The sequence below is a fragment of the Neodiprion pinetum genome, chromosome 4 (assembly GCF_021155775.2).
Source record: "Neodiprion pinetum isolate iyNeoPine1 chromosome 4, iyNeoPine1.2, whole genome shotgun sequence".
In the NCBI taxonomy this organism is placed as follows: domain Eukaryota; kingdom Metazoa; phylum Arthropoda; class Insecta; order Hymenoptera; family Diprionidae; genus Neodiprion; species Neodiprion pinetum.
Genome location: NC_060235.2, coordinates 38,680,028 through 38,803,615, shown reverse-complemented (window position 1 = coordinate 38,803,615; position 123,588 = coordinate 38,680,028). Strand labels below are relative to the sequence as shown.

General features: G+C 37.8%; 11 protein-coding genes and 1 long non-coding RNA gene across 32 annotated transcripts; 7 read left to right on the top strand and 5 right to left on the bottom strand.

The window, feature by feature from the left end:
* Positions 1–36,312: 36,312 nt before the first annotated feature.
* Positions 36,313–39,035, top strand: LOC124217337 (uncharacterized). Its single transcript, XM_046622749.1, has 4 exons — positions 36,313–36,416; positions 37,455–37,563; positions 38,393–38,518; positions 38,702–39,035. Exons 1-4 carry the CDS (start codon positions 36,313–36,315, stop codon positions 38,864–38,866), a joined length of 504 nt encoding a protein of 167 aa, XP_046478705.1. The 3' UTR covers positions 38,867–39,035.
* Positions 38,823–46,336, bottom strand: LOC124216899 (protein brambleberry). 2 transcript variants are annotated; one of them, XM_046621985.2, is made up of 9 exons: positions 45,952–46,336; positions 45,138–45,721; positions 44,127–44,312; positions 43,578–43,800; positions 43,141–43,437; positions 42,824–43,036; positions 42,404–42,655; positions 41,891–42,215; positions 38,823–40,151 (listed from the first exon to the last, which is right to left on the bottom strand). In XM_046621985.2, exons 2-9 carry the CDS (start codon positions 45,510–45,512, stop codon positions 40,010–40,012), a joined length of 2,013 nt encoding a protein of 670 aa, XP_046477941.1. In that variant the 5' UTR covers positions 45,513–45,721; positions 45,952–46,336; the 3' UTR covers positions 38,823–40,009. The 2 variants fall into 2 exon arrangements, with proteins under 2 accessions (XP_046477941.1, XP_046477942.1); XM_046621986.2 differs by having other exon boundaries at positions 45,138–45,534.
* On the top strand, positions 40,895–42,948 carry LOC138190884 (uncharacterized). Its single transcript, XR_011176954.1, has 2 exons — positions 40,895–41,244; positions 41,359–42,948. It is a non-coding gene; the product is annotated as an uncharacterized lncRNA (long non-coding RNA).
* Positions 45,326–52,699, bottom strand: Exo84 (exocyst 84). 3 transcript variants are annotated; one of them, XM_069135460.1, is made up of 9 exons: positions 51,846–51,986; positions 51,187–51,548; positions 50,571–50,873; positions 50,305–50,449; positions 49,709–50,221; positions 49,481–49,611; positions 48,966–49,379; positions 48,669–48,894; positions 45,326–45,460 (listed from the first exon to the last, which is right to left on the bottom strand). In XM_069135460.1, exons 1-8 carry the CDS (start codon positions 51,895–51,897, stop codon positions 48,688–48,690), a joined length of 2,127 nt encoding a protein of 708 aa, XP_068991561.1. In that variant the 5' UTR covers positions 51,898–51,986; the 3' UTR covers positions 45,326–45,460; positions 48,669–48,687. The 3 variants fall into 3 exon arrangements, with proteins under 3 accessions (XP_068991561.1, XP_046477939.1, XP_046477940.1); XM_046621983.2 differs by lacking the exon at positions 45,326–45,460 and adding an exon at positions 52,544–52,699 and having other exon boundaries at positions 48,612–48,894; positions 51,846–52,006; XM_046621984.2 differs by lacking the exon at positions 45,326–45,460 and having other exon boundaries at positions 48,612–48,894; positions 51,187–51,567; positions 51,846–51,977.
* LOC124216921 (sperm-associated antigen 7 homolog) lies at positions 46,351–48,668 on the top strand. Its single transcript, XM_046622042.2, has 5 exons — positions 46,351–46,551; positions 46,691–46,758; positions 46,844–46,932; positions 47,109–47,446; positions 47,545–48,668. The coding sequence occupies exons 1-5, from the start codon at positions 46,473–46,475 to the stop codon at positions 47,673–47,675; spliced, it is 705 nt and encodes a 234-aa protein (XP_046477998.1). The 5' UTR covers positions 46,351–46,472; the 3' UTR covers positions 47,676–48,668.
* Tmem98 (transmembrane protein 98) lies at positions 51,989–55,687 on the top strand. Of its 6 annotated transcripts, none has more exons than XM_069135467.1 (5): positions 51,989–52,126; positions 52,987–53,197; positions 53,559–53,668; positions 53,742–53,874; positions 53,977–55,687. In XM_069135467.1, the coding sequence occupies exons 2-5, from the start codon at positions 53,060–53,062 to the stop codon at positions 54,250–54,252; spliced, it is 657 nt and encodes a 218-aa protein (XP_068991568.1). In that variant the 5' UTR covers positions 51,989–52,126; positions 52,987–53,059; the 3' UTR covers positions 54,253–55,687. The 6 variants fall into 6 exon arrangements, 5 of the variants coding, with proteins under 5 accessions (XP_068991568.1, XP_068991567.1, XP_068991569.1 ...); XM_069135466.1 differs by lacking the exon at positions 51,989–52,126 and adding an exon at positions 52,276–52,532; XM_069135468.1 differs by lacking the exon at positions 51,989–52,126 and adding an exon at positions 52,726–52,856.
* On the bottom strand, positions 55,401–59,204 carry LOC124216902 (ATP-binding cassette sub-family F member 2). 2 transcript variants are annotated; one of them, XM_046621995.2, is made up of 9 exons: positions 59,063–59,204; positions 58,514–58,696; positions 57,894–58,297; positions 57,593–57,756; positions 57,158–57,385; positions 56,633–57,020; positions 56,246–56,437; positions 55,930–56,133; positions 55,401–55,837 (listed from the first exon to the last, which is right to left on the bottom strand). In XM_046621995.2, exons 2-9 carry the CDS (start codon positions 58,689–58,691, stop codon positions 55,694–55,696), a joined length of 1,902 nt encoding a protein of 633 aa, XP_046477951.1. In that variant the 5' UTR covers positions 58,692–58,696; positions 59,063–59,204; the 3' UTR covers positions 55,401–55,693. The 2 variants fall into 2 exon arrangements, with proteins under 2 accessions (XP_046477951.1, XP_046477952.1); XM_046621996.2 differs by lacking the exon at positions 59,063–59,204 and adding an exon at positions 58,876–59,006.
* Positions 59,205–59,941: 737 nt separating this feature from the next.
* On the top strand, positions 59,942–63,435 carry LOC124216905 (prenylcysteine oxidase 1). Of its 3 annotated transcripts, none has more exons than XM_046622004.2 (7): positions 59,942–60,080; positions 60,371–60,577; positions 60,749–60,893; positions 61,073–61,376; positions 61,482–61,605; positions 61,695–62,050; positions 62,232–63,435. In XM_046622004.2, the coding sequence occupies exons 2-7, from the start codon at positions 60,553–60,555 to the stop codon at positions 62,514–62,516; spliced, it is 1,239 nt and encodes a 412-aa protein (XP_046477960.1). In that variant the 5' UTR covers positions 59,942–60,080; positions 60,371–60,552; the 3' UTR covers positions 62,517–63,435. The 3 variants fall into 3 exon arrangements, with proteins under 3 accessions (XP_046477960.1, XP_046477959.1, XP_046477961.1); XM_046622003.2 differs by having other exon boundaries at positions 59,960–60,273; XM_046622005.2 differs by lacking the exon at positions 60,371–60,577 and having other exon boundaries at positions 59,981–60,080.
* On the bottom strand, positions 62,690–78,696 carry LOC124216901 (serine/threonine-protein kinase OSR1). 6 transcript variants are annotated; one of them, XM_069135461.1, is made up of 13 exons: positions 78,206–78,696; positions 76,226–76,297; positions 75,364–75,486; positions 71,429–71,679; positions 69,642–69,754; positions 68,926–69,176; positions 68,595–68,767; positions 65,924–66,161; positions 65,514–65,628; positions 65,019–65,287; positions 64,863–64,901; positions 64,403–64,589; positions 62,690–64,233 (listed from the first exon to the last, which is right to left on the bottom strand). In XM_069135461.1, exons 1-13 carry the CDS (start codon positions 78,265–78,267, stop codon positions 64,156–64,158), a joined length of 1,971 nt encoding a protein of 656 aa, XP_068991562.1. In that variant the 5' UTR covers positions 78,268–78,696; the 3' UTR covers positions 62,690–64,155. The 6 variants fall into 6 exon arrangements, with proteins under 6 accessions (XP_068991562.1, XP_046477947.1, XP_068991566.1 ...); XM_046621991.1 differs by having other exon boundaries at positions 65,924–66,159; positions 68,602–68,767; positions 78,206–78,695; XM_069135465.1 differs by lacking the exon at positions 78,206–78,696 and adding an exon at positions 76,372–76,465.
* Positions 74,474–81,546, top strand: LOC124216924 (uncharacterized). 2 transcript variants are annotated; one of them, XM_046622047.2, is made up of 4 exons: positions 74,474–74,601; positions 80,748–81,041; positions 81,105–81,254; positions 81,367–81,546. In XM_046622047.2, exons 1-4 carry the CDS (start codon positions 74,557–74,559, stop codon positions 81,532–81,534), a joined length of 657 nt encoding a protein of 218 aa, XP_046478003.1. In that variant the 5' UTR covers positions 74,474–74,556; the 3' UTR covers positions 81,535–81,546. The 2 variants fall into 2 exon arrangements, with proteins under 2 accessions (XP_046478003.1, XP_068991572.1); XM_069135471.1 differs by lacking the exon at positions 74,474–74,601 and adding an exon at positions 79,019–79,083.
* A 253-nt stretch (positions 81,547–81,799) lies between these two features.
* Positions 81,800–84,836, bottom strand: Dus3 (Dihydrouridine synthase 3). The gene is made up of 5 exons (XM_046621988.2): positions 84,531–84,836; positions 82,943–84,293; positions 82,333–82,700; positions 82,087–82,215; positions 81,800–82,002 (listed from the first exon to the last, which is right to left on the bottom strand). Exons 1-5 carry the CDS (start codon positions 84,620–84,622, stop codon positions 81,933–81,935), a joined length of 2,010 nt encoding a protein of 669 aa, XP_046477944.1. The 5' UTR covers positions 84,623–84,836; the 3' UTR covers positions 81,800–81,932.
* Positions 84,837–86,515: 1,679 nt separating this feature from the next.
* Positions 86,516–122,983, top strand: LOC124216904 (solute carrier family 2, facilitated glucose transporter member 4). 4 transcript variants are annotated; one of them, XM_046622000.2, is made up of 8 exons: positions 96,291–96,417; positions 99,995–100,017; positions 100,184–100,243; positions 100,562–100,588; positions 118,217–118,315; positions 118,756–119,320; positions 119,806–120,206; positions 120,350–122,983. In XM_046622000.2, exons 2-8 carry the CDS (start codon positions 100,003–100,005, stop codon positions 120,695–120,697), a joined length of 1,515 nt encoding a protein of 504 aa, XP_046477956.1. In that variant the 5' UTR covers positions 96,291–96,417; positions 99,995–100,002; the 3' UTR covers positions 120,698–122,983. The 4 variants fall into 4 exon arrangements, with proteins under 4 accessions (XP_046477955.1, XP_046477956.1, XP_046477957.1 ...); XM_046621999.2 differs by lacking the exons at positions 96,291–96,417; positions 99,995–100,017; positions 100,184–100,243; positions 100,562–100,588 and adding exons at positions 86,516–86,713; positions 88,302–88,501; XM_046622001.2 differs by lacking the exons at positions 96,291–96,417; positions 99,995–100,017; positions 100,184–100,243; positions 100,562–100,588 and adding an exon at positions 108,154–108,294.
* The last annotated feature ends 605 nt before the right edge of the window (positions 122,984–123,588 follow it).

The window sequence follows — 123,588 nt, the reverse complement described above, 5'->3', positions numbered from 1 at the left end:
TTGAAAACGGGATTTAATATTAAAAAATTCACGAAACACTTGCGGATCGGAGCTTCGAGCTTTTTACGCACTTCGATTCTCACGAATTTTTTACATCGCACGGTCGGTGACGTATATTGTTACTGTTATTATTGTTATTATTATTGTTATTCTTATTATCAATATTGTCAACGTTATTATTGTTATTGTTATTATTGTCAATATACATTTGGCACACGTGAGGAGCCGATCAGCGCGATACGGACGACACGGGGGATGACTTCGGTCTGCTGACCGAACCGAGAGAGCGTGGATGCACGGAACGTCAGAGGTAACTCCGCCCCCTCTCCCCCACCCCTTAACCCTCCCCTCCTCCCCCGCCCGGCGACGATTCTTCTTTTTCCCTCTTTCGTACGCCACGCCGAATGCCGGCGGAGGGTTTCTTTTATCCGATCTGTCAGTTGTCCCCACCCACTACCCCCCCCCCCCCCCCCCCTCCCCGCTGCCGCTCGATCCTCCTCGGGATGCCCCCGCGGTGCCCGCTCGCTGCCCGAAGGAAAGTGGGAATCTTCCCTCGGGAAAGAGTGAGAGAGAGAGAGAGAGAGAGAGTGAGAGAGAGAGAGAGAGAGAGAGAGAGAGAGAGAGAGAGAGAGAGAGATGTCGATAACCGAGCGAAGCGGGAGGCGCATGAGAAAGAGAAACCCATCTTGAATATTTATATCGTAACAACGTCGTTTGCCGAAGCTCCGCAGAGCGCGGATCTTTGTCTTTCGGTTCGTTTTGCTTTTATTTATCTATTTTTCTTCTCAATTTCTTGTCGTTATCATTTCTTGTAGAAAAGTTTTTGTAGCGATTTTTTTTTTTTTTTTTTGCTTTTTCTTTCTCCAGACGAACAGCAAAATATTATCCGTACGTACGTACGTGTAATATGTATTTTGTTATACGAGTATACAAACTCGCAGAATGGGGATTTTTATCAGAGAGCAAAAGTTATACGTGTATAGTTTAATTTGAATTTTTTTTTTTTTACTAGAAATTCGTTACGTTACGATATCCAGGGTTTTGACTATTGGGGAGTTTGATTCGTCAAGAGTAAATATGGGTTTCGTTGATTTTTTTGTGAAATTACTTTGTTATATTTTATTAACAGTAGAGAAAAATTTTGAATTTATACCGGAATTGTAGGGAAATTATTAGTTATCGATGCTTTGTTTCGAAGCATTCAAAACTGTTGATAATCTAAAATAGATTCGTTCGATAATCGATTGAAGTGGTTTCAAGTGGTTTCAAGTTATTTCGAGCGATTTTGGAAGTGATTTTTCAAGTGATTTCAAGCTATTTGAAAGTGACTGCTTACCAAAGTGGTTTGAGATTTTAACAAGTGAATAATATTTCCTCCTCGCGGGTGGCTCATTTTACTCGGAAGACTATTTTCTACAGACTCACGGAAACAGATGTTCTCTTTGTTCTTCATCAGGTAATTAAATATCGCAATATTTTGATCGTAAACAATACATCGGTACAATGTTGTACATTTAATACGTAGAGTGAAATTGAATCAACTTTCTAGATTTTTAACAATTTTTTTAAAGGAATTTCTAACGCAGCGTTTACATACACATATAATCCAACCTTTTGCTTTATAATTCCAAATTTTCTATTATTGTATACGTTTGAAAATGGACCCTATAAAAATAAATACTCGACGTTCGCCTAACTCGTGATAGAAATACTGAACTAGTATCGATTTTAGACCAATAACCAACACTGAAAGAAATTTTTAGTTCCGGTTACCGCTCAGTCCTTAACTATTTCCATTTTTTACTAAAATTAGTTTTCTATCTGCTACCAAAAAGTCTAGTATCCGTTACTATTCTTTCTCATTACGATCAATGTTGCTAGATTTTCTTGCGACTGTTGCGAAAATTTAACGCTTGTGCAACGATAAATTGACGTTAAAGCCTCGTTTATCTAAAAAAGTAGAGTAAACCTCAGAAACTGATTTTGCGTTGCAATAACCAAAAAAGGATCGACGATAGCTCAAAATAGTTAGGCGTACGTCGTTTTTCGTAATTTCAACAATATTCAAACAGTTTTTTTCACGATACCTGTTTCACTGAATTTTTCTAGTTACCGTAACAAATGAAATTTTTCTCAGTGAAGCTACTCGATAAATTTTTCTTATTTTTCTTTATTTCCTTGAAATAAAACGAATCGTCTATTATTTAATTCGCAAACTTTCATTGTCACACAAATTTTCACCGCGCGCGGTGAATACAAGTGCCGTTTGATTGCCGGTGGAAGGGTATTTTTAAAAGTTGGTTTTTTTTTTTTTGTTTTTTTTTTTTTTTTTTTGTCACGGCGAAACGCACTGGCGGGAATTTATTGGCTCGTACGGCTTGCTTCTGTCACAACAAACACGTCCTCGCAATCCCGTTCGTTATCAATCAGGGAGGCATATAAGTTAACTAATGCTGGTTAAATAGAAAGTATAACGCAGGCGTTAGGTGCATTCCAATTTTGGCGTAGACGCTGCCGAGTTTGTCATTAGACACCGAAAAGCACAGCAGCTGTATAAAGCTCTCTCGGTTTTGCCGCAGCGCCCGCGAATATATTTTTTAAGCAATACGAAGTTGGCTTATTTTTAAACCGACACCGCGTTGCCATCACTCACGTTAATTTTCTTCTCTTAATCTTTTTCGTCCCTTCTTTTCCTGCTTCGGGGTGTTCTGCATTCGGAACTTTGGACTAATATTTTTACCCCGCTCTTTAACGTATAATTATTTTATCATCTCGTTATGCGTGCAGCAGTGCGACGGTTTATACCTAATACAGTCTTATATTTATAAATATTCAAAGACGAGAATCGGGGTTCTTTGAAAAATCAGAATTACGTCTAGGAAGAGGTTTTTTTTTTTTTTTTTTTTTTGACCGGACTTCACCGCTTATCGCTTTCGTTGGCTACTCTTTTCATGTATAATCATGTAAAAGTCAGGAACTGTCAGATGCCGTGTGTCGTGGTTGTAATATGTAGATAGAGCGAAAGAAGACGCTTATCGTCGAGAATCAGATCAGCGGGTGTTTCATTTTCAACAACCTTTCGTAAAATATTCTAAATACTTACCTATACGGGTGATAATATGGTGATAATGACCAAAAATGATAGATATTTGATTAAAACAATCATTCTTCAAACTCGATTAATCGATCGACTTGATTATTTGTTCTCACAATCGGTTTTTGCTTTTTACACCCGTGAACGACGCAATATAATATCAATTTATGGGATTAAAGCATCAATTATTATTATTGTCTTACTTACTAAGATACCTATTTGATACAATAAGTGAAAGATAAATGAATATTTTTACCTGATATTGAAAAATATTTCGAATGAAACTGTAAATTATAAAAAAAAACTTTTCCGCTATTAAGACTACGTGCTGAAATTTACGAAATTTTGGTTTCGAACGCACCGTTTTAAAATACGAAATAATCGATTACACGATTAATTTTTACCGATTCAATCGAGTCGTGTTCGAGTATTTTTTGGACTCGATTAATCGATGCATCGATTATATTTAGCTTGGTAACCATCGCTATTAAACAAGATCGCTTTTCCTTGAACGCAGAATTTATTCATTCTTAACGCTTAAAGGAAATGTTCGATTCTTTGAAAAAAATACATTCAAACTGGGCGCGAAATTTCATTTCAAGCCTGAGTCAGTCCGCTTTTTGGAAACTCGCCGTTTCGAGATTTTTCACCATTTTCGGAATAGCTGAATTGTACGGTGATTCACAGCCGACAAATTCATTCTCCGATTCTTAAATTGAGAAAGAGAAATAAAAATATGCATAGGTATATAAAACAAATATAAACTGTACGTTTGAGACCTTAAAGTATCGTGCGTGCAGGTCAAAATTCCGGCGCTAATTGGCGGTTGGAAATTCTCAAGCGTAAAATCTATTTCGAACCTTGAGAGTAGAGTGCAAGAAGTAAGTTTTAAATCCGCAAATAAACAATGAAGTCCCGGCAGCGCAAGTGCGCTGGTTTAAAGTGTAAAAATCGACTGATGAAAAAAAAGTCTGCGCTCAAAACCTGAAATTTGACGTCGGTACGCGATTTGCGAATATTTTATGAGGAATAGCGTTTTTATCGCGAATCGTCAGCACGGTCTTCAATTAGCCGAAACCGTTTTTTGTATCTCACAAATCCGCTGCTGCTGCTGATGCAATTATTGTCAAAAAATATGTGAGGAGAAAAACAAGACAATTGAGCTAAAAATTCGGATATGCGAATCACGCAAAGCGAGCGATCAACGCTTCCATTTACCCCCGTAAAAAGGAGATAACGACAATATTATTTGGCCGGATCACTTCCTTTGATCATCGTGCAGTGATATAAGACAGGTATATACCTATACATATATATGTATATATATAGGACGGCGGGAAAATTATACCGCGGGACGTGGAGAAATTATTTTGGCCGAGCTTGTTTGGTTATTTATTAGTCCCCGTATTGGCGATCTAATATTCCATTGGATTTCAGCCAAATCCCGCATACGTATACGTGGGTATAACGGGTGTACCATTTTAATCTGACAGAAAAATTATGAACCTTAATGGAAAAGATTTTCCCACAAACGCTGTTCGTTTCGAATTGAAAAATTTTTTATTAAACGGAAAAAATGTTCATTTTTCCATTTAAAAAAAAACATGTTGGCCATCTCAACACCGACATTTTTTATTTTTAAGGAAAATAAATCTTTTTTTTCAACGTCCACCTTCGAACCCTAAATATTTCGTTATACTCAATACTCGATCGGTGTCGTATTTTCCGAGATAAATCAGGTGTGAGATTAAAATGGGACACCCGGTATACTTATCATCAGGTGGCAGCTACGCTTTATAAAGCCTGCATCGCGACTCGGCATCGGCTGAAATTGATAATCCGATTTCACTTGACGCCTGATTTTCGTACGATCGATATATCGCCTTGGATAAAGTTGTCGAAAATGTTCGATCTGAAGGATGTTGATCCGGGGAATATCCTCCCTCGAATCGTCATCATTTTGCATTTTATTGTACGATGGAAGGTGTTGTCTCCCGAATTTTTATATTCCACTTTATTTTATCACGATTATTTATTAATTTGGTTCGTTACCAGAAGTCTTATCAATTTATCGTAAGATGAATCGGTGATTTGTTTAAGATGTCTCCTTTTTAGTTTTATGAATTTTTGAAATCTCCGGCTGGTTAAATCCTGGTCTTTAGTTATCTGGAAGACTTTTCCTTTTACATAAACTATAGTTGCCAGAATCTCTCTGATGAACTTTCACAACAGATGTGGAACGACTTAAATTGAACAATGAATTCGAATAAACTTTTCCAGTGCACTTGATGATACCATCGATATGAAATTCGTAAATAACTTTATTTATTATTCACAAGACGCCTCAATTTCTACACAACATCTTTTACCGAATGCCTTCTTCCTCCCTTTTCACAACGGTCACGTGAAAAGAGCGTTGTTTATTAAACTTGAACTTATTTTCTACCGATCAAACATTTACGAATAACTCTATAAACCAACGAACAAGATTTTCCTACACAATTTCAGTATCTGCAGAAAGTGCAACACTGACCCGGACCTCCAAGCATCCGTGTAAGTGAGCAACGTGCGTCTCTGAATTGCACGCAACGATTAAACGCGCGCTCTACGCACATTACGCGCAATTAAATCCACGTTAATATCGCCAAACGGTCCGTGGACCAAACACGTGGTGTAAGAGACACGATCGCCTCGAGCTCTCGAAATATAGCGTGAAACAGGTTTAAGTTGTTGCCTCTCCAGCGACGTAAATACTCGTGATTTCTGTCTGTATTATAAATAATATATACAGAGAAGTTTCAGCTTTGTAAAAATTACTCTGGCCGATATTATTGTAAATTGAAATTGTGCAGCTACTCGGAGGATTTAATAAACGAGGGAAATTTTTTATACAAACGTATATTTGACGGAGTGATTATGTAGGAAATAAATAATTTACGATTTTTCATCGTGGCACCCCCTGAAATGTTTGGATAGGTTAAAAGATAGATTTTGTGAAAAGATGAGCGTTCTACACTTATATGTGGAAGATCGCGCTCATTTGATTTTTCGCATTTTTTCACTTTTTTTTTTTCAACTTGCGATGAAACACGTTGTAGCACTTCAATTATTACTTTTTTCCCGAAATTTATGTTCGACCTAAAGATCGCGATCTGTAACACAAAGATATATCGTCCGGGAATCTTATTCTCCTAAATTCAAAGTTCACATTGAATTATGACTATTTTATGAGATTGAATTAATAATGAAAAAGTCGTCAGATACACTTATCAAACGTCAATTGGAGACTTCATATTACAAGTGTTAATCTTCTTCGTGACGTAAATTGATATTACGATTTACGCAAGCAATGAGAAAAAAATATTATTCACGATACTTCATAAATTTAAAATAATGTAGAAAAGTGAAGAATCAATCGATTGCGATCTTCCACATAACTTGGAACGCTCATTTTTTGACAGAATCTTTCTTTTATCCTCAACAAACTTTTCAACTGTTGCCATGGAGGAAAATCACGAATTATTTTTTTCTGAAACACCGTAAAATTTTCGGGATAAACTTGCGAGTAACGCGAATCGACGACAATCCAAGACCGGCTGAAAGCAGGATCGAGAAACGGCCTACGAAGTCAATTGGGATTTTCCCGACGTCCCAGATGCACCCCCTGAGGTGGCGAAGAAGTGCTAAGAAACGACGTGGTGGAATTAACCGGACCATAAATTTGCGGCCCCAGCTTTGCAAAAATGTAGATTGTAAAATTACCGGAATTGGGAATTTCCCAATTAATAAACAGGCGTAAGTAGGTGCAACTTATTTCTGTATAATACATTTTCCCCAAACAGCAAATCAGCTTAGCGTCTAACAATGCCATAAAGCCGAACGTAACTCTGACTTATGTTTTCTTCGAATCGGCGTACGGTAGAAAATTTTTAGCTCCAGGATCATCGAAATATTCAAAATTGCATAAAACGTGGTTCTTCACCTTTTCGAAAAATGGGTACCTAGGATAAACGCCCACACTGAGAAAAATTTCTTTTGTTACGGTAACTAGAAATATTCAGTAAAAGAGGTGTCGTTGAAAAAACTGTTTGAATATTGTTGGAATTACGAAAAACGAGATACGCGCCACAGTAAAATATTAAATAATATCTTTGAAATACATGAAATACATTAACTTTATTTCAATTTAAGTGAACTCGAAGTGTTTGTTTCAACTGACTCTGATCGAATTTTTTTACATATGTGTCTGGTAATTTCAGCAGCATGTTTAGTAAATTCCAAATGCCGTACAGTAAATGTATCTTAAATTTACAAATATAACAAATTTACCACAACAATTTAACAAATTCAAGATACGTTTTTGTCTTCTTCTAAGCAAGAAGTAACATGAAGATAATTGAATGCAAATTTAATAAGAATGCTGAGTAATTCACTTTCAAAGACCAAATTTTTACTTTTGCGAAAATTTGGCGAAAATTTTTCACAGTGTACGTAAAATATTTGGGATAAACTTGGGAATAATGCGAATCGGCGACAGTCGAAGACCGGCTTAAAGCGGTACCGAGAAACGGAACGCGAAGTCAATTGGGATTTTCCCAACGTCCCATATGCACCCCCTGTAGTGGCGAAGAAGTGCTAGGGTGGGATGCGATTTACCGAACCATAAATTTGCAGCCTCAGCTATGGAAAAATGTTGGTTGTAAAATTGCTGGAATTGGGAATTTCCCAATTAATATACAGGCGTAAGTAGGCGCAACTTATTTCTGTATAATACATTTTCCCTAGATGGCGAATCAACTAAGCGTCTAACAGTGCCGTAAAGCCGAACGGAACTCTGTACGGTAGCTTTTGACGACTTGTGTTTTCTTCGAATCGGCGCGTCGTAGAAAATGTTTAATAACCGCACGATCATCGGTTTATTCGAAAATTATTCGTCGTTGTCGCAGCCCAACTAAAGCCTGCTTCGCCTGATTTTGCATTGTGGCAAGATGATCACGAATCAGAGTGAAAACCACACGAGCAACGCCCCAGTCGACCAGAATCATGGTGTTTCTGCAACGGAAGTGCGGCCAAAGGAGAAGAGCCCGAGAGCCATGAAAAGATGCGACTGAAGCTCAACCCGAGAGTAGTAGAAAAGCTGAAGCCTCTGTGTGACACAGAATGCTAACGAAAGCTTGCACTCCCTGGTCTGGCGAAAATGTTCGAAAGAGATGTTCATCTCCAAAAAGAGAGTAGAATCAGCAGCGGCAACGGCAGTTGACTTCAACGTGGAAACGCTCCATGCTTAGAAGGCAAAGATGTCAGTGAGGTCTGAGAAGGTGGCAGATAGTGCAAAAAAGATGAGCCAGCAACGAGATGCCAGACGAAAGCTTAAGGCTGAATGGAAGGCAATGACGGAGTTGAAGAAATACGGACGAAAAGTTCAAATTAAAAAAACCACCACGGAGAAGACTGAAACGGAAGCAGAAAGGACAACGCATGGTGCTGAGGAATTCCAAGGGTTTCTTCACAGGATTTAATTTTCAAGCAGTCAGGTCCAAAGTTAAATTCACGTGCGTTATTGTATAGTAGACTCAAGTGAGGGCTGGATGAATATTAGTTGATCGTTTTCATTTAGTCAGTATATTATTGAAATATTTCTCTAGTCCTAATAATCATTCCACAATAAAATAATTTCATTTTTCTTTGCCTTTATATCCGGGAACGAGTTCATTGGAAATTGAATGATTCTTGAGGAAGAAGCGGAGTAAGAAGAGGGTTAACCTCAGAACAGACGTGCAAAAGACGATTGGATAGAAACTGGCACGTAGGAATGGAATTGAAGATCAATCAAAACAGCGATAGGCACTGATGACGAGCGACACATGAATTACTTTGGGATTACTTGACATATCGAGCTGAATTTTCGATCAGATTTTAGTTTTAGGCTTGTAACTAAATCGTCGAAATTTCAATAAAATTGATCCAAACATACGGGTCTTTTTTTCACCAAAGTCTCCCCTTAATCGAACTCCGTGTGTCTGTCAAACAATCAAAAATTTTAGTTGAAACTTTCTCGTGTTACAAACAAAATATTTTGTTGCGATAAATACTATTTTCACACCGAACATTTCCATGCGTTAGGATTTGATCCGTTAGAAATGGTATTTATTCATTGAATACTTTTTTTTTGTTTAAACGATAATTTTCCATTTAAATTCTTAAGAGTCTGTGAAGTTGGATTATCTGACATATCGGTGCGAGAGAGATATTACCGTGCGATTAAAAATTTTCTACGACGCACCGATTCGAAGAAAATGTGTAGTTCCGTCCGTTGTATAAAACAATTATCATCTCTCTTCAACCGTCATAATTGCATTTCTTACGTGTTAATCAAATGGTGAATACAAAATCTGAATGCGACACCGCTTAAAAAAATCGCACGGCGATTTCCTTTCACGAGGTTCGATATTACGTTAGAAGCTATGATTTCATGAAGTGGAAGATCGGAAAATTTTTTTTTATAATACATATAATATACGGCACATAATAACGGAGTACTTATACAGCCGCGAGTGAAAAATAGGGAAAAATAAAAGATCACTCGACGAACCAAAGACGCCTCGAAATGTCGTCGGGAGTTATTACACTTCCTGTTCGCCACTGATCGTCCAACGACCCATTACTCAAACTCGTCGAGCCAATATAGACACAAACGTAATAGCGCGACGGAAATTTCACCCGCCCGGATACTCGTAATCGGGAAACACTCGATCACCGTCGCTCTTCTGCCTGGTGTTGTAGTCTTGCCGCTCAAATCATTCGATATTAACGCTTTTCCGGCGCCCTCGAACATCAGTCAATCTATTATGGACTCCAGAATTGGGCGTGTTCGTCAATGATTATATTAGTTTTAAAGGATATTTCACAAATGTGAGCCAAATAATTGTCTGACAATGAAATTGGGGAACCCCCACAAAGAATCGACCGGAAACTGTGCAGCCTTTTGCAAAGTCGGAGACTTTTTTCAAATTTCACCCTGAAACCATGCCGCCGAGCGATGGTCAATTAACCACCAGCAAGGTAATTAATACAAGTAATCAATATATTCGTAAAGATCGAAGATCTCCTTGAAAAATAGAAAGCATAAAAATTATAAACAGAAACTTGGGTATTTATGCTTCGTTTTAGATCGGTCATTTTATTCAGATCAATGCCATTTTCCACAAATTCAATGAAACACTTTTTCTTATCACTTTGACGTGGTTAAATATTTAACTTCACAACATTCCACCGATATATGGGTTACGATCGATTCAAATGGCAATGTTAAATTCACTAGTGAAAAAAAGAAAATCTCTTTCAGTAAAGACAGTATAAAAAGAGCCATCCTAGAGTGAAATCGAACGAATCCACTAGTTTTTTTTTCTTTATCTAAACAATTTTGAAGCGTTTTGTAACAAAGCGTCGATATCCAAGCTCTTTTTATGATTATATATCCTAGTGTAATCTATTTTTGTATTTTTAAAGAGATCTCGATCGTAGCTTGTACGAATAATAACAATTTGGTAGATTACTCAATGTACGACCGTCTCGCAATAAGATCTAGAAAAAAGTATCGATTTTTTCAACTTTCTCAATTAATTACAACCGAGTGCATTAAGGACTGCAGTCTGGCTGCTGACGACTGGAAAGCAGTAATTTTACAGCAAACAGAGATTTACCTAATAATTTTTAAATAATTGAAATTTATTTGACATGTTCATGTATTTTGCTTCGTACCAGTAAATATCTATTAATAACGTATTTAATTTTTTGAATTAAAAAGTCGACATTAGACTTTCATTGACACCTTCCCCCGGCCGCCATTTTGAGATCACGTAATTAACGGACGCCTCCCGTCAGATTCTCTTTTCGCCACCTGGTGCGTGGACTTCGGCCCCTAAGAAACTCTGACGCTTCCCTAAATTTCTACCTAGAATGCACAGTGTTTATGGCGAGCCCTCCTGCAAATATCGGCAGTATAACCGTGTGCACCGCAACATGCTAGCCACGTGTTGAACATACCGCCAACACATTGCTAAGACCAGTAAGGTAGTGTTCTATGTACCTTGTTTTTCTACCTGTAGCGTTTCCTCGCTACCAAAGTCCGCTTTGTAAGCGCTCTTACTGCAGGATGTGTCCGCCGTACCTGAATCGCCGGACTGATTTGCATAATTTTGCAAGTATCGTCGATTTTCTCAGCACCAGTACGCCGCTAGGTCCTTGTGTTTCGTACCTGAGCTATACGTAATTCGAAAGATTCGATTTTGTTCTCTGGTCTTACAAACCGATTTAGAACGCTGTAACGAATCGAGTGATCCCTTAATTTGTCGTTATAATCGTTATAATTTACCTCGAATATTCAACAAATTAGCGATGATGAATATTTTGATGATAAATAAACTTTTTTTCAACCTATTTACAACGAAGGATGACATGAAATTATATCTCTCGTCGCTAAGCTTAATCATGAGATCAACTTTATCCTGAACATCAACTTCAATACCGTTGAACCGAAGCTACGTTAAATATAAAAAGTTGTAATTTGACGCATCAGTTCGTCGAGAAGTATCAAATGTCACGCCGTACGTCGCGAATCCACAAATTCTTCTCGGTATACGCATTTGAATGAAATTCGATAATCACCTGAGACTGTAAACCACCAATATATACGTATTTCGTTTACATTGTTAAAACCAGTTGCGTTGTTTGCACTTTCGGGTTTTTACTACCTCGCCTGTTTCGTTTCAAGTGTAAAATTTTGAATTTACAACCTAGAACCAAAATTTTGTACTTTATCCATGTTTTCGTCAAGAACTGTGTATCCAGCGATATATTTCGTTAAATCATATTATCGAATTGTTACTAAACTTTCGAAAATCTTGTTCATTCAACGCACTTCTTTTGATTACTCGATCGCTAACTCACAACTAACTAACAACAAGAAACCGTACTACGGTTGTATGGAGGTTTGTCGAATAAAAATTTCAGTCTCAATTCTCTAATGGCGGATGGTTTATTCTTGCGAAATTTTAGCGCAGAAAATTTTTAAAGACTCCATGCCGATTTTCCAGTGGGCGTTTGCCGATGCTAGCGACCGAATGGAAATCACGTTATTGCGTTACAATGGCCCGCTTGAATGTCGACAAGTGCCCAAGGCACCCCGCATAATGGTCAATAGCAGTCTGAAAAGACCGCTTAGCCATTGGCCAGACCCGGGAAAGAAATCTAATTGTATATTCCGGAGGAGCTTAAACTCAACTTTTCATCTCAACCGCAATAATTATGCGGCCAACAGAGGTCAATTTTTGGTGCCACGCGACTTCGGTTTTATCTTTTTGTTCGTTAACTAGCCTTAGATTAGGTATAATTGCGATTCTTCAAGTTAGATCAAACATTTCTACACGTATATGTATGAATTAGAGATAGGTAGAGAAAATAGTTTACTTAATTTACCCCTCCGGCGGTCATGTGGTTTTTTACTGACGTCGTCGGCCAACACGTTCGATTTCGTTCTGGGCTCTTTTTCACCCACTTAAGGCTTTTCAAAGATTTCCAAATAATTCAGGTAATCAGTTTCAGGTGCTTACTTGATACTCCAATAGTTTGCATTGCGCAATTTTCAAGAAGTTAATTAGTAGGAATGGTTAAGCAATGGGAAATTTCCGGGACGCCGACAAGTGAGAAAGTCGAGGTCGATGAGATCGTCCATTTTGGCTGGCCAAGGGTAAGGATTGCAGGCTAAAGGGGGAAATTTTTGGAAAGAGGGGAACTTGACTCGTGCTGCCAGGCTTGAATTATTACCTCAAGAGGAAAGTCAAGGATTAAAATGTCCTGGGATTAAATATTTGGCAAGAATCTGTCTTTCAAACAAAAACAATCATCCTGACTTAAGCCCTCGGCGAGTCCAAAAAGCTGCAGCTGCGAGGATTTTCTGCACAGGTCGCAAAGCTTGTACGGTTACAGTTTCTGGTCTAAAGCCGTACCCTTAAGTATATATTTTTCTCATCCTCAGCATACTTAGGATTTCGAAGAAATAACAAGATTTTGTATGTAGGAACAAGGTACAAATTCCGTTAAGATAATATAAGATTAATCATGGAACACTACATAATATCGTTGGTGGCAGAGTGAATTAAAAAAGAAAATTGTGCGAAATGACAAAAAGTATTTTTAAACAATGAAAACATACAACCGCACTTCGTTTTATTCCACTCTATCTATAAATCGTAAGAAATTTGACACTGTACGACTTTTTTTTTAATAAGTAGCCTGTCATCCCGAAGCATTAGAAAATATACGTGGTACGCGTATATTCTTAATGTATTTATCTTCGCGCTGAGTGTAATGGAACGAAGAAAAACAAAAAAAAGAAATGAACTAACGAAAAAGAAAATATTGTACCGGTAAATTAGCTACGCTCGATTCCAATTGCGAACGTCGCTGCAGTTGCATAACGCGAGTCAGCGTTAATTCATCGCTAACAAAACCGACCGCGTGGCGTCGCACACACCACGTTTGATAAAAGTTTTGTAAAAATTGATAGAACTGCGCTAAAAATCGATCCGCCGTTATGGCTGAGCGGCGATCCAGCCAAGTGAGAATTGAAACAACCCCTTCGTGATGACGAGGGGTATTTTTTTGGCTGGCAAAACTCACCCTCAGCCCAGCAAGCCGGTTTCAATCACGCCGCGGCTTCTCTCGCAAGCGACGATCATCAGCTACGTTCAAGATATATACCGCTTCTTTTGTCGAACACTAGGACGCGATAGCGAGATGCTATGCGGCCGGAGGCGGTCCGACGTCATTCGGTACGTTGCGTACGTCACGACGGGTAATCGCACGTGATGCACGGAGACCGCCTACTGGGATTCATTGGGGCGAATACCGGCTGGGTCAATAATTCCCCGGTATCTCACTAGTTCCAGAGCGCAATGTCGCCCTGATCTCGTGCCATAATGGCAACTTTGACCGCCTTTTGCCAGATATTTTCAGAATTTTTTTTTTTATTTTTCATGGCCTTGCATTTCGCGAACTCAAGAGTTACTCGTATTCTAGTAGTAGTAGAATTATCGCTGTTATTGAATAAGGGTAAAAAAATTTTTTTTCTTTAATTATCAAAATTGACCAAATGTAGTACTCATCCATCTTTCTCTGCATAGATTTATAATAGAGAATGAAACCAAAGAATAATAACTATTAAGAAAAAATGTAAATGGACTGGTATTTCCTTTTTTACGTATAGGTGTGCAATTCAATTGCACTGATCTGTGTACTTTTTGTGAATAATCATTATTATTACTATTGTTGCTATTAAATTGTGTTGGGATTGTCACTTTACAACGCGATAGCTCGCGGAAAAAAATCAAACTAATGCAACCAGGCTGAAAGCTGACCGTTGAACACGTTTTTCCGCGTGTTGATGGTAGAATATGTATATCATTGATTACGTTTCATTAATGTATGTTATGTGAGTAATTTGAAACCCGAAAAATTACGATTTGTCTTAATTAAATTCAAAAATTTTATGTTATGTGATGATAAAATGGCGCCGACAACCAGGCTCTGACGTCATGAGGACATTTTCCAATATTTGCTGATAAATGAAATAATTTACAAAAATCCCGATTCAGCTTACTTCGAATTGCAGTGTATAATCAATGAATAAATGTATAGGTACATCTGCAATGATTTTTTGATCAACGGTCTGACGAAAAATTCAATTTTCGAACAACAATCAATTCAGCCGCGTGCAGGCTGAATAGCAATTATTTTCTGACTTGTTCTTAGAAAAAAAAAACTTGGTGCGTATTACTTAGAAGTTGAACACAAAAAAAGGAAGAGAAAATTTTTCTTTTTTTAATTAGGCAAAAATCGCCCCAAATATCCTAAACGACAGTTCGTTTAAAATACTTTTCTGGTAAATCAAAATATTCAGATCAGTATATATAAATAATTGTGAGTGAAGTGCTAGTTGTTGAATATTTGGTTTATTTTTAAAAAAATCATCCCTCTCTACCATCGCTAAGATCTGAACCTTTGTAAACATGATCAAAACAACTTTTTCACTTCTAAACGTGCAATTCTTGCAAATGCTTCAACGATCATCGTGACTAACGTTCCGATCTGAGTATAGAAAATTGTAGTAGATGAACATCGATTTTTTGAAAATTCAAGCAAACTCGACTCGATTAAATCGGTAAAAACTGATCGATTAATCGATTGTTTCGTATTTTTTTGAAACGGTGCATATGAAACCAAAATTTCGTAAACTTCAGTACGTAGTCTTAATAGCAGAAAAGTTTTTGATAATTTATAGTTATATTCAATAATATTGTTCAATTTCACGTAAAAATATTCATTCATCTTTCACTCGTTATATCAAACAGGTATCTTAGAAAGTAAGACGATGATAACAATTGGTACTTTAATCCCATAAATTGATATTGTAAAGCGCCGTTCATGGGAGTGATATTGTGAGGAAAAATAATTGTGTCGGTAGATTAAATCGAGATTGAAAAATAATCGATTACACACGGTTAGTCGGGAAAGAATAATCGATCATCTTTTGTCATTCTTATTTGAAAGGTGAATAGAGCTTATGTTTAAAACGATCTTATTGTCAGTTTCACGTCGTTCGACTCTTCCAAGCTTACTTGCGCCGGCACACGATCTATTATACCAATGTTAGTACCTTTACAGTTTAGCCGATGAAGCAAAGCCGTTTGTTTCATTCAGGATGGTCAACACATGTGTCGGTGGCACTGCAGTCCTTCAGTCGTTCATTTACGTTTAAGGTATATAAATTCCAGGTAGTCCAGCAGGCACAACTCCGAGTGAAACAAATCGTCACCAGCAACGTGTATCTTACACCGTACGAAATTCGGCGAGGGGGAGAATTTCTATCCCGGCACATGTTACAGTATACGACTTTAATGAGATTCCAGTCACGTTGCCAATCGCAAACCATGTGCTGCAGACTCTTAAACTATCGGTACTCGCTACTTGCCGACACATGGTCAACCGTCCCGCCACGTGTTGTCACAATTTTATTTTACTTTATTGCAGTCTTTGTAATTTCGAAGATCTAAGATTTATCCCGACAAAAATTTTCCAGAACATATGAAGGGAAGAAAACTCGTTACTCGTACTAACGATAATTGAAAAAACATTTCTTTAACTTACCTAACGTCGCGGTAGAACTTATTTTACAATTTTTAAATCAAAACCTATGTACACTTGGGGACAATGAATCTGGGACGGCTAATTTTTTACACTAGACAGTTATGTTGGCGACGCTGAGATACCTGCAGCGCTAGTCGGCCGAGCGCGAAACAAACTCAATCTCAATAAACGTAACATAACCCATGACCGTCGAATCTAACCCTAGAATACCGCGGGGATAATGACTTGTTGGATTGACACGTCAATTTTAAGGTTAGATTCGACGGTCATGGGTTATGTTAAGTTTATTGAGATTGAGTTTGTTTCGCGCTCGGCCGACTGTGGCGCTGTAGGTTTGTGTGTATTGCCAACGTAACTGTCTAGTGGAAAAAATTTAGCCGTCTCAGATTCATTGTCACCGAGTGTAGGTTATGCTTCCATGATTGTGGTCTTATCGATCGTCTGAGAATTTCCCGTCCTTATAATACTCCGGAAGAAAGTAACGGAAGGCCTGTACAATAAAATTTTGAGGAAATACTACGGAGTCCTAATATTGTGCGAGGAGTATATTTTACGGTCAGAAGAAGAAGGATAACGATTAGACAGCTTCTATAAACTTAGAAAATCCCCGGATAAAGATAACCTGGGAGGAAACATCGTAATGCTGACAAAGCTGGATAAAGTCGTTGTCATGCCACAGTCCATTGTTTGGAGCACGGTTTCCATTTATAATCGCTGCTGATGAAAATTGGTCACGATTCGACCGGTCCGTGTAATTTTGCGTATTTCCATCAGGTTATGGATTTACACCGGCAGTGTTTAACTTCACTCCGAATTATATTCAACATTTTTACAACGCGCGACACAATTAACAGCCATCTAGATCAAGAGATCTGTAGTCTCGATTCTTGCGTCAAGCAGTTAAACGAGAGAGGTAAATTAAAAACAAATAAAAAAAAAAGAAGAAATGATAAAAAAATAAGGAAACGGAGAGGAGAAAACGAGAAAATAGAGGAATGGAAGAGATGGGAGAATCTTGTACAGCTGACGGCATCACCGTAGGCGAGAATCTAGTATTATTATCGTAACAAGATGTAAGCCGTTTGTCTCGTCTTCTTCGATTCACGATTTATCTCCCATATAATTGTTCGTACAAAGAATTATCCTCACCCATGAAGTATATCAAACACACACACGTATATGCCTAACCATATCACGTATTTAAAAGTGTCTACAAGCCTTTGAGCCACGTATTTTCCAGCGATGTTTACGAGATGTGTAATGAAAGTAAGACTCATGATTACTACGAGTTTACTTTACCAGGCTTTATTGCGACGGTTATGATCTCTTTGCAAGACGCGATTCCGACTCCGCAATATATTCAGCCTCCATCTGCCGTTTGTTTCGTTCTCGCGCGCTGTGGCAAAAATTGTTTTTTTTTTCTTTTTTTTTCTTGCGCACAAAATACGAAACCTTACATCTTGTTACATAAATTGTGGCTGAAGATTATTAACTCTCGTTTCCGGACGCACGCAATCGATGAAATACACGCCATAATCTACCGAGCGTCCGAAACGTGCCGATTATACGAAAGCGTAGATCACGATCCAAGGACGAGCAATAATTCAAACCAGTTTCAACGCGATCGACGAGGTAAGAGACGTAATCTTAACGGAACAACCACCGACTTTCAACAGATTATGGAACCTCAGCTGGGTGTTTCCCATAATACGCTTATTGGCGTCGATACCGGAATTTCCACCCGTCCCTTTGACCCGGCTTTCCTCCCGGATAGGGTACTTAATTGCACCCCAATGACCAGTCATTGTTATCCTGCTGGTGGCACAGGGCTAGTACCAGCCGAAAAGTTGACGAGGAGTCCTCGACGAGTTTCGGACATTCCCAGTGTAATGCTTTTACTCGGCGTACTTATGATGAACCACCATGACGTCTCTGTAGCACCAACCATTAGGGAGTCAGCATATCTTTCCGAGGTGTGGAAGCAGTCGGGTAACCGTAATCCTTGATCGAAAATATACTGTCTAACTATTTTGGCCAGTAGTCTGGATTGATTTCCGGATGTGGGAGGCCTGATGAAGGCCTCCTCGACGCTATTCCTAATCCATATCTGCGTGGAAAGGATGGATTCAGCCGTCCGGGACGGCTGTGCGGACAGTCAGCGGTGATTTTTCACCGATGCAATAAAGTGTCCCACTCCTTCTTCAGGCGCAGGTCGTCTATTTTTGCCGGTAAATTACGAAACTCTGCTTCGCGACGATCAGGGTGGTCCAGCCCGGGTTACAGCAGCAACAACGATGCGGAGCACCGGTTGCTCCGCAAGACGTCGTGAGATACAAGACGTCGCGACGCTCGAAATCAAACAAACACGAACCGTGGACGAGTTACTCTATCTGGCCGACGACGAGCTGCACTGCAGGTTCACTCCAGACGCCGCATCCAGGCCGCGTGACAGACGGAAGTTTCGCTACTTCCTCCGTCACTTATGTATATTGTTTTATCTCTCTACCTCCCGACCTTTCATCTTCCACCTTCCGGTCTTATGCACCTTTTTTATACAATACGTAAGCTCGGCTCGATCGGCGACGGCGCGGTTTGCACTTGTCGTATCTCAAAAAAAAAAAAATAAAAACTATGGGTTTATACGTGTACCTCTTATGGGTTATTATAGAAAAGGTAGATGTATAGTGTGAGTTGGATTCGGTGTTTGGTATATTATTCAATATAGAAATAACGCTGTATAATCAGTACGTAATCAGATGAAACTTATATAACACTGGTCAACACGAATTTTCAGTCTGGGTTCTAGATGTACAATTTTTAGTTCTTACACGAAACTAATGAAAGAAAAAATAGTTTTGTTGTAGAAAGTTTGCTTTTGTAAAAGCCGGAACGATAGCTTTGATTTTCAGAAAAATTATTCATTTCATCAAACATTTATACGAATTTTTGGGAATGTTGGGACACTTCGTACAATTCTGTGCAAAATAGTACCTACATTATGTAACAAGGGAATAAAGTCGACTTTTATTCCTGTGTTACATGTAGGACTTTACTTCCGATTCAACTCTGGCCGCTATATTTATTTGAAAATTGGGACTTTTAAATTGGGCTCATATTTCCCGCTGATTTGGATTTGCGGCAAATAATGAGCTCAGAATACCCGCAAATGCGTTTTAGAAAAAAATATGCCACTTTCGTCTCGCTTTTGAGGTGAAAAAATTCAACTTTATTGTTGTGTCGGGAATAAAATAGTTTTCGTAAAAAATTGTAAATATCGATAATTTCTCATAAAAATTTGTAGATTCTCATTAAAAAATCTTTAAGCTGTTACAATTTTTCTCACGAAAATTAACGATTCTTTACGAAAAAATATGAATATTCAGAATCTTGTAAGAAATAATACGAAATTTTCCAATTTCTGTAAAAATTCTTAGTGGTGGAAATTTTTCACAAGTGTAAACCTCTATTATACACACGCATATGAGTCAGCCGATCGTCGCGCATGCATCGAAATTACAACAAGTGAAACGAGCTGTGCTTTGAACGGCCGACTTCAGCAGCGAAGTAAATTTGGCATGCAGCGAATATTGAGACATGGAGAGTTTTCCCTGCAGTCCATGTCGCAGAATGGTTCGAAGGCATATAGCTATTTACAAACCATCTGACATGTGTTCACCAGACGTTTGTCCGCGATACCGAAGCGACCGTCCGACCGACCGACGTCAAGGTACTCGGCAAGGAATTCACTGTTTTATTGGACCCTGCAGGCTGCCACGAACAATGCTTACCCTCGCAAAAACTTTGGACCATAGGGCGAAGGGGAGACTTGAAGAGAGAGCTCGAGGGGAGAGAAACAGGGGCAAGACTCCACCCCCGAAAAGGGTCGTCTGCACCGTTGTTACCGCCCTCAAACTGCAGGATTCCAATCGCTGTAACTTCGGCGTTGTGTTTTCTAAAATCTTTGAACACGATAGAAATCGAAAAATACAGTGTAAAAAATGCGGTGTGGACTTTTATAGATTGTAATTATTCGTGTCAATTTATTTGCATAGAGGAACTATCTGATGTTGAATATAGGAATTGACCACGATTAGAATCAATCTGCACTTGGCCAATTTGACCACCACCACTTTTTACAGTGAGTATTTCCAAAGAGGACTTCCGGTCCGCCTTTCGCAGGTAGAAACGCAGGCAGTCTTTCACTTGGCGTTGTAAGATGAAAATCCGGATGCCAAACACCATGGTGTACTCAATGATATGTACTATACTGTACATCCACGCGTCATAACGTGCAGATGTCAAGCAGACTTCTGCCCGGTACCGTACAAACGACTAGCATAATCCTCGAAGAATTTCGTCAACGAATCTTGTCGGAAGTTTGTCAACACTTGTTGCTACTGCAACTATACATTCCTTGTTGGGAAAATATACCGGTGGTTCAGTTCATGAGTACACAAGTTTATCTCATGCTCTCCGATTCAGGTCGAATGGAACTCGTACCTGAGTTAACCTGAACGCAGATTTGTTAACCCTTTGACTACCATCGTAGCATATTTGCTAGAGTGACGAAACAGTTATTTTTGAAAATATCTTCTTAAATTTCAATTTAAAAATCCTGAAGTAATTCGTAAAATAGTAACGCACTCCAAAGATTGTTTTTCACTGAATAATTTCATTTGAAAAACTGTTTATTTATGCATGAAAATTAAAAAAAACTCCATATTTTAAAAACCGTAATGTTTCAAACATTTTGATTGAGACAAATTTGAAGCGGTTGACGTGAAAAACGAGTTTTTTTCAACGGGAAAGAAGCTTGGCCGTTAAAGGGTTAATCGCACTCTACAGAAATAGCATTCCTCATGTGAAATTAGGTGAATTAATTATATTATCTGCGGTAGCTTGTGTAAATCGAAATTTCGATGTTCTAGTACTCCATCACAATTATCGTAAAACCAGTGTGACGGTAGAACTGTAATTTTTTACCAACATCTAAATTACAATATAAAGTGGCGTACAATATAAAGTACAATATAAAAATCAATCACGTGATCCGTCTCCCCCCCCCTCCCCCCCCCCCCCCCCCCCCCCCCCGCCTCTGCACATTATCACGTAGATTTTTCCTACTATAAATTCGTATGTCGGTTCCCCTAAATCAGAGCGCCTATCATTGTATACTCTGTCCATAATTTACCGACCGAAAATAATAAACCTTATTGAAAATTAAACTAAAATTTAACTCAAATCCACTCGGTGTTTGTTGGGAAAAAAAGTACAAAAAAAAATAATACACGCGATATTGCTAGAGATCACCACCACCCCTCCCCCGCTTCGCCAACGTGATCGATCGCGATCGATCGTGATCTATTCAAGTACATTCCCCTCCCCCCTCCGGCGAGAGTCTCACGTGACTCATTGAACGTTTCCGAGGCAGTCAACGACGAGTCTAACTGCAGCGACGTTTCACTTTGTACTTGTAAAACTGACCACAAGGAGTCGCATGCGATGAAACGATAGCTTGTGGACTGAATTTGAGGATTATTCCTTTTAAACAGCGATGCGGAATCGATGGTCCGCTCAATTTTTAGCGGATAAACAAACTCCTATAATTCTGGACAGGTGGTCTTCACCTTTTTTACAAGTACGGGTATTCCCAAAGGCGGGAATGCGTTCGATAAATATGCGCCTGCTTTCTCGCGAGTGCAATAATCTCGTCTCGTTCAGTATATATAAATGCGCTGCACACATTTCAGTAGGGGCGGTCCGATACTCTTCGGCGCAAGCGAATCGATGCGAACGAGTAATGCCGCTTGTTCGACCGTCACGGACTTACTTCATCTCCTTCGTTCCACGGTCCGTCCTCCACGTGGGCGAAGAGAGAGGGAGGAAGGAGTAACCTAGCTGTCACGATTGTGGCCTCGTGCAGGGACTTCACGGCTATGTGAGTATGTCAGTGACCAAGCTAACTACAGTAACTGTCCGATATCGATGAAACGACCTTCAACTTAATCCAGTGATCGTCGAGCGTCGGATCGGGCCAGAGTTGGTTTGAGCTTAGGTTTCTTGATATAGCTTGCAACCATTGCAGTTCATGTATCGAGAGGTTTGGTTTCAACAATTCGGATACTTGATCCATCGTCGTACGTTACAGCCGTAACAGTGACTTTGACCGCTTTTTTGACCTTGGTTTTTTATTGCGAGTTTTTACTTTCGTCGTATTTCAAACTGTACCGAGAGGCGATCGTACTTGCTGATATATGGGTGGGAGTTAAAACTTGGAAGGGTCGATATTCCGAATAGCCGATATAGTATCGAAATTTCAAACATGCGAAAATAATATAACGAAAGATGAATGATCTTGATTTTCGAACGATTCTTCTTGAATTTCGATACTATATCGCGGGGACATTCGAAATATCGATCCTTCCAAGTTTAGATCCCCACATTTTTTTAACTACACCTATCGCTATGTATCCGACTGTTAAAAAGCGTCAATATTCCTCTTTGTGGACGCTTCCTCTCCGACCTTGACGGTGAATTATCAAAAGACCAGAATGACGGTGAAATTTCGCATCAAGCTTCGGTATAGATGAATTTGCCTATGTGACATAGGTATGAGAAAAAAGGAAAGAAGGAGTCACGGCAAAAATCTACCACCACCACTAGCGTCTACTTTAATATTCTAATGTATTATTTTTCGAACATTATACGTTATAAAATAAAAGTATGTTCACACAGCTTGTATAGCGGGAGTTCTTTTATGTGTCCGGGAACTGCGGACCAGCGATGAGTCGATGAGGAGGACGAAGCCGAGGATGGTAGAGAGCGAGTAAGTAGTGAAAAAAAGGTACAACAGGACGAGTTTGAAAGGGTAAAAATAAGCGGAACGGTCGGAGTTTATACATACCTATTTATATATATATACAAATACGTATAAACGTGTATACGTACCTATATGTGTATGATATAGCGAAAAGAAAAACCGAGAAGCAAAAGGAGCGGAATCGCAAATAAATGAAGGCTGATGCAGAGGAGCTGCAGTGCTAACTGGGACGACCGGAGACACAAATCAGTTCCCTGTCACGAGGAAAACTCAAACTATATTCATTTTAAGAAGCTATCTTTAGCCTTGAAATATTAAAATGCACACCGCGCATATATTAGATATATGTATATACATATGTACATATTATACTTGTATATAGTGTTACAAAAGGTGAAATCTCCCGTTTTATCCCCCCTTTTTGATCTAGTACTTGTCATAGATAAAATAAGTATAAAAGCTTTGATATGTCAAAAAATGAATTAAGTTGCTGCATGAACCAACATTATTGTCAAAACAGTCTTGTTTCAGACTTTATACTGTAAACACGCATTGTCATTAAAGCATTTTTACTCATCTTTTAATTTCGCTTCCTGTTTATTCGCTTCATCAACGCACGAACCTGTTCCATCTATTCCGTAACGCCTAGTTCGTTACAATATATACATATATATATATACATATATATATATATATATATATGTAAATGACAGGGGTCGTGATCTCTGGATCTTGTGGTGTCGAGACGACTTTCAAAACCCGTGGGATCGAATATAATGATCGGGCTACTCTGGTCCATCACTTTTTCTTCCACCTCGTCAAAACCCGCGTGATAGGATAAGATTTGAACACGAGCGTATTTGAGCGTATGCCTGTGTGTGCGGGCGCATTGCACATACCAATATTTTAATGCAGCGTGAAGACGCTCTTGTGAGAAAACAATAAAAACATTTTCCCCCGATTGTTCGTGACGCTCCAACTGCGACGTGCTGGCTTCGAGAAAGCCGGATGATTTACTTATCTTATCGTGAAAATTAAGTCGACCGGTGAGTTTTAGAAGTTTTGAAAAAACAAACAACCTGGCATTTAAACCGCCGCGGTTATATAAAGTTTGAGGAGCACTGTTTTTTCTCGCAGGCTCTTTCAATAACTGTAATATAATTCGACCTAAGAGAAAAAAAAAAAAATTGCTCGATTCTTGTTGAAATTGCCAGAAAATATTTCACACGGAATAAAATGAAATGTAGATTTTACAATGTGTGTGTGTGTGTGTGTGTGTGTATAAGATGTATATATGTATATATAATATTACGACTATGACATCTTATTATCGGATTTCTAAATCTTTCCAGAATTCCTGTACATTTAACTCGAAAAAAGTGCTGTCCACATATATATATATATATGTTTTTTTCCGTTTACTTAAGTAAACGTTGAGTGCGGGTAACGATAATTGTCGATACTTGTACATTCTCATAATTAGATATTTTCCCGCTGATGGTGGTAAAAAATTAGAATAGTTCGAGGTCTGCGGATGACGCCGAAATTCTGACCTGACCCGCAATCTGCGTCTGCCTTCATTTCTGACCGAAGGCTGACCGTCCTTCAATATCTGCAAATGGAGGCTGCAGGGATGAAGAGAAGGGCGAAATTTTTCGCTGGGAAAACAATGGCTGCAAGGTTCTCGCCTAGCGGCTGCTTTGCAACCGACTGTCAACGCCCATATGGTACTTGTCCCTAATTCTGGGAAGGAAGAAGGATCCTCAGACGTTACGGCACCGAAAAACGACAATGGAAAGAACAACAATTTTCTCCCCCCTGCCGAGTTCTTCGTCTCGCATGAGGTTTCATTTTTTATCGAACTCGCCGCGACGCTGTTGATGCTGCTGATGTTATACTGAAACTGCAGTTGTCGCATCGCGTCAATCATGGCGACGACTTGAGACGATGATTTTTCTTTTTCAAAAGCGAAATTTCTCCGCCATGCCGGAGCTCGGTGGATGATTAAAGACCGTTTCGAACCGCTGCGTTGTTGACGACCTTTTGTTCGTATAGTCAGACTTCTCGTAAAATATTTTAGGTACTACCAAGTATTTTTACAATTTAATACACGTATCGTGTACACTGAAGAAATATAAATTTTCCGAAGCGTGATGAAAATTCGATAAGACGAGGTCGCTAAGTAGAATAACGAAGGTATTTTCACAGAAGTCGTTTATAAGTTCTTCAACTTTACCAACAGATCTCTGACCCATTTTTTCAATAACTATTGCGATTCCTCCGTCTATTTCGATAGCTCAACGCCATCCGGTCTCTGTAAGGTGCCGAATAAATGTGTCTGAAAAATTCGGTCAATTTTTTCTAAAGTTATTGAACAAAGTCGACGTGATATTTACAAATAAATTTTCCATCCGATTTGTCATAAGACGATTGTAGACTACGACGAAAACTTTTTCTTTCTTCGGCAAGATAAATTTTTGAAACACAACAAAAATATACTTTTAACAAGAAATTTCAATTTTGATTCGGTAAATTTAATGAAATAATACTTGTTCCTCACAGGTTATTAAAATAACCAAAGAGCATTGAGTTATAGGTTTAAGATCCGTTGTACAGTTTACTAAATTTCCCACCAAAAATGTATTTTTTGAGCCAGCGTTCGGATACATCAAGTCATGGTTCGGATAATTCAAGTTTAAAATAACCGAGGTTCTACTGTACTGAGAGAAATTTTTAGTTCCGGTTACCGCTCAGTCCTTAACTATTTCCATTTTTTACTAAAATTAGTTTTCTATCTGTTACCAGAAAGTCTAGTATCCGTTACTATTCTTTCTCATTACGATCAGTGTTACTAGATTTTCTTGCAACTGTTGCAAAAATTTAACGCTTATGCAATGATAAGTTGACGTCAAAGCCTTATTTAACTAAAAAAGTAGAGTAAACCTCACAAACTGATTTTGCGTTGCAATTACCAAAAAAGGATCGACGATAGCGCAAAATGGTTACGCGTACCTCGTTTTTCGTAATCCCAACAATATTCAAACAGTTTTTTCAACGATACCTGTTTTACCGAATTTTTCTAGTTACTGTAACAAATGAAATTCTTCTCCATGTGTACATAATTTCTCCTTGGCGAATAAATTAGAACAAACCACTCGATAGTTCCTCGCCGAATGCTATCGGTGCGATACAGCTAAGACGCAGTTGCAGAAAGCTGTTGTCCTCTCTCAGCAGGATGACGTTACACAGATCTAGGTGTTCCGTAAATTATACCTACATATGTACGGCCAACGTTTACCAGGAACTTAAGAAACCAGGACACGCGACACCGCGCTCGAAGAAGTTGAAGAAGCCATTGCATGCATAGACGGGATAAGGAAGCGTGCCAGCAGGACACCCACGCCGCAGGAACGATGACAGAATGACGGTTATTTTTTCTTTCAGAACTTGTAGTGCACGACTAGCGGAGTCTGCAGTGCAGACACGGATGTCTGAACAGCTTATAATATGTATCCTGGAGCGACAAAACCGACCGCCATGGGAAGTCGGCCATCTTTGATACTCGGTAAAGGTGGTGAACACCTTCCAGCCGGCCTTTCGCGTCCGTTGGAGGACAGCCGGGCAGGTAAAAATCGACGTCAGGTAAATCTCGGAGAGGCGAACACCCCGCCCATCCTAACGGTGATCGTGAAGTTGTCGACGAACTGGAAGGCAGGCACTGCAGCGATGGCCCCTAACCTAAAAGTAATCGACGCATCGATTAATCGAGTCGAAAAAAACAATCGAACTCGACTCGATTGAGTCGGTAAAAATTAATCGATTAATCGATCGTTTCGGATTTTTTGAAAACGGTCCATTCGAAACCAAAATTTCCGTTAATTTCAGTACGCAGTCTTAACAGCGGATAAGTTTTTTCATAATTTACAGTTTTATTCAAAATATTTTTCAATTACAGGTAAAAATATTCATCTAGGTATCTATAACTTGTTATACCAGTAAACACGCTTTATAAAGCGTCGTTCATGGGAATAAAAAACAAAAGCCGATCGTTAGGAAAAATAATCGATTCGGTCGATTAATCGATTACATTCGATCAATCGGAGCAGAATTATCAATCCAATCGAGAATCAATTGTTTTCGGTAATCCTCAGCAGGCAGGCAGACAGGCGTGGAGGCACGGGCACCTGTTACATTCGAGGTTCAGGCTAGGGCGCATCTGTTTAGAGCTGCACCACTCGAGTTTCCTTCCAGCTTGATTCCTCGGCTCGCATATGCGTCGTCGTGTCGCGTGTTCCTCTCGTAAGACGTCTTCGGTGTCTTACAGCTCAGCTCCGACTCGTCTTGACCGACCAGCTGCGTCTCTGGCGTCAAACGACCAGCTGTTACGTGTTATCTCCATCCTTTCCTACCGTTAAGAGCTTTCGGGGTCTTCATTATTCACGCGTTTTCGAGCCTCATCCGCATGCAGCTACGAGTCGCGTCGCACTCCGGTTTCTGCATATCTGGCCGTCGCCCGACACCTGCGACGGCAAACGATATAAACGATAATTCTTTTGAGGAATAAAAAAAAAAAAAAATATATAAAATGAAATAACAGTCTCCAATGCAATTCGCTACCTTCAATATATTATACACGGAAATTGTTCGTCGAACGCGCGGTCGTGTAAATGTTGAAAGATGGCGTCCGTTCTGCAGCTGATCATTCCAATTCGCAAAATATGCGACGGTTGTTTTTCTTATTCCCGCAGAAAGAAAAAATAAAATTACCACGCGCAGCGAGAATCGGTGGGCATCGTTCGGTTGTAGAAGCTGTGATTTATCGCGATCTCCGCCTACATCGAAGATGGTCGGTGGGGGGGAAGAAGGAAGGAAGAGAGAGAGAGAGAGAGAGAGAGAAAGAGAGAGAGAGCGAGAGAGAGACACAGGGAAAAGGAGACACGCTTGATTATTTTAGTTTTTGTCGCGATGGCGCCAGCGGGGCGGATTCTGTGAAACCTAAGCTCTTGAATCATCTTACCCGCTAATCTAAGAGTCCTTGGGAAAGTTACGGGGCGTGGAACTGGCTGACTGAAAGGTGATATCGATGGAAGGGGCGGCGACGAAACGGAATACGGTATTACGTACGATATCTACGTATGTACATCAGACCAAAAGACATTTCAGCTGGCCATTTTGCGTCCGAACTGCAACGAATGTTGCTCAATTTATACCGTACATAATCCCATAGACACTGACCTAATCCTTGTACCTATATAAATTGTTACAATTATGCATAACATAATTTCTGCCTTGCTACCATAGCTGAGTTTGATATCTCTCAACATAAAAAAGTGAAGAGAAGACATATCACGCGTCGCTGTCGTCCCTTATCTCCCGAGACTAATATATATATATATATATCTACCATACCATGCATATACATATTATATATATATATATATATATATATATATATATATATATATACACATGAATATAAAGACTACATCAGAGAATTCAATGCGCGCGTTTCGTTTCTATAAAAAGTCCCGTCGTCGTTCTACTTGAACCCTTTTAAAAATCTAATCATAAATCGTAAGAAAACAACCCTTTTCACTTTACCTACGCAACGAGGGTGGCGGTATTTTTTTGTTTTTTTTTTGTTTTTTTTTTTCCCGAGTTTCTTCTAGTCGACACCCCTTTCTGCAGCCGGGCATAATACAAGGGTGGTTCGCGCACCGATAGATACGACTAGAGATGCCGACGGCGAAACTACGACAACGACGAAGACTAGAAGACGCCGACAGACGCGGACTGGCGTCTTACACGAACTCGAGCTCGACGCGACGCGACGCGACGCTCAACTACCACCGACAGATTCACACCGTACTTCCGGCTTCTATATATCGTCCACCAACCATTCAGCGAACTGCGGGAAAATTTTAAGAATATCTTTCAGGCGACACATATGCTATAAATTAGTCTACTACTCGATTATCTCTACATGTATATGCATGTGCATGCAGGTACCTCACGCATATGGAGACTTTGTCTAAATTGATCTCGTGACTCTTCTCTGATCTTATATTTTCGAGCGCTGAAGTTAAATCTCCGGAAACGTTACGGCTTGTACACTGAGAAAAATTTCATTTTTTATAGTAACTAGAAAAATTCGATACCTAAAACAGGTATCGTTAAAAAAAACTGTTTGAATATTGTTGGAATGACGAGAAACGAGGTACGCGTAACCATTTTGCGCTATCGTCGATCCTTTTTTGGTTATTGCGACGCAAAATCAGTTTCTCAGGTTTACTCTACTTTTTTAGTTAAATAAGGCTTTAACGTCAATTTATCGTTGCACAAGCGTTAGATTTTCGCAACAGTTGCAAGAAAATCTAGTAACAGCGATCGTAATGAGAAAGAATAGTAACGGATACCAGACTTTCCGGTAACAGCTAGAAAACTAATTTTCATTTTCTACCTGGAACTATATTTTTCGATTGTGGTAAAATATGAAAATAGTTAAGGACCGAGCGGTAACCGGAACTAAAAATTTCTCTCAGTATACCAACTTCACTTGAAAAATTCATATTAATTCAAGTTTAAATATATGTATATTATAGGTTGCATTACGAATGTACAGTCCGTGTAAATACAACTAATGCGATACACTTTACCTCCTATTATATACTTACACGATATGATAATCTAGTCACAAATTTTTTGGAGGCAGTAAACTTGGCTAAAAACTGCTAAGTGGGTTCCACTAATGGTTTCCACAAGTTTTAACTAGATTTTTACTGCAACACCGATGCAGAAAGAATTCGGTTCGTACTCATATACCTATAACGATCTCATCTATAATTGTTTACCCTCAACGTCGTCCTCTGCAGCTTCTTAGCTCCGACCCTCACCGAAAGTGGTTAGTGAGTTAGGAATCGACCTCTGAGAACGTCTCAAACCGTGAACCCGAATACTCCGACACATTCCTCGACAATATTCCCCAAGAGGGAATATAAGCGGAACACTCACTTCTCGAACAATCTTTCCAATTTCCGGCTCCACTCTGCGCCAAGAGTAAAAAAATCTGTTAGTCTTTCCTCAATAGTCACTCTGGGAATTGCTGAAATTTTTCGCTACGGTGGTTCTTCGGTAACGAATCAAGATTGTACTCACGTGTTTAGTGGTATGAATTAGAACCACTCTACGGGAATCAGTAAAAGCACGATTAACAATTGGGGTCCAAGCTTATTACTAAAATATAATAAATGCCGCATGTGGCTGTAATTTACCATCGCAAATGAACTGTAAGTTGAAAAAGCAGTCATTTACTCAGAGCTTTAAATGGTTAGAAAATTATAACTAAAGAGTTTCACTGAGAGAAATTTTTATTTCCGGTTACCGCTCAGTCCTTAAGCATTTTCATTTTTTACCACAATCGAAAAATATAGTTCCAGGTAGAAAATGAAAATTAGTTTTCTATCTGTTACCGGAAAGTCTGGTATCCGTTATTATTCTTTCTCGTTACGATCGCTGTTGCTAGATTTTCTTGCAACTGTTGCGAAATTTTAACGCTTGTGCAACGATAAATTGACGTTGAAGCCTTGTTTAACTAAAAAAGCAGAGTAAAGCTCAGGAACTGATTTTGCGTTGCAATTACCAAAAAAGGATCGACGATATCGCAAAATGGTTAGGCGTACCTCGTTTCTCGTAATTCCAACAATATTCAAACAGGTTTTTTCAACGATATCTGTTTTACTCAATTTTTCTAGCTACTATGACAAATGAAATTTTTATCAGTATTAGCTTCGTCTTTCTTTCGTTAATATTTGGCAGTTAATTCCGTGTACTATTCGCCTCCCTAATTTTCCCCAGGTTGCCTACGACGACAGCGTGAAACGCTTCAACTTTCTGACCTTCGACGAAGATTTCTTAGACGCCGCCCCGTCGTCCTCATTAATCAGGGCAGCTGTCGCGGCGGGGTCCAGGGCACCCGGGGCCCGGTGTGGCCCAGCATAGGAGGGAGGACAGAAGAGGATGAGGATGAGGTCGAGGAAACGGGGAGCACACTCCGTATTTCCATTAACACTTCTCCTCCGAGACAATTTTCGTTTATTGAAAACCAATGCCGGGCTGCATGATAAATTTATTCGCGGGTTCCCGCATAACGTCTCGAATCTGACTTCCATGTTCCGCGTCTCCGTCTTCGTCTTTCCTTATCTTCATCCGCTGCAGTTTTCTTAATTCTCTTATTTTTGTCGTTATTTTTACATTCTTTACAGCGCCGAAGTCTGCGGTTATTACACATTTCATCGCCCGTTTCACCGATTCATTCACGGTTTTATCTTTCATTCTTGGTGTGCACAAAATGAACTTGGACCGATTCGCACTGACAATAACGTAAATTGTTTTTTATTATATTGCTCTTCCTTCGGACCGAATAAAATACTTGAAGATACGTTTTTGTATAATCCGTTTGAAAATTTGTTATTTATAGCTGATATCCCCTTTCGGTTCAAAGCTTAACTCGGCACATGATCACACGGTTAATTTTTAGTCGAAGATATTATCCCGAGCCAAGTGATCGGTCAATGATATAACGAAAGAGTTTCGAAAAATATTATTCCAACGATCGTTTTTCTTTCTTTTTTCTTACTTCTTAAACATTTTTTTTCTTCTGCTCCACCCTCTCAAAATTCCTCTTCTTTTACGATCCTAAAATAAAGCCGCGAGTGTGCATCTTAAACATATTTCTCAATATCTTAGATGGCAGGAGTTGCTCAATCGGTTATTATTAAATTATAAAATTTATTTCACAGGTGTTCTGAGAAGACGGAAAAAGTGTGATATACAAAATAGAATGACAATCAATTATGATCGATAACGATTAATTCAAAATAAAAATCGTATCAACGGAAATCCATGCTGGTGTAATTAGTCATAACGCGAAGTAAAATCAATGAGTTTTTCGGTACGGTAAACGTCTACTTAATCTATAATCGTTTGAATTTCAGCATTCGGAGATCTCAAACTTACGATGAAACCGAGTCTGCAGCCCGGACGTTACTTTTTTCAACTTTTTACGCGTCAAGTTAATACGCGTTCGTGACACAAACTCGCACGAAGAGCAAAGGAGAACGTCAGGAGAGAAGAGAAAAGAAGAGAAGACAATTTCTACTCGACACGAAGACAGCTGCGGTCGTAGAATCCGGTTCACATGACTGTCGTCGCTGTCTAGATCAAGACTCCCTTGGTACAGTAAACCACGAGCTTTTTGCTTTCGAATTGCCATCAAATTCAAAGGCAGAGGAAAATTCACGGTGTCTATCAGCTGACGGATGAACCTAATTTTCTTCATACGGAAAACCATCTTCACCTCACTCACGAACACGATCACGAATATTTTCACTGAGCCAGAATAAAGTTACTGATTTATTACTGCAACATGTATCTAATTATTGTGTGTGTTAAAATTTTTTCCAGACAAACTATATAAGTGATCTCGCAACTTATAAATGGAGCGTTGCCCACGTTGAAATGCATCATCAAGCGAGCTAGACTCAACAGTGTGCTTCGATTATAACTCACGTGCAGTGATTCAGACACGGATTAAATTCCAAAACTCTATACGACTTATTTAACAGCGAATCATACTTAGTACACTGATTTTCAATTGCCAATTATCAGTTTCTTTCCAACCACCGACTTAATATAAAAACCGAAGAAGGAAAATAGGCGATACCAGTTAGCGATTATTATAAACGACTCTTTTGAATTCGCTCAGTCCATTCTCACCGGTGGTTGCGGAACGATGTATCAAACGGTACCCAAGCACCATGAATTGAAAAGAAATTAGTTAACGGAGAACAGAAAAATTGCGGTCGAATTTCCTGCGCATTCTTTGTCCAATTCGACATTGTCGAATTCGTTGCTTCGAAGTGAATTTAATCAGAGCGCGATGAGTCAGCATTCCAAAGTCTTGACATTTTTTCTCTTCGAGAATATAAAAAGAAAATGAGAAATAAAGATAAAAATAAGAAAAAAGAAATTTCAAAGGTTTTTTTGCCAGAGAAAATTTTAAGCTCGCGAAACCGCGTGTAGTGGCGAAGCGATGGTCGGCTGAAAATCACCGAAGCGAACGCCCCCGATGATGACTCGTGGAAAGCATCGTCGGCTAATTTACGTTTGAGATGCGAACCTGCTGACCCCCTGTACGCATATTTGACGCCCACTCGCGAGTACCATTAACCGTTACATTCGTTGCAGATATGTAGATTTAGATGTAGATGAAGCCGAATTTTGGACCATGGCCAACTCTTTGTTCGCCTCCGGATCCTTTTTCCATTTTTGAAGAATTCTCACTGCTGCCAACAGGCAGAGTCGGTCGGTTCAGTCATCCGCTTTGCGCAGAACTCGTTTAACCAAATCCTGGTTCAAAAGCACCGCCGACAGAATGCCAAATGGATCTCTGACTACAGTGATACGAAGATCTTGAAAAAACGAAACTCGATTCGAATCGCTGCCATTTATTATTGATGATTTGTTTGCCAGGATTTAGACGATTATCGAGAGAAGCCAATAAATGGCAAGGTAAGACAAAGCGCATAGTGCATGGGTAGCCTGTATGGAAACCCATGAGATTGAACGGTCAGGGCGGCGAATGCGGCCGATAAAGAGAGCTGGTGAAGACAGTGTCTTCATTCATTAATTCCCTTCGTGACCCATATACGCGGAATTGGCCCGTCGGGTCAGGCTTTGTTTTTGCTCATTTTTTCCCCTCTTTGATTTTCGGCACTCAGGCTGAGAGAGTCGAACTACACGGATACATGAGATGTGTTTGACGGAATGTATACCGGCTGCTTTTTACGACCTTTATATCATTTTCCGCTAAAGCGTAATAAAGAGGCGTCTATAATTAGTGACTCGTAAAATCAACAACAACCACAACAACAACGAAGAGTATTTTTCCTAGTAATCGTGGTCTGGTTATCATTGATTAGTTGATTCCATTTATTCCTGTTCGATGCACAGTTTTAACGACACGTCGGTTCGGAGGCTGTGAGTGAATTATACAGCTCTTGATAAATTTCTACCTCGCTGCCAGAATATTACTGAAGTAGAAAAAACGATAGGAAGAAAGAAGAAGGAGAAAGAAACAAGGAAGCGTAGTAGCAAAAAAGTCGTCGCCGGAATGGATCGAGCAATAAATAAGAAACGGCATAATTAAGCGGCCATGATTCTTTGGCCCGAAACAATTTGTGTTTCGGGTCCACGCGACGCGTTGCAGCATCTTCGTGGCGCATCCCAATCCCTAAACGTAATCTTCCCACGGGTTAGTGTTTTTTGTTTTACACTTTTTTCGTCACCGGGAAGAAGAGATATTCCTGGACCCCCCCTAAGCTGCGGACGAGGTGACAAACGGCATTTCATCGGCACGCATTAGACACCCCTAAAATTTTATGCGCTGTAACCTGATTATTATACCTACGCATCCCATGCGGCTCCTAATTTTCAACGTCAATAAACGTGACGCATTGTACAGTAATTGATTGGTCGGCGGTTCCGATTGGCTCAAATATTGTACTCCACAACTGTCATTCGCATTCGGATAAAAATCTCCGAGCACTGGTTCCGAGCTTTTGTAATAACGGCTGTACGCAATCAATGAAACAAGGCTTCGTCCACTGGAGACAAAGTTCCGAGATGTCAAGAAAAGATATCCCGACTCTCAGGGCGGTCAGGGGACGGCTTCGTACAAGACGACTGACGTCGCGACGCCGCAGTGGTTTGTCGTCTCGTCACTTCGTCACGCCATTTCTTCCATTTCCTCCGTCGTCACCGTTCGCCCCACGTACGGTGTACGTACTTGCATACCTTGTACCGCACCGCGTCTCGCATTCTATTTTCGAAACTATTCAAATACGTGATAATTCTAAGGCTCGTCAACGCGAGCGGCACACTTCGTAAGCTCTATAATGTACAAGCCCTCCTCCGACTTAGCATGGTAGCGGATAATAGCACCACTCGATTAAAAATCTACATTTGAAATGTCAATTTTTCGATACCATTATTTTCTTTCTCGAATCGTTGGGGGGGGGGGTATCATTACTCAATAATATTGTACACTGAGAAAAATTTCATTTGTTACAGTAACTAGAAAAATTCAGTAAAACAGGTATCGTTAAAAAAACTGTTTGTATATTGTTGGAATTAGGAAAAACGAGGTACGCCTAACCATTTTGCGCTATTGTCGATCCTTTTTTGGTTATTGCAACGAAAGATCAGTTTCTGAGGTTTACTCTACTTTTTTAGCTAAATAAATAGTTGCGGGAAAATATAGCAACAGTGATCGTAATGAGAAAAAATAGTCTAACGGATACTGGACTTTCTGGTAACATCTAAAAAACTAATTTTCATTTTCTACCTCGAACTATATTTTTCGATTGTGCCGGATGATTGAACCGGAACTAAAAATTTCCCTGAGTGTAAATACCGAATTTCAATCAGATTCTGCATTATATCTTCGTCCGCCATCTTGAATGTATGGTTTAAGTTAAAAAAAATGATAATGACTAAAGTTGTGGAAAATTCAATTTCCTACAACTTTAGTTACGATCATTTTTGAGTAAAAAGTTGAATATCGGTGAGTTATTTAACTAAAACAAATTCCACCACAAATTCAAAGATGACGGCCGAAGCTGCTGCAGTATCTGCTCGAAATTCTCGATTTAGACCACTAATTATCTCCCCCCTCCCCCCTCTACCTGGACGATTAGAAGAAGAAAATAGTGGTATCGAAAAATATTACTTTCGGATGTTTTTTTTTTTTTTGTATACACGGCAACCGGACTCGCAATCGAAGATCAGTATGAAAATATCGTGGAAAATATTGAATTGCGTATAAATAAAAGTAAAAAAAAAAAAAAAAAAAAATGAACGTGATAAAACAAGCATGGAGTGAATTATTTACGTCACGTTGAAAATAGGCGGAGAACAAGATTGTCCGAGAGCCGGGTGTTATTATACTTATATTCGCGGTGCGGAACGAGAGCGTATATTAATCATCGAAATTGGTACACGATTGCAGCGGTGCCGCAGGAAGAATAAATTTTTACCTCTGTCCGCAGTAAGGCGAGAATGTTGACGACACGGATGGACTGACATTCAGAAAAGTATACCGTTTCGAAGTGCCGACGTATAAAAAAGGCTCGCGATGCCGCGATACAAGCAGCGGATTTCGGCCCTCCAGATGCCCGATTATCCGCCACCGTATTCTCGTCATGAGACCGAGAGAGTCCTTAAGCCTGAGGAGCCTCTGTCAGTTTCGCGTAATGGTTCGTTTTCACGTATTATTCAGTTTCCACGACTCGACAAAGATATGGCACGCGATAAATCCACGGGGGAATCACGCCGCACTCTCGCGTGCGATAATTAATCTGCGGCGCGGTTCTGGTTCTTGATTTTTTTTACGCCATCCATCGTTTGAGACGTAGAAAACGGAAGCGAGCACTGTACTTCGTGTTTTTTAAATAATTCAAGGGATTTTTTTTCGGCAGACGTTATACCGGAAGTTCGGGCGACGAGTCGGATATCTTCAGGATGCCGTTTCAGCTTCTGTTGCATCGGTGCCGTCTTCGTCATCCTCGCGTCCATCTTCTTCATCAGCGCTCTCTTCCCATACCCGATGCACGCGTCCTGCACTGTAACGTGGTACGTTTACTAGGCGATAGACGAGCCATCGGCGAGAAATCTCCTTTCTCCAGCACGCGGGATATCAGCAAACAAGCAATTGCGACGATTCGGCGATTGAATGACGTAGGTACCTACCCATAAGTCATTACGACGCCTGCAAGGAGTCTTCTAAAACATCCATAATCGCATCTCCAGCCACTGCACCAATTTTTTTAAGTAAGCGATTTTTCACCGTAATCCCGGGACTGATTGATAACAAATTTTACGGTTCACCCCAAAAAATTTGGGGCGCTCCTCACGGACGGCAAAGAGATTTGCTCCTGGACCACTCCACCAAGGTTTTGATGGATACATGGAGCGAACGGGCCTCCGTGGAAACTCGATATTGCAGGAGCCGCACGTTTGTTTGTCATGGGGTTGGCTTATGTTTGCTCTCTTGGCCTGGCTCTGGTTACAAAAATATACATTTACGCACAACTAGACACTGCAGCAGCGGTGCTTTTCAACTCAAGCCATGAGAACACGTATAATTATACCTATACTGTAATATTCATGGGATAAAAATCTTGGGAAATTACCGAAAACCATCTTTATATCGTTGCTTATACTTTCCACCCTCCGCAACTGATACCGTTGAGACCTCGAATGTGTCGTATCTTTCAGGAAATTCGGTGAACCATGCGTATACGTGATGCAGAGACTCCGGTGCCAGATCCTCAAGTGGTCTACGTGTCACGGCTGCGGTCCTCGAGGTACCAGGTGCTTGTATTCGGTGAGTTCTTCGGCTTTTTATATTTCCTCAATATTGCTTCGTCTCTTTTCATCCCGGGATCTTGGTCCAACGAGGAAGTCAACCATTCCGTGATAATCTTGACTCAAGGTGGTGCCCTGGTCGATTTCGACGTTGACGTATAAATATCTCCGAATATCAAAGCCCACGTATCTCGAACGCGAAAAAAGGCTTAACAGCTCCATTATGTACACAATTTTGAACTAAAACACTCCGTTACGTTTTTATTTAACGCAGACATAAAGAAATGGCATGGATTTTACGAAATTGCAATAGTAAATTTGTAGAATTCATGCCATTTCTTTATTTATGCGTCAAATAAAAACATCCAGGAGTGTTTTTGTTAAGAATTGTGTATGGAATGGGGATGTTAAGTCCTTTTTGCACGTTTGAGATACGTGGACTTCAATCTCTGGAGATACATACGACAACATGGAAATCGACTAAGGCATTCCTTTAAGGACTGCGAAATTTCGAGTGACTTCGTGACTTCAAAACACTCGAGTACCCGTACACTTAACTTCAAGCATAATTTACCTCGTGTCTTAGTGTTAGACTCATTTGCGTCACCGAGCGCTTGATAATTATAGTGTATGATACGCAAGTTTCAAGTAATTTCTGAGCCCCACTTGATCTAAAGTTTACCTTGTGATATGTTTATTTTCTTTTGCGACAAACGCGTTAATGTGCATACATACGCACAACGTTGTTAAAGTGACTCGGTGACGCGGCTGGGAAGGCTTTTTAAGATATACACTGTCGACTTAATCCTGCTAACGGATAAACTATGAATTACATGCATTAATCGCAGCTTCACGATCCAAGACCGAATGATAATTATACGATAAAAGCTACGCACCTTACGCCAAACATCCGGTTGGTCGATGGCATTAAAATGATCTTTCAAAAAACAGCTAACAATAGCTGCACGGCAGTGGTAAGTGGTTACTTCGATTTTATACAACATATTATATGTATGTAAGATATCGAAAGCGTAAAAATTACGATATTGCATTTCCAGACAAGATTATTTCCACATCGAATCGCTACATTTTTTGCACTACATCTAATTTTGGAAATTATCGTTTTCGCTTTAATCAACGAAGAATAATTTTTACAGGCAACTTCACAGTCCAACGATTGGTTCGTTATATTTGACTATGGAACGAACTACTGTAATCTCCACAATCTCGTAGTTGGTGCAGGTCTTGATACGGATCAAAATTTTTTCGAGTCAACCAACAACGCTGTTTGTACGCAGTTGAACATGGCATCCTGCAACTAATATGGCTTTGAGAGTGTCGAAAAACACATCTGTTTTATTTATATACTTTTATCAAGACACAACGTTTATTACTATGTATATACACTGCTCGACCTGTTGTACGGACAATTGCCTCGGGTATTAATCCTAGGAGCTAATAAAGATCGGCATCCTTTCTCGTTTGAAATTACTTTTCGCCCATTTAATGAAGATTTGTTTTTCATTCTACACAGTTTAAGAGTTATTACAGTAGTAGATTAATGTTTCGTGGATTAAAGGCGGGATTACTTACAAATAGTCAAAATTTAAATAAGCTCAATTCCAGTTTGGCCAGGTTTTGCATTTATTTATTTTTTTGTCACTTACTTAAGATGATCAACATACTTTACTTTATAATTTAATTAAAAATTTGAAGTCCGAATTGGTAAAAATTAGGGATTAAATCATTATAGTTAACCAACGAATATTTTCGACTACAAATTATAGGTAACGCTACTTTATTTATTTACTTTTTCTCTAAGTAGCATTGGTTATTGACATCACTCTCCGTTACGCTCATCAAATATGAAATTTACGTTTATAATCACACAATATTTATAATTCTTAAACGATAACTGCTTGAAAAATCTACTTAATCGGTTTAAACCTCAACCTTCACTCATCACCTTTCGACTAACTATTACTTGTTATTCGCGTCTCTATTCAATCGCTTCGGTATTCACTAATGAACTTCAATGATGTTCTTAGGGTAAAATGAAGTAAACAACGAATCGCTCAGTAAAACAAATTTTAATTTCCGTAGCCAATTATTTCTATCTTGTTGTATTACCTCGTTGCGATAAATGAATGTCAGTATTATTACTTGTTCAATGCCATTGATAAAAAAACATGAAATAAAAACCGAAAAACTGTTGAAGTCGACATAAAAATATTTTGTAAATTTAGATATTCTAAAGATTTTACTGAGCAAGATAAAAACTAATTCATTGTAAAGATAAAACGATCACGGAAAAATTGGTATTTATACATCACTTTCAGTGACTTGGTTCATTTTACTACTGCCTGTCAATATTTATCACATAATAGGATAAGATCGATTGTTTTGAGGGAATCATTCCTGTCTATTATCTATATTTGTAGACTCGTATTAACGTCCCTTGGAGTTTAGTCACCCATAAAGGAAGACCCATTGCTGTGGCGGTGACAAAAATTCCCTCCAAGATTTGAAGATAAACGGCATCGTTTTCCAGTTCTGGTTAATGCACCACATTGGTTTTTGCTGGTACCAGTCATAAAAGGTGTGTTGCTGAAAAGTAAAGCTCAAAACAATTATTGTGCAATATACACAATAGGGTGGATCAAAAAAATCCACTATTTTTTTTTCAAAGTCACATCTTTAACGATTAATGTTATTCTTGGATATGAAGGTCACAACTCAAAACACTTTTTTATAGTGTTAACGTTTCAGCCCTGATGGGGGCCCTCCTCAGAACCAATTTATTTAAACATCTGTCACGAACAAAAATAATAAAATAATGTACAACTCCGTTATAACAAAATTAAACATAAGTGGTTTAGATAATAAGCAAGGATGTTTATGCAGATATAAATGAGAGGAATTACCTAGTGTGGGATGACACTTTCAATTACAGCAGACAGAGAACACTCTTAAGTAGTGAAAGCGTGTTGGTGAATAAATAATAAATAGAAACAATAAAAAAAAAAACAAAAACCGAAGCACACTGCGATCGCGATACGTAGTTCCCAAGACTTCATCCTTGTAGTTAATTTGATAAAATAAAACACACAGCCGTTATAGGTTTAAATTATATAAATTATACTGCACTGACAAGGCATGCCATCGATTTCGACCACTCTTTCAATTATTCTCAAGCCAGCATTATTGACGTTGAACCATTGTATTACAACAGGCTATTGTTAGAAATGTGCAATATTGTTGCACATCCCAATTCTGTCAACCGAAGACAAAACATCGAACATCTGAGTACTATTTACATCTCTGTGATACAACCATTGTAATTATCCATTACCGACTGAGCTTGCTCTCGATTTTACCTTCTTAACAAAATTTTGGTTTCCTTTTAACCCGTTGACTCTGCGTTTGCTCTGATAACTATCGATATCGATCTCCCCCCACTACACACTGGACGTTCCACATGTGCAAATGTGCTCTTGATTTAAACCTATAACGGCTGTGTGTTTTATTTTATCAAATTAACTACAAGGATGAAGTCTTGGGAACTACGTATCGCGATCGCAGTGTGCTTCGGTTTTTGTTTTTTTTTTATTGTTTCTATTTATTATTTATTCACCAACACGCTTTCACTACTTAAGAGTGTTCTCTATCTGCTGTAATTGAAAGTGTCATCCCACACTAGGTAATTCCTCTCATTTATATCTGCATAAACATCCTTGCTTATTATCTAAACCACTTATGTTTAATTTTGTTATAACGGAGTTGTACATTATTTTATTATTTTTGTTCGTGACAGATGTTCAAATAAATTGGTTCTGAGGAGGGCCCCCATCAGGGCTGAAACGTTAACACTATAAAAAAGTGTTTTGAGTTGTGACCTTCATATCCAAGAATAACATTAATCAACAAGTCATCAAGGTCAAGAAAAATCGTCTTCATCACACCTTCAACAGTTGTAGGAAGAGGAAACAAGATGTCTGCTAAAATTTGAGCCCATAATGTTAATATTTAGTAGTTCCTGAACCCCATTTTTCATTTTCCATTTAATTAGTACGCGAAAATAATTTTACTTGCATTCTGAATTTCGTAGCTCAGTGACGAGGCAATATACATACATAAATATCAACTACATATTTTTGTAGGAAATGATGATCTACAAAAATGGTCTCTTATAATTTTTCGATAACTCAACTCTTTCAAAAGTTATTCAAGATTAAAGTTGAAATTTTTTGGACCACCCTATTTCACCAACCTATTAAACAATACAAACGCACTTTCAAAATGAATTACAGCTTGAATCTTTCGCTATGAATCAAATTTTAACTCACCTCCTCGAAGGTGACGGTGGATAAACAAAGTTGCTTCTAGTTACCGACCCGTTTCTCGTAGTACGACGGCGTAGTTCTGTCGCATCAACAAGATCATCGCTTTCGTTGTAGTTATCATAATGTTCGTTTAATAAATTACGTGATTCGTGAATTGAAGGCGACGACATATCGTCTGACATATTTGGATAGTGTCCTGTGTAATCAGTAATTAATTCTTCGCGAGATTTCTTTGAAGGTAAATACGAACATGACATTTCTTCGTGAAGCAGTTGTGAGTTACCTCTACCCCAAGACGGCATGGTTGGTACGCAGGACCAAAGTTTATCTGAAATAGATCATAGTAGATATAGATGACGTGCTGTACGTTAATAGACACATAGGATACATATTTTTGTAAAAAAAAAAAAAAAAAACGTTAGTTTTTTTCGGGCACCAGATGTTGATAACATTCTTTCCAAGAGCTTATAAGCTTTTTGGACAAAGATTGCTGAATTTTTACTTGGCAAAACTTACTTTTACATGAGTTCGCTTGGTAAATAAGTACCGATGGGATGCCAAGAATTTTATGCAACATAGTAAACAATACAGATTCTTTTGTATCATTTACTGCAGCATCTCTTCTCACATTATTACCATTGATGTAATTAATTGGTGTACTATTGGCACCCAGTATATTTATCGATGGCATGACACCAGTAGTAGTTGGTTTTATAGCTACGTCTTTAGGTCTGAGTATATAATGAATTGCAACAATCAGGTAATGCACTGGAAGTAAAAAATTAATATTACTAAATGATTAATGGTGCAAATTACTTTCAAAGTATTTCTGGTTTACGTTTACAAATATTAAAATAGCTTGCTCAAGTCAAAGAGTTCTACATTCATAATTATTTTCTTCAAAATTGCATATACGGTATGAAGACAAATACATACTTCCAGTTATTAGAAATATGAGCGCAGTTATTGAGCCAAAATCGAGAGAAGCTTCGGCACCTTCTTTCAAGTATGACAAAAGATTCAATGGTAAAATACCCATTATAGTAAATCTAGTTAGAAAAGGTGCTTGCAAAAAAGATGCAACAATCATGGCTATGAGTAAGTATATAGCGTGCAGCCCGGTGCGATACACTTTTTCAAATTGATCCCCTGAAACAAAATAAAAATTCATCAGTAATTATTTCGGGAAAATTTTAATTGAACACAACGCATTTTCGATAAAAAAAAAAAAAAAAAAGTTATATAAATCGCACCAGTGTCGCCAATGTAATTTGTGATCCAACCAAGTTTTTGGTCAACTTCAGTTTTCAATGTATTGGTCAAGTCCAACAGAAAATGAACGGTTTGGTTTATTTGATCAAGTTGTTTCAGAGTTTGCTCATATTGCTCAGCGGCCTCCATATTATGCTCTAATATATGGTTGGTACTGGATTCAATTCTATCCCAAATCTGATGAGCTTGTTCTTGCATATTCTTCAAATCAGCTAAAACCTCCTGATGATTCTCATTCCGTTCTGTAGAGTGATCGGCAAGTTCCTGGCTTGCTTTCTCTGTAATGTGAACACAATACCTTTTAATGGTTAACAAATTGAAAAGAGCTTAAATTTTTTTATTATACTTCTTTGAATCTACTATGGATTTAGTAATAAAAGTTTTATGGAAATATACTGAAAAAGTATCAACTACTTACCTAATTTCTTCCTGATGTCATCCGTCATTGCAAGTAGCTGTGCATGGCCAGACCTGATGAGAGCTTTTTCGTTGTTTAATATCTGAAGATTCCTGGCCACAAGACTATGAGCAGAGGATTGGGCTTCCTTTAACGATTCCTGTTGCTCAAGCAAAACCTTGTTGCCAGTTGCAACGGAATTCAAAGCATCTATGGTTTGCTCTTCAAGACGTTCTTGACTTTCCTGATTTATAAGGATAGAAAATATTTGTTTAATTCCTGAGGTTCTTTATTCCCGAGCACTAAGGAATCGGCTGGTTCAGCTTCACTTTTATGTTCTAGGACAACGCGGGGATAGGATGAGGGTTGAATAACTTTAGGTATGCTGAGAATATCCATTTTGATTGATTGAAGAAAGATTGTCAGGTGAAATGAAGAGTCTATTAGATAGGAGAGACGAAGAATGAGGCGTGAATGTTAAGAGCGGTCAATCGAATGACTGAATCGTATAAGAACGTGGACGAAAGACCTCATGATCAATACTCCTGCATAAGAAATATGTTTCGTTACCTTCAGAGAGCCCATCGCCTTGATTTGCGAATGCGCAGTGTTCATCAGTTTATTTACTGTAATTTCAGTCAGAGCTCGAAATTGAATATTTCTAGCTGCATAACATACAGCTCTTGCTCTGTTGCTCATTAAGTGATACGCGTTCCACATATCTGGATCCATTTCCGTCGTGCATTGTCTTAGCGTCTAGGAATAGATATAAAAAATAAAATACTTACTTAGTCTAAGATGCTTGGCTCAAGCTCATCAAGAGTTCAGCACAGTACACGAAGCTACGAGTACAGCTGCTAAATGGCGGTAAACACTGTTAATGTTCTTTACTGATTGTTTTTTTTCTCTGAATTACAAACGAAGAAAAATATCAATAACGAAACTCTCTGTTATGTAAAAATTTTGATATGGTAAGAATTAACACAAGACCATACAGGCACAAGCAAGCAAATAGATCCAAAGTCAAATGAGAACTAAACCTTCCAGGAGGTCTGCACGGGTTTAAATTTACGCCTGTGGGTATAGAGAGGGGAATGGGACTGGGGAGGTATGTGCAAGTCTAAACACGCTTGCAACCAGCCCTCAGTACAAAACGTCATTGTCCTATACTCTGGGAATACTAATATACCCCTAAATATATCCCCGACTATTTGGGTATGGGATGGAGCCACAATAAAAATGCCTAATTTAAATGAGTAAAAGAAATCAATTATTCACAGTTGACCATTTTTCATTGGAAATAAAATCAATTAATCTAGGAAATTACAATTATTTCCTTGAATTGTTTCATTATTATGGAAGATAATTTCTTTTACATTTCTGAACACGTTTTTCTTCTTCTTTTTTTTTTTTTGTGCGGAGGCAGAATCGAATTGCTACACACAAGTTACTTGCTTGAAATTCAAAAAAATACAAATGCCGTAACAGTTTGCATGAACGAAATCATTCAATTTTATAATTTCTAAGAAAATCATAATCTATTGAATTTCTTATTGCTCAAAATAAATTAAATCATATTACCATTTCCTCGGTGCACGGAAACAATTTTCTCCCTTCGGCAGCAGACTGACAATTCAATAAGCTGACGCTCATTTTAGCAAGTTCTTCCTCAGTCATGTCACTGCATGACGTTTTTATTTTCATGACGACTTTGTGCTGACAAGTATCCAGCGCTGAGGAAACTTGAATTTCTGAAAACTTTGCTGCCTCCTGGAGAAACTTTTCATCTTCCGTCATGGATTCATAAGGGATGGAAACCAAGGGAATGCCATCCGATGGCACGACATCATTTGATTCCTCGGAATTTTTACTCCAGACCCAATCATATATCGAAGCATTTCCATCTTGGTACGTCAAGACGGTAAAAAGTACAACAAAGAAACACGACTGTCTCATTTTTAAATAAAAATATACAAATCTGGTATCAGAGGTTTAAAGAAAAACGTTGTTCAACTGTTTCTTCAGAATTTGTTTACAGTTGGCTAGAAATTGCCAAAGTGTGGAATGAACTTTTACGAAACTTTGACAACTTATAACCTATGCACTGAAATTATCACAAGCGTCAAGTTCCCGGATAGATAAGACTGCGGATAGGTCAACTGTCACTTAAAATAAATATGCAAATATATAAATAAATAAATAAATAAACATACACCTGTATACTTTTTACAGAATCAGTGAACGCCTTAAAGATTGAAGTAATAAGATAAAGTGTGCTAAACGGACGTTACGTTTCGGAGTCTCGACACATTCGTGTGACGGTCAATTGACAATGTATAATTACTTCCCGAATAACGAGAAAATGAGGTATTTTTATTTAGTGCCAAGAACTTACAGAATTGAGTAACATTTCTCACTCAGTGACTAAAATAGAAGCACCTATTTGTTCGAGACAAAATATTGAGCACACACGCCGATCACCACTTATTGTTTAAAGTAAAGTAACAGTAGATTAACGTCGCCTAATCCGTTGATTATTGGCATTTAAACTTGAATAATTAATTCGATTACGCGACGAAAACCAACGATCAACGTTCACGCGAACGTGACGATGTTTGTTCTTGTTGCTCTTTCTATCTCAGCCTTTTAAACTAAATTCAAACTGAAACTTCAACGGACATCTGGTCGACCAGAACGCCATCAGTTAGCGAAATTAAAAACTGCCTGTAACGGATAATTTTTTACACTACCTTACCGACAGATTCCGACTTTGCTTTGCTTGACTTTGCGCTTGGCATTGCGCTTATGATAAGAAGAGTGCGTGACTATTACATACATTCTTCGTATCGAACAGACAAGATTAATAAATTAATAGTTAACACCGTGATTTCGGAATTGATTGATTAATTGAGAACCATGGATCTGCTTGGCTCAATTTTAAATTCAATGGATAAGCCACCGAGTGTGAGCGATAAGCAGAAAGCATTGATGAAAAGTCAGTTTCGTACATAACCTTCCTTTCTGCAAATTTTTTTTTTTTCACTCTTCAAACAAGTTACGATAACGATTAAACAATTACCACGTATAATAAGTGTACCATTTATTTAATGAAATCAATTTTACACATTTTATAGAGCAACGAGAAGAAATTGAGAAACGTCAAATAGTGGAAGCGGAAAAACTGAAGGTGTTTAGAGAAAAGGTATGACGAATGATCCTGAGTGATACAATTACGATATTCCAAAAAACACTTGACCATGATTGTAGATATTTTACTCTGTTTGTAGGTTGAAGAAAAGATAAATAAATTTCTGCAAAATGGTGCGGCTCGAGAATGTAAATTTCAACCTATGGAACAGGTCTACAGAAGCATTATGTAAATAATTTATTAATTTATTTCGCGCCCCAATCATTATATGTATTACACTTTGAGTAACCAAGACCACTTTTACTCTCTCAATTCAATCTTTTTTTCAAGTCTGAAAATTGTTTCCACCAAAAAATATGAAAAGCTAGAAATTAACTCTATATTGAGAAACCGTTGTTTTTCAGACACGATGTTGCAGAAGTCGCCAATGTATTAGCATATTCTTTTGGGATGGAGGGAGTCGATAGATATATAATAATATTTAAAAGGGAATATGCTCCAACCGAAGACCACTTAAATGCATTGCGTAGAGGAGAAGAATGGAATGAGGAAATAGCCAAGAGATTAAACGAGGAAAGAGAGAGACAAGCTAAAGAAGATGAGGAAGCAAACAAATCTAGGAAGAGAAAACAAGAATTTGTACCGATAACCAATTATAAAGACAAGTATAAGCATCTGATTGGAGAAGAAGCTGCCTTACAAGCAGCCAGAAAAACTGAAACTAATCGTAGTTATGGATTTGGTAAAAATTTATTCAACTATTCAAGTTACTTTGCCCAGCATCATGCTCGTGGTTCACCAACGAAAATTTTTCTTATACCACCTCGATTCTTTTTTCAGTCCCAAGTGAAAACAAAAAAGATCAGCGAAGTATTGAGGAAACTCTAGCAGATATTCGTGCGAAAAAGAAGAAGACTGAAGAACCAGCAAATCAAGCATTGGAACCAGAAGAAGAAAATGTCCCTCAATGACGTGAGCTTAGTTGAATAATTATGTTGTAAAGTGAAATTAATTGCACTGCTAAACTGTAAATAGGTAATAAGTATTTTTCTGTTCTAATACAATTAGTTATCGTACATTAGATGAATCACAATCATTCATTGGCATTGAAATACTACGGATAAACTACAGAGCTTTATTCCGTTTCTTTCAAGATGCCACATGTGATTAATCAAGTCCCGATTGCAAAGTAACCTGTGCACCAATTTTGTACAGAGATCGTCATTATCTTCTGACAATGATATTATTAATCTACGTGTAGCTTGTTATTTAAACATAACACATGGTAAGTTATTAGCTGAATCCGAAATATATTTACATGGAATGCACTCCATATTTATTTTAAATTCAATTTAATACGTGTTTATCGGACAAACTTTAGTACTATGCTTTAATCGATACGAAACAATATTCATTCAGCGTTAACAATTGAAAAAAGATGAGTTAGGTAATGCTGTATTAGTTTTAAATTTGTAGAATTAGTATGCGATTCAAAAAGTGCTCTAGTTATATAGAATACATGAAATAGGAGAAATGTCAGCGACAGACTGATTAGTGAATAAGAATAATTTCGTTAATTATTCATGTCCGAGAGTATGTTCTTTATTGCATAAGTTCCTTCACACGTACATGTATTGTTACTCCATAAATTCGAATATTACTAAAGTTTGCAAAAAATATGTCGTCAAGACTTTTTATACCAATTTTTCTCGTTATCCATTTGTACCTCTGGAAGCACTGATAATGCGATATAATAATAGTTCAATTTCTCGTTTCTTTCTGATAAATATAATTAGAAGAAAAACATTTTGTAGAAATGGTAGATGCGTTTTTAGCGTCGTGAAACTATTCATTACACATACAAGCATACAATACTTACCAAGACAAATAATTACAATCATTCAATATTATTAGGCGTTTTAAATTTTTATTTTACATATATATTAATATAAAATTTGACATACCTTACAAGTGAAAAATGAGTCATATATATTCTGTAGTCGAGTACTTTGTAACTGCTGTTCTTGGCGCAGGTCTAGGCTTCGTTGCGGCAACAGGTTCGAAGACAATTTGATCTTTCAACGTGACTAGCTTTGTAAATGGTCTTGCTGTCGCACTTTGGTAAAGTTCAAGTCCTCTACCAATTACAATGTCTCTGATATAAACTGCATTATCTTCCACCACTTTTCTCTGTAACAGTAAATCATATTGATTAGACATTCGTGATCAATCCTCAAGTAGTGACGATCACTAATTATTACCTCTTGTTTAAATTTTGGATTACTTAGAGATGCCAAAAGGTGTTGTACTTGAGCTCGCATTACAGATACAAGAACACTGTCTATGGTTATCATCAATTCTGGTGTATTAACGCTAAGACAATCCTCAAGTAATCCAACGTACAGTCTTGAGAATGCCAGTGTATTACTTGTCAGTGATAACCATGTTTCACTTGTCATGTAAGACAATGGAACACCAATTCCGAGATCTTCAAGCTCTGTCATAAGCTTCTGGAGGTTTTGGCTAGACTGATTGGACGGGCGCCAAGTATCCTCAGCTGCCCGAACCTTAATCGCGTCAACGTACTTTTCGCCAGCATCTTGCAGAGCTCTAACCAATGGAGTTCTGAGATGGCCATCCAATTGGTAGCGAAGATCTATACCCAGCTGCGTCAGCTACATATGAAGTTATTGATAAGAACAAACGACTTCTGTATTCAATTTCAATAGTATATTACTGTAATTAAACGCTTAACAATTGCTGTGACCATAATTACCTGATCGCAGTGGCTCCTTACAGCCACAATGCATTCTGCAAGCGTGTTCGTAGAAACTTGTGGTATGAAAACTTGTTTAATCAAATGTGACGTTAAATGGTTGACCTCTTGACCACACCAGACTACCAGAGCTGTAAAAGATGTGATTATTGGTTAGCTTCATTGAATTCTTCAACATACGTGATGTACTGGACAGGTTTAAATGTGATCTAGTGTATTTTACCTTACCAGAAGTGCAATTCGCAGAATTTGGGAAAATACGTAAAAACTCTCTAGCCATTTCAGCCACGTTGCTAAAGGCGATGGCGCTCAGCTGTTTGACGTAAGGTATTGTGGGGCCTTCTCTTTTAACTCGTTTCAATTGAGCTTTCAGTGCAGCATTGCATAATCTTAAAAACAGTTGACAAGCTTGGACACTTTGATCCAACTGAATTAATAATCTTACAGCTCTTCTCGCACTCCTCAGGCCTCCCCCTTGAAGTGACTTTGCTTCAGAACTCAATTCCAATTCTTTGGTAAGAACGTCGACCAGAGACTGTGCTCTATCGTCAACTTTAGCCTTGATACCAACTAATACAGGCGTTGTTTGAGCTTCGCTCAGATAAGATCTTGCTTTCTCTAACAAATTGTAAGCTTCTTCAAAATGACGTTGTGCTATACAAGAATCTAGGTCCTCGGCAACTTCTAACAACCATTCGGGTAGAGATTCGGTACCCTCTGCTTCCGGACTATCTTCCGTGCCTGGTTACAATTACGATCATTAATTTTTACGTAATATCCTTACATACCGCCTAAAATGCGAAACTCTACTTACTGAAACTTACCTATTGTGTTTGAATCTAGAGACATTGAGCGAGATGGTGCTATGTGTTCATCTTTTAGATTTCTATCCTTATCAACTGATTTAGTTTGATCTTCTTGCACTAGTCTTGCTTTTTTAGCTTGTTCACATTTATCCAACCATTCTTTCTGCAAAAACGTACAAAGCATGAAAATATATTCCAAAATCTTGGAGAGTTTAATATATTCGTGTTTCAACTACAAAGTTACTATCGGACTGCGTAATAGGAAAAATAGGTCTGCTAATAACCTTGCTTGTTGCTGTCGCACACTGAAAGACCCTCGTATCAGGAAAAGCCAAGAGTTTGAAGGCTAATTTGACAGTTCCTAGATCTCTAACATTGACAACGGCTAAACTCTGCAAATCATAAACAGCTTGCATTTTATATCTGGGTGGGCCACGCCTTCCACCAGTGGCTAACCATGAGGCGATCATTAGAACGTCGTTGAATAAATAGGTGTGAATCCTTTTCAGGGGTGTTCCTTCCAATGGGTCAAGTTCAAGCAGAGATCCTTCGTGTAAACAAATCCGACCTGGTGTCTCTACCAAGCTCTGTAATAAGAAAGGTTTCAGATATCACAAGTGAAATGTTTCAGCTTAGATTTGAGTCTCTAGATTTTTTCTGATACCAAACTTCCATCAAAAATAGATACTACTAAAAATCAGCTATCAGAAAATGCGTTTCATCCAATAATATACCATAAGTTGTGGATGTAAGAAAGTGGTGAATAATCTGTCTTACATAGAAATTGTGATACAATCTTACCAAATTGATTGAAATATAGCTGACAAAATAATTCGATTTGCATCTAATATAATAATGAACAATGATTTAATAAATTTTTTATTTTAATTTGAAACTGACCATGGCACCTTCAACATTCTCCAGTAGTTGAATCAGTTTCGATTTTTGTTCCTCTTCTTTGCTACCAGCATTATGAGATTCCCCATTTTGAGTTTCTATGTTCTCATCAAAAACAACCCCAGTCGCACCGATAGCACCAAGAGTTCCCAAAAGTGATCGTTGTTCTCCCAGTAATTGTGACAACTGATACATTTCGCTTTCCAAGTGAGATATTTCCTTGGCTGTTTCGATAAACTGCATATAATTTTGGTAAACATTTTTTTTCAATTGTGCCGACGTGCTGTCAGCGAGTATTTGAATCTTTGCCCTCTGCTGTCTCAGCTCGTCCACGCCGACGCACTGACTGCTCAACTCTTTGACAACTGTAATAGACGAAATAAACTACACGTGAGTAGTAGAATTGATAATCGTATATTATGTAAATGCACTAAATTCTGTTAATTAACAGCACAGCAAATGAGGACCTTATTTTTAGATTCAAGTAATTTGTTAAATACGGCGGAAAGTTTTTAAATAAATAACGTATTGTATTGGTTCACTTATTGAATAGAGCATTGTTCGCATCGTTTCATTTCATGATTCTATCTCATTTGAGAACATAACCTGTATTAGCATATAAGAATATTGCTTAAAATCTATTCAAAAGTAGAAGAACTTACATTTTTCTGGATTAAAGTCATCGGAACCGAGATTTTTCATCAGGTCAGTCATGTTTGCGTGTATTCAGTATTACCTTTGATTAAATACTATAATCCGACAGACGTAAGGCTCGTCACGCCTCCCATGACGACATGACAGTTGCAATTTTATGTGCTTCTCGCTTTTGAAAGGAAGGAATTTTATTCAGTGGGATTATCAAGAAATCTCTTGACAACTACGCTACGTGTATGATAAATGTGGAATTTATTTGAAACTGAATTAAACAATCCATGAACTCGAGGTATGTACCACACTGCTTCACGAATTCCGAAGATTCCGAATGCGAGAGTTTTTAGGGATGAGTTAGGCGACATCTAATAATAAGGGGGGGGGGGGGGGGGGGGGGACATACAAAACCGATAGTGTCGCACTCTATCCGAAAATTTAACGGACATATCAACTGAAATACAATCTTCATATTGACTTGTCAAATATTTTAGAAAAGTTCTTTTGTTATGATGTTTGTATAATTTTTACCGAAGCCACGTCATTTCAGGGCAAATTTTCGGATCTAAGGAATGACTGCTGCCTCATGAAATCGCGAATGATCTGTTTCTGTCAAAAATATTGTAACAAGTAGTTCACTCAATTAGTACCGTACATGTATTCGTGTTTCTGACAAATCGTGCCCAACTGCACAGACGCTGGTATGTCGTACCTCTAAATTCGTATAACGAATAAATATAGAATTTATCCAGCTTGATGCAATGAATCTGATGCAGCAAACGTGTAACGATTAACAGCATTCCTTAATCCATCCGTGTGATTGACCATACACGACTTGCACGCCTAGATGCACATAATTGCATGAAAGCTATTGACAATCAGTGAGATATTCACACACGTTGAAATCACATATGACCAGTTGAAAGTAGTATGTGTGTACAGTATAAAGCCCGTGACAGTCTCTGCCTCCCACTGAAACCAAGGATGCGTATACAAATGAACAACTGTTGAAAATTAATTAAGAGGTGGCAAGTGGTGTGGCTAATTCGCGTCTTAGTTTGTTCTTTTTTTTTTACAAGTACAAGTCTGTTAGTTATTTAGTTGTCCTAATCTCATGACACATTGTATTTTACTCACGCAACAAGTGGCTTGCAGCCTTGCAGAGACGGCTACAAAGGCTTATTAGTAATTGGATATTACCTTGGCTTGAAGAGCTCGTAACAACAACATGAGTTCTTCGGTACCGGTTGGGAGCATGGCTGGTATGGAGACGGTTGTTGCAGTCGCCCTTGGTGCTCTTGCTGCTGTTTTTCTTGGCGCGCTTCTCGTTTTGTTAGTCATTTGTAGAAGACAACGATGCTATCATGTAAGTTTGCCATTTATACAACTTTATATACTTAGGTAAATAGCTCAGTGGTCGTAGCCTGTATTATTTTGCATCCTTATTTATAAAACGGTGAAATTATTCACTTACTTCCAAGCTATTTGTAACGTTATACCAATGGCCTTCCAGTAGAAAAATTGAACCATTTCTGTTCATGCTCTGTACAGTTTCGATATACTTGGATGCCACATATTGCATTGCATCCTTTATTTGAATATTATTACCGATAAGCAAGATACCGCTTTCATAGCTTTCTTGGATTAGTTTCATCATCAAAGTCTTCAGCTTTGTAGGTGATCACAAAATATATTTTTTGATAACGAAACTGATGTAATATTTTCAGAAACAGAAGGATTCCCATGATTTGAATTCAGATTTGTTGGAAAGCGAAAATGGTGGAGCTCTGAGTTTGGATGCTTGGGAGGGCGAAGAATGGCTGGTTAATGCGGAGAGGTGAAACTCAGCTTTTGATAATTGGATGAATTAGACTTAGTCCTGAAGTATAATTATCTTTGATCATTTAAAGGTGGGTTGACGATGCGACTGGTTTGGCTCCACCGTGTATAGCAGTGCTAAGATCATGCCATTCCCTGGCAGCGAGTTTGACCAAAATTGCTGGAACAGTAAACAGCAACACAGTACCTCTCGAAATTGTAGACGTAAGTTGAAACCAAAGAAAAAGATAAAAAAATTTCAAACCTATACACACATATGTATAATAATTTAGATTAAAATTCAAGCTCACTATTACTCCAATTTAGGTTGCCAGACGCATACCACCAAGGGTTGATGATGTTGTACGTAGCCTCTACCCACCCCTAGATGCTCGTTTACTGGAAGCAAGAGTAGCAGCTCTAGTTTTAGCAGTCACCAACTTGGCCCTCGTTACGAAACATGGAATACCGAAAAGTCAGGCAAGGAAGTTGGCATTTATCGATCAGGCCCTCAGTGACATGGATTTACATCTCTTAGTTTTACGGGAAGCCGCACTGGCACAGGAAGCAGCTTGTGCCATCCCAGCGTCTACCTCAGTGTAAGCTTCCATAAATGTTGATCAGCAAGAGCGAGAAGTTTTGTCTTGACATGGGGAATTTTTCTACCTTTAAAATGCAAGTATGGAGGGTCAAATCCTCTTGTTTATTTCACAGATTAAAATGATAACTAAAACTATGAATTCCGTTTCGTGATATTTACAGTTGATATATCAAAGCTGTGAGTCACCATTCAATTTTTGAAGCGGCATAGTTTTATCGTATGATTCGCTGCCCTCTTACACCAAGACAATATGTTTCATTTGTATATGTATTCCAAGTAATATGATTAACTTCCAAAACCTCAAAGTATTTTCAATTTTTGAAACTCCTGTTCATTGTTGATGTTTTATGAAGATATTTTGTGGTTTTTAGATTATAAAATAGACTATATTTATGTATGTCATATATTTATATAAATGCGCAATCAAATTTTTATACGATTTTACTACAATATATATATGGTGCGTTTATACGAACAATTTACGAAAGAAACTTGACAGATCTACAAAGAGAATTCTGTTTCTACTTGACCTTTGTAAATATGTTAATTTTTATCTATTCAAATGATTCTGTCAAGCTACACGACGTTTCGTGAATGATATTCGCCCGAGAAGTTTCAAGTATTGGAATCTGTAGTTAACCGAATCAACCTGATTCATTAAAAATAATCTAATATCATTTCGAGCCCGGAAATTTATCTCGCAAACACGTGGTAGATAATTTCAACTCAGCCGTCAGTGCCACAGATTATAACAATATTGGAACGAAATCTATTATACGTCAATAAAAGAGTGGCTCACTATGGCTGACTAATGCATTGTTATTACTTATATATCTATATTGCTACATTGTACATCATTTTGAAGTTTGAGATATTTCTATTTAAATATGCACCTAATACTGGAATAAACCAGTATATGTTGCGGCGCAATGATTCTATTTTTGTTAATACATGCATATCAAGAAACAAGCCATACATTTACACTTGTATTCACAGATATATTTTGTATTTACTAATCCACATCAAACGACGAGTAAACAACGTAATATTTTTGAAAAAAATTTAAAAAATTCCATCTAATGTATAAAATTTGTTACTGCAATGTTAAACGAATGAAAAAGGATATTGTGAGTTTTTACTAATTACCATATTCTTTCAAGTATTTTATTAATATTCAATAATTAGATTCAAATTACAATCTCTGAGACCATAGGGATTTAATCCCAAAGGGCAACGGTTTCTGTTAATTAATCAATTAGGTCATTGTAATTAGTTATTACTGATTTATCGTTTTAAATAAATTAGCTAAGATAGCTCAAGCCATCTTCGTGCTACACAGCAGCACCAATTTAAGATGGCAGGCAAGTTTATTTTTCGGTAAAATTTCTATATAATTGGGGGTGCAATATAAAAGGAATAAAATGGTTTTCAGAATAACATCAATTATTTGCCTCTATTAGCAAATTCTTTTTGATTTTTCTGATTATCCTTCAACACCTTGGTCTTCAAGTGTTCTTTGTAATTTAAGATGCCACCTTGCCATTTTGTTACCGTCCCATTTTCACACACCCAAATTTCTTCCGCTACCTGTTGAAAAAAAAAAAAAAATAATAAAATGAGATATAATCGGAGAACCTGATTATAACAAACTATTTAATTGTCACTAAGTATAAACGCACCTGATTAATTAGTCTAAAGTCATGGGACACTAAGACCATTCCCCCATCAAAGTCGTTAATTGCATCTGCCAGAGCATCAATCGTTTCCATATCAAGATGATTGGTTGGCTCGTCAAGTAGTAGGAGATGCGGAACTTGCCAGGCGAGCCAAGCGAATACGACTCTGCAACGTTGTCCATCGGACAACTGGCGAATGGGACATACCTGTTTCAAATCATACAAGTTATTGCCATTACCCAATTAGAAAAAACGTTTGGTATCAAAAAATACACAAATAACAGTGAGTTCCAGGCGGTCGATTAAACAGTTAGAATACCTGCTGTCGCCCAGTTAATCCGTATCGACCGATTATCTTCCGCATTTCTTCGCGTTCTTTGACGTCAGGGAAAGCCTGCATCATGTAATCTAGAGGTGATAGGTCCAGATCCAATAACTCATGTAAGTGTTGGTGGTACCTGGCAATCCGGAGATGGCTGTTTTTACGAATCATGCCGCTACTGGGCACCAACTGGAAAGTGTAAATTGAATGACATGACATTTGATTTCTCGTAACAAATATTGGCGATGAAAAGTGCATATTTCTATTGCTAACAGTTAAAATACGTTGTCTTATAATGTGTTCAAACAAAGTTTTAGAGCGTCTGATTTACATGTAATTTAAGCAATATATCTTATCTAACACAGAGTACAGAATGAAACTTACTTCTCCATACAAAAGTTTAAGTAATGTACTTTTGCCAGCACCGTTAGGCCCAACCAGAGCAAGTCTTGTATCAAGATCTATTCCAAACTCTAAATTCTTGTAAATCCATGGTGCGTCGTCAGTATAACGAAAACTAACGTTCTGCACCATGATTACTGGAGGTGGAATGCCTCCACACGAGGGAAAGTAAAAGTTGAGAACCTTATCGCTAGTCACTTTTTCAGTTAAACCTTGGGCAACCATTTTAGCTAAAGTTTTTTCTTTGGACTGTGCTTGCCTGGCCAACTTTGCTGATCCATGACCAAATCTAGCAATGTAGTTCTTCATGTGCGCTATTTGATCTTGCTCCCAGTTGTACTGTTTGGCTTGATTCTCCAGCAACTCCATTCTACATTTCGAAGAATAACGTTACATTAGAGAAGAAAACGTATGAGTGGTTGAAACAAATTATAATATTTTTTGTCCAGCATCATACTGTATTCTTTGTTGTATGTATTCATATTGTGTACGAAGTATGACATTTACCTGGTTTTCACGAAAGCTTCGTAGTTACCACCGTAATACTTGAGCTGTTTTTTATTGACGTGAATGATGTTAGTGCAAATGCCATTGAGAAAATCTTGAGAGTGGGAAATGATGACAAGAATTCTCTTGTACGTTTTTAGTTCTTCTTCAAGCCACACGCAAGCATCGAGGTCGAGATGATTGGTAGGTTCATCCAGCAGCAGCAGATGTGGTTTCACGTAAAGCGCTCTAATAATATAAATATAATTTCGTTAATAACAAAACAGTAAAACTCGGATCTGTAATAATATTCATGAACTTTAAGATTGGTATCTTCAAACTGATACAGTCCATAGTTGTGGTAATGTAAAATGTTGCTTTTCAAATGTGTAAACCCCTTTTAACATTTTAATCATATCAAATCTTTGAATGATTTCAACTCTAGTAAAGTTTTACCTAGCGAGAGCTATTCTCATGCGCCAGCCTCCAGAAAAGTCCTTGGTTGGAGTTTGCTGCATTTTTGAACTGAAGCCCAGACCATGCAGAATGTGAGCAGCACGAGCCTCAGCCGTATCTGCATTCATGTCATCTAACCTTTCGTAAACGTCCATCAGTTGTTCCTGCCAATTGTAATAGTAAAGATATTACTGAAATCTGTGCTTTGGATAAATCATAATTCTAGTGGAATATTCCATCTGTATCTATCCATATTCCAATTAACGTCATCTTGACAGGATTTCTGAGATTCATGTATTACCTGTGCATCTTCCTCGTCACATTCAATCAATTCCTCTGCCAATCTTTCAAGTCTAACACGTTCCTCATCGACTTCCATAACACATTGTAAAGCGGTCTTGTTACTAGCGGGCATTTCTCTGGTCAAATGAAAGATATCGATTTGATCAGGAATGGGAACTTCTCGATTACCGACAACGGAGAGCAAGGTCGATTTACCAGAGCCATTTAGACCCAGTAAACCGTAACGCCGACCGCAATTCAACTCCAACATTGTATCCTGTAGGAGCTCGCAACCATGGAAGGTTATGGAAAAATTAGATATCTTGATGTCACGACTACGAGGATGTGAAGCCAGTGATCCAGTGCACGAACGAGCTTCAGCATTGAGGCGTGCATCAGATTCCAACTTCATGCACAAAGCCTCTGCAGACGTGAAAGAAGAGGAGTGTTTTGTGAATTAGATAATAGCTATTTCAGGGTTGCATCTCATATAAATGCTGTAAAATTCAGCATACCACTTAGTCAACATATAAAGACTTTTTGTGGCACAGTTTGGATGAGAAAATAATGAATAGCTCAATTCAGGGATGACCGTTTGGAAAATAAAAATGATAAATTAGGGGTATATTTATAAGTCACCTTCAGCACTGATGCTCGTTCCATTGGATCCGTTTTGCAGCTCTCCACTTACAGGGCTCTGTTCTTTGCTATCATCTCCAGGCTTTCCCTGTTGAGGAGTAGCCTTTTTGCCGGTCTGCCTAGCCTTAGCTGCATCCTTCTTTTTTTGTTGCTGCTTCTTTTTTGCGTCGGACGGCATTTTAACTGAAATTTTTTTTGTACAAACCCACTTAGATTCATGAATTTTCACGGTTATGAAACTGACGTTTATTTCTTATTTCCTACAAACTTTCTAAGTTATGTAATTTATAGGTTAACCATCTGTCACTTCAATAGTTCAAATAATTTAATGGTATTAAATGTTGGGAGGATAAAATTATTACTCAAATCTCTGCTCAAAATTCAAGAAACGTGCGTGGCTTCCAGCTGAGACAAAAGATTACAGGTATTTCACACGACCCGAATGACATCCGTTAACTTGGATTGTACGCATTGAAATTTAGTTATTTTATCGACTATGATAGAATGACTAATTTTTTTACTGAAAAATGTATATTTGCTGATAAATACCTAATTATATGTGGCAAAATGCGGCGTTAACAAACTGATGGCTCACGTGTGCGTACAAATGGCAAAGCCGTCAATTTAAGAAAGACCGATTGGCATGGATCGGGCATCGGCCGCTCTCCATCGTAGATGGCGGTTATTTAGCTGCTAGAAATTTCAGTGGAAAATTACCAGTGTTTTGCCCGGGAATTTTTAAAAATCTGTTCCATGAAGTGATTTAGATTTTCGACATTTTCTGACAGAAGTTGAAATTCTGAAATCATATCAAATTGTAACTTTTGCACGTTATTTTATTTTTTAAATTCTAAGTAGATTTAAACCCAAAAAGTCTTAGTAGAATGAATGAAAGCCGTTAACTCTGGAACGCGTGCGTGCATATGGTGGTAAATACCGGCATTCGTTTGACGTAAGCTAAATGGCATTTGATCCCTCGTTAGGATTATAGATCGTTTTAGGACTGCTGAAAAATATTTTTTGAATCCAGCTAACACCAAGATAAATTATAAAAGAGAGGACTTGAAATTATTACGTATAATGCGATTGTAGTCGCAAAAATCTGTACGGTATCATTTTTTCTTAACAACGGATTCATCTTCAAAGAATGAAACTGTCTCAATAGCATTACGCACTTTTTGTATAACAAATAAAATCGAGAAACCTCGACGACAATTCATCGTAAACGCCTCGTAAAAAGAGCAGCTATAAAAAACCAAAATTTATAAAAATCGTGTGTACAGATGGTGCACAGCACGTGCTTACATGTGACGTCATCAAGCGTGCGCGGAGAATGAATAGAACATCATTGCGAATATTTCCACCAATCACAATCTTGGAAATTTGCTGAATAGTGACGTCATGTAACGATATTGTGACGTACTAGCGATGATTTATATGCATATGTATGCAGTATTATTGAACTCAGTCGGTGTTTTGAAACGAACTGTCATGTACGACTTAGCACTAATCTCTCCATCACAACTTGGAGTAATGAACCAAGAATTGTGACCAATCCAATTGACAGGTGAAGACATGAACGATAATCCACCTTACAGTGTGTTATCTAAACCTATATTTATCATTTCATAATTGTTTATATTATATCGACATCTGCAACCAATTCTTATTAAAAATGCACTGGTTTGGAGTTTTGCTGTTTGTCGGATTGATTTTTGTAGCGATAAGCTTGTGTGAAGATGCGCCAAAGCCAAAAATTGGTAACGATAACAATGATTTTTCAATTATAAAATAACTGAAATACCCAAAGTACACACGAATGTCGATCACTATATCACCGGTTATTTTCTTTACTAGCAATTGTTGGCGCAGGGATCGGTGGTGCCTCAGCCTCACATTTCCTCACAGAATTACTTGATGGAAATTTAGAAATTGATATTTTTGAAGCAGATCAAATCGGTGGTCGTTTGGCAACTGTTAGAGTTAATGATGAAGAATATGAGGCTGGTGGATCCATAATACACTCACGAAATAAGTACATGAAAGCTTTCCTTGAATTGCTCGGTAAATATGATGTAGCACTACTACAAACAAATGATATGTATTTGAACAGCTATCTCTTAATTTTTATATTCTGCTAGCTGGTTCTTTGATTTGCAACATGAATCAATTTCACTCAAAATTTATATGTGTTAGAATTAATGTAAATCGTTCTTCTTTGCATGGTAAATTAAGGAATGGAAGAGAGACCTACTTCTAAGGGGATGAGAGCAGGCGTATGGAACGGAGGTGAGTTTGTCATCATGGAGAGCAATTGGAAAATAGTGACTATGATGAAGCTACTTTACAGATATGGCATACAGCCATTTAAGCTCTACAGGTATAAATAAAAATTCTCTTGTACGCAGTAGAAGGAAATAATTATTTACCTTACATTTTTCATGCTGCTTGAAACATAAAGAAATTTTTTTTTCTTGAATCAGCTGCTCTAGTATTTAATTTTGCGTACTTTGAAATAGTTAACTTGATAACATGTGTTTATATCTCTATTTCCAATAGGCACGTTAATACCATTCTGGATAGTTTTGAAAATATATATCGATATCAAGATGAAGGAGTTGCATATGACAATGTTCACGATTTGATATCAGCTATGAGTCCAGAATTTCCAAAACTTCTACAAATATCGACAGCAGAATATCTCCACTCCCTAGGATTTTCTAAAGAGATTATCAATGAGCTAGTCGAAGCTACTTTAGTCGTAAATTATGGACAGAACACAGATGTACACAGCTTTGTGGGTTGCGTGTCTGTTGCTGGTGCAGGAGCTGATCTTTGGTCTGTTAAGGGAGGAAATAAAGAAGTAATAAGGAATTATTATATGAACTAAAAAGCATTATGATACGTGAGAGAGACATGTATGACAAAGTACGGTAATTAATTATTAATCATGGCATCACTATTTCAGGTACCTATACATCTTATATACAGAAATAGTAAGGTAAACTTAGTGCCTTCACAAGTTAAGGAAATTCGGTACTTGTTAAATAATGATTCCCTACCTCAGTATGAGATTTCATACAATAACGCAGGTACAATTTAAATACCTTACGAATTTTATTATGTCAAAACAGTTCTGTTTGTGATTTATATTGACGTAATTTTTTTATTTTATCATCAGGTAGCAATAATGTGATGAAAAATATTTACGATATAGTCGTTATAGCAACACCATTGACGGAGGATCAAAAATACGAAATAAAATTTATGGATTTTCAAAAAATTGAAAGCCTGCAATTCCCAGGGAATTATCAAACAACAGTGGCCACATTTATTCAAGGAGATTTAATACCAAGCCACTTTGGTTTGGATGATCCAATAGATGCAATATTAAGTTGCGATCCAAACAAAACTGAAATTAATTCTGTTGGTAAATTATTCCCAGTGAATGGACCAATTGGAAAGGACTCTCAAGTTTGGAAAGTTTTCAGTAAACATCGTCTGACTTCGCGTCAAATTAGTTCCATGTTTTCAAACGTAAGAATTTCTACCTTCATTCAAGAAGTGACAGTAAAATTTGACCATTCTGAGTTTCAGTATTATTGATTTTTAACTAGTCATATGACATTTCATTCGCGTTGTGAAGTTCAGTTTCAACTAATAAAAGATCCGTTTGCTCATTCAAATTACTTGTAACGATTTGATATTTTACATTCAGGTCGGTCAACTGCGAGAAATACCGTGGAAAGCATATCCGAAATATTCAACAGCTCCACGATTGGATAATTTTCAACTTCATGATTCGCTATACCACGTTAATGCAATAGAGTGGGCTGCTAGTGCAATGGAGATGAGTGCTATAGGTGGAAGAAATGTGGCATTATTAATCCATAAAAAATTAACATCCTGCTGCCGAGAATCGTCTGAAATCGACAAGCAAAAGTGTAAATATTCGTGTGAAGAAAAGACAGTCCGGCGAAATACACAGAAATCAGACCTGTAATAAGTATTGCCTAATTTGTTTTCGTTATCAGATATAAAGATGCTATGATTATTTTTATTAATATTTTTAATAGTCATTAAAGACTTCTATCTTGTATTATAAAACCGCGACAGAAGTTTATTTCATCTTACCTGCCCATTCCTGACGATAATAAGACAGAATTGATTTAAAACTTTTTCAGTATGATGCGTTCAAACACGTTTTATTCCTCACTGAATATTCCTTGATATGAGTACAGATAAATTATACTATAGCGCTAATTGCTATACATGTAGCACGCCGTTTTTGGCACTAGATTGATGTTGCAATTGATTGGCAATAACCGTAACCGATTTTGATCACTATTAAAAGCCGATTTTTGAAGCGGGACTAAGGATGGCCGTATTGGGTCAAGAGTAAGGCACGTATCATGTCTAGTTACGCTAAAATAAATCAAAATTTTTTTGACAGATATTCAGAAGTACGTTATTATGAGAAAGTCTTGAGTGCGGGTGTTTTCTCTTTTCAACTACAACTAAAACTTGACAATACAAACTATTACATGATTGTTAATCTATAGCTTACACATAAATTACATCTACTCTCAAGTTTAAGCATCGGATGTTCGCCCATTATTCATGAACCTTTAATTAGTTCCTTCAAATTTATTCAATAAAATTTGAAATATTTACAAATAATTTTATAATTTATATGTGTACGATAGGTGAAAACAAATTAAATTCAATACTCTCAACCTTATATTTAAAAATGTTAAGACGCGTGTGAAAATTTAGAATATCAATAATACAGCTATTTTAAGCCGTTGAAATATATATATGTATAGTTGTTTTCAATTAAGTACAAAACAGTTTTTAGTACTTTTTATCTTTCTAAGTCCTACGATACGAAGCACGGTAGATACATTTCGGTTATTCTTATTTTGTACCAGAAAAAACGATCGGTGACTTCACGTAATTCTTTATGAAATCACCTAATCAAACCCCTGCCACATTAAATGATAAGTAAATAAAACTAATATTGGCATTGTTGCATCTAGCAGCAACATAGGAATCAGGCTCTCGAAACCAAACCGTGTAATATGTAAATGATGCACATGTATAACTATCGATTTATTTGATCTATCAAAGATTGAACGTATTAAGACTTACTTTGATTAAGTCTTCTCCTTTTCATGCTTGAAGCAGAGAGCCAGAATGCCTGATGTTAGTAATTAAATTGCTAATATGTACAAGGGAAATGTAATACGAACAATATTTTATGATTATGTGTAACTAGCAGTACTATGACTACATTGATTAATTTTCAATGTAACGCAGCTGCCACTATTCATTCAAGTCTTTCAAAACTTTGGCTTCCTGGGTGACATTCAAGAGTTATAAAAATAAAGTGTTTCTTCATTTCAACAACTAATACTTGACATTCAACTGATTCCTTCTCAACACCCTGTTTGTCACACATATAACTTATTTACGTTACGCATAATCGCTAAGATATTGTTTCTACAGAAACGAAAACATACTGACTTCAGAAACCAAAAACGCAACATTTAATGCAGAATCTGAGTCTTTTCTATTCGTTATCACTTAAAAGCATCGATTGCAAACTTGATCCTGAGGGTTGAAAATATTTCCACGCACACTTAATCCGTAATGGAAATCTGTGCAAAGCCTATCAAAGCTTTGTCATCTGGTACTTCGTTTGCCGCATACCCCGAATTCTAGAATGAAACATTTATTTGGTCAATCTGGAGAACTGATTTATAGAGTATAATTCAAGCTTCCATCCTTACCGAAAAAAAAAGTCGAAACTCAATGCACTTAATTCAAATTCAATGCAATTGAATTATATTCAATCTACTACTATCACTTGATTTTAATAATAATTACCAAGGAAAATGTGACAGTCCGTAGTTGACCTGCACTGTCGATGAGCTTTTGTAGATTTGCTGCTATGACAACAATATCTTTGCCGTCAACCAACCCTGCGCCAACAAGTTCAGCAGCAATACCTTCTGCAGAGTCGATTCCAACAGCAAATTCGAATCTTATATCATTCAGTTCTCGTTTCTGATTTCTACAGAAAAATTTACGAATTCTATCTTACTCTGAATATGTGAGTATGTATTATTAAGTACCGATGGGTTAAGTTTTAGTTCTAAATCAAAATAATATAAGAATTGAATGAAAATTCATCAGAATTATTCATACGTTATAATTCGATAAGCAAACAAAATAAATTTTAATCACAGGATCGAAAATGCGGATTGGAGGATGATTTTCAGGTATGTTGTTTAGATTTGGTATGGAATAGAATGTGCTAGAAGGGAAGTTTAGGAGAGGCACATACTTGGAGTTTTCTTCGCAACTGAAATGAGCATCTGGACGACTGTAATTATAAAGTACCCACGAAGATTAGACTATTTTATTGTACAAAATGTGTTCTACAATAATTTTCGATTATGGGGTGGGGAAATAAGGAACTTCAAGACATTTAGAAACTCACCGTAATCTAAGGACCAAATTTATTGGTACATTCTGTTCCGCAGCTTGGATGACAACGTGGCTCTGTGCAGGTTTCACCATACCATAATCTTCTTCAGATTCGACAACTTCGTCTTCGCTACTACCATTGTCAATTGTGTTTACCGGCAGAGCCTCCTCTCTTTCTCCGTCGCTCGAACCACCACTGTCTTCTTCTTCCGATGACCACACCCATTCGCCGGTCACTGTTCTGTGCAATCGACCCGAAGTTCCTGGCTGTCTCTTGGAAGCCTGTCAGTATAGAGATGTTGAAATTTACTATGTAATTACGTAATCAGTTAATGACGCACGATAATGAATAAATAAGATTTACAAATCTAGTTTTACCTGCTCTGCTGGTAATTTTCTTGTAACATATTTACGATACATTCTGTCGTTTGATAGATTTATTTAAACAAAGAATATTCGACACCTCACGTGTTGTTTAACTTTCTACAACAATCAAATATGAACGTACTTTTTGCACTCGAGTTTCCAAACTAGGACCAATGGCTACCAACGTCTGTTGCAAGTACTTTTTATCCTTAGCTTTTTTGAAGAACGGATGTTTCAACAACTCCGTTGCCGTTGGTCTGAAAGGAGAAGAAGAAACACAGTAGAATATCTTCACAGGCGTGAATTTGCAATGCAAACGTATGACGCGTTAACTTGTTTTGGTAATGTAACTGTTTAATAGATGACGGATGAGCCGAGAGTGAGTAGGTGTTTATTAACTGGTTAGATACTGGACAAAATTTGAGATATTTAAGCCTGCTAAGAAGTACAGCAAAAGGTTCATAAATTCAGCACAGTAAAAACTAATGTCATAGATTAACATTTAGATACAGGTACCTTATGGAATTTTAATTATTACATAATTTGTATCACCTTTTTGTGGGATCCTTTTGCAGGCAATCTACAATCATTTTTCGAAATGTTTTCCCATATGCTTTGTATTGATCTTTGTCATCCGCAGCTGTATCAAGGGTAGGAGGATCGTTTTGTAAAGTCAACATGAGAACTTTCATTGGTGGGTATTTATGGTAAGGCGCTGTACCACTAGCCATTTCAATAGCCGTAATTCCCAGTGACCAAATATCCGCTTTGAAGTCATACCCGTGATCCTGTACCCAGATATTTCGTCACGTTATGATAACACAATACATGAATAAGTACGCTTCAATCTGACAGTCAATTTTATCAGTCGCCAAATTCATGCGTCAACGGCGAACAAGATTATATTCATATCCTGATTCTTATTTGCGAGAAAATGCTCAATATGTATGTGCAGAACTGCTGTTGAACGGTATGAAAGGGATATGCGTAAAATCATCAGGTACAAATCTGCTTCTCATGTAATTTTTTTCAAAATATGACTATTGATGCCAATATATGAAGTTTGTTTCTTTTTTTTCCAGTTATATACTTCTCGCAAAAATTAAGGGAACAACAAAATTTTCGCAATTTTTTGGTGATTTTCAACAGGCTGTATTTCAGTGAAAAATGGTCGTGCAAGAAATAAAAAAACAAAGCTTTTGAAGCTTGAAGACTCTAGTTTTTGAATTTTTTGGTTAAAAATTTTTCGAAGCACTATTAGCCATGCAATCCTTGGATAAAGCACGAAGAAAAAATTTTCAAAATTTTTTACGTTTTTTCTTTCGCTCTACGGGCATGGAAAAATTTTTCCGAGCTAAACCAATGCATAGGTCGCATAGCCTGTTTATTCAGCTTCAAGATGCTTTTTTTTAAACCTCGATACGACCATTTGTTTTCGAGATATCGAATTTTGAATGCCAAAGGATCCTTTTTCACTCAACTGCCGACATCTCTGGAACTACTGGTCGCACAGCGAGCCGAAGGGCAGTTTCTTTTTCTGCAGAAAATTTCCTACAAAAATCTGTCAAGGTTAATGTCAAAAAAATTTTTTTTCCACCTGTAGCGTTAACGTGAAAAAAGAGCAAAAAAATGCCATTTTGCCTTTTTTTGGATAATTGACTGTATCTTCGTCAATATTGGGGGGAAAGCTTAGGTTAGAAGAAAATTTTACAGCCTAATGTACCCCAAAGGTCCCCCTAAATCGGTAGATCGATCGGTTCAGCGGTTTTCCTGGACCGATTGATTGAAATTTTGAAAAAATTAAGGGAACAAGGTTTTTGGTTCTTGAAGAATTTTTGGATAATCGACTGTATCTTCGTCAATATTGGGGGGAAAGCTTAGGTTAGAAGAAAATTTTGCAGCCTAATGTACCCCAAAGGTCCCCCTAAATCGGTAGATTGATCGGTTCAGCGGTTTTCCTGGACCGATTGATTGAAATTTTAAAAAAATCAAGGGAACAAGGTTTTTGTTTCTTAAGGAACCTTGTTCTCTTAATTTTGTCAAAATTTCAATCAATCGGTCCAGGAAAACCGCTGAACCGATCGATCTACCGATTTGGGGGGACCTTTGGGGTACATTAGGCTGTAAAATTTTCTTCTAACCTAAGCTTTCCCCCCAATATTGACGAAGATACAGTCAATTATCCAAAAAAAGGCAAAATGGCATTTTTTTGCTCTTTTTTCACGTTAACGCTACAGGTGGAAAAAATTTTTTTTTGACATCAACCTTGACAGATTTTTGTAGGAAATTTTCTGCAGAAAAAGAAACTGCCCTTCGGCTCGCTGTGCGACCAGTAGTTCCAGAGATATCGGCAGTTGAGTGAAAAAGGATGCTTTGGCATTCAAAATTCGATATCTCGAAGACAAATGGTCGTATCGAGGTTTAAAAAAAAGCATCTTGAAGCTGAATAAACAGGCTATGCGACCTATGCATTGGTTTAGCTCGGAAAAATTTTTCCATGCCCGTAGAGCCAAAGAAAAAACGTAAAAAATTTTGAAAATTTTTTCTTCGTGCTTTATCCAAGGATTGCATGGCTAATAGTGCTTCGAAAAATTTTTAACCAAAAAATTCAAAAACTAGAGTCTTCAAGCTTCAAAAGCTTTGTTTTTTTATTTCTTGCACGACCATTTTTCACTGAAATACAGCCTGTTGAAAATCACCAACAAATTTCGAAAATTTCGTTGTTCCCTTAATTTTTGCGAGAAGTGTATTTATAACAGGTATAAATTATATGTGAATATTTGTTGAAGTACATAACCCGATAAGAAATAATTTGTTTAGACTCGTATGATGCACTAGCTCAGATCGAATCCCAGAGAAATTAAAGATAATTTAAAAAGTACAGCATTATATCTAATAATTATTCAAAGCCTGTTATTGTTACGTGCAAGGGATTATTAAATAGCATACATTGTTATGAACATTTCAATAAACCGATAACATGTGTATGTTAATATTGGATGCTTTAATGTGAAGCAAAGCTGTTGTGAAAGTCTGTAGACATACTAGAGGTAGAAGCGATGAAATTATACCTCGGTTCATAACTCTTGCACGGATTATGTTGTTAATAATCAAACTTTAAAACTTCAAAAAGTACGGTTTGTATATTCCGTTACAATATGTCATGGTATTGCTGACATTAACGCATCAATTGCAGGCTAAGAAATTGTAGAGCAACTTTCCTCTCTCACCTGCTCCATGACCTCAGGTGCCATCCAGCATGGTGTTCCAACAAAGGTGTGCCTAACTTTTTGCCTGCTCAAATCTCGCCCAGTCGCAAGCCAGGCGCTTACGCCAAAGTCGGCAATTTGAACAGTCCCATCTTCCCCCAGCAGTATATTACCCGCTTTTATATCCCTGAAAAGAAGTGAAAATTGAATTCAGGAAGGTAAGTCATTTAATGGTAGAAATCGAAATAACATGGACATTGTTCACGAAAGTAATACTCTGCTATCATGATTGTTCTGTATTTTTCGTTTTTGTTAATTTTTTAAATGCTGTATCATACTAATTACCTGTGAATTTGACCGTTACTATGAAAGTACTCTAGACCTTTCAACACCTCTCGAAGTACCGTTGCTATTGTTGGCTCGTCAAACACTCCATGTTTGCAATTTGTAGTCCGTGTTTTGTGTTTAATTATATCAAGTAGGGAACCTCCTTCCAACAATCTCAGAACAAGCCACAGCTCTTCTTTCACCACAAACGACGTGTAATAAGTTACTACATTCTCGTGATTGCATGACGACATAGCTTGGATTTCTTTCTACAATACAAAATAGAAAAATCTTATTATTACGCTACAGCATTTTAAAATATAAAGTCGGTAAGTTTTATCCCAGTAGGTCTAACTAAGGACTTTCTACTTATCAGTCCATACTGAGTTCGAACAATTTTTATCTTCCTATTTGACTTAAGTCTTCAATACTCTTTGTATTTTATTATACAATTCAGGTTAGATAAATATTGAGGGCTGGACATTTCTGACATGTACTTCCATTTCAGTTGAAGAAAATGTGCAAGGAAATTATTGGACCTAATTACTGACTGATCTGTTAAAGTTTAGTCATTACATCTCTTTAATATAATGACTCCGATTAATTAAAAACTTAAACTAATTACGGTGAGTAATGGTTGAATTGTACTAAAAATTTTCAAGGGATTCGAATAGCCTGTGTGGAAATCCTTATAATCGTAAAATTTCCAAAAAAGGGTTCCAGAAGTTGCATACCAACAACTCGTCCATACTCGTGTTCCATTTTTCCAAGTTTATTCGTTTGATTGCACATTTTTCTTGACGAGGGATGCAAAATGCTGCATGTACTACAGCCGTGGCACCAACACCTAGAATGAAACAATGTAATGCAGTAAACGAGGCAGCCGGAGATATTGTGGGACATATTCTTGAATTGAAATGATGACCTCACATCTCTGATGGCAACAATTTAGAGAAGAAGAAAAGTTGACTCCTCTCTGATTTCATCATCAGAACAATTAAATGCTCTCAACAAATTGTTTACTGACAAAATGAGCTCTCAAGTATCAGACTATAATAGGGTCTACAAAAGAGAAGATCATGGTAAAATGGTACTGAAGCAAGGTGCATAAAGGAAGAAATGTGATCCTCGCAGATTATTGATAAAAAACGGAAAAAAAAAACGTAGAGTTCATTATTGCGTGATCGGTGAAATTTCCTCACGATGTTAATTCATCCGCTATCGCGGGTTTGCACGCGGCATTGCATATTCATAGTTTGTACCGCACACGCATATCGACCCTCCAAAGACAGCAAAGTACGAAAATCAATTCCCCTCTCCCAGCGGTCAATGGAAATTCACATTACCCGCCAACACTACCCATTTCGCGTTTTTAGGGGAGTCTAATCCATCACGTAGTAGATTTCCCATTCAATAAAGTTTGCCGAACGATTGATGAAGCGCGGAATCACGAATAAAAAGTAAATCGAAGCCCCTTCTTGACCGACTGAACCAACCCTCGTCTTGCATTGCTGCGGTTCTTCACAATAATTCGTGAGCGGAGACGTGAAATCGATTTTCATTTTCGCACTGCAGGATCTTTTATTTTCCTTTCTCTGATTTTGCGAAAAATTCAGTTGCGGAACTTCAAAGGATATAATGTATATACGGTAAAACAAAGCTGCGCGCAGATTGCCACGATTGATTTGTAAATGAATATATCAACGAGTAAGAAATTACAAATAATTATAGGTTCTTATTTTGAATGAATAATAAAGATCTTCTTGGGAGATAAGATAGTACGATTGAAATTTTATTAATTATACGAGTAAGTGAAGAATTAAGTGATATGTATCTTTGTTTTACCGATAAATTGATACTATCGTGTCTGTACAGCGAGTGTAGAACGCCTGTATACATACCTATATAAACAAAATAAAACTGTAAATTTGTCGGTGGCATTCCATTGATAAACAGAAAATGTTCAAACATTTCAACATACATATTTACGTAGTACGTTGTTCTAATAAAAATGAATTATTAGGAGATGAGCGTAGGTAGTTGGAGGCGGAGAAGAGGCAAGGAAGGGAGAGAGGCGAAGGGGAAAATGGGCGAGAAGAACGCTACACTAACACAAATGCATCGTCGCAGCGAGTGTACCACTACCGAAAATATTTATTAACCTTGTTAAAAGCATTGACCCCGGTCAGATGGGTTTGCATCGGTTAGTCAGGTTTCGGAACTAGGTTAGGTCACTTGACGGCCGGTTTGACGCGCAAAGAGAGACGGTGGTGGATTACCCTTGCCAAAAAATAACACCCGTATTTATAGTTAGGACAGAAAATTTGAAGGGAACTTCACGTCTGGAACGAAGCCTAAGTCGGCTCGATCTTTTACCGTAACACAACATACGTGCGAGGTGATATAGGTGGATTTAAATAGCCGAAACCCGGTATATGCTGCAAGATCCAATTATCATCCAAGAATTTTTTCTTAAATAAGCTGAGGGGGATTAATAAGCGATTAGGGTGTTGATAATTACCGATAACTTCCTTGAGGTCGTAGTCGTCTTTGGTATTGGGCCAGCCCTGTACGACCGCAGTGGAACTCGCCGACGCCATTTTGTGGGCTAATGCAGTGCCGAGACGCGAGTGTTTGGAACCCCGTGCCGAGTAGTTACGATAGGTATGCGCAAGGCTTGGTAAAGTCGCGCATTGGTTTGTCGTCAGGCGAAAAGGCTTCTGTCGAAATATCCCCGGCGAACACGCTGGCAATACGTCCGGGGATATCTTCCTGCAGATATCAAATAGTTTTATACTATCCAGCCTGCTTCTCTCTCCATACACGTGTAATTCAAATGCGGGACCAATATGCCTATGTCTCTCTCTCTCGCTCTCTCTCACTCTCTCTCTCTCTCTCTCCCTCTCTCACTCTCTCTGTCTTTCTATCTCTTTTTCTTTCGCTCTCCCCCTCCCCCGCCGCCGTTGCCCATCTCTCTATATCTATCTATCTACGCATGGTTACCCGTCGTTCCACATCTGTCAACATGCATGTAATTATACATAACTATTTTTAACCGAAAATAAATACACGCGTCTAGCCGAACATATATAAATACGACGTGGGTATCTATTGTATTTGGTTTTGATCCCACTGCGACGGCACGTATTTATCGGCGAAGAACGCGTCAACGGTCCACTATTTGTCGATATTTTGAATATTGTTCGTGCTAAATGTATGTACGCAACGATATGTTTTGTCTGACAGAACAGTATATGATTGAAATAATGGGTGAAATAATAGATACGTATCATAAATATACGGTGATTCATTCTTTTCCGAATATTATTGGGGTGAAGAAGGATAATATTATTCCTATGTACGGTGACGACGTGTCGAGATTTCATACGGATTCGTGTAGTCCGGCGAAATTGAATTAAGGCGATGTCGTATATGTATACCTTATACATATTATCTCTTCCAGGAATGCCGTCGTATCAATGGTATAAACTGCACTGCAGGTTGCGGGCTACGGTTTTTCATGTATGAAAATCTATATCGAACAATCTCGAATATGGACACCGAACATCGCTGTTACTTTCTTATCTATTCGAATGAAATTAACAGCACTATGAAATACATGTACATGTGTACATGTACCTACGCGAATTGTAGATGAACGTTTTCAATTTCTTCGCGTGATCTGAAGAAGCGCGATATACAAATTTTTACCCAGTAAAAACAGCCAACTTATGCACAAGATAGTTTTCAGAATCTAGCTTTTCAAACAAAAAGCGATACCGTAATGCAAGACGGAAAATTGAATTTTACGTGTCCGTTTATGGGTAATTGGAAGAGCTGTAGCCAAAGAACGATATATTCTATAGCACTACTTAAAATTGTAGCAATGATTCGTAGTTATAGTTGTGTGAAGCACTTTTTTAAATCTTTTGTGTATGTGAATCGCTATATGGCAAATCAATAATTGAAGCTAAACCGCCTGGACCTTAATTATAAAAAACGGTTCAGTTTTATACGATTGAGCAAATATTGGCGTGGGATGGAAGATTAGTCATAGGTAGCTTACATATTGGTACATGTTATTGTCACTGGGATTAAGAGTTTAATCGATAAGAATGTGTGTGCACATTATCTTCCCAGAGCTTTGAAAATTCTCAAAATCTAGCAGGTTGCGAAATTGAGTACGCAGAAAGCTCGGTCTGACCAGTATCTGTCTGTTTGATTTGTATCACTGGCGCAATGTGTTATATCGTTTAGAATGATACGCAGATACGCGTAATCGATAACATTTATATTTTTATGCAATTGCACACAGTACTTGCAGACTCGAAAGGAGTAGAAAAATGTCGTACGCACATGAGAATAATTGATTCAGATACGTATAGATTCTATTCACTCGAATTTTGCTTGTTTCTTTCAAATACAAATAAAAGAACCGGTCCAATTGAATGTCAGGATTCAATCAATGTAATTGAACGGAAATGCGACTCACAGCAATTTATATGTACATATATATCAATGAATACACTTTGCAGAGTATATACAAATCATCGATGTGTTAAGTAAGAGTGTGTTTTCAAATATTTTTGCACATGCGTGTTTATTCGAATAATTAATAAACGTCGAGAATTTTTCAGTGCTTTAAAAGTCGAAGGATCGACAGAGACGTATCTGAAATCTACTTGAGTCCATATCGGCAGTAACTGTATCAATGCAGCATAGCATTGAAATAGTTGCAAATGAAATGTGTGGATACGGTAGAACCATTAGCGGTTGGATTACAGGAATAAATTTACTCTTGATTACAACGTATACCTATATACGTATTATGTACGAGAGAGCAAACACCTTGGGCTAATCTGACTCATCCGGGTGTTATTCTCTAATCAAATATAACGTGAAACCATAGGTTGTTATAATAGATTGTATAATATACATAATTGTACGACTGTAAATTTGGTAAGTGTTACACGTAAGAATATCGCGAATAACCACGTAGATAATCTTTTATCCCATTGCAAAATAATGATCCAAATATGAAAAACGTCTGTGTAAGAAGGATTGGATCGTTGTTTGCAGTTTCACACACTCAACTTTGACCATAAAATTTTTTTGTACAAATAAGGATCAGTGGTGCTTTACACAGAGATAAAACTATTCAGTGTCGACCAAATTCGGTGTACAAAAATTGATTAAAACGCCCTTGACGCGTCGATTGATTTACGGTTTAAATTAGTGTATCTGTAATTCGTCGATGGAACTTACACGACCGTGACTATTGTACCGTAGGGATGGATTGTTGTTCACAGGGTTGGCTGAGTTCGTATATCGACATCAGTGTTCTTCCCCGATGTTTCAATTAGTACGATTAGGAAATTCAATTAAATCAAGAGGAAATGCGATATGCCTGGCTACTCGTACATCGGGTTATCGCTCGAGTATTTGCACAAAGATTTTGAAGGCTTTTCCGTTTTTACGCACACAGAAAGCGATTTACCGATGTAACGGAAGCCAGCAGCTATAAAATACCGTGGAAAATCGCGCCTGCTCTCAGTGCACTGCTAAACGCTTTAGGCTCCACACGAATATAATAAAACGCAATAGCATAACAGAGAATTGAAATTGAATTAAAAAAAAAAAAAATAACGCATGCAAACGAAATATCGAAAAATGTACCTTCTCGTAAGACAGACGGTTAGTTAATTAATTATATGCTACGCATATGTCGTGTTTCATGTATTAACTGTGCGCAGGTATATTGAATACTACAAAGCTTTAAATGTGCCTAATATCCATGTACTTACTATACCTATAACTCGAACTGTCTATATGTCCAACATTTGTTAAGTTAATTATCAGCGAAGGAGAAATTTCTCTATACACATCGAAAAGAGATACGTATCGTTGATTATCTGTTGAAAGTTTTTCCCCACCAGAAATTATCGTCAAGAACCACAATATATACACTGCGTACAACAAATACATACGGACGAACGATTTATGTAGTTTCCGTATATAAATTACTCATTAGTTTCAAATAATATACATACCGCGCAAAAGGTAGAGAGTGAGAGAGAGAGAGAGGCGGGGGGAGACTGAGAGAAACAATGAACTTCAATCGTACATACAATAAATCATAATGCATGGAATATGCCACGAATATTTGAATGTTATTGCACCATAAGATATTAGTATAGCGACGACGGATGGAAACGTACTGATAAAAAATAAGACTTGATTACGAGTAATGAGAAATTTCAACGATCTTTCAAATTTACTTCTAAAAACAGCGAGTAGACGGAATGTTTATTTATAATTTCTGCTATATCACGTGTATGCCACGCATTCAATTTCACTCGGTATAGAAGGTATAATAATCTGCATTACACTTAAAACACGGCACTGTTACTAGAGAGGCGTTTTTCCCGCGGGTAAGAGAAAATCTTTTAGGCTTACCTGCTTCTACCCAGTACTAAAGTTGTCAAGAATCTAGTGTCTTGGAACTTTAATTGCCCATCGGTAGTGGAAACTGGCGCCGCGGCACTCAAAGCCCCCGTCTTAGGCTGCCTCATGTTGCCTCTGTGTATGAAACCAAACAAACTTGGATGTTAAACGGGTTGCCGGTATGCAGGCGCTATTTGTAGAAAATTATTTGAAACCATTGGATAGAATTTCACAGAACTTGAGGCGCGCGAGCAAGATAATGGGTTGCCAGTCTACAGGCGTTATTCGTACAGAAAATTTGAAACTGTCCGATAAAATATATCACATAACTTGAGGCGTCCGCTCAAAATAATGTTGTTACCCATCGATGCTATCGTGAACGAACCATTAATGATACAGTCCAACAAGAATCACAGTAAATCGTGTATAAATGACCGTACAACGGTTTTCGCATCTTGTGTGCGTGCCGTGCCTCTGCAGCTTTACGAAGCTATCTGTACACCCTTTGAAAGGCATGGAATATTTCTAAATTGACAACCGCTTGTCACCTAAATAGAATAATTGCAACCGGATTGGCCTCACAACTTATATTTAGCTTTGAAGGGGGGTGAATTTTATCCTGTTAGCTAAAAATAGCAATAGTGATAATGAACAACTGTTTGTCTGGCTTTACTTCCGTCTGTCGGTGTGATTTTGATTTTTAATATTATTTCTTCAACCCTGTAAATATCTAAATTTTTTTTCTCCCGTACCCTTGTATCATACCTATATTCCGGATGTGCAAATAACGTATGATATATATTTGTGAAAATTTCGGTGAAATTTTATCACATGTTTGTTCGCGGGTCGATTAAAGGCAGCTTATTGTTCATACCTCAAACATCCGAAAATTCCTTTTATCTCAAGTTTAACGCCGCTGCAGTCCATTGAGGGAACCGCTCCTAATCTACGGATTCAACAGCATTCAGATTAGCGTACCTAAATATGCCTCACGCGCGTCATAACAAAATACGTACATACAATATTGTGTCTGCCTACGTAGATCCTTTTATACGATGCGCGTGCGTGACACATATGTATAACGTATGGCAGAACCGGTATATTTGTTTTACTTATACAAATAATTTTAAGTTTCGTACATCGAGGAACATCTTGCACTGGGTAAAAATTATGGAACAGATAAGTTAATGGTTGACACGAAACAATAAGGTAGAAGCACGATCGTACATCGTTATAACAACCGAAACCGTGGCTCAGTGACGTCCGCGTCCGACTAAAACAGTATTGGGAAAAAATGTAAAACGTGACTTCTGATAGGTCGTGTATTTTCACTTCCAAAAGAAACGTCCTTGTCACCTAGAAGGCCGTTAGACTGTGTACCGACTGAACGTTCGCGACATTTGGTACCTTATATATACTTTACGGAAAAACTGGAAATCCGAGTCATTGCAAGAAAACGCGTTCAGATTTCGGAACGGAACATACAATTATTGTTTAGTCTTTCTGTGAAATATTCGCGTAGCAAAAATGTATCGGGACAAAGCAGGTCACGAATCGTCTATCCTGTTTACCGATTCTGAGAGGTATGACTTCGTGATTTGACAATGAGAAGCACTTAAATACTCCCAATACCGATAGCCAAGGTATAAGTGCAGGATCGCCTGACGGCAAAGTCACGTGGTGTAGGTCACTTTGAATACGGATTCTAAGTGATATTACAAACTGAAGAATCAAGTACAGTAAGGAAGGCTTTCGTGCGAACTCGCATACCAATTAGTCACTTCAGGTTTACAGACGTATTGATTCAACGCCAAGTCTTATCGTCGAAATTCATTTTCAAAAATAGCCACATGTAACCCAGAGTTCTATTTGCGCCGTATATTTTCCGTTCAGATTTCATTGGTCAGTTTTTTGTTGACTAGCAGAGATTCTGACTTTATTTTCCCTCCCTTATGATAATCGTATTCAGAAATATTCTTATCCACAGATTCGATCGATCGTTTTGTTCGATCCCGAAAACGCTTTGATGTCAGATTGTGCCATTTGAAAACGGAATCTCTTTCCTCAAATTGAATCAGGAAAAATGCAATTTCAACGAAATCATTGTTGTGCTCTAATATCTGTGATATAAATCAGCATTTTTCCTTTTACTCAAGCCCGCGAAAAACAATTTATACTTGCGAACGGTTGCAGCAATGGTTAAAGTTAATGATCAATTGACCCTCAAGTCATGACACACCCAACTATAAAGTGTTCGTCGTGTGCGCACACATGTCATATATGTGTGTGTCATAAACTCGGCTAGATCGTTACACAGGTTACGCAGTCAGTGTTTAATAGAATGCAACGATCGTTTATCGTTTTACATATTATATTTATGATATATTTGCACGATAAAATGGAATAAGGATATCTTCCAATCAAAGAAACGGAACCGTCCAGGCAAACGTAAACGCGCGTTATTGAGGTATACAAGCTTATACATTCGTAGCTGTAAATTGTCGTAGATTTTAATTGTTCGTAAACTACCGTCCCTGACGAGTGAACAAATTACAATTGTGAAGACCGTTTAACGAACAAACATAAATTGGTCCCGGTGAATTAAATAATCGATCGAATACGTAGCAATTTTACAAAGAATATAACACGTACATGCGTTCGATATAATAATATTATGAAAAATTAGTCGATAACTATCTCAACTGGTATATTTTATCCAAGTGCAGGTGAACCCATCGATCTCGTAATTTCAATTTCAATACGCATCGTCTTCGAACCTCTGATATTTGAAACAACGTAATTTATCCAGTATCATACTGTAAAGGGTAAAATATGATCATGTATACAGGCTCACCTCTCAGACGCTCCTTTTACCGATCCAACAGGATACAAGTCCGGAAATAAATCAGTAGCCATATCAGTAAACTTTTGAACTGTTACTTAGCTTTCCCATATCGAAGCAAACGCGTAGATATAATAATCTGTGATAAACTGTTCAAAAAGAAGGAAACTATTGTTTCAAAATCGTTGCACTAATATGCCGAACAAAAGATTGTAAAATCGATGCTGTCGCAATTAGGCTCGCACAATAGATCGGCCCCTTTTCATTCCTGTATATAGTTTCCGTTTCCGTTCGGCACAATCGCGGTTAAAAACCGTTTGCAATTTCGGCGTTAAAGTTTACTCGAAACGATTGATTTCTTTAAACGTTTCCTCTCTTCTTTTACTCGTCTTTCCGGTATCACCGAACGATCCTGTATCGGTGGTAGAATTTTCGGATCGACCAGAGGGACGGACGGGGCACTAAGAGATCAGGTCGGATGATCCTTAGTTCGTCGCTAACTGAACGAAACGAATCACTACCACCTCGGGCATCGCTTACTTACATTTGTACGACGTCCTGTAATAACATCTGTGTTTATGTGTATGCACTGAAGAGCATGAGGAACGGGGGTTCTGTGCCACCCGTCGTCAATTGGATAACTATGTAGCCACAGTTTCGCCGTACAAACGCTCGCATTATACCGGGTAATACATGCACGTATGACACTCGACTATACCTTATATTTTCCTCGTAAACCGAACGGATAAACGATGCTCGCAAACTTCCAACGAATCTTAAGTTTATACAATTATAAGAAGGATTCGCGCACCAAATTACGCCAATTCCTTACTTCATTTTTCATTAATCCGGCGTGCAGAATGTGCAATATACGAAGATTAACGTATGAGGTAATTTGTGTATATTGCGCAAATTATGTAATAACTTTTTACGATCGCTCTTACGTTAGTCGTAAATCCTTCGCATTATGGTAAGCAGTACATGCAAGCCCCAAAAAAAGTATGAGTAGGCCGATATAAGCAGGCAGATATTACATTACACGATGTAAGGAAATTTTTCGCCTCCGATGACGAAAATCTCCGAATTCAAATGAAAGGTATATTTCAGAGTGATACGACTGTTGAAATAATTCGACACATTCTCTCCTGTGGAATAGCGGACAAACGATTTTCGACTTATTGGTATAACGGAATTTTTTAGTATACATAAGTCAGGCATTCCATTTTGTTATTTTTAAATTATTGACGAAATATTGCGGAGAGATAACACGTCTGTTTTGAAAACTATGATCAAAGATACAGTCAAGCACAATAAGTCTGCACTTGTTTGGTGGAATTTTACCTAATCGAACGACCGGAAGTTGGATAGTTAAGGCTTATAAGTAGCTGCATCGCGATTAGGCGCAAAATTGATCGATCGGATTCTCTTTCCTTTCATGGGATATTGTTCAACGAATTTGTGTACAACGGAGTGTGTATTATGTATAACGTACAATATTATATATTTAGAGATGAGGAAGCAGGTACAGAGAGAGGTAGAGAGGTCTCGTAAATTAATTGAGCGTTCCTCCAGGGGAAGAATAATTCGTGTCACTTCGGGCTAATCAAAACCGACCTTGAATTTTAACTGGGTGATGTATAAAACGTTGGGTTTATGCGAAGAAAACCTCGTTCGGCATCCTTATACCGTTCAAGGTATACAATTTTACACCAATCAATTGTAACAAATCGTCACGCGCTATTAAACATTGGTCTAAATAACGCGCTTATACATCGTATAATGAAGTATATTGCAGGGGATTTCAACGCCAAGTCGACCGGGGAATAGCTATGAACTGACTAACTCAGACTGACTATTTTCCATGATTTCAATCATCGATTCTTCAAGTTTTTCATAATTTACACAAATTTCCAAAAACAAAAACTGTGTAAATACGTCTCACATACTGCGGTTTGGACTCGCTTATTGCGCAGCAATTATTTCATCTAATCGTTGATATGAAATTAAGATTCAACGGTCTAGACAATGTTTACAAGGCTCACGATAAGCCGGATGCAGTGATTGTGATTTGTGAGCAATTTTGCGATTCAGAAATCTGGTTTCAACCGACAGTAACAAAACTGATCTCGTTGCAACGTTGGCACAATATTAACGCACAAATACCCTTCGTCCTTGTGTTGCAGTTATCAGAGCGTTTCAATTAATTACGCAAATTTTCATGGCAAAAATTGAGAATATTAAAACAATAATAATAGCAATAACAATAATGATCGTAATTACGAATGCACGGTACATTTTTGTCGTGGAATTGAAATCGTTGCCTCATACTATTTTCCACGAGCGAACCGCAAAACATCAGCTTTTTTTCTTCGATGTGAGCTCAATGATCTGATCACATACGATATCACGAGATTCGGTATTCAAAATATTCCAAATATTCTATGAGAATGTTGAAATTTTTTTTAGTTTTTACACAATCGTCGATGACTTTCATTCGGAATGAAAATGACGGCGCATAAACATGTTTTCACGTTTGTTCCACCTTTCATTTCAGATCACGAAAGTACTTTTTCTGTCTTGCATATCCGGTACTCTGGGCCAACAACTGAACTACACGCAAATTTTCGAGAAGAGATTGCTCTCCCAACTGTATCCAAACTCGGGTAAGATCGATACGATCGAACAACCATGGCGAGCCGTGAAATTCCAGTCTTCCTTCACCCCCTCGGCAACGGTATTGCAAGATCTATCTGCATATCTTCCCGAGGACGATTACGACCTAAAAGATGGCTTGACGAGTGATCGGGAATTCTCGGACTTCCAGAGGGACGACAGAAACTTACTTCCGGTAAAATATTATCGATCCTGAGAAAAGTGGGAGAAAAAAACATGTTTTTCATTAATTTTTCAGGAATATCGGAGCCTCTGCCAGACCAAAACTAAGAAAGTCCAACTCAGCGATTCGCAGTACGAATACCAACCGCCACACTATCACGAGGTCTTCTGTAAAGCCTATTCCTTAATCGAACGAGTCCAGGCTCTAGCCAGACCTTCACAGCAGGTAAAATCCTTGCAATTTAACGCCAATTCCCTTCTCTGGGTACTAGACGGGTCAAAGGATGTAACTTTGGCGATTTTTGTAAATCCGCCTCTTTTTTTCCTTGCTTGCTCAGATGTGCGCACATCCGAGCTTCCACTGTATTCAAAGAAGCAAGACCCTGTTCACGGTAAGACGACGTTGGGAAAGCGACTGCTGGGAGTCTCACACGATGCAGGTGGCAAGCGGATGCGAATGCATGTGGCCAGTTTCAACCCTGGGCGATATAACCGAACACTATTAACGATTATAATGGCAATGAAGATGAAAGTGGCTTGATGACACAATTACGGATTTACAGATAAAAGACGGAAGCGATATATCCGTGTCTAATTATTTCTTTGCCAACCTTGCGCGACACCTGAAATTGCAAGCTTACAATGTCGATGTAGATGACTGCGATCGATGTAGCTACTGCAACAAGGATAGCTTGATAAAAAAAAATCACTTTGTCGAATCACTGAAAGCCAATGTAATGTATATCAGCATATTGAATTGATAAATAAAAATCAACTAATCAAATTGTATATTGTCGCTTAAAATATTATATTTCTGTACGATATACACAGTTTATAGCGTTTGAAGTTATTTACAAAATGCTACCTGTGACTCATCATTCCTTAGTCCTTTTTTTTTTACATCTTACCAGGAGTTTGCTTTATGTTTTGGCAGGAAGTGAAAACCTTCGGGTACTTTGCCGAGAAGCATTTCTCTGAAAAATAAACGCAGCACGAAACGTCAAACGAGATCTTCAGACAAATTTACAAATAATTTAAAACATGTCTTAACAACTTACGATATTTTTATCCAGTCCGCACAATTCGAGCTGGCCATAAGCGTTTCCATATCATCTCGACCCCTGTAAAATGGCGGTCTTTCGTTTATCTTCTGCGGTGGTCGCTCTAATATTCCCACAGGTATGTATCTAGTGAATGAACATTATATGTAACGAATCGATAAGAATGAAGTTTCCGTTAGATTCAATCGTACCTAAATATCAAAATTTTTCCCTCAAAAATCGGCAAATCTGTAAAATTTTTACCTGTGCAGAAACGACATCCACTCAAGTAGAAATCGTCTGGTTGTTTCCACGCCCCTAGTGTCAGAGCCCCAATGTTCAAGTCCATACTTGGCATATTTCTTAACAATTTCAAATCTCTCGGTGCTTGGCACGTCCAGCAGTTTTTGTTCCTTGAACTCTCTGAATATCCACGGTTTAATCAGAGCACCACGCCCGACAGTAACACCCTGTAAAGAGGGGTATTTTTCCTTTGCACTTTTGTAATCATGAAATGATAATATATCCCCGTTGCCATAAACCGGAATTGGCTTCGCCGCCTGAGCACACCTTTCTATGTATTGCCAGTCTGCCATCTTAGTGTACCTCTGCTCTCTCGATCTGCCGTGTACCTGCCGATTTATTTTTGTCTTTATATAACAAGGGTAAACTGATTGAATCAACAGTGAACATCAGTCAATTTGTTTGTTGTTTAAATCATTTTTAAATCACAGATTTAGGGGGTTTTGAAATTAAATATGTTGACACTTGGAAATTTGAGCAAACAATAAGAAATTGCAGAACCTGGTAAAGTCTGATGTAAAGAAATTAAGCTTTACCAATTGTTTTTCGACAACATTAATAAAAGTCTCACCGTTATCATCGAAGCTCCCCAGTCTCGGAACAATGGAGTTAAATTATGCGCAATAGGTTTGTCCATGTAAACTCCCATCCTGGTTTTAACGGTCAAAGGAATCTGCATGACTTGGCTAATAGATTTGATTGTTGTTTCCAGTACATTCAGTTTATTAAGCATTCCACTCCCTCCGCCTTGTCTATATATGAGATCTATCGGACATCCCAGGTTTAGGTCGATGAAATCGACCTCAGCTTCGCTGTCCAAGAGTTGAGCACACCTGGTAAGAACTCCGGGATTGTTGCCACATATTTGTGCACCAAATATATCCTCAGTTTCGTGCCTCTTAACCAATGCCCACTCTTCAGTGGCACCTTTCAATATTTTAGGAGCCAGTGCCATTTCTCCGCAGGTAAAATCAGCTCCATATTCTTTGCAAATTCTACGAAATGGCAGGTTACCGACTGTTGTCAACGGGCTTAATAAAATCTTATCTTTCCAGTCGATTCTTCGCCTTTCTGAGGGTAGTTGCCTTATTACGTCGTAATCAGACACTGGGCCAATCTTTTGGTCCACTTTGATTGAATTTTCAGAGTTTCTAACAGAGCCATTAATCGTTTCGTCCTTGACGCCATTACTGGAAGCATCCAGATTCGTTTCATGTTTTACTTCTTCATGTGAATTATTTTCTTTTGATTTGAATTCAACATTTTCGTCAGTCTTTGCGATAATCTCAGCCTGATTAGATGTTGCAGTTTTCTTCCCTGCAGCAATTGTAGCATCCTTCTTCCTCTTGGCCGCATCATTAGCCTTGACCACTTTCTCCGCTCTAGAAAAATTATACTTATGCTTTCTAAGTTTGTTTTGTAAGTCCTTGGGCAGTTGATTTTTGGTAGACATTGGTTTTTTTCTGTACTCTTCAAGCTTGGCTTCATCAATTATATTTAGTCCCTTTTCAGTTAAGTGCACAGCACCCATTCTGCAAGCCGTGCCTCTAGGGCATCGACCGATTGTATCAAAGAAGAAGCAGCTGTCAGCAATGTCTTTCGGTTTAATTTTCATGTACTCCACCCTGTCGTGCATAAACTGACACCTTGTGTTATCACATTTTTTATCAGGCTCTCCAACCGCCTGGTCTACGACCCATGGACATAAATTTTCTTCTCTAGGTGCTTTGTATGGTGGAGGCCTAGCCTTGTTTTGCCCGCGAGGTTTCTCCTTCTTGTCATCTAACTTTATTTTTTTATCCACCGGCTCCTCAGCCAGTGTTTTATGCTCAACATTGCCTGTTTGCGACGCTGTTTGTTCCTTGTAGACATCAGTCAATGCTTCTTCTATTAAGAGCTTTTTGTGATCTTTGATAATGAACCTATGAATGAAAATAAAAAATTAAGATAAAATGGCGATTTTTGTTAGCATAATTTTTTTTCAGGTCTATAATCAACTATCAACTCCTAGTCTTTTCTTGTTTTGACATAGCGTGTTTATTATGCATTTTGAGGTTAGCACACCATAATTTATTGTAGTTCAGCACTACTTAAAAAAACTGACGAATGACAAGATTTTAATTTGGTTGGAAAATTATATCTTCCATTACTTGTCTTACTCTGGTTTAATGGGGCATACGCCTTTCAATTTCTCTTCTTTAATATCCAACGAAACGTCGGCGGATTTTTCAATCGCATCGGCCATTCTCATGCAGACGTGCTGACTGAAGAAAAATTACACGGTGTAATTTACACCGATATTGCGATCAGATCTTGTCTGGTCAAAGCGAACCACGCGCAAAGAGAACCTTCACGCATGGCAGCTACGGAAACGCTGTGAGATATTACCGTCATGCTACAACCCACGCTACAACCTAAGCACAGGAAAGTTTCTGGATTGTGTTATCGACCGAGTCAGAGCCGGCTCAAATATGTGTAAAAATGAATACAAAACGAAGGAAACGCGTAAAAGTAGTCTTTCTTCAAAACATAAACGTCTTTTTAGAATTTAGACTGATAGTAATGTTACTGCCAATGTGGCCATACGTATTTCTCAACTCTCAATACATACATAAAACGAGCGGAAACCTTTTTATTACAAGTAGATGTACAGACTTGATTTGGTTAGTTTGCTTTCTAGCAATAGATGTCACTACTAACTACTTCAATCCTATCCATCAATTTGTGTTTTGCGGATTTAGTCATTGAACGTAATTAATAACCAATTCAATCAGAATACAGGCGGCTTTGATGAATAGGATGTTCATGAAAAATTTGTGCCGAGTTATGTTTGCGTCAGACGTAATTACATAGATTCCAAAACTTGTATTATAAGTTATTTACGGTCTCATATATTTAGAACGGCATTACAGAATGTTTGCTTCGATTGCTACAATTTCAGAAGGTAGTAAGATTGAAGAACTACGTATGAGTTATTCGTAGACACACGGCTAATATTTCTGGAGCATTGAACTCAATTAGCCACGTGCAATCACCTCGGAGAAGATTGCACAATGATTTGGAATAAAATGACGATTTCAATGACAATACTGAAACTGTCGGAGAAGTATCACAATGCTGAAATAGGTATATGAATAGAAGCGCCGGCAGAAACTCGGGACTGATCACGCGCTACTTCACCCCGACGAGAAAGAACATCTTCACTACTGACGCAACTCGACACATTCGCGAAAATATTATACACACGTGCATTGTACATTATCCATGTGCAGATAACCGTTATTTACGACCACGACGCCTACCGTTGGGGGAAAACTTGCAAATGAAAAAATAAGAAATCATCACGCGGTACGGTCAGCTATCCACAAATTGTCCAAACAATCTTGCTGCATGTGATGCAATTAAATTGATCACTGATTTGTCAAACTATTTTTTCCGTCTTTCTATAAAATTAGATTCTTTTTTAAAATATAACGGCCCCTTCCCTTTTATCGAAGTGCACTGTTATCACTTATTTCAAATTTCCCGCGATTCCACGATTCGCTGGTGATAAATGACGTCATGTCGATAACGTCATTTTCATGATTACGTGGTATATCATTGCACTTTCAGAAGGAATAGATACCTAAAGTGGATTATCGGACGCAGATCCATTTCGTGATAAATTATACTCGGAGGTTACTTAATAAATTACACATTGTGCGCTTTTGATGAAAATATATTTCTGCAAACTGAACAACTTGAGGAAAATTATGTCGGATATTATTTGCTATTTCACCGATTCTTTGATTGTTTAAAGGATGAATGGCGGTATACATAAATCTGCTGATAACACGGTCCGACGTGCAGTACGTGAAAATTTCATTCTCTGACCGAAATAGCTACATCTGTGTAGGTGAAACCGTAATAGTTCTGTGGTCCGACGTCGAGGCGAGGCGAGAGGGTGAAAAAAGAGTTGAAACTGTTCTTAGCTCGACACCTCGGTAACGGTGCACGGAGGCTCGCCTGACGACGACGCCCTGTGTTAAATTTAAGTTGAATTAAATTTAGCAAACTGACGTCGATTTCACGTCGACGTAGGCCCGTCGCCGTCGCGACGAAACTAAACGAAATGCGTCCTCTAGCTCAGTCTCAAGAACGTATTTCGTCGAGACGGTGCTTCGGTTGTTCTTTTTCCTATTGGCATTTCGAATTCGAGAAAAAATCGGTGGTGGTATTTCAAGGATTCGAACAGCATACTTTAGTCCAAAAAATCTTGCAGCACCGATTTCATTCGCGAATCGATTTCTCCTGCATCGATCATATTTCCAAATAATTCTAAATAATTGGATAAAATCGTCAGGTAAATTATTGTCGTTGTCATTGTTTTTATCGTCTTTGTCATTGTAATTTTCTTATGTCTACATTATCCAACCGATTTAATTAAACTATATGTAAGATAACTGAATCGCCGATTCAAATTTATTAACCCCTGGACGGAGGACAGCGCAGGAAAATCGAGACGTCAAGGGTCTGTTCAATTGCGCACCTACGCGTGATTAATCGATAAAGACAGAAACCGTTGAAAATCATTCGAATCTATTCTAGCGTTGCTTCAATGGTCGGTCATTTTATTCTGAATCCAATGAATTATAAATCACCGCTGAAAAAAAAATTTAGACTTCACTATTAATACAACTTTCAAATGATTCTACTAGGATTTAGAGGAAAGAGTACAGTACTGGAAAATTGGCGGTGTCAATAAAAGTCCGCACTGTTTGGCGTAATATGGCCAAAATAATTCTCATGGTTGTTTGTTATGACACCAGATATATAGAAGTCATCTTTTGTAGAATATTTCCGATGTTACATTTGACATTGTACGGAGTTGGATATTTTCACTCAAATACATTTTTTTGTTTTGTATTATATGAAAAAAACAACTTTATCCAAAAAGAGAAACAACGGTATTTTAAATTGAAACAGATTCAGGTCACTTTAAAAATTCACTCAGTGACTCTAATAATAAAATATATGACGTCTGACTGTACGATCATTTCGTATGATTCACTTAGGATGCGAGTTATGTATGCAACTGGTATATGCTACAAAGTTGACTTGATATTTATTGGTAAATATTAGATGTAGGTGAAAATTTTTCTTGCCAAATTTTCTAGGCAAACAATTTTGTTCGTGGCAATGTTCCATCTCGCGAATAGGACCGTATGGTAGATAAGATATTACGAGCCGCTGCATATAGTGCCGTTTATTGCTCTTCGATCCGAATTGATGACGGTTAATCAATTTTATCTATTCCGATCGTTCTGCGCAGTTTCTATTATCCATTTACCGTGACACCCTCGGTAATCCACGTACCACGTGCGGTTCGAAGGATGAAATAATAAGCGCAGTTATCTCTCGTTGTTGCATTCACGCGCATCAATATCTGCATACACTGCACCCACATGCACTTATAAGTGCGTACAACAATTATGCGCGCAATGTAATTCGTTTTTGACGAGATAAAATTACCCCCGGCTTCGTTTTTTTCGTGAGAATTTAACTCGAAATGCGATATCCGGGGTACGAACGACTTCTTGACCTCATTATTTTCCACCGGAAATCGAAAATCGGAGAACAATCGCTCCTCAACCGCAATGATGAGAAAAATCAATTCGGCTATCTCGATATGCCTGTCGTCTTCTTCGCTCATTGATTTCGAGCATCACAGTCACTGGGTTGTAGCCTTGACCAGATGCCAAATATTTGACAGGGAAAGCCTGCGGACTCTCTCGCTTCAACCGAAGATCTAATTTTAACAAGTTGCCATAATCGAAGTCACGAAGAAATTTTGCGTTCGAAATTGCAGTATTGAAATTCATGAGACAAAAAAAATCAATCGATCCAACTTGGAGAAAAAGAAATAGATCGTGTTTTCAATTATGTTAAAGGCTCTGCGGTGATGAACCGGGACGACGACGATTTCGGGGAGGGTTTTATCGCTGAATCCCACCCTTTGAGGGCGACGCATCTTTCGGTACCCGCCGGTGGTATGAACAATTCAAGAGCACCAAGTATCAGCAGCAGTGTAAGCGACTTGGACGTTCCCATCTACACGAGGGAAACCACCGTTCCCGTTTCAGCGAGAGGGGTAAGCAGACTTAAGCATTGAACATGTTGTCCAGCAATAAGTACAGTCGCAGTTTGCTTTTTAGCTTCTAGGTTTCAGGTACTGACAAATAACTCAGTGAATTGACTCGACCTGAAAAGATAAGCAGACTCAAGATCAAATTTATTCCATTGTTTTTAAACAGCTTTCTTCCTGAAGTTTGTTAACCTTGTCAGTCGCGTACTTGCTGGAACAGTATAACAGCGGAGGTTTTTACGCGTCGGTAATTTCAATTGGCTCCGTCGGTATAATATCTGAAACTTGAATTATCGTCCTTTATTCAATCCAGTCCGAAAACTGCTTTCTCTATCTTATTCGCCCGTTTTCAATAAGATGGAGTTGCAGTTTTCGCAAAGAAGTTGAAAGAACAAACCCAGAGTCCCGGGCGATACCGACCGAAATCGTAGTCGAAATTATACCGACAGGGAAAAAAAATTGCCGTGTTTATTTTGAAAAACAGCGAATAGCTACAATCATTTCCGATCAATTCTTACCTTTCCATGTTTCACGACTGAATTGATGCATATTTGCATGTGCCAGAAATAAAAATCCCAATGAACCAATTCAGTGGGATAAACAATCGATTTCGCGGTAAATCGTAACGTTTATGTTACGAGTTGGTACAGACTTTTACTTTAGGTACGGATGTTTATTATTCGTTTTTAGAAGCCCAGATTTTGCACGTAGGTACAGGCATACCGTACGCATAAGATTTGGCGCGCAAAGATATAAATATGAGCGGCGCTATAAAGCAACGTGAGGAAAATTGGGAAGACGACGCGTGCCAGACATAGAAATCTGCGTGCATTGAAGCACGTCGCTACCGCCCTTTGCGGGTGAAAGGAGCGAAGGTGTTTTAAAAACCTCCATTCCTCCGTTTCGCCTTCTCTTTCCTCGACCCTCGTCGTTTCGCTGTCTCTATACCCAACTTTCTCCGCGTTAAGCCGGCGTCGACTCATGCGAGAAAAAAAATAATCCCTGGAGTCCTTTGGCGTGCCGCGGGTCACGTATCCCACTGTCAGACCCTTCGAAGGGCAAGACCTTATTGCAGGTACGTCATTCGGTCTTCCGATCGATGCCTCTGGTTCTGCTCACGGCGCGGCGAGCAGAAATTCTTCCTTTGCTCGCACGAGGATGTTATTGTATATCATATGCGATGTGCTGTTGACGTTTTGCGATATTTGTATACACTATTTTTGACCTCTTATGGTATTTCGTTTGAGAATACGAATGGAAGGTAACCGTTTCCATCTTATAGTCACAAATTATCACGGCATACATGTAATAGCATTGAAATTTGAATACATCATACATTTTTTGGATAAAAAAGCAACTCGAGACTATATTTTTTTTTTTGTGAAACTGGGTTTTATCGCGCAACGACTTGGGATTTATGCACTCGACCGTCAGACTTCAGACATGCGGCGTTCTTCATTCGGCCGCAAAGAGATACAAGGAAAAATTGAATAGGGATAGTAAATACCGTACATCATACCAAGAACGATTCTCAATTCGTACCTTTGTCATTTCAGGAATTTGCGGGTATTATATTGAACGATTGTTTTCCTTGTGTAACAATTTTCACACGCCAACTGCTGCTGTAGTTGTCGTTTATTATTGCCGATACTGCCTTGAAAATTCTAAAAGAGATTCATTGGAATGTGAATTCCTTTACCATCAGTATAATTTCTCGAGGTCATTCGATATTCGTTAATCGGTGCTAATTACACGCTGCAGTGATGCATCCGTGTAAGGTAGATTTGTTGACCAAGTTATTGAATACGTGTCAAATTTCAAACTCCATTCATCATCACATACGGCGAGTGTGAGTTGATTGCGAAACTGAAATACAACCAATAAATCAACGTCTATATCCAATTTATACTGGAACTTGGAGTACCGTCATGTATATGTATACCTACCAACATTGCAATTCGAGGTGCGTTTCAACTTCTTGTTCACCGCATAAAAGAACCGAAGTATAACGTCTAACGGCTAACGCCATCAGGTGTACAAGTTTCTCGAAGATTTATTTCCAGACGGCGTATCTCCGACTCTCTGCCTTTCGAAAATTTATTTTTAACCCCGGTAAGATTAGCTATACCTCTGCTAATGCGAAACGTTCTAGTAGTATATTAGATACCTGTTCTCGACCCTCGTCACGAGCAATATGACATAACGCCGAAGGAGAGCTAGGAAATTTGGCTAATCGATTTTTGAGCACTGGTTTAGTGGGAGGGCGCGGCTAATTATCGTAATGGCGGAAAGTAGGCTAAAAACGAAACAGCGCCTCTTCGCAAACACGTGATGCATGCACAAATTTATCAAATTGCTCTTTTATCGTAATTTAATTGAGTTACACTCTCGGCTGCAGGGTGCAATATTATAAGCCATGACATTATTAACCTATGACATATCAACTCAAGCCGCCAACGCGTATATGTCAACATGTTTCGTGAACGTAAATTGGAGTACGTCGGAGAGGCTGCAGAGGTTAATTAGATTTAAATTACAGTAGTTATACGTCGGTTGCACAGAGACGCGAACTGCATTAACGATCTATACGTCGCATGGTATTATGTTGGCATATTGTAGGTGTAGATGAAATTGTTGCATAACATTCTATATTGTCAGTTTAATCCGGTAACGACCAAGCCTCTTTCCCGTTGAAAAAAATAGTTTTTCTCAACCGCTTCAAATTTTTCTCAAACAAAATGTTTGAAAAATTACACTTTTTAAAATTCGAAATTTACAATTTTCATGCTTAAATAAAACAGTTTTTCACAATTAATTATTCCGTGAAAACTTTCTTTAGAGCGCGTTAACTATTTTTACGAATTAATAAACTTACTTTTTAAAACTTAGTTTACTATTTTAAAAATTGAAGTTGAGCAAGATATTTAAATAAATAACTGTTTCGTCATTGTATCAAATATGCTACCAAGCAGACAAAGGGTTAACCTTGAACTGCAACGCAAATGTTTCGTACTTCTGAATAAACGTCATTGCTAATTATATACCTACATAATCAGTTTCGATTTACTGGAAATGAAAACGAATAACGTTGTGGTCTGGTAAATTATTTCCAGATGACAGATAATTCGTTTATCGTACAAGGTGTGTAGTACAAGAGGGTGGGTCTAAGATTTGTCAAATTTTCCATAGCCGCTTGATTCTTAATGTAGGATATCCTGCAGCTTCTATTTTTGTCGCACCTTCGAAAAGTTGTTATCAATATATACAATACATATTAAATACTATCTTATGAGCTTAAAAATAAGAATCTTAACGTTTAACTATATAAATATGCACGTGTATGTAATAAATTACCTTTATTGCTATAACGTGATTTCCACAAAGACATTATGATATCTGCAGCTTTATACGCACGTTTCTCGTTTTATCATCCCTTGACGTTATCAGTTTTCGGAGTTAATGTTTAAAATTAACGATCTTGACACAGATTACTGTCATTCTACCGTCAGACCAAGTGTAGTATTACATTTTATACCTTATATGCGTGTATATGCTATACATTTTTTCCCTTAACGGCACATAAGCTGTCTAAAAATAGGTACGTTACGCTTATGTTACGTGTCGATAAAGTCTCGATACATTTTCCTGTTTTGTTACACATAATAACGATTTTTTTTAACAAAAAAACCATTCTATGATCAAGAGACAAGATTATGAGGTAATTATAAGACGCGCGTATAAGTCTCATAATTGTGCGCAACTCGTGAAAAACCTTCTATTCAATCTCGTATTAAATTTCTATTCTATTATCATACCGAAGTTGAAAATATTTCTGACCTAATTCGCACCGTTGCATTTTTTTAACTTGTGATCATCTTTGGTGATATAAGAAAAGTATCGGTTCAGTCGAAACTATTTTTTATAATTTCAACGAATCCTTACGTTTTCAAATCGCTATAATTCGTTGAACAGGTGTTTAGAATACTGTCGATCTGTCCGACAAACTCCCGCGATGATATCGGAAACTGGTCGATGAAAAAATTTGAAACTTACAGGATTTTGCAACCAAATTATGGGCATAAAAAATTGCCACATCCCGTTTAACATCAATTTCCGGTTCAACTGGAAATAAATCGATTTTCAAAGTTTTATCGACAAACATATACTTTTTCCAAATGAACGATTACGTTTTTCCCAGTTTATATATGAATTTAAAAAAAAATTAACAAATGTTTTATTTTCCAGAAATATTATACTTCTAATTTTTCTGTTAAAACATTTTCATTTGGCCGGCAAATTCTATCAGTTTCAGATTTTTTGCTCGGTCGTTTTCCAGATCATCGCGGTAGTTTCTCGAACAAACCGACAGACTCGTTCCTTTTCACGGTGATGAATAGTATCGGGAAAAAACAGTTTTTCCGGCATGTCTTTTTTCTTTCTCCTTTCAACCCATCGGAATCTGACGCATCCACGCAGTTGCACCACATGGGACCACACATCGAAAGGTTGCACAGCCGGCCGAAAGCGAGAGTCTCATCGTCTCGAGCTAAGGTCCTCGGCTGACGCAATCTACGTTGATATTTCGACTGGCAACCGGCGTCCAAAGTCTCGCCCTCTGATTGGCTAGAGTCGTGGGTGTGCCTGGAGGCCCGTCGGCGCTCGGAATGACGTCACGACTGTTGCATCGAGCCGAGCCAGGGATCCCGACTCTCGAATTTATACAAAGGTCGCCTCGCGGCGTTGCCTGGATTCAGAACTGGTTTTCTCCTACTCCTTAGGTCACTTTCGTCCGAACCGCTGCTTATGAATAAATAAATTTTTCGATCAAAATTAGACGTTTGATAATACATGATCGATTAGACACGAATTATCAGCGACTATTTAGCAGTCGGTCTCGTTTTTTCCACAAATTTTTTTCTCTTACTTTTGATTTTACTTTTTGACCTATATTTGTGCATTCGTAATGCGAGTTTAGTTTTCACTTGCAACGGTTTCGAAGAACGTTGCGTGAATGATTCATTGAGTGAATACTAACGATAAGTTACAGTGTCGCCCGCATTTTTCTTGGAATCGAGTATACCCATAGGCGCCGCCATGCTGCACGAAGCGGTCCGGCTTGTGCTTAAACTGCTCCTGAAATAATGTTCGAAAATTGTGCAAAAGCGAAAAATATTTCACTGTCAGGTGTAATAATGGAGTAACCGTAATGCAAAGTAGTTAGACCAAGGTCCGACGGACAAGTTAGACGCATACATGTGCAAGAAACGTCCTTACTAATTAACAAACTTTCTATGGCCGACGCCAAAAGTCTACAATTCATTGATAAACATTATTCGTTATATAATAATACGAACTCCTCTCGGATTTTATTTGGGTCAGACGGGCGAGTAACCATTTAGACGATACGACAATGGATACCTAGATATATGATCTAAACCGACTTTACGGGTGCAGAAGGCAGACCAGAAACTACGATCAAGTATACAATCTGTCAAAGTGAAGACCTGAGTATAAGAAAAAAGAGGGGGGTTGGTCAAAGACTCGGAGGTTCGTCCTCTGTCGCGTAACGAAGGACGAAGGGTCCTTGGAGCATCCGTCGGTGCTGCGTCGTGGCTGACGCAACCTTTTTGCGTCGTGGGTTATTCGTTCGTTTATTCTGCACGTGTAAACGTACAATGCATGTACGCACGGTTTACAGTATTAGTCACGTTTTTCAAGCCACACAGTCCGTTCGGGGTGGGTTGAGGTTGTAGGATAAAAACCTCAACCGGATGTAGATACGGTGTACATATTACATCGTCATTCTTGCAAACACGTGTATATTGTAATGTTAATGATAATCAGAGACCTGTAACGTACATAGCAGTATATCGAATTGATTAGACTCGCATATAAATATACCGAGCTAAACTTCCTGAAATTTTTTATCCTATCATTGGAAAAAAATAGTTCACTGGACCAGGCAGTTTCAGTTTTAATACATAAAGACAGCATGAAACGTATTTTTACTGCGATAACAAAGATTTTCTAAGCCTGGCCAATTGGGCTTCCGAATGTACGACGAGTTGACCCGTGAATAAAATAAAACTTGAAAAATTCTAGCTATGCAACAAATTGATTACGAAATTTCCTGGTTCACATACTTTTTTCCGCGTATAAGTCAAGAGACGGAAAACCCCAATTACGCGTTTTGCCTTCCGCATGCGATATCAAAGTTTTTAGCTGAACGTATGCAGCGTTTCCAAGTATACATATTTTTAGTATAATACAGCGTTTTCAAGTACGTATATGATATAAATTGCTGGTTTAAATAAATAAATAAAAAAAAAAAAATATGCCTAGAAATCATTCCGCTTATTATACGTGCGTACTTCCATGTAGCGTATAAATAATGCAAAGGATGATTCAGATTGAAATGACGCATATAATCGGAGGATAAATTTACACTGATCAAAATCTATGAAATCGTTGATCTGCAATAATCTACATCTTTTACGATTGCGTCATATTGAGCTATTTGTAAGCCTGCGAGGCAACGCGTATCCCGAATGTCTTACGCCTTGTTACATCAGCCGAATCCTGAAACGGATTTTAGGCTAACGGTAGGTAGATACATAGGTATCCATATATCACAGAGGCTGGATGATCGTTCGTGCTGCGAGGCGCGTGTGCTTGATTACTGCCATGACTCGAGTCACGTGCCTCTCTTGCCATAAAACCTCGGCATGCCCGCGTCTGTGGTGACGCACGTCATTTCCGCATATACATTATCTTTCATTAAATTTTATTTCCGTTGAACTCTTAGAATGTATAATAAGATTAATTATATTTTTCTCCTTCATAAAATCGTAATCATGCGTTATACGTACAGTAATATTCATTAGCGTCTCGACCTTTCGGCTAACTTGTTTCAATCTTTCGGCTAACTTGTTTTCGTCGCGAAACAAAACGCGAGTTTAATTCTATACGAATTATGTGACAATGACTGGTGGTGCAGCCGATGTAAAAGAATGGGAATCATTGTCACATAATTCGTTTAGATATCGAAATCGCAATTTGTTTCGGACCGAAAACAAGTTAGCCAGAAGCTTAAGGTATCAATGCGTATTACTGTACGTACCTATAAACGGTATTACATGCATAGGTATGTGCAATGGGCATACAAAATTAAACTCTACACTTTACACTCTACACTCGTTAAATGTATGGTATACATATATTCTACGTGTGTTATATGGGTATACCTATATACATATGCCATATAGGGCGTTCGAATATCCCGGTGGAGGTCAGGTCGAGGACGAGACGGGCGGTATCGACGAACAGCCATTCTGTATAAGCGAGGGTCGATGTCTCTTATATATAATCCGACTCCCAGAAGACTCGGATGCGTACACTGGTACTTGCATGTTTTAATAACAGAGATCGAGCATCCCCCCTCGAATAGGAATCTCACATTAAGGTATAATCTCCGCGTAGCGATGAAACCCGTGATGCAATTTACAGGGAAAATTTCGGTGCGTCGTTATATCGCATAACGGTGTCTAATGACGAAAATCACAAGAAATAAAAAAGATACATGTATGTAACTACGAAGAAATTGTGAGGTAAAATAGCATTTATATTGATTTCTTTTTGAAATTATAAGAAAATTCTCTAGCTTTGACTTGACTATATGACGGGAATCGCGGCCGTTTTCGCGTCTGCGCTTTTCGTGCGAAAAGAGGGCTCGCCGCCACCCCCGTTTCGGGGGCGGGGGTGGCGGGCTTCGGGTTTTGCCAGACATAGGTGGACGGCGCATAACTCGCATCGCCACGAATCGAGCTGGTCGATTCGCTTCACCCTGTGAGCGCATTTCGCGAAACACGCGAAAACCGAATTATACCTGATTGCACTCTGTTCAACGACTTGTATCGCTGCAGGTCAGTCTTTTTCCCTGAAAAGTTGCGACGTGCTTAAGTAGTTCGCTTTTGTCGTGTCACATTCGTTACACTTTCGTTGCACGCAAAAATCTTCTTTTTTTTTTTTTTTTTCTTTAACTTTCTTACGGTACGGATGAATTTCTGTGCTGTAGGTTATTTCTGTTATATTCATAAATGTGTTTTATTATTTTATGTTTTGTAATTTACTACGTGACGCACAATAAAGGGATCGGATGATCGCTAGTCGCTAATTATCACGTGAAGAATCGATAATAAGTCGCGGTAACCGGCGCGCGGTTTTCCATCATGAATCCTTGACCTTCGGTGTACTTGAAAATCCCGCAAGCCTCGCCGAAAGGCTAACAGTGAGCCGCTAATGTCCCGCCTTTCGCCAATAGCTGTAAAAATAAAAGAGTAAAAAACAAGTTATTTTCAACTCCAACGCAACGATTGTCGAAGAAAATAATAAAAGAAAGGATGTAAAATAGTTAATTGGATGTGTTTCGTTTTTCACTTTTTGCGTTTTATTCTCCTTAGACTATATTTTCGAAAAAATCTAAAGAATACGTAATTCGTAAAATTTACAGAATGTGCCAACCTTTTTTCATACTATAAATGAACGAACAATATTGGCGTACCGCGACGAAAATATTTTTCAGTATTAACGTAAGAGTGGTTATTTTTTCTCTTCTTCCTTGGTCTGTAACGTCTGTAGTTATCTCTTACATAGAAGTGATTACGCGAATTCGACAAATTCGAAAATACATTATACATATAACTGTGCAATATGCAAGAATCTGACGTCCGATATAATTATAGGTACGATATATATCACATATCGTACGGGAAACAAGTCGAATGAAAAACGCGATAAAATCCGTCAAATATTTATTTACTATCTAATCAACTTACTCCCGCGATTTCGAGGACAGATTTACGAACCGCGATTTGTACTTGACGGTTAGTAAAGAAATCTTCTCTCTAAATTTCCTTGGAGTGAAAACTGAGCAACTCGCGTTATGGAGTGGAATATTCAATATTCAATAGCGAACTTTTACACTCCAAACGCTGGGAGTGAAAAAAATCACTCTAAATTTCACTCGATTGGATTGAATTCTAACTTCACGACATTAAGAGAGTGTCTCCTTCTTCCTTTAAAACTGAGAAAAAAAAAAAAAAATCCGATGGCTCGATTGTACATTGTTGATTTATTGAAAAGCGCGGTATTGGATTTGCGCGTTAACTTCGGTATGAGTGAAATGTTCGATTAGCACTGCTCCGATATAATAATTATCCGATTGTTGTATATGAGCCTTGAATTATCATATCCGTGTAACTTGCGTCTAGCTTTTACCTTATGTTATATTATTATGTATAATAATATCTTCTACAAGACGTAAGAACACCTGTCAATCATTCGGTGAAATGAAAGTGATAGAAAAATTTACTACACGCTATAAATAAATCCGTCTCCGCAGATGTGAAGTCCACTTCATCGTCGCATTTTCACTAAACGATTGTATGTAATTGTGCATATAGTTTAACTAATACACGCGGATTAGCTGCAGATTAGATATCTTAGCAACGCATCGTGTGTGTACTGGCAATGAAAGTGCAAATATTATCAAAATCTTTTTAATAACTTTGGCAACATGTTTCTGCCTTTAAGTTCTGATCGAAAAATCGCCGCTTATCACTAACTCGCGAGGAATGTATATCGTACAGATCCTACGATAAAATCGTTGCCTTTAGTGATTACAACAACAATTAACTTGGCTCTGATTGTGTCGAATGTTGCGGGTTTATCGAATTGAAAATCGTTTATTAAAATCTGTAGAGTTGCGCCTCGTATCTATATCTTGCATTGCGTAAATAAAATACCTCCTCTATAATCTTACATTGATTGATAATATTTGTTGAAAACAATCAGGTTATATTATATAGTTTTATACAACTAATTGTAAGTCAAAATTCAAAAATAATTTTTTTTACTGCATTTTATTCATCCATACGAAAGAATCAACTTTGTACACTTGAATATTTTTCTTCTTTATAACTGACGGTCGTCGGCGTACAAGTATAAGGTTGTATTAACGATATAAATGTCGAGATTAATCACTCAAAACGAAGCGAGCTAGCGTCTCGACTTTTTTTAAGCTCGAGGTCTCGATAACACTAATACAAATTAAATACCAACCGTCTCTAAATTTACTGCTGCAGCACAGATCATCCGACTGGAAGACCGCTAATTGATTTTTGCAAAAGCAATTAGTGGTTAACGATTTAATTCTCGTTCTATGTTGTATATTTACACACACGTGACGTTACAATATATGCGGCTGGAGCTATTGCGTTACATTAATCTTACACGTATAAAATTTGTAGGATGTAATAGAGTCGGTTACACATTTATTCTTATAAAAAACTCTTTCAAGAAATTGCATTACAATATAAATATGCGTTAACGCAGAAGTAAATAGTGTTGGTAAAAATTTGCAAAGCTGAAACTCGCGATAAATGATCATTCTTGGAATGTACGATACTTGCAATATAATGTGCGTAAATCCGTAATAACAGTGGCGCGGTTTGACCTCTGGTTACCCTTGACGAGTTCACACCCACTTTTATCAACGAGTACAGAAAGCAAACCGGTACATCACCGTTAAATCTAATTATACGTTTACGCGTCGCGTGGTCTGCAAACTATTTCAGAATGTGTTTTTTATTTTTTTATGAATGTATAATATTTATATCTACGGCTGACCCGTTCGGTTGATCTTTCGAATCGGTGTACGAAATTGAGTAGAGAAAAGAAAGGAAAAACAGTGAACACGGAACGACTCACGTATTTTGTGCATACTGATTGTTCAAGTTCATTCGTCGATTTTACGCGGGAATTTATATATCGCGACGAGCTGTTATCGTGTTTCTAAAACGTCTTGTTCATATTTAGGAATATAATGTGTTATATCAATATGAATATAAAAGATACGCAAGACACGCTTGTCCTGCTAGACGTAAATTACGTTTTTTAAATTACGTTTAATGGCCGGAAGGGTGAGATGTTACAATTATCGACGCGTTCGAATCGAAATAAGAAATAATAGCATCTGAGCTTTGAATTGATTGATCTATTTTTACCTGCAGAATTTATTTGCCGATACGTAATAATTGCTCTAAACGTATATCGACGTATCTTATACGTGTATGTTCTTCGCTTGCGAATGCGTCTCAGACTCGTCGATAATGGGTGTAAATTTTGTCACGAGTCTGCGATGTGTATTTACATATATATACACACACGCATATATATATTATATTCGCACTCATGTCAGAAACTACTTCATTAAACACACGAAGAATATTATGTTATTATCATCGTTTACTACTTGCACGCGATTTTATATTTATCACACGATATAAAATGTGGTTATTTTCCTTCGATATGTAACATATATTATACATATATTTCATTTTATATATTTTATCGCACGTGTAATAAACTGCAAAGCGGCTAGTGGTTAATTTTTCAATCGAAATAAAAAAAAAAAAATATCTCTTTCCTGTTTTCAAGCAGCTCTAAATATGGAGGAGGAAAAGGTAAAGAATAATAAATCCGCCTAAGTGATATATCGTGCATAATATATTACAATATCACAAATAATCTCTATGTATAATTTTTACATAAAAAGATGATGTTTTTTTATGGATATCTAACGTTGAAAAATGTTGACTAACTGCTTTTGTCTTTATCTAACATTGTCAGTCAAAAAACGTAATCGAGGAACAACCGTCTACTCCAACAGCCTTGAATCCGACAACGAAGGTAAAAATCTTTGCTCAAGCAAGAAAGTAAATGTTTACCTGAAGATGGAACAAAAAAGTTGAACAAAATCCTGTAACATAGAAAAAAAATATATCATTTGAGAGCTCGCTGCATGTAAAATACGTAGAAAAATATTCCAACCGTTAAGTTTAATATTTATACAATTGGCGTTAAACTATAGAATATTATAATAATCCGTATACTCGGATATTAGAAGTTTTTAGAGTATGTATAAAGCATGCGCCGCATCTTTTGCATGCGTGTAGAAAAATTCGAACCGTTTCAATGAATAAAACGTGTTATTCTTTTTATTCAAAGCAATACAGAGCTGGAGAAAAGGATTGGGTGAGTACAAGGTAGACGGAACGATTATTGGAATGTTTTTGGTAAATTTTATACGTGATAAAATTTATACAACTTATAAGCAACTGCAGGCGATGAGACGTTAAATATTGTTCCAATGCTCGGTCGAATTGAACCAGCTGTGTGCAACGTAACGCGAATTATACGCGTGCGGAAATTGCGACAACAGATATACTCGTGCATGTACCATATATTTGATTCGTACGGTGGTCTCTCCGTGTGTATGCGACAATGACGAAATTGCTGGTAGGACATCGCCACTTATCTAATAAAATGATACATACCTACCCTATGATCGCGGACAAACAAGTCGAACAACATACGCTGCACGACATATTCCATCTGATGAATTGAAATTTATTAACCGAAAGTCTGGCAAGATTTGGCCATTTCCGGTTTATAAGCCCGCAGACTGTAACCGGTTGAATACAACGTGATTACAATATAAGAATTTTCCGACCACGGAGGAAGTGTCTGCACTGAAGAAAATTTCATTTGTTACAGTGACTGGAAAAATTCAGCAAAACAGGTATCGTTAAACAAAAGTGTTTGAATATTGTTGAAATTACGAAAAACGAGGTACGCCTAACCATTTTGCGCCATCGTCGATCCTTTTTTGGTGATTGCAACGCAAAATCAGTTTCTGAGGTTTACTCCACTTTTTTAGTTAAACAAGGCTTTAACGTCAATTTATCGTTGCACGAGCGTTAAATTTTCGCAACAGTTGCAAGAAAATCCAGCAACAGTGATCGTAATGAGAAAGAACAGTAACGTATACTAGACTTTCCGGTAACAGCTAGAAAACTGATTTTCATTTTATACCTAGAACTATATTTCTCGATTGTGGTAAAAAATGAAAATAGTTAAGGACGAGCGGTAATTGGAACTAAAAATTTCTCTCAGCGTGAAAATATGTCAGATCTTGTGCTGAAAAAAAATTTGTCGGATTTTGATTAATTCAGTTATAATAAATCTTAATCCTAGTTTTGTTCGGTCTGGTTAGTCTGGTACGTGCAAGTTAACTAAACTGCATCGCGTAAAATGCACACATTCGTATGTAATGTGCGGGCGTGATTTACTCCCACTATACCGTGACTTTATTGTGACAATTGAAAGACCGCGAATGGATGCAACAACGTGCATAGCGATATGCAGCATCCACCAGAGCTAATAAATTGACATCGAGATCTATAAGAGGGTATCTCCGTCAACTCGGTCACTTTGTTTTCGACCATCTCAGATCTGCCCCGTAATTGGTTATATCAAAGTATTACTAAAAGGTAATCTATGTGAAATTTTTCAGATTTTTTAATTCATTATTTGAGAAGTTGCCGTTTTTTTTTCAAATGAATTTATCTCGGAAACTTGAAGTAACTGAAAAAAAATATGACTCCATATAAAAGTTGCAGTTTTTTATTAGCTTTCGAGAGGAATTTTTGAAAAAAATTTTACGTTCCGGTAACGCTGATTTTTTACCAAAGAAGGAAAAAATAATTTTTTTTTTTTTCAAGGTGGACCCTTTTTTGTTTTGCTGAAAAAATTACAGAGTCTTCCAATATGTGTGACAATGTCACCAAAAAATCGCCAAAGTGGCATAGGTCAAGGTTCTACGGTAAAAAAAATTCACATAGAGTACCTTTTAGTAATACTTTGATATAACCAATTATGGGGCAGATCTGAGATGGTCGAAAAAAAAGTGGCCGAGTTGACGGAGTTCTTCTTCATTTCTGCATATGATTATCAATTCGTGTACACCCACGTATCACACGGAGATATTTAACTTTTCAGTATACCGATCAATGATGATTCATTGTTCCAGAAACGTTGTTTCCGATTTCAAAATTTACAACTTTAATCGATCTAATAATTATGTTGCGTATATTATATTCTTGGAAAAAAAAATTCGCGCATGGATCTGATTGTAATCGTTGGAAACTCGCTGACGGATTGTAATCTATCAAATCACAAACCATCCGTGTCTGAAATGACAAACAATTACCGAGTCACAATGCAGTAGGTTGCGTTTTAGCTGTCAATAGATTGAAGGTATGCGTATCATTATGCAACTTTAATTAGATTAATTCATCTCCGCATGAGGATTATATCCAGGGATGCTGTATATAGCGTATGTAACCCTGCACACTCGGTATATTACATGTATCATTAGCCTACGCAGTTAGTACATCCGTCCAAATTAGTCGTCCCTGGAAGAAAATTTAATTGAAATTACGCGCAGTTAAATTATCGGGTCACGTGTGTAATAAATTGAATTCGGCTGTAGAGCATCTTTTACGTGGTATTTTTACCGTATGAGGTGTTTTTTATTTTTCTATTTAAAACCTGATTCAATTATGTACACAGGACCAGAATCCTTCTACCTATCAATGAAATCCAGGTTGTTATACGTGTAAAAAACGAAACGCCGCGTTTTTATCGTTCTGTGGTAAATATTTATCGGTATTGATAGTGTACTAAAGATTTAAGGTCAGGAGTCGAGTTTTTGAAAAAAAATACGCGTAGGACGTAAATAATGCGTGAAACGCAAATGCAGGATTGCAGATAACCGCAGAACAGAAGTCAGGAGTGGTTGACCTTTGAAATACGGGTCGCGTATTATTCCCCCGTATAATTATCTCCGTACGTCGTATGTGCTCGACACGCTAAATGACGATGCACTTGACCAACGCTCGGTACACAAGCTTATCGTGGATTTTGTTTAAACTTTAGTCCGTCGTTTTCACGGAATACGCATGTTTTTATACCCTGTATCTTCGGAAAATATCACTAAATAACGACACTAAAGGAAACCGTGTCTTCAGATTTTTCAAGAAGAATCCGAGCGATTTTTACCAATTTCAATTTTTCAAATTTATAAAGCTCTGATAGTCAAGGATCGATACTTCTACATCAGATATTCATTGCTATATGGCATACAGTCGCACGTTGAATAATTATTTCATTTTCACCTATAAATAATGCACACAAATAAAAATACCAATATTGTATTTTATTTCAAATCAATTAAAAATCTTAAAAAATCTAGTAGATTTCGTGAGATTTCATGCTGAAGTGATTTATTTTGACTGTAACATTATTTTCTATAGAATACTCCTAACGATGAGAGATTTTATTTCAACACCGCGTTGGTAAAGTTGCGTAAATATTTTCTTGATATTCGACTACTATATCTATTCTGATCAGCAATTAAGATCAAATATTGCGTTAACCGTAGAATTAAAAAAAAAAAGGATGACACGAATTAACTCTTCGCTTCTCTCCTTGAAAAATAAAAGGCAAAGAATCACAGAAAAGAGTGTAAAAATCAACGTTATCGCAATTTCGATTAGAAAATTTGAGTTTCGCATGTCGCGCCGACCGCCAAAGATACAATATCTGCTTAGCAACAACGAGATACTCTTTGCAGGCTGATTATCGTAGCGTCTGTCCATCGATACTCTGAAAACAACCTCGAGGGCGTAAAACTGAACCTTATACAGCTCGTATTACCTCGGTACAGCAACTATAATACACGCGATATTATTTACTTTGCAGTAATAATTATTCTTGCAAATTGTGTGAATAAAGTCTGTTTTGTATGTACACAATTAGCGGCTGCGAATAACTTTCATGCGGTCGAACCGATTGATACCTGCATGCGTGTAATCGCAACCAGAAAAAAATGCTCCTTACGGATAACTGCTTGGAATTAATTAACTGATATACATTTCGTTACAACTAGCTCGTGTGATATATCCGATTATAACCTTGCGCGCGGTCTAGATTTTTATTACATGATGTGAAACATGTCGCCGCGTTTTGTCCTTTCACTAGTTCATTTAAATATTTGTTAATCCATTCCCACGATTGTTTCACCTCAATTATACACTCTGTAATTACTTACATGCATGTCAAAAACAACATGCACGGTATACATTAAGGTGTTTGGAGAAAAAATCTAACTTACCTAAATCTACCCCTTAAAAATTTATTTAAAGTCTTTGAATAAATTTTGATCTAGTGAATTTATTAGAAAATAAGTAAAATAAATAATTGAATCCTCCGAAAAAAGGTCTCTAGTCGTTTTATGATAAATATACTCTTTCAAAAGTTATTTAAAGTCTTTTTTGAATTGTGAGCGTTCAATTCTCTACAAAAATATGTATGTGAATTTTCTGTACGTCGCATCGTTAGCCAGTTACAATAATGAGACGGAGCAACAACCATTTTGTCCGTGTTATTTTTGAGGAAAATAAAAAAGTGCGATGCGCAACATCTTAATGTTAATATTAAGAGCTCAAATTTTAACATGCGTATTTTTATACCTAAATGAAACTTTCGAACCTGTTTGGAGGTTAAACAGAAATTATTATTTTTCTTTAAACACCCTAGTCTACGTGCATAAAATACAATTTAAACCAGTCAATCTACGCAGACTAAATTCTCTAGGCCAGTCGTTCGTCACAAAAATGTCCATCGTATTTTTAAACCAGGTACGTCCGACCTTCGCCGTGGTTTTCAGACTCGAAACGATGTTCAAAAATATATAATTCCGAAGAATTGCCTTCGTAATTTACTTGAGAAGAGCGTGAGATATTAGAAAATTCAATCTCGAGTTAAGATTCGTATTTTATAAGCTTTGATTATTCTTCCATGAGCCAATAACGAGACGAAATAACTTGCAGCGCATTTTCGATTTCAGATAATTTTCCTCTAATACACGCATTGAAAATATTAAAATGGATATTTACTTGGCGTTTAGTGCAACATCTGTAATATTCGATTATAAATTTATATTCAGTCACCGCGCATCAGCAGCAGCAAACACATTAGATAATTGACAGGGGTCACCCAATGATCCGTTTGCTATAATTATCAGTAGTTTAACGCTCTCGTAAAAGTTTACGGCAAGTTCATTTTGTCCCCTACACATATGCATATTGTGTGGATCTTTCGTACTCATGTTATTTAACTGTGATCGTATGACGAGTGTTTGTCGGAGTCCCAGTTACTCTTGTTTTCAGTATCAATTGTCTCCCGACGTTTGTAACCCGTTGAACCTTACACCTCCGCCTAATTGCTCGAGTTTTCTCTTTCTCCTCTTCACTAGCTGATGCACGAATATTATCACAATCGCGGATAGAAAAGTTCACGTGTATAATAAACACATCTTTTTTTTGTTATTTTGTTCTGTTTTTATGTTTGAATAGAACCAGCCGCAGTTTTACAATTTATTTTTTAGCTAAGTGCTTGCAAAGATATTGTTTAAAAAAAATTGACAACCCATAATACCGAGAAACGTTCCGTCTGACCTCGGGTTTTCATCACTTGTAACTTTTTTATAGTTGTATAATAACTCAATAGTTATATATATGTAATATGTACACGCGATGTCTATAATACCAAATACTTCGGAGCAAAATTAGACTTTGTATTGAGTATAAAATTATTCTAGTCACTGTATAGTGACTACCGTTAATTATACTCACTTTTTTCACCTATAAATTATAATAGACAAATTGCTCAGAGTGTGCAGAAACATTCAACCACACTGCAGGGTTGCCATAAAAATTATGTACACACATACTCGTGTGCCTGTGTATGTAATAATTATTACGCAGCGTTATGTAACGCCGCGCAAATATGCTACGTCAGCATTGTATTTATCGTAATTTTTATTTTCACCTGGTTTTTACAAGTAAAACTTTCTTATAGTGAAAATTGGTCGGGCTGTTGAAAAAAAATAAATAAATACACGGATAGTTTTTGCATAAAAAACTTAACGATCCATAATATCGAATATACCGTAAAATGCGTGAAACTGACGAAATTCGAATACGTTTCTTCTGAAGTACGAATCAATGGAAAATAACCTATAATTATCGCTTTCGGAATGATATTGTTATCGTCCGAACGTCTAGTTTTGAAGGAAAAAAAAAAAAAAAAATGATAAATCTTGCGCAAGTGATATTGGCTGCAATCCAAATTAACTGTGCATGGCGTAACGTAAACAGTGGGTGGTGCTGTTCGTGTCTGCCGGTCTTTCTCGAACGATAACCCCGTGGCAACCCGTGGTCAACATAAAAAAATCGCACGGCGCCATTTGGGTAATATTGCGATAACCGAGTATCGAAACGAGACAGATTGTAACGAGACTGGAAATGTTGTTTGAAAAAGCAATTGATCGTAATATCGATAAAATCTATCACACGTTTTCATACAATCTGAAATATCCTCAAAGACAAACTCGATATTATATATTATACATATCGTAATATACGAGGATTTGAAATATTTAACACGCGATTAATTAAACATTTTGCGCTAAGATCCGACCGGCTGATAAATCGTAGCTATATTTTCAAGCGCGCGGAAAGCCAAGGCGTACGTACATACGTACGTATTGTACACGTATGCAACATTCATATCGAACATCAGGTAGCTATTTTGAACTTTGCCCGTGCGATGCGATGTGGCGGCGGTGGCTTAAATGTTCACACATGCGTGTATACGCAACAGCGCAATGTATTATAATGTCTGAATAATGACGACGACGATGATCGTTGTTATAAAATATACCCATACCCGTCTCTCAATAATACCTAACAACTTATAATTCGTCTTAGAATAATATACCCGTTATATAATTCATCGACATCCCGTCGTGTAATATAATATATCTGTTTCGTCTATGTATATATATAATATATGTATATATACATAGTATATAGTATATAGTATATATATATATATATATATATATATAGTTATATAAATACACGCGTTAACAATACGTAGTAGCTGCACTATCTCTCGAGAGACAAAATTTTCGATTCATCGTCAACCGATCAACAGCTTTATAGGTATAACGATTCTACCCACACCCATATCCAAAACGAAAATTTCGCTTATTACAGACATTGGCCATATCTGAGAGGAGCGAGTGTGTGTGCATATGTGCGCGCACGCCTTGTGCAAACACTCCGATATTCGTTTGAGGATGCTCGTGCTTGCGTGTCTGTAGGTATATACATGCGACGAAAGGTGAGGAGGAGGGAGGTAGCGAAGGTGGGAGGGAAGATTTACGGAGCCGAAGTGTATATGTGCGCTTTTTACGTACAATCAGGTATATACAAGTTTGCGCACTCATGTGCACGGTCATAATTACACTGAGTAGCTACCGTGCTCAGTCTGTATCGGTATTACAGAGCCGGTCCGTTGATAACGTAGTTGCTTTTTCTCCCCAACCGGAGTTTCAGCCGCATGCTTCAGGGGGTATATTATACGTACCGATCCGCAGATCCACCGATCCGCGTCAGTTGCAGCGGTTGCAGCAGAGAATCCGTCGTCTGTTTTCACGCGTCTCGATCACACGCGATCCAGCAACACCTGAAAAACGATCGATCAATTTTATCCGTGCGTTAACACCGTCGCGGTAGATCGACGATACTTGCTTCCGTAATTTTTAGTGCCAATGTGAAACGGTCTCAGGTTTTTTACGTTCGTTCTGTATAAATTAGTGCACGTACGAAAGCGAGAAGAATACGAAGATATTATATCGAGAAGCTGCAGACTCGTCGATTATTTTTTCGTCAAACGTATCTGACCAACTTTTACTCTGATTCTGACTCTTTGAGAAGCTGCGCGAACATTTGGACACTATTCAAACCATGACTCTGAGAAATCCGCAGGTAACGTCTCAAATTATAAGCACTTATATTTCACGTTACATTTGTAACATACTGAGGTTGAAATTAATAATGTTTGTTTGACGATTAACATTGACCAAAAAACTTCGTTACTATCAAACTTTTTTAATGGTTTAAGGATCAATTGAATTTTTGCAAAACAATATTCCGCTTTATTACTTAGTCTTATACGGTTTATCGCATAATGTTCCATAACAACGATTTTATTTCGCAACCATGCATCGTCGCCAATTTCAACCTCTTTTCATTTCATTTTTCAACACTACGAGGCAGGGAAAGAAGCGACGTACGGAAGCTTCGCGTATAACAATCACACGCTAAATTTTCAAATCAGAACTAACTTACAACGGAGCATTGACCGGCGTAGGGAAGTCAAGGAATGCTGCGTATAATACAATAATTCGCTATCGTACACATGAGTGCAGAATTATCTCTGGCAGACAAAGCGTGGGCTAAAGTGCAGAGCAGAGCCCAGAACGAATCTCGTTTCCCATTTTATACCATTATACATACGAGTATATACAGATATACACATAAAGTCGCTCCGTGAGCGTTCGCTTGATCATATTTCCTTCCAAGTTTATCGAATGACTGACGATATTGTTGTTATTATCTTTGCATTTTTTTTTCCTCATCCATTTTCTTTGTCAACTTGTGTTTTATTTTTTCTTCAAACTTTGCAAGTGTATACCTTATAACTCCCATAATAATGTAAAGGCATACATTAGTTTTATATGTACACCTATATCTTTGCGATGCGTGTGCGGGCCAACTGTACCTCTTGTTTATAAGAGCGCTCGGTTATTGAATATCAGCGAGGTCATTCTACATGTAACTATGTTATATTACATGTACATACACAATATATCAAACTCTTTGCAGGCTGCAAATTTTTAAAATTCGTTCCTCTTCTAAATAATAATCTTAATGATGTTGATGATTATCATAAAGATCACTTTTCAATCTTGTATGTACAGAAATAATTATTTTTTATACATGAAAAGTATGGTGAAACGAAGAAAAAAACTTCAAATTCGATTTCGCTACGCGTTGTATTATGCATACAGCAAATAAGTACGTGATGTCTCTTTTTCGACATACTATAATCATGCATAATATCGTCTAGACGCTATTGTAAGTTCACGGCCGTTACAAGTGATTGGATTTCGGTGCCGCTCTCTGCTGCAGTTTATAATGATCTTTGAATGTCGTCTTGAGCCGACGGTTTATAGGAATTGCAACATAATAAGTCTTGACATTATACATCGGCAGTTAGCTACAGCGACAAACGTATAGTAGGTGATTTTAGAACGTAATTCATAACGCCAATCAACTCGACTCCGACGGACGAAATTCTTTGCACGTTCAGCCAAAAGTTGAATGCAATAGACAGTCGGTCAAGTATTTTATTACATGTAAATCATACATCTTCGCACCTAATACCTATAAGCCTGTGCTGAATTTTGCGCAGCCCACGTTTAAATCCATCGAAAGATGTGAAGGAATTAATGAACGTTAACGCGTGACGTGGCGGAAATTCAAATTTCCTGGGTAATGATTATTCGACTCTCGAGTCGTATACTTTATACATGTATAGTTATACATATATGTACAGGCACGGAGTTTGAAGTTTGAAGAACCTCAAACTGACAAATAGCTGTACCGCTGAAACGTCGGAATATTCTCAAATTGTATTTCATACCGTCGTTTTTTATACACGTTTTACTTTTCTCAGCTAACAGAGACGAAGGCCTCGTATATAGATATCGAATTGAAATGCAGAATAGCCGATGTAAAGGTCTCCACCTCGTGAATGACGCGCGCAAACTCGTCAAGAGTTTGAATTTTAAATTCATACGACATGTGTCATGAACATATTCATACGGAGAGTTCTTCTTGAAACGACCTGCTCGTAGCGCGCGCAATTCTCCTTGCTTAATTTTGATTGGCCGACATCCATTTCCCAGCCTGAAGCAAACCTTTTCCGACAAGAACAAATTCCCTAGAATCGACAGGTTAACAAATGACAGTCAACCGTAATCCTTGGTGCATTAACAATGGCCGGCTCACTATTTTCTAGAATAGTGTAAAATTTTTACGAAGGTGGCTATGCTTATAAACTAGACAAGTTCCAAGGTTGCAGTTGTCGGGCAAGTCCATTCTAGAAAAACTCACGGTATATATGTATATTGTATACGTAATGCAACTTGTACGAAACGCTGAACGTGTCCTACGCAACATATTTGAATAAACGCTCGACAGCTGATTTCCGGTTTATTATAGAGTTTGTGGTAATGAGAGAAAAGTTGATTAGATCTTTATTAGTAAATTTCAGCCTTTGTACAGCTGCAATCGAGGCGATAAGAAAATAATTTTATCCTTCTGGGGTGTACAAACTTTATAAGGGTAAAACAGTATAAGAGAGATGAAAAACACGTTTTTATCATTAATTCGGAGAGTTTTTCGCATAGCGGACAGGTTTCTTTTACATGCACAAGTGCGTACCGTCCATGGACTAAAGTACAGCATTTACGTCATCGTCTAACACAAATATATACTAAGTTTGATTTATCAAATTGTATAATTATCTTTAACACGGTAATGTTTAAATCGATATCGATAATGAAAAACGATCGAATTTTGTACATAGAAATATAGTAGAATATTAATATGATTGTAGCTAACAAATCACGATAATAATTTTCCGTTTTCATCTAATTCGAGTAAAATGATGAATGTTACGTGGAAACAAGAATAATTAATTCACTGAATTATAATCGTTTACAGTTATATACAATAAAGTATTCATTTGAAAAGAACGTATTTATTTAACACGAATTATAATGGGAAAGTTTTTTCCCTCTGGAAATTTACGCGCATGTAGGAAAGTGTAAACATAACCTATATTATGGATATATTTATTTTCTCTATTGTATACATCTAACAAACTTTGTACAGTGGTAAATCCCGTTAGTAACAACGAACGTTCAACGACGTCGCGATCCTTCTTTCTCCAAAGCCACAACATGCCTACGTGCAGCCAGACGTGTATACAGCTGTTATGTGGTATTATTTAAAATACGTGTACGGTGCACTACATCTATCTACGTCGCGTCACCGTGACGAGCCTTTCCCATTCGACCAATAGCTGCGAAGTATGACGAAGCGGTAGACGCAGCAAGTATTTCGCGATCGATATGCTAACTCACCTTTTGTTACCGACACACACAGCATAATCCGCCCTGTATAATATAATATTTTGTCCCCAATCCCCCCACCAGAATCCTTCTTGCCGATTCGTACAGGTGGGGATAATCGATTTTAAAGAATTTTTAAATTCTCAGTACCGGAGCAAAAAAATTGAAATGTATGTATGTATCTTGACCTTTCTATAATTTGACCTTACTGTACATAATGACTTTTATATACTTCAAATTTCCTGTATATTTCAAATTTCTGTCAAATATATTTCACCGTCTTTGAAAATTCGATATTGAGATGTTTATATTTTCTGATCTTTCTACATTGTTATCAATTTTTTACCATCCAATAATCTGCATCTTTTTTACCGACACTTTGGCGCATAAATAAATATTCGAAAAACATTGATTAACTAAAAACGAGAAGAGCAAATTCGTTTTTACGAATAATCGATAATCAGTTCGTCGATTTGTGTATAACAAATTGGAAAAAAATAAATCATGAACAGTATTAATACAAATCAGCGTATAGACACATGTGTCCCTCAGGTTGAAAAATTATTATATAAACTATCAGATAAATTGATGTCATTGCCTAGTAATTTGCTAAATTTTACTCAATGTCCTTTATGAGGATATATTTGGTAACGAACGATGACGATGTAAACATTTTAACGTCCAAAGTGCGCAACCCTGCGCAAACACCGCACATGAAACACGCCTATATATATACATACGCCTATCTGTATGGACATACGTATATTGTACATATGAAAAGGCAGCAGCGACGCCACGTGCGCAAATATGCGGAAGAGAGATAATCTAATTTCGACGAATTTATCGCTAGCAAATAATGATCCTTCGATACCTCGGCGGCGGTGTTCGTTTATACATGAAATGAATCAACCGGGATTTCACGTTCTTTTATATCATTTACACACGTAGATAGGGAAAAAACGTGCAAATCGCATCACGCATAGATTGTGTAGGTTTAATATTCCATCCAGCGTTTCGTCACGGGTATAATTGCCGCAAACGCATGCGCTGAACGCGTTCGAGTATATTCTCGTCGAAGTGAACCTAGTCACTTTATGAGCAGCAATAACTTCTCTCCGAGGTCGCAGACGCGCCTTCACGACGCGAAAGTGTGTCGCCGAGCTCTGATTGGTTGCCGCGGAGGTATGGCGCGCGCTGCTTCACGCCGATTGGCTCAACTCGACGAGCCTCCACGCGTCAGCAGCTGTGCCGTTGCTCTGCTGTTACGATGACGCGGCGGCCGTCGCGTCGCGCGGAATGTAGCCGCATGAGGCGACCGGCGCTCCCCCTCGACGACGGTTTTTTTCTTTCCTTTTTTGTTTGCATTAGCTTTTTGCTTTTATTCCACCTCTCCTTCTTTCTCGGTTTTACCTTTTTCCTTCTCTCTCTCTCTCTCTCTCTCTCTCTCTCTCTCTCTCTTTCTCCCCGTCATTGCGTCTGGTCTAATCGGGGTCCGACCGAGGTCTGGAAACTACGATTCGCGTTAACTCGGGCCCTCGTCCTCTGCCGGTGCTTAGAGGTCGCGAACCAAACCTTTACAATATTTACTCATTGATACTGACTCCCGATAACTGATGTGCATCGATTTAATTGAAGGTCGGGATCGAAAATTTCAAATAATTAAGTTAACAGATTCAAATTCTTGTGATTCGATTTTTTTTTTCTTCAAACTGAATTTCAAACTCCGTGTACGGTTTTTCCGCCATTTCAATAAAACGGGCAAGCACACTCGATTCATATATTAAGGGGGTATTCTAGTGTAGAGGCATGAATTTGAGGTGTTTTTTGAAGTGCTATAAACAAAAAACAAAAAATATTTTTACCATCCATTTTTTTATCAGGCGTTTATTATTATTTCACGATTACAAAAAAAAAAAAACAAGTCAAAAAATACAAAATTGAAAGTGCTATGAGTTGTTGAAGTGGGGGGTACAAAAAAAATGGCGCGCCAATGTTGTCACGATTGCAAGCATTTTCGAAATCAGAAAAAAAAAAAAAAAAGATTATTAATCTACATAAATGCAGCTATCGTACTAACTAAAAAAAAGTCGAAAAAAAAATAATACGTTTTTTTTGACTTTTTTGGACGTTTCTGAATTTTTTAAAAATAGTAAAAATTATTATTTCGTTATAATAATAGTTCGTGCGATAGAGACATGTATTGAGAAGATTCTCACCAAATTTCAAGTAAATCGGTTCAATAGAACTTGAGAAATCATGTCAACCGTTTTGAAAAATGTAGTTTTGAGAACAACGCGTTTAAAGTTTCGAGTAAAATTCGTTCCAGCCGAGCCAGTATTGAAGACGTGTCACTAAAATAGCTATATCTCTGAAAATAATTGAAATTTTGACTTGTCCTTTTAAGGACACATTTTTGAAAGGTTAAGCTTTGAAAATATAAAAAAAAAAAATCGATTTTTTCAAATTTCTACACTAGAATACCCCCTTAATTAGCTTAATGTACAACATTTGTGAGACAGAGGTTTTTTTATCCTCAGATTGTAAGTTGATAAAAAATAATCTAATGTGTGAAATTATATTGTTATAGTATTTCGACGAGATGACAAAGTTTGGATTCGGCCAAGAAATACGTAACCATCGCACTTATCTAAAATCTAACTTTTGTTTTCGTTAGTTAGTAATTGGCAGCAGTAAAAATTTTTTGATAAAATAATTATAGGTCAATGGGACTTACTCCGATGTTGTTCAAATAATCAGTTACTTAGGATTGAAATTGAGTGTATTAAAATTATATAATAATACCGTACACACGTAACTTTGACATTATACCCTATATAATTTTACATTGCAATGACAAACAAGTTCTCGACACTATTATTATATATATTGTAATATACTTAACATTAATCGTTATACGTGCAATATAATACGCTTAATTATCAGTCAATCTGCTACGTTTATATCATCGTAGGTGCAGACAGGTTACCGTTCTATTGCTCTGTCGCAATAAACTAACAACATTTTGAAACACTATACATATACCTGTACTGCACGGGTTGTACCCCGTTCACCAAACAAGGTGCGCACCGCATTCCACGGACAATTAAATCGGCACACTTATATCTGATAGCCTAATTTTTTCAGATAGCTCGCCTCCGTCGTCACCGCAAATATATTCAATCACGCTATTAACGTGCACACAAGCCTATCTCTTGTAGGTCGACAATCTTCAATCTGTAAAAGTTCCTTCAATCTGTGCTATGCTGCAGGTTTAATTTCCACAAATGAGATCGTAATTAGCATATTGTTGCCGATTATAATAATAGTTTTCCAAACTCTATGGTCCACGACGTCGTTATATCGACGGTTAAATCTGTCGTTCTTCTTTACTTAGAAAAAACCAATTTTTATAGCGCGAAAATAAAGTTAAAATAAAGAAAAGTAAGGAAAACGATTCGTCAAAGTAGTAACGAATTTCATATTATCACAATACTTTTGAGTGCTGCTGCATATGATAATATACATATAAGTTATGAGTATAAGTATACGCTCCGGCAAAAGTTTGTATAGGCTGCAGATGCAACACAGGAAAATATTAAAACTTAAACTAAAGGTTAGAGAGACCTCGTAGTTCGAACAATTGTCGTAAAATATATGGATTATGTCACAGATCTCGATGACGTTACCCCGAAAGTATTATAATAACATTTATTTACGGTTTAGTTTCTTCATTCAAGCCGCGAGTTTCACTATATTTCCCTTGAAAAAATTCACCCGAAAAAAATTCCCTTCCCAAATATACGCTTATTAATGTCGGTACCGTTATTTATTCATTTATTTGGGGACATTTTGTCCGGGGTGATTTTGTCCTCGAGATTTTATCCGGAGAGAACTCGTTGCAGGGGGATTCTGGACGGTCACCGAATCATTGATAAAATAATTATTCTACGCGGCGTGAACCGAGTCACTGGATTAATTGAATCTGGAAGTCTGAAAAGTGCAAATCACGTTAATACGTGCGCTAGCCGGGCGTGTATAAAAGACGGCAAAGACGTCAGACAACGCGGCGTAATCTTCGGTGTGTTTCAATTTACCGACGTTGATATGCCGAATAATTACCCGTATGAATTAACAAGCGAAATTTAACCTTGCTTCGTCTTTGTGCCATTTCGGCAAACACGTTTTATTTATCTATCTCGTGACATCTACGCGCGTCTCGTATCCGTCGGTATTACAGACACGGGCATAGGTTTTATTTAACTATCGCATATACAATAACCAAAGTATCAAATTTTGCTTAGATCGCGGGGCCCGCGATTATAAATACGCGTATATAAGGTACGATAAAATTAATCCTACGGAGCGACGTTGCTCTCCATGCATGCACTCTTGCACTAATTGCTGAGTTGAGCTAAAATCTGAATTTCTACACTCATTAGGCGCGATTTGACGTTTCCCGTTTCCATTTTTATAAGACATCGCGTGCGAAATTTTCACCAAACACTTCCCGATGCATTGAGTTTAAGAATTGCATTTATAGAATATTAAAATAGCCCAACCGACGAAAGACACAAGAAACGATCTTTCGAATTCAATTTCGCGGAAACATTTTGCGCCGAGTTAAACGAACTTTGTCGTCCTTCGTCAATGCGCGTGACGTTCGAATCGAAGCTGTTGTTATCAGGCGCGCGTCCTGCGACCTTGTAAAAAAGCAAACAACTTCGCCTACTACTCTAATATAATTCGGCTATCGATCCTTCATCTTTTATTTTTATCTCGTAATTGACACACATGAAGGGTAGTTCCTTGACGCACATACATATTTATTACGGTATACCGACTTATCAGCATGCATATAATTATCGTTGAAGCTTGTATCACGGAAAAATCAAGTGGTTCGCCACTCGTAGCGTAGGATTTTCCACCACGTCTAAGGTAATCTTATTATTATACCTACCTACACGTGGATCTGCGTACGCGGCGGTATTACCAAGTCGTTAACCGTTGCACTTTATCGAGCTGCTGCATAAGTCGGTGTGTCTAGACTCCGCGGTGTTAACCCGTTAAGCCTTTGCGAGCAGTGGGTTTTAAAAACTTACGTACGTCGTCGTTCGGAGTGGAGGAAGGTGTGCGTTGGGTGTGCAATGGAAACCGCGACTGCGATTGGACCAGGCGTAAGTTTCTCTTTCAGATATAAAGGATCGCCGGCGACGAGCCTCCCGTCAGTCCAACTCTCAAACACGTGGCGGCAACGCGTATTTCGTCTTCGCACACACGTTTCGTAACCAGAATCGCGCGTTTTTATACAGTTTCGCTGTACGAACACATCGCGTGTCCTACAACCGTACAACACTCCGTATAAACAAACCATTGAATCGACAGGTCGATTTTGGAAAACTTTTAGTTGTACGACTGAGAAATAAATCGCGTGAGACATTTCGAGTGAATTGAAGAAGGAGAATAAGGAAGAAAACAAAACTCCGCGATTTTATAGTCCCCTGCTGCCACGCAGGACAAAATATAATACACTTGACATTCGCAGTTTACTCTGCACTGTTTTCTCAACGTTTGACGAGAAATGCCGTTCATTAAAAGATCGGTAAGTAATTTTTCGTTTTATCTGTACCGTGTCGTGAAGATTCTATTTATAGGTATAATAATTGATCCTTGATTCGAAGAATTTACATTCGAACGATATATTTCAACAATGCTGGTGAAAGTTATTCGCAGTGAGCTGAAATTTTTATTCTCATCGTTTTAATTAAATTAACCGACAACTCAATGATTTGTCCCTTATACGTATCGTCGACATGTACAACTATTCAGATAATATTTTCTATTTTGTTTTTTATTTTTTTTTTTATTTTTAAATTTATTATTTGTCATTCATGGCTATTGCGAAGGTGTTCCTGATTTATAGTTTCGTCAAGTTTTGTGCCCTTATTGAGACGAAGGTGCAGTAATTATGCCTAGAAATCATTAGGTTGATGGAAAAGAAGACCATTGACGTCACCGTCGGTTACCTCCGCGGGGTATCATCGTAGTCGATCGATCGGCCGCTTTCTATCAACCGAACATCGTATACTTCGCTTGAATCACTCTTGTTGCACAAAAAAGAAGACAGAAGAAGAAAACCTGAGAAACCGATGTATAAAGGATCGCGTTCGTCTGCATTTGGCGCTCACGTTCATTAAATTCAGTTTCAATATCAGTGACGGTCATCAGGAAATATTTTCTGAATATACTGAATTATACATATTCCTGCTATTGCTGTAGATTGTATGTGTAACTTGTATAGAGGAAACGACGTCGACAACGCGGGAAAGAATGTTGAATTTGAAAGGCGGAAATTGTCGCGGAAACGTCGAAGGTTTCGATTACAAAACGTGCAGTGCAAGTTGTCTTTTTCAAACCTCGGGCGAATGTATTTATTGAAGAACAAACAAAGGATATCAACCCGTTGTATGTTACACCTGTATATTTGCGATAAATCCAAAAGACCAAGTGATAATCTTAAAGCTCGCATGGTATATTTATCGTTAACCATGCAAGACTGATTTTCAAGATGTGCAAACAATAAAAATGTGCGAAATTAATTTTAATTTCAACACCGACTTCAAGGAAGTGCCGCTGAGTAGAATTAAGTTCGTTTAACCACTTGATTATACACGAAAACAAATCAAACATCTGTATTTTCATTGTTTCAGGGTCTCAATGGGCGCCTGGCTTTCGCTATTGCGGCCGCAGCCCTTGGCTCGTCTTTCCAGCACGGTTACAACACCGGAGTTGTGAATTCGCCGGAAAAGGTGAGATTTAGAAATTTATATTTTTTGATATTTTTACATTTTTACCCACATTTCACTCGTAATGAATTATTTATTGAAAAAGTTAAACCTCTGCCTAAGTTTCGCAAGCCTCGATGAAAAATCCGACTCATAAACGCAGATAATATATAAATATGACCGACAAGTAATCTTCGTGATTTATATAAACTTTTTACATGCTAACTATAGAGATTACTAAACTTTGATTTAGGTTTTTTTTTATCATGGTTCTGCTGTAATGTTATCTACGTGAAGATGAGTATTCAGAATTCAATTCCCGTCAGTCATAAGATCGCTCATTTTATAATTCGAGGTCGGGACTGTAGCAATAGTTCAAAAGCCATAGACATAGCGTAAAATCACGCAATAAACGTCGACTAATTTGTGGAGCAGTAGATAAAGAATTGACTTTTGCTTTGCAGCTTATTACGGCGTGGATAACAGACGTGAACGGAAATCGGACGAATATTCGTCCGACGGAATCGGAGGTGACGACAATATGGTCTACGGCAGTTGCGATATTTTGCATCGGTGGAATGATAGGCGGATCCCTGATCAGCGTGGTGGCGGACAAACTCGGCAGAAAGGGAGGCCTGTTAGCCAACAACGTCCTGGTCCTCCTCACCGTGCTGTTCGAAGGTCCGGCTAAGGCTGCCGGAAGCTACGAGATGCTGATTATTGGCAGATTTTTCATCGGCATAAATTCGGGCCTAAATGCCGGCCTGGCACCGATGTATCTTGCAGAAATATCTCCGGTTCATTTGCGGGGCGCGGTCGGGACCGTTTATCAGCTGGTCATCACCATCTCGATCTTGACTTCCCAAATCCTTGGAATGGAGACACTTCTCGGGACAGCCGAGCAGTGGCCTCTACTTCTCTCCCTCACGATCGTTCCAGCGATATTTCAACTCGCCACTTTACCTATTTGCCCGGAAAGTCCAAAATACCTTTTGCTCAGCAAGGGACAGGATTTGAAGGCCCAGAAAGGTGAGGATTCACCGATCGTAAATCGGCCAGACATTAATCACCTGTAATTAACAAAAAGACAAAAATCAAAGTCAATACAATACCCATACATCGCTTTACGGCCTAGATACGTTACGGAAAAGTTAGCCATAAAACGAAAAGTCGTGTAACGAATCAATTATTTTTTCACCAACCCATACAAAGTCAACTGGATCTATTGCAATTTTTTCTAAAATAATATAGTTTTTAATTCATAAAGCATTTTATTCTGTTCTATTTCTTACAAAAATGCTTACCTAGCCGTAAATCTACAAAGTACCATAATTAAAAAAGGACGTTTTGGCGAAGTGCCGTATGAAGAGCGGCCCTATAGAGAGGTATAGGTGAAACCGAAGCATCACGTCGAACGATTTTTCAAATTATCACAGTTTTGAGAAATCGTAATTATTATCTACAAGTTAAACCGCACAGATATACTGACCAATATTTTTTTCGCTGTTTTTCAGCTCTGGCCTGGCTCCGTGGCACGATCGAAGTTCACGATGAGATGGAAGAAATGCGAGCCGAATACGAGTCGCTTAAGATGATTCCGACGGTGACGCTGCGGGAATTATTCGTCAATTCGGCACTCAGAATTCCGATAATAATATCGATAGTGATTATGCTCGCCCAACAGTTCTGCGGTATAAACGCCGTGATGATATTCTCAACAAACATATTCAGAGCCGCTGGTCTCGACCCGATATCGGCCCAGTACGCGACCCTTGGAACCAGCGGTATCAACGTACTCATGACACTGGTGTCTCTTGTCCTGGTGGAAAAAGCCGGTAGGAAAACTTTGCTGCTCGTCGGTTTCAGCGGAATGTTCGTCAGCAGTATTGTCCTAACAGCGTGTCTCGCTTTCGCGGTAAGTTGACGAAATTAGCTCTCGGTTTTTCGCCGAATATTATATCTACGACGTAATTGACTTGCATTAAAACATGTACCTATAATTTATAGCGTCTAAGGAATCTAACTTACTAACGTTTTTATTTTTTAACTTTCTTACAGGAGACCGTTCCCGTTGTGGCTAACTTGTCCATCTTCGTTGCGATCATGTTCGTCCTGTTCTTCGCTGTCGGACCGGGAAGTATACCCTGGTTCTTGGTCTCCGAGCTATTTTCCCAGGGCGCAAGACCCGCGGCAACCGCTGTGGCGATCTTCACCAACTGGGCAGCCAATTTCGTTGTCAGTATGGGATTTCTGCCGCTTAAGAACCTTCTGGGAGGTTACGTCTTCCTTATATTTGCCGGCCTCCAAATGGTGTTCATACTTTTCGTATGGAGAAAAGTACCGGAGACAAAGAACAAGACCATGGAGGAGATCAGCAGCATGTTCAGACAGATTTCTTATCAATGAGAACAAGTTTGTTGATAGAATTAGGTGTAAAAGTTACACCTCGTTAAGAAACGAACTTCGGTATCGAATCCGATCGCTGCGACGTCCGGAACCCCATTTCCTGACCGTTATGTGCACTGAGATTATTGAGGAGTCATACCGGTATTTTTTGATCTTTACAATCCATACGTAATGCGGGACGAGTGCTATACGTCGATTGATAAATTACATTGTACGAAGAAGAAAACAAAGTGGAGTAAATTACAAGGTCAAATGACAGTCGGGATGTGTTGGATTCCGAGCAGATTGTGTTCCGATCTTTACATAATTAAAAGAAAAACAGTTTAGTTCCTATTTATTTTTGGAGCCAAAACTTAGTATTCAAAATGGACAAACGAATGTCGCACATATTATTATCAAATAATCCTGGAAATATAAAATACGTCAAGAGAATGGCGTGGACGTGTAGTCAGTATTTCCTCATATTGGGGGAGAGTGAAGGGGGGAGACTTGTACAGCTTTGAAAGCTTTTGGATTTTTTTTTTTTTAATGCAATCTAGTCGCGTGAAATATACCTCTTTGGACGTTACCTTGAGGAGTTCGTATGATGATATGTAAAATTGAAAGAATATCTGATTGAATCGGTAATTATAATAAAACGGTACAGGCAATTTTGTGGAGAGGCGTCGCGCGTATTATCCGTGTACGTAAATTTGTTTCAAAAGCTCCATGGAAACATTAAACAGGTAATATATTTATATAAATATATGTATATATTTACATTATGTGTTATGTTGTGAAATGATGTTTGTCGCTTTGTCTATTGTATTTGTATCTTGTGTGATATGAAAATGTGACAAACGTACTACATTTCACATAGGTGTATATACATACATATAAATACTTACTCAAAAAGTATCTGTGTCATGATTGTAAATACAACAGTTTGATGTATAAAACTGTATAGCTTGTAGTTAATAGTAATTATTATTATTATATTTATGTATAGGAATAACAATAATAACAATAATGACATAAGTAATTATATAAGATGTGTACAATGATGTTGTTTTACATATTTTAAATGGCAAGAATTATTTATTCAAAACAAAAAACAACTATGAGCAAACCGAATTAGAAAAAGAAAATTTAATAATATTATGGAGAATTCTTTGATCGGCTGGTAGAAATCAAAAATAAACAAATAAGTTAAAAATAAATGGAATATTTATTTCGTAAGATATATTTGAATCGCGGCTTGCTTTGAATTGTGTTTGACGTGCGATTCTTTTAGTACATATATGTATTATGTATATATATACATACACACACATATGTATACATATACTTATATAGGTATGCATAGTGCTCAAATATCATAATTGTTTCTGACTTGGATTCGTGAAATAAATAATTTTAAATTAAAAAAACACCATGTAACATGGAAGATAGGCTGAATTGAAATACGGCAGATATTTTTTTGGAAAATATTTGAATGATTATAGATTTAGTAAAAATATATACCTATATAGATTAAAATATTTATTGCGACAAATTTCGCAGTCAAAATATTAGTCGATGTTTCCCTGTAATAGGATCAAAAATTTTAGCGAGTTGCTTTCGATTGAAAAAATATCGCGAGGGTAGAGAAATTATGATAAATTAAACGAGTTGTAGGTTATTTTTAGAAAAAATTTATATATGAATACCTGAGTTGAAAATTTTAGTAAAATTTGACTGTGAGCAGTCTGCCTATAAAGAATTGTTAACAAATGGAAATTATTTTGTAAGCTTACAGAATATGCCATTTTATTGATTATTGTATAAGTTTTGCAATGCAGTTATAGCATTTAGTGTAGCGGGTGTTTTTTTATATACAAGACGAGTGACTTTAGTTACTTTTAAACAATATATTGTATAACATTTTAACATCGAATGATCGATGGTAAAAATTTCATCAACTCACGATTCAGTAGCAAACCGAAAATGTATGTATCTATACGTAACTTGAAATTATACATTGAATATTAAAGAATTTTGATAGTAAGTTCTCCGAAAGAAACCAACAATTTTTACCGGTCATTATATTCATTATCTTTGTCTCAGAATATCATCACATCATTTTTGTATGGCAATTCCACGTCTTATAGGTATTTACTGTATCGTTAATACTCATCAAAGCACGATTGTAAAATCGTATTGTCATGTTTAATAGAATATGTTCAGAATTCATGTCTCGTTTTCATCGCTACACGCATATTTTAGATACAATATACAGTTGTGAAAATAAAATATAACATCCGATAATGGTGACCGTTGAATGATTTCTAATGCGTATTCCTCACCATTTTATTTATTTTTTTCATACACAAACTCGGACTGCATTGAGCTTATTGATGCAAGCCACAATGATTGTGCCTCAACAATATCTGATATTACTAGCCTCGCTTTATATTACCCCTTTACTTTGATAATTATATTCACGTTTATTATTATTTTTTTTGTTTCAATACAAGCATCGCAGCTGGGCTGCCCCAGAGTATTTTTTCTGGCTAAACAAAAACTTATTGGAGTAGTTGCGTATTCCAGACTGATGGCGGTTCGAATTGCCGTTGAATGATTGCCAATTAAAATATTGCGAGAAAAGGATTTTAAGGTATTTTGTAGGTCAAGCAAACTACGTTACACAATCCGCTTACTGTGATTCTCAATCTTCCATTCGTCTGGTATATTCGAGTCATCGCCGCACAGCATATGAATGAAAAGATTCTTCGATGCATGTTTCAGATTGGTTTTCCGTGTCTTCACTGAACCCGGTTCATTTAAAATGGAATTAATTTCCTGGGCTTGTAGTAAGTGACTAACTGATTGTTGTGCTAAGCTCCTCATTTTATAAGTAGTATCTGGATACA

Coding starts and splice junctions, on each gene's coding strand:
- LOC124217337 (XM_046622749.1), top strand. CDS start 36,313: ATGCCGCGATACAAGCAGCGGATTTCGGCCCTCCAGATGCCCGATTAT. Junction 37,564..38,392: donor GTACCAGGTGCTTGTATTCG/GTGAGTTCTTCG, acceptor CATTAATCGCAG/CTTCACGATCCAAGACCGAA. Junction 38,519..38,701: donor ACAATAGCTGCACGGCAGTG/GTAAGTGGTTAC, acceptor TAATTTTTACAG/GCAACTTCACAGTCCAACGA.
- LOC124216899 (XM_046621985.2), bottom strand. CDS start 45,512: ATGAGACAGTCGTGTTTCTTTGTTGTACTTTTTACCGTCTTGACGTAC. Junction 43,801..44,126: donor AGGCGATGGGCTCTCTGAAG/GTAACGAAACAT, acceptor CTTATAAATCAG/GAAAGTCAAGAACGTCTTGA. Junction 43,438..43,577: donor TGACATCAGGAAGAAATTAG/GTAAGTAGTTGA, acceptor TTCACATTACAG/AGAAAGCAAGCCAGGAACTT.
- LOC124216921 (XM_046622042.2), top strand. CDS start 46,473: ATGGATCTGCTTGGCTCAATTTTAAATTCAATGGATAAGCCACCGAGT. Junction 46,933..47,108: donor CAGGTCTACAGAAGCATTAT/GTAAATAATTTA, acceptor GTTGTTTTTCAG/ACACGATGTTGCAGAAGTCG. Junction 47,447..47,544: donor TAATCGTAGTTATGGATTTG/GTAAAAATTTAT, acceptor TTCTTTTTTCAG/TCCCAAGTGAAAACAAAAAA.
- Exo84 (XM_046621983.2), bottom strand. CDS start 51,897: ATGACTGACCTGATGAAAAATCTCGGTTCCGATGACTTTAATCCAGAA. Junction 50,450..50,570: donor GTGCGACAGCAACAAGCAAG/GTTATTAGCAGA, acceptor ACGTTTTTGCAG/AAAGAATGGTTGGATAAATG. Junction 48,895..48,965: donor ATCCAAAATTTAAACAAGAG/GTAATAATTAGT, acceptor TTACTGTTACAG/AGAAAAGTGGTGGAAGATAA.
- Tmem98 (XM_069135467.1), top strand. CDS start 53,060: ATGAGTTCTTCGGTACCGGTTGGGAGCATGGCTGGTATGGAGACGGTT. Junction 53,669..53,741: donor TGGCTGGTTAATGCGGAGAG/GTGAAACTCAGC, acceptor GATCATTTAAAG/GTGGGTTGACGATGCGACTG. Junction 53,875..53,976: donor TACCTCTCGAAATTGTAGAC/GTAAGTTGAAAC, acceptor ACTCCAATTTAG/GTTGCCAGACGCATACCACC.
- LOC124216902 (XM_046621995.2), bottom strand. CDS start 58,691: ATGCCGTCCGACGCAAAAAAGAAGCAGCAACAAAAAAAGAAGGATGCA. Junction 57,386..57,592: donor ATGAGAATAGCTCTCGCTAG/GTAAAACTTTAC, acceptor TTATATTATTAG/AGCGCTTTACGTGAAACCAC. Junction 56,134..56,245: donor GATTAACTGGGCGACAGCAG/GTATTCTAACTG, acceptor GATTTGAAACAG/GTATGTCCCATTCGCCAGTT.
- LOC124216905 (XM_046622003.2), top strand. CDS start 60,189: ATGCACTGGTTTGGAGTTTTGCTGTTTGTCGGATTGATTTTTGTAGCG. Junction 60,274..60,370: donor TGCGCCAAAGCCAAAAATTG/GTAACGATAACA, acceptor TTTCTTTACTAG/CAATTGTTGGCGCAGGGATC. Junction 62,051..62,231: donor TTAGTTCCATGTTTTCAAAC/GTAAGAATTTCT, acceptor TTTTACATTCAG/GTCGGTCAACTGCGAGAAAT.
- LOC124216924 (XM_046622047.2), top strand. CDS start 74,557: ATGCAAACGAAATATCGAAAAATGTACCTTCTCGTAAGACAGACG. Junction 81,042..81,104: donor ACGACAGAAACTTACTTCCG/GTAAAATATTAT, acceptor TTAATTTTTCAG/GAATATCGGAGCCTCTGCCA. Junction 81,255..81,366: donor TAGCCAGACCTTCACAGCAG/GTAAAATCCTTG, acceptor TTGCTTGCTCAG/ATGTGCGCACATCCGAGCTT.
- LOC124216901 (XM_069135461.1), bottom strand. CDS start 78,267: ATGGCTACTGATTTATTTCCGGACTTGTATCCTGTTGGATCGGTAAAA. Junction 71,680..75,363: donor TTAGTACTGGGTAGAAGCAG/GTAAGCCTAAAA, acceptor TGATATCTGCAG/GAAGATATCCCCGGACGTAT. Junction 64,902..65,018: donor AATTTGGTCCTTAGATTACG/GTGAGTTTCTAA, acceptor TTATAATTACAG/TCGTCCAGATGCTCATTTCA.
- Dus3 (XM_046621988.2), bottom strand. CDS start 84,622: ATGAGAATGGCCGATGCGATTGAAAAATCCGCCGACGTTTCGTTGGAT. Junction 84,294..84,530: donor GTATGCCCCATTAAACCAGA/GTAAGACAAGTA, acceptor TTTCATTCATAG/GTTCATTATCAAAGATCACA. Junction 82,003..82,086: donor GCGGACTGGATAAAAATATC/GTAAGTTGTTAA, acceptor TTTATTTTTCAG/AGAAATGCTTCTCGGCAAAG.
- LOC124216904 (XM_046621999.2), top strand. CDS start 88,313: ATGAACCGGGACGACGACGATTTCGGGGAGGGTTTTATCGCTGAATCC. Junction 88,502..118,216: donor TTCCCGTTTCAGCGAGAGGG/GTAAGCAGACTT, acceptor TCATTGTTTCAG/GGTCTCAATGGGCGCCTGGC. Junction 118,316..118,755: donor TTGTGAATTCGCCGGAAAAG/GTGAGATTTAGA, acceptor TTTGCTTTGCAG/CTTATTACGGCGTGGATAAC.